Source organism: Nesoenas mayeri, assembly GCF_963082525.1.
Source record: "Nesoenas mayeri genome assembly, chromosome: 8".
Classification (NCBI taxonomy): Eukaryota; Metazoa; Chordata; class Aves; order Columbiformes; family Columbidae; genus Nesoenas; species Nesoenas mayeri.
The window spans coordinates 14,212,050-14,356,228 of record NC_137554.1 but is presented as its reverse complement, the minus strand read 5'-3'; the positions used below and the strand labels follow the sequence as shown (position 1 = coordinate 14,356,228).

At 39.5% G+C, this 144,179-nt stretch overlaps 3 protein-coding genes across 5 annotated transcripts; 1 reads left to right on the top strand and 2 right to left on the bottom strand.

Moving 5' to 3' along the window:
* Positions 1-64,313: 64,313 nt before the first annotated feature.
* Positions 64,314-65,454, bottom strand: S1PR1 (sphingosine-1-phosphate receptor 1; the record flags this gene model as incomplete). The annotated part of the gene is made up of 1 exon (XM_080348889.1): positions 64,314-65,454. The coding sequence occupies one exon, from the start codon at positions 65,452-65,454 to the stop codon at positions 64,315-64,317; it is 1,140 nt and encodes a 379-aa protein (XP_080205015.1). The 3' UTR covers position 64,314.
* Positions 65,455-70,075: 4,621 nt separating this feature from the next.
* LOC308042980 (putative oxidoreductase ZK1290.5) lies at positions 70,076-119,287 on the bottom strand. 3 transcript variants are annotated; one of them, XM_080348778.1, is made up of 9 exons: positions 119,186-119,287; positions 103,655-103,903; positions 96,153-96,254; positions 85,500-85,591; positions 79,538-79,720; positions 78,943-79,002; positions 77,264-77,290; positions 76,329-76,430; positions 70,076-70,566 (listed from the first exon to the last, which is right to left on the bottom strand). In XM_080348778.1, exons 1-8 carry the CDS (start codon positions 119,277-119,279, stop codon positions 76,335-76,337), a joined length of 903 nt encoding a protein of 300 aa, XP_080204904.1. In that variant the 5' UTR covers positions 119,280-119,287; the 3' UTR covers positions 70,076-70,566; positions 76,329-76,334. The 3 variants fall into 3 exon arrangements, with proteins under 3 accessions (XP_080204904.1, XP_080204906.1, XP_080204905.1); XM_080348780.1 differs by lacking the exon at positions 77,264-77,290; XM_080348779.1 differs by lacking the exons at positions 76,329-76,430; positions 77,264-77,290.
* Positions 119,288-119,401: 114 nt separating this feature from the next.
* DPH5 (diphthamide biosynthesis 5) lies at positions 119,402-139,262 on the top strand (the record flags this gene model as incomplete). Its single annotated transcript, XM_080348888.1, has 7 exons — positions 119,402-119,611; positions 121,532-121,656; positions 124,496-124,604; positions 134,605-134,725; positions 136,915-136,954; positions 138,013-138,116; positions 139,039-139,262. Exons 1-7 carry the CDS (start codon positions 119,477-119,479, stop codon positions 139,260-139,262), a joined length of 858 nt encoding a protein of 285 aa, XP_080205014.1. The 5' UTR covers positions 119,402-119,476.
* Between the last annotated feature and the right edge of the window lie 4,917 nt (positions 139,263-144,179).

Below are 144,179 nucleotides of genomic sequence, written 5' to 3'. Positions count from 1 at the left end.
GAGTAAAACTCTAATAACAAAAATGCTTCAAACATGCCAAAGTGAAAGGTTGTTTTTTTTTTAGCCAAAAGAATTCTTTACTTATATTTAATTCACAAAAATCACCTCAAATGACATCTCAAATCTTCTTTATCCAGGTGAAGGACTACACTTGTAACTATAAAAATCTCTTCTACCATAATGTTTGGTTCTTCTTTTCATCACAGCATGTAGAAATTTTCCACCAAGCACAGGAGACCAGAATGTACAATAAATCACTTCAAGTAGTCTGACATATATAATCTTGAAGTTACGTATTTGCTCAACCCACCCACCCCCTCAAACATCAATAACAACAAAATACACGTAGAAGAACAAGCTTTTTTGAGAAGTTGATAAATGTTATTACTGCCGTCACTTCAGGAAGCTTCAGACTACATGCATGTAGTTCATATCTCTGCCTTCAAAGGAGCTCCAGCCATGGTCACCACCTTCTGTTGATATGATTTCCTGAACATTGCTGTTCTCCCAAGAGCATCACTTTCCTTCACCACATGTCATACAACAGATTCTAAATGTGTCTTATCCACATCTTATCCACCATTTCCCCAATAAATTTGATGGGAGAAATGAAGCATGTTCTTTTATCTTTTAGACATCACCTTTAAGTCCTGAAGCTACCTGTGCTTCTTCTAGGACAAGTGTGGTTCAAACACACTTGAACTCCAGCCAAGGACACGTGTAGGCTCCTTTTCTGACCCGAGTTAACTAGCACAGTCACACTGGCAGATACACTGATGAGACTTTTAGGAAAGCACCAAAGAAAAGGGACAGAAATCCCACCTCCTCCTGCTGAAGAACAGATTATTCCAACCACAATTAGGCAAGAGGGACTTTCTCAGCTCCCTGCATCTGCACAGCAATTCCTCTCGCCTTGCAGTCTTTTTCAATTCAAGATACAAGGAGCTTGTGCAGATACTTAAAAATTAGTGACATTGCAGGACACCTCAAACACAAACATTCCCTTCAATGGGAGACCAGATGCCCCAGGTAGAGAAAGGGAAAGACAAAAAATTATCTTCTACACTCACAGATGTTAGTTCTTGTCAGCAGCACCCAAGACCTAGATTTTTATATTTGAGCTGGTAGGCAAACAAAGTCAGTAAACCTGGGTTTTCAGGCTCTATTTTGCTTATTTCAGAAGGTATTTACTTCCTCCCTTCAGAGAAACGTAAACTATACCAGAGGACAACAGGATACATTTAGGTCTTGATTTAACCACCTATGTCATATAATTAAACAAAGGCTTAATGTCTACCTCAGTGCACAAGGGTTTGACCAACATATAACTTTGCTTTTTCTTTCAGCGTTTTCCTCACATCTATGTAAAAGCAAGCTCTGCTCCCATTCTGCCCAGTAACCTTTCCCTTTTTGTTTTCACCACCTGAGCAGTTCACAAAACTAAATGTAATGACTAGCACCTCAGCAGCAACCTGCAAGAGGCACCAAAACAAATCAAAAGCAGCAGTACCGACTGGTTGACAGCTGTAATGAATTAAATTGCCTATCCTGCTTCAATTCATTATGCCTCCCATGGAGAAAAAAAAAAAAAAAAGACTCAAATGTAAAATGAGCTATTCAAAAACATATTTTGTATTTTCATTAATTTAACAGAGTTAATTGTTTCCTATATGGTACAGCTAAAAACCCCTTATCTGCACAGCACTGTGTCACAGCATAAAGCTATAGCAGGTGCCCAGTGAGAAGGTACAGAGGCAAGGGAGGGATCAAGAAGATGTCACCTTCTAAGGTTGACTTAGAAGGTACCAGTCTGTGAAAAATGTATTTCATTTGTTTAGGTGCCTTCATGTATCTGCAACATCTATGTCATTTAGTTCCTAAACGAAGCCAGTATTCTTTTAGTTTCAGCAATGGAAATTATTCTTCCCTTCTGCAGCATTTGAATGTCAGACTGTTGCTCGCTGCCACCTGCTGGAGTTTGGGGAATTTTAGAGCCCAATAAACAGGAAACAACAGCAGGCATCACAGTGGGGGTCTGTGCATGCTTTTATTTATGAGATCCACCAACATTATGTCTTGCTACCATTTCAAAAGTAGAACTATTTTCAGGCATGTTTTATGATTCACTTTTACATAAAAGCTTTGACCTCTCTTGCCCCACGAATATCATTACCTGCAGAAGCTGGATGGAGGTAATAGAATGCAGAATGTGTTAATTTTAACCATAATTTAGTTTGACTGGGTGTTCATAAGTATAAAGAAAGAGGCAAAAATAACAAAAGGTAATTTAACATAAGTTCAATGTTCTAAGTAGTAAAACCTAACTCTAATTTTCATATACCTGTGTATTTAGGGAATCTAAGGACAGCCATTTTTTATTATGGTGTTTAAGTCCAGTATGTAAGAAGCTCAGTCACTGAGCTTAAACTGATTTACAGAAGTCAAATGTTCAATTAATTCAGCAACTGTGAAGAGAAAGATATCTAGAAATGTAATGATCAACACAGGGAACAGGACATTATTTGCCAAGTATCAGAGAAATACTCCCACAAGTAGGAAAGTAAATCAGACTGGGAAAGGACAGTCCACATCTTAGAAGCAGTATAGCTACCTCAGGGTGGTACTCTGTCCAGGCTGTTTAATTCTCTTGATAACTCTGGTATCCAACAAACACTGCTAGTAGACCCCAAGGGTCATGAAACTCCAACTAATTAGAACTGTATCACAGCCTTCTTGGGAGATCAGAGGAACTACTTCAGCTTTGTCTTTTCTCTTGCTGAAGAGAGAGGTTTTTTTGGAAGTATGTGTTATGGTTTTCCAGTACTTTGAGCATATATACATTTTTTAAAGGCATTATAGAAGCATTCTTAGTATGCATAATAAGGGATTATTTCAGAAACAATTTACAAATAGATGCTGAACACTGTAAAGTTACTGCAGCAGTGAAGCACAAGCCTTTTGCATTACCTGCTTAGTCACATATGATTCAGCACATGGATGTTTTCAACACTGTGGATGCTCAGACAGCCTGAATAAGATGGATGAGATCTGACAGCCAAAAATTCATCCAGACAGAAAGTCTTACAAGCTTACGAGGAAGGCCTAGACCTCAGTACTTCAAAGAGATTTGGATTGTGCACGTATGTATACTGATTGACTTTACAGCCTTATCACACTGGCAGGATGCAGCTGAGCCAATGAAAGGGCCTTTACTGTCTGGCAGCATGTCAAAACCTCATCCACAGTCCTGCATGTCAAATCAGATTGGCTGCTTGATGTGCAGCTGCTTTAACAAGTAATCCACAAATACACTAAGCATTTAGAGTGTGTTCCCAACACATTTAGTTCCAAAGCTGTAAGTTTATGCATCTTAACCTGCTGGAGGTCATGCCATATACTTTTCAGTTTCTCAGCTTTTTATTCTTCTCTCCTCTTCTCACTCCACAATCTAACAGATGTCTGTCTTCTCTGCAAGCTGCCAAAACCAACACTAGCACAGGTACAAAACTTGGCTTTCACCCATAGCTGTTTTGTTTTATTCCCTCAAATACTCTGACCAGCATTCACCAACACAGAGTGCTCACCAAAATAAGAGGGCTTTCAGGAGTTTCTATTCATGATTCAACAGCACTTGGCTCTAGTGCTGCTGTCTGAGGGAAGGAGCATTTGTGCTTTACTGTAACAGTGAAACTGAGGTATTTTGATCTTGTTATAGAGTAGGGTAGCGGCAGGACAACAACTTTCTAAATACCAGCCATTTCCACTACAGAACACTCTTTCCAACAAAGATAGTACACCTTTAGAATAATACACATCTTATAACGGTGTCCAGGAGCCACGATCAAACAGCCATTGCTCTAGATGTTGCTGCACAGACCAGGAGTCGGAACTACATCTGTTTCCAGGAGATTCTCACAACATACATCTGTTTCTTAGAGTTAACTGCCATTCCACTGCAAGGCAGCAGACATATTACAAGGTCTGGTTTTATTCCAGCATATAGTAAAAGTAGATACCACGGTTTCATGGATTTCCCAAGCTGTGACTTCAAAAAGGTTTTCTAGAACCTAAAAAGCACTGGAGTAAGTGGAAATGGAAAGCTGGCCCTCTGCTGCCTATCCCTCTAAATTGTTAGCACATGACAAGTACAGCAAAGCGACAGCAACACAACTGATATGAAAGATGATAAATATTGAATGAAAAAGTTAATAAATCTATTTTTAAGTTAACTGCATATTGCTGTGACAGTGCCCAGAGATCAATGGAGTACAGTCTCATGGTGCCCAGAACTGCAGAAACATAAAATAAAGTGACAGCTACAGGCCTGACAAGCTCACAGGCTAAATAAAACACTTACAAGGTTAAAGAGATTCTTTCCATCGACTTCAGTAAGCTTTCAGCTGGGCTCTAGGGCATCTGTGCTGAGACAGCCACAACAGCCGCCATGAGCAGGCACTCCAGAAACTTCCTGTGCTTCCACTCTTAAGAGAACACAGCTAGCCGGGCATTTTAAACCCTGTTTGCAAAGGCATTCAGACACTTGAAGAAACTGAAAGTGCCTGGGTCCAAGTTTGTGAAAGGTACTTGGGTGCACAAGACCTACCAAACAAAATAAACCAGTCTCATAGAAGCTTCAATGCTCAAATACCTTTAAAAACTGGGATCTCAGTTTAATAAACACACACATCTTTCCTTGAGAGTACAGTAGTAGAGGAGCTGTCAGAATTGCAAAATAAAAACTCTTCCTCAGCTGCTTAAGAATGGCACAGGGTACAGTTCTCACAATAACCCACTTTCCTTTTGAACACATTGCGAACACACACCTTTTACCACGCTACAGCTCCTCCCACTGAAATGCAGGAGATGCTATGCCAAAATCAGTGACTTTTTCTCCCCACACCATGAAGCCCAGTTAAAGATCTAACTTTCAGCCCAGTGAATGTCTTAAGAGCAGAAACAAAACGTTTTGGGTTTTTTTGGTGTGTTGTTGGTTGGTTGGTTTTTTTGTTTTGGTTTGGTTTTTTTCCCCAGTATTTTCAGAGAAAGCAGGAATGCTTGCTCACCTAATAAACCAACACACTGCACATATAGTACTGAAGACTTTCATTAGTGAGATTTTAAACAAACTATAGAAGGCAAAGTTGGTAAATCATTTCTTGTTGAACAAACTTCTCTTTGAACCCTGATTCTTGTTCCCCTGTTCAATAAATAGCATTGCTTTCAGGAGAGGATTTGGGTATGGGTTTTTTTACTCCTCCAAATAAGTAGACCTTGTAATTTATTCCACTTTGAAAAACAAATTGGGCATTCTGTGGGTCACACAAATATAATCCAGCATTTCTAGGATCTATTCTTCTGCCACCTTGATGTGTGGACATACTACTATCAATTATAGTTTATGTTCGTCTCAAGCAGAAAATACATCCCTCATTCTCCAAGGGTTAGAGGTTTACGCTCTCTTAAGAAACTAGCATTACACTCAATTTGAATAACATCAAGCATAAAGATCCAATAAGTGATGTTTTCCATGAGAAAGCAATTCTTCTAGAAGATATTATGTTTATGTATGAATATAACATGAGATGCACAAAGTCTTTGTTTGCATACCTTGCAGGACTATTATAAAAGCATATGTGCAGAAGGTTAATCAGAAATGGTAGCAGATATTTAAATCTAAGAAGCTTGACAGCTTCTTCCACATTAAGTAAGCTGCCTCTGTCTTCACATTACACACTTCTCCCACCCTCAGAACAACATCCCACTTCCCTTCAGCAGCACCACTGCCAGGGGAGGGAGCTGGGGAAATTGAATGAAGAAATGTCTCCCAGTTGAGATCCTTGCTGTCATTCTCCCACTTGTTTTGCTTATTTATGTTGCACATCAGAAGCCCAGCTCTCTTAAGATCTTGCTCACTGCTCACCCCTACAATACCTCAGAACCAAAAATCCCTAGTAGACTTCATATTTTTCTTCTGCCCATCCCCAGCCATGTCTTCCAACAGCCCGCTGTCCTGATAATTCCTCTGCAGTATCCCCAGCTGCACAAAAGCAGCTGAGTGTATTGTAGGTACTGACTAGAATACAAATATCATGTGCCATTACCACTGTAAATGCATTATAAGATGCACTCACCCAGAATAAAGGTGACAAGAATATTTAATGAAACCCTGGAAAAAAAAAAATCCTAAAAGGCATTATATTATTTCTATCTTGTTTTATAGACAAGGGACTGGTACAGACTCTGGCATGTTCCTTAAGTATCAACTATTATAAAACAAAACCAAAAAACCTCTCAATAATCACAGCATGGTAGCAATCTGCTTCAGCTGTTACTCTCACTAAAAATAATTTAATGTCATGTCAGATACTGATATATCCAATTGCGTGCAAATCTGCAAATACATTGAAAACCCAGGCACTGGGTTCAGTGGGAATTCATTTTTGTAAAGTGCAAATATAAACATAGACAGGTAAAGAAAGAAAGAATACAAAAACCTCTCTCATGCAGGCTAAAAGTATGTGCAAATGAGTGCTTAAAGAGGTTTACCAGCTTTTCTTTCTTTCTTACAGCTGTTAGACTTGTAAGAAGTAGTCACTCATTCTTTATTGGTTGCTGTCTGTGAGGATTTGCCATCTTGCCAAAAAGAATGGATTGTGCAGTGACCATGAGCACATTTAATAAACCGCACCAAAGGCTTACATTGAGGAAACATTAAAGTTTAGAATCAGTACCAAAAGTGCAGAAACATAGAATTAAAGCTATTGCTCCATTACGACTACAAAGTTTGACTATCTTTAACTGCAGGTTGCATTTAATAGTCCTGGTCCTGCAACTTTTGTTTACATCAGTAACATCCCGGTCCCGCAACCTTCATTTACACCAGTAATGTCCCCTTGGACTAGCACTGAAGTCTTTACTCAGATAAACTCTAATTGAGCTGATCTGAATACATGGATTTTCTCCCAGTAGAACAGAATTCCTTAGCATTAGAATTACAGCACATGGTTCAATATTTGTAAAAATACCTGAAGATTAAGTTAATGATGGGACTGAAAATATGCACTTATACACCTTTGCTTTACATAGTTTATGAGGTATGCCCTGAAACAACAGCTAAAATACTTTGCTTTCATTATAACAGCTTATATTAAACCTGAGCTACCAGGCTCCAGTTGAAACCATGGCTAATAAAAGAAGCTGTGTATCTGAGAAGTTTTCAATAAACAAATGAAGATATGAAGGAAATATTATGCATATTTTACAGATGAGAAACTGAAGCGTGGAATAATTAGGACTCCTCAAGTGTACTATAAAGCTCACCACTAACAGCAGATCCCTTGAGCCTTAGAACAAGGCATTAAACGCAAAGATATCTTTAGTTTCCCCCATTTTCCTTCATCTACTAAATTTACTTGTTCATTCATAATTAGATTTGGCAAAAAAATTTACTGCTTAGTGAAGTGAGATGGTAACCCTAATACTCTCAAATTAAAATAGTGCAGGAAAATGTCCATCTCTGCATTCCTACAGAGCTGTAAAACGACTTCTGCTCCTGTCAGTGTGCACCAGCTAAGAATGTAAGAATGGCCACTGTGGATCAGAATAACAATTCATTTAGTCACATCTCCTCTACAGCAGTAACCAACAACATACACCCACAAAAAGCATAAAAACTGAGTAAACATGCAGTGATACTTCCCCAAGTACTCTCCCAACTTCCAGCAATTCTGAGAGTTTAATGCAACAGGCATCCTCAACTGTGTGAAGTGGTGACACTATTTATGTGACGTGGAATAAAGAGACTGTAAACTCATCATGACTTCACAAAGACCCAAATCCAACTCTGAGGCAGTAGCAGAGTATTTATGTTTTTTCCTTGCACAGCTTGCTTTTTACACAGTTATTTTATACATCCATATGGATATCCAAAGCTAAAAGGTCCTATTAGTACTGAAAGGCATTCCCGCCAATTTGTGTAGCTGTTTTGGGAAGGGTATGTTTATATACTATATAGATATGTCACAAATATTTAGCACAGGGAACAGACAACTTTCTAGCTATAAATGTAAATGAAAAGAAATGCTGTGGGTACTCAGCTGGCTCAGTAGAAAGGCAGGGCACGACTAGCATTTACAGGGAAACTGAAGTTCAAGATGGTGAGGAATGGAAGGGAGGTCTAATAGCAAGAGAAAGGAGAAAGGGTGACAAGAAAGAGAGAGGATGAAACCTCCAAGAATGAGTCATGAACATTTGGTATAAAAAGACAACATGCAATAATAATTAAACATAACTTTTGACCATGATAACTGAATCTCTAAACATGGGGATATTCTTTAATCCCATTATATATTGACTAGATTTTGTATATTAATTCAGAAACACAAACTTAGCATGACCAATCATAACATACGACTCCACAGTTCAGAAAGATAAACTCTAAACAGCTGCAGGTAAGAATCATGCATTACATTATTATGTTAGAAGCGTAATCCAATTGTATCTAAATAATTGCCAGAATTGAGAGACCAATGGTTAATCTTGTAGGTCATCCATAAAGCTCTACTTCAAACCAAACAGATAAGCAAGACTTTTTTTTTTCTGAGGGAACAGAATGTTAAACCTGTAGTTGAATTCTGCTTTGAATTGTTAATAATGTTTTTGCAGAATAAGTAACAAAGTAAATAGTGATTCTCCAAAACAACTCTTTATGCTTTTCCAAATCTCCCCAAACAGCCATTTGCTGTGATACTCATCTAAAACCTGAACGACACGCAGGCAGCTGTTGGGCTCTGATCCTCCCAATGCTGACCGCTCTCCTCTCATTGTTCTGTTTTCCCACATCTGCTGTGCCCACCTGCTGCTTGTTTATACACAGATTATAAAGTCTTTGGGACAGGGATCATGTCTTTGTTCTATATTTGTACAACATCTGCCACCAAGTAACTGACTACAAACTGAATTACTTCTCATTGAAGAAAAAAAGATTGTCAGACAGATATTACTGTCTGAAGTGAGATTTGCTTCTTACTTTTTCATGGTTAGACACATTCTATAAAATATTTTTTAAGTAGATTCATTAACTAGTTCATTTTTCCAGCCATCGTGAGGCAGTTGAGAAGGCCATTGTTTCACATGCTAACAAATAAGACTCCTCAAATTACTATAATTATTTTGCACAAAGAGCTTGTAATGAAAAATAGCATGGACTGGAGTACCATTTTCACATGAAAATGGTTCTTGCAGTAAAGTGAGATGAATATTGCCTAGAGTTTCAAAATTCATAACGCATCACAGATAATAAATAAATAAATAGATAGATAGATACACACCACAGAAAGACAGTAATGGCCTCAAGTTGCACCAGGGGAGGTTTAGATTGGATAAAGGGCCGTTCAGCATTGGAAAAGGTTGTCTAGGGAAGTGGTGGAGTCACTATCCCTGGAGGTGTTTAAAAGGCGTTTAGAAAAGGGTTTTAGGCACATGGTTTAGTGCTACAGTTAGGTTAGGTTATGGTTGGACTCAATGATCCTGAGGCTCTCTTCCAACTGAAATTTTTCTATGATTCTATATCTCTGCACTTGGCACTCCTGAAAATAAAAGAGACTTCAAGCATGTGACACTGGATGCTTAGAAATCAAAGCATCTAAACTGCTTCTGAATCTCCATCTTTGATACTAACTTCTTATAAAATTACCTATATTTACAGGGAACGTAGGAGTGAATTATTTTATTGTCAGTGGTTTATTCTCCATCCTATTCAAGAACATGACATCCAGAATAAATCAGTCAAAACTGGTATTTGGATTTAAGCATAGTAATTGAAGGCAAATTAGGCCTGCCTCTGAAACAATCTCCAGCAGATCCTTTACTGCTGTTCCACTTTGTATTTTTACTTTGGCACTGACAGACATTCCAGAAAGTCCCTAATAGGATGACAAGAGTATTACTTATGAGTATATTATATTACATATACCCTTAAGGTCTTTGCCTTTACAATGTGCAAGATACAATTATGTACCACCATAACAAATGAAGGATAGATGCACATGTAAGTCAAACAATTTCATCCATGTAATTCAAGGTTCAGGCTGCATGCCTTGTTTATTACAATTAGATTATTCATGTAAACATATAGCTTTATGTAATCCCTGCTCTCTGCTATTTTCTTATTGGCATCTTCCCTTATCAGTGACTATAAACTAGTATACTGCACCAATGTGCCATTTTTCAAGTCTGCTTTTCAGAACTTGTAATTTTACATTAGAACACAGCAAGTGAAGGACTAGAAAAAGTCATAACACACAAATCAAGTGAGAGTCACCTCTGTGTTCCTGCTTCAGCATATTGCTGATTTTCATCCCAGATCTCTCACTGGCATAATACCTTTGCACCATGTCCTCCACTTTATTTCTAGAAAAGTTGTCCTGATATATTGTTTGACTTTAGAAAAAATTACCTTGTCTGAGAACAGAATGGGGCCTGCTTAAGCTGATGTAGGATTACTAGAAAAGTACCAGACAGTGACCATAAAACAAATGGTGAACCACAGTAACTTTCATTGCTTCACTTAGTGTTACATGTTTCACGTGACACATACTCAGGTCTTTTTCTTTAGTTGTACAAAGCTAAAAACTGACAACTAATCACTGAGCATCAATGTAAGCTTCTCACACTCTATTTAGTCTATCTTTTCTTGTTTTATTAAATGCATAAGGTGAGACAACGAAGAAAGTGAGAGAAGTTACTAAACAGACAGCCTTGGCAATCATACCCAAAAAGTTCATCATACTCCAAAACATCACCCTTGGTGAAGTCTGAGTTAGTAGTTCCAAACTTCAGTAGGAATAGACCATACCTTTTTGGCTTAAGGTGTCCTGGTACAGCAACAAGGCATTTTCAACATTGTTCAGATCTTCGAAGCAACTTGCACTACTAAATCAGATCTGCTAAGTCCAGTCTTTATGATAAAGACTCATCAGGATGCCTTTGGAGAGGCTTATTCCTTCAGTAGGCATCAAATGGACTGAGCTCTCATTCAAAGTTCCTAAGCAATTGTATGTTTCCATTGCAGACTAGGAATAGAGCCATCCTATATTACCCAAACTGCATAACACCTGCCTCCCATTAAGGTATTTCTATATTAAAAAAATAATAATTAATAAATAAATAAATAAAAGCAAAGCCACTCCACAGCTAGATATATTTCTTTATAGCAAAGAGCAAAGCTGAAATTATTTCATACCTGACACAAACAGAAAGACACAGTACCATGTGGAATACATTTTCTTGTGGATTTTGGTATCACCACACATCTCCACACCCATAAGTTTCATAGTTAATGCCTTAGCTGTGATGGATCCCAGTGCTTTACAACATACAAGTTTGCAATGACCCTAATAAAATTACTTTCCATCTGCCTAAAGTTTCAGTGGCAAGAAATATTTCTGACATATAACCAAGGGCCTGGCAGCAGGTCTAATAGTACAGTGCTAGGTTTAAAATGCTGCAGTTATCAGTCAGTCACACTACAGAGCAGGTCATGCATAGCAAAGAGCTGCTTTATTAGCTTGATGGAATATGCAGCATGTATGAGATGACAGAATGCAACTACGAAGTAAAAGCCAAAGCTGATGCAAAATATGCCATCACAGCCCATATAATGTGTGTCGTTCACAGTAACACCAGAGATCCATTTTGACCAGTGCACGTTAGTCAGCGCTTGAGAGATGACTGTTAGGGAGCCATCCAAGCTCAAGATCTAACTTTATCTTCTTTCTTGGAGTGAAAACAGGAAATGGAAGTAGGAGGAAATTAATATATTTTTCTGCAAGCTGCAAAGCATAATAGACATATAATATAAATAAATATTAACATCTCTGAGACTATTTTTCACACTAAATTAGTAAGCATACTAGTGATTTACTCCCTACCCCACTCCCTAGGCTCTCTTGTCCTTTTCCAAAACAGACTGAAGTACTCCTGACATCACCAGCCGAGAAGCAGTCCTTTCATTATTCACAAGGCATTAAACAGTTATTAGGAAAGTGAAAGTAATGCAGCCTATTTAGGGATATCATAGTGAATGACCTAAAGCAAGAGGCCTCCTTTACTAACAAGCAATGAACAACCACACATCACTGTTAGGCTAATTTTTTAAAACCAGATGCCTTATTAAAATGTATTGTATAAAATGATAAGCACTTATGAAGTTATCTGCCTCTCTAGACAGTTCTGGGAATTACTACATCTTCCTGGCGCTTTGCTATAGATTTCTATTAATCCTGCTACAAAAACTGAAGAGAGGATTGCCAATGGTAGATGCTGGCAGGTTCTTGTCACAATTCTCTCCACCTTCTTGCAAGAAAACCAACTAAAATATTCAATTAGCTGCACAAGTTCCACCAAAAATAAACAAATAAATAAACCCTTGAAGTTCTGTCTGGATGTATACTGAAATCAGCAATACCACGTTTGTGATTCCTTATGTGTGACCCAAGTGGTGGACATCATCTTTGACTATCAAGGTATTACTAAGATATCAATTAAATATTAAAAAAACATTACCTTCTGTCCACATAATACCCTGCATTCAAAAGTATCTACTCTACAAATTAATTTTCCTCTTATTTTAAAAATATTTTTTCAAATTTCGACATGATAGAGAATGCTTTTCAGCAGCAGCAATACAAGATTATAATTTCTGTAGCCTGCTCCTCCCTGCATCAGCACACCTGAATCACCAAGCTCAGTGTATACATAAATAAAAAGACTGCAGCTGTGGAGAGATAGGGAGAAATCTTCCAAGTCAAAACTGGGGTCATCACAGAAGTGATGTTAACTGCAATCAGGAAATGCATCAGCGCCAAGGGTAAAATCATACAGCATTATCCATGGCATCAGATGAATTTTTTTTCTTCTTCTCTAGCAGACAAAACTATCTAAATAATAGATCTGATGCACTGTGACTCTCAATGCTTTATCAGTGTATTTGGAGAAAAGATAGCATTGATAATGGAGAACACACCAGAGTGAAATAACTACAATTTGCAATCACTAGCTGTATCTCTAAAAGCTTCAGTAAAAGAAAGTTCTGAGTAACAACTACATCGTTGCCAGAAATAATACAGATGAATACTGGTGATACAGATGATGACTGATACTTTAAACTCAAATTATCTGTTATATTTTGTACACTAGAAGGACATTTTGAAACGTTCTTTGTAAAAGGTATATTATGGGATGAGTCAACATGTTAATACAGATGTTCACCATCATGTTAGGTCTCCTAACAAATTCATACAAGCAACTTTATTTTTAATTTAGCACTTCTGTGGCAGTGTGCTTGCATATCTGAAAACACAGCTGCAAAGACCACTAGTAACATGGAGATCTACATCTATGAAGACATACAAAAGTACCATAATTACTTCCAAAAAACCTTAAGAATGATCCTTAAACACTTGGCATTTGTTGCAACGTGCGTTAGTGGTACACAGATTTCATATCACCACACAAACAACAATGCAACTTGTAGATGTGAAACTCAACAGCATTCAAGAGCAGGAGCTGGTTTTACATAGCAATGCCACCAAGACAGGAACCAATTTTCAGCCTTGTTTCTTTCCACATTGCCTCAAAAATTGATTGCAACTACCACTTCTTATATTCTTGTGAACAAGTCACTTGCTCAGCCCTCAAATAGTAATCATTTTCTGTCTGTTGGCAGCTTCATAAGCCTTCACTTCACAGGCCCCAACTCTCTTTCCCTCACCAGTCATTACAGCACCCTGAAATCTGTGTCACTCAACTCTTTTCTCAGCCTCCTGCTGCTCTCTCAGAGATGCCGCCTTCAGTCTCATTGAAGACCCTGCTCTTACTCAATTGCACTAACTGATGATTTGTCATACAAGTGACTCCACCAGAGCACTCAAGGGACCACTCACTGTTGAGTACTCACTCAACAATCAGGACATCTGAAGCTAGAAATAAATTACTGTATCCTTGGCGTTAGGGTTAAATTGGATACTCATTCTGCTACAGCAGCATTTACGCTGAACCAAACAGCAGCTCAGTGTTCTACGTGCACAGGAAGGCAGGAGGTAACAGAAGGAGGGCTGTCAAAAAGAGTAAATTATTTTACTGATTGGGGCAGGGGGATATAAGCACAGATCCCAGAGGTAAGCACTTGTTCCTGCTGCTTTTATTTGACTTGCATATCATTGTACCACCTTTGCAGTTCACAGGCCTAGAACGGGCTCCACACACAGTCCCAGAGCAGCTTGGAACACATTGTAGCTTGTTTTGTGCAATTGTGGGAAGCAGCTCCATGGGGCTGCCAGAGCAGCTCAGGGCTCTCATTGCCAAGCGGTGCCCAAGTGACACATGCGCCTTCTCAGGAACCAGCGCCACCAAGAAACAGCATGAAGCTCTTAGCAGACTCCTCACTGCCACCCAGTCTCTTCATGCAGAAAAGTGCATTAGAAGTTTTGTGGGCCATGCCCTGAAATTATGGACTTATCTATAAATACCCAGAAGAGTAAAAATAGTATTTATACTTAATAGGCAAGATCAATGTTTTCGAACATAGGCTATAAACCTAAGCATCTCCATTTGCACTGAGGACTTGAAATAAACAAGAAATAAATTTCTGAAGTGCTGAGAATCATCTGCTCTTATTGGTCTCAGTAGTTTTTGAAAAATAAACTGTTTAATTAGATGCTTTGGCATGGACCTAATTGGCCAACTTTTGACACTAGAAGCTTAAAAAATAAAATCTCTACAGTGGAATGATCTCATCTAAAGAAAATATTGCTTCCACTCACCATTTGGTTTTCCTTATGTCCTACATTCAGCCCTGGAGTAACTATAAAATCTCAACTGTCCATTTTGTTTCCTCTAATTCTACAACATTAATAAAAGTTTGTGTGTTAAATTAGCAAAGTTTTTTTCCTCCAGGCAGGAACCAGCACCAAAATATGAAATTTTGCAGTGCTCCTTGCTAGAACTACCTGTATTATGGATTGAAGTATATGCAACTAAAATAACACCTCAGACTATCATGTTTTGCCAGGCATATCTATATCTCAAAATGAAGGGCAACACAGAAATATCTAAACTAGCAGAAGCACCAGTGGGGACATATATATTGTGCAGTGAAGCATCATAAAGCCTTATACTACTCTACTGCACCCAGGCTAAGCTCCACCATCAATTCAGGTTTACTGGCTTTGGTGCTGCCTCATTCTGTTACAGCCACACTGATTATATTCTGCGTTGTTGCAGTGAATACACGTCTTTGATTCTCCTGGAGGGAATTAGCTCAGATTTGCAAAGAAGCTAGTAAAATAAGAATGAAATTTTTGATGTCAGAAAAGATAATAGATTTCACCATACAGTGAAGTATTGATCTTAATGCTTTTGTGTAGTGCTATACTTTGTATGTGCACACAACCACACACAGGTAAAAAGCATGGGGTTTTGTTTAGGTTTGGGTCGGGGTTTTTGTTCGTTTTCTTTTTAAATGCTGCTACAATTTTGGGGAAGCTTGAACTCTGCTTTGGAGCTGCTACCTAGAAAGGTCAAACACTGACCTATTGGTCAGCTTCTTATTTGCTAAACATATGAAGACCTAATCCCCACCAGCACCTCTACAAGCTGTCTCAATAGTCAACAGGGCGACAAAGATGTCTGTGAATCTATGAGCTTAATAAAATGCATTCAAGTGTTTTCATACGATAAGCCATCTCTATGCTACAAATCAGTAAACTCTGAGGTACATCCCTCATTTCCCATCATCTTTTGGCTGAAATGCTTGGGATCCTTCCCAAAGGAAAGGAGTGTTGGCAAGGAGATGTGATGCTGTCTGACGGGAGTCGTGATGCGACATCAGAAACAAGACCAAGCAGGGCACAGGGGGGTGCATCTGTCCTCCAGCACAGACACAGCCATTCTGTTACTTGCCTGTAAGTCAAAATCTCCCCTGGCTGGCAGATATCAGTCAAGAGATTAGATCAGTACCAGTGTGGATCAATATAAAGATGCAAAAGAGTATATTTAGAGAAGTTTGATAATGTCAATAGGTATTCATTTTAATTCATAATAACTTTTGTCACTCAGGGGTTCTTAGAAATTAAGCATATTATAGAACGAAATAGCTTTATGCTTGAATAAGTTTTTAATGTAACAAGACATGCCAGTATACCTAGCTTTCAAACAGCATTTTTACCAGTAGATCACAAGAGAAGTGGAAATATATTATTGTTTGTTTTACACTCGAGAACACTGATTCTCAAACAGGCATAATGCATTATTACCTTTAGATACATAGCAAGCACACAGGAGAGCTCAGAATAAGACCCAGATTTCCCATGTCTATATCTAGAGCTTTTACGTTAAATAAGTATCATTAACATGAAAATTCCCTTCTAGATGTTAAATATTAAAAAGCTTACAGTTCCATGTCAGGAATGGAAATACTTGGCAACACAGAAACACAGCATTTTGATTTCAGATATAAGAAAACAAGTGTTAGTGTTAATCCTAAGTATAAAGAAAAAAGCCACCAAAAAAAAAGAGGGCATAGTTTGCAAATGCAGGAAGATAAATTTAAAAACACCGAGGTGGGATTCCTCCAAAGAGCAGTCTATCATTCTCCTAGAACTCCTCAGCCTGCCTTAGCCATACACAGTAAGGACTGAGGAATAAATAGTATTTTCATGGTTTAAAACCATTTCCTCCATAAAAGCAGAGCAACAATTTATTAATTTGCTTAGTTTTGGAACTTCTGTCAAACCATAAAATGTGAACAGTCTTCTCCCAAAGTAACATTAACCAAAAAATAGACTGAGGCCATTCAGGAGAAAAGCCACACTGAACAAGGTACCACTTCTGCCAGGTAGATGCTGACCCTGAGGCAGTCGAGAGGAGAGGGCAGGGGTTACAGGAAAGGTCAAGCACAATATGGGAACAGCTTTCAGCCCTTTCCATACCTGCTCTTTCACTGTTGGAAACCAATGGTATGGATAGTGCCAGAAGATTTTGGAGTTGATACAAAAAAATGCTTAGTGTATAATAGATCAGACACTTCATTCAGGCCTTACTGCTGCTGCCAAGCAGCTGTACGAGGGCTCCAACTCACTAGATGACAAGAACCTTCCTTCATTCAAATAGAAGCAACTGAAAACAGTCATTACCACCTGATCCAGACTGCACAGTATCTGCGTACTGTCTCAGGTGAACAATAATGCTGTGATCACTCAAAGCAAATCCTCTGTTCCAGTCACCATTAAGTAGTACAAGCCTTCACATGGCATAGCTGATGAGATGAGAGAAAAGAGACCCACAGTCATCCTGTGACACTTTTCTGATGTCCTGGGCTATCCAGAGGCAGCCTCCTGGACCAATGTTATTCAAGCAGTCCTCTATTCTCTTTGGCAACCAAACTAGACACAAGATCTGTGGGAGAGGCACCCTCCCCTCCTAAAACGCAGTTAGAATTAATATATTTCTCAGCATGAAATCAGATGTAAAAGCTGAGTACCTGTACTCAGCTGCATCCTACTTTATACATTCTAAATGTGTAGGTTGGCAATTTCTAAACCATGGTTATCATAAGAGGATTTCTAAACGTGTATTGAAAGGTTGAAAATCAATTTCCTCTTACCAAGGACATGTACTCCAAAATTAATATAAAATTGCTATTTTATGTCAATATGTACTTGCTGAATAAAATATGCATTCATATTCCACTGCAAACACTGAATACATTAACTCCCCACAAAAAATCCTGGCCTTTGCATCCACAGCTTGTCCTCCCGCACTGTGCTTCAAGACAGAATTTGTTCATATTAGACCTAAGAATGCAAGGAATAGTTTGAGTATTGTTTTTTCAGTGGCAGCATCAGCATAAACAGTCCCTTACATCTTATCACTTTTTCCCACCCTCATCCTGCCTCATTTATGGAGGTACAACTCTGCCCAGGGAAGTTGTAGAGTCTCCTTCTCTGGAGACATTCAAAACCCTCCTGGACATGTTCCTGTCCAACCTCACCTAGGCGTTCCTGCTCCAGCAGGGGGATTGGACTAGATGATCTCTTGAGGTCCCTTCCAATCCCAAACATACTGTGATTAGAGTACAGTGCAAGCCATACAAGGAGATGGCTCTTAAGGTAAAAAAAAGCTTGCCTTTTGTTTTTTCTTTCAATATAATTTAATTGCCTAACTCAATTCACTACATATTTCTTTGAAAAATTACAGTGATGCAACTGGTAAGAAGGGGAAATAGGTAATGCACTGGTTTTGGCTGGAACATAGTTAATTTTCCTCAGAGTAGCTGGCATGGTACTACATTTTGTATTTGTGATGAAAACAGTGTTGTACAAATCGAAAACTTTAAGGAATCTTGTATTTGTTTCTACAAAATCCCAGACCATCTGATTCTAGAATAATTGCTTTCTAATGCTTTTTCTCAATTAACTGACATGTCAGCAAAAATGAGTAATTCTACAGGATCATGGCCATATCCTTGTATTCATGCCTTTTCAAAGTTTGACTTCCCAGGTTTTATAGAGTGACTTGAAGCAAGAATCCAGGTTAAAGATGTGCAATGCTCTGACTGTACAAAATTCATGTGTCTAAACAGCTTTACGTTCTTTGACACCAGCTGTATTCTTACTGAATTTGTGTAACCCTTGTGATCCTCAGTCTGTTGTTCTCAAGGACGCTTTGCTGTGGTTCTCTTCAGTTGGCAATATTGGAGATCTCCCAGTTTTGTCTTGTTTCTATGCCCTTCCATGCATGACATCTCCTTAGCTTTTCCAAGGGAAAAAAGTGTAAAGCAAATTTATTGCAGAGTTGGGTCTATTTCATTTTTGAAAGCTGATTTATTTTTTTTAAATCTTTCTGGTCACGCACTTATTCCAAAGGCTCATGTTTAGTGAAGTATGAGATTACAGACAAACAGTTTCAAGAACTCTACTCCCTCAAACTGCAGCTAGAGGTACACTCTGGACTGGAAAACACCTCACCAATATTGTTGCTACGGCAAAGCTCAATAAGAGTTTAGTGACCAGGCATGCAGCCAACAAAATAGGGAGGGCTGACAGATGACATTTCCCCCTTTGTTCTTTTCATACAATTTGCTTTCTGCAGCTCTTCTCAAGAGCACAAGAAATGTTTCAGCTACAATTATCTCCACAGGAGCTTCATTTTTTTTTTTCCTCATTTTCTTTTTTGGCTCCACAACAACAGTCAGAGCTATTGTGATTTTTTTCTTTGATTCCAAATGAATTACATATGTGTTCATAATAAATAATTCCTACAAACATTATTATCACCTATGCTGTTGATTTCCTTTTTATTAAAAGAAACTAGATGCGAAGTTGGAAACACAAACCTAAAGGCTTCCTTTCAACTCCAGTTTAACTTGATAGCAGACATTTTCTGAAAAAAGGTAGCAGTTTATTGTAAAAAGCAGATTTTTTTTTTGTTCATCATTGTAAACAGAGCTTACAAAACCCATCACAGTTGCTTTTGTCACATCACCTTTGAAAGCCAGTGTTGGGCAAGGTTGCTCTAACCTGATGCTGTAATTGCCTCCAGTTAACATAAACTGTATCATCAAGTTCAAACATCTTGTTAAATATGATTGTTTCTTGCAGAAAATATTGTTGTAAACCTATACAGATGTGTTTTAATATGGAACAGCATAGTTGAATACAAACCCAGTACAGGTTTATGTATATATTTCAAATAAGGAAGGCAAAAGAAGATATAAAAGGACATTAAATGCTCTTTGAAATGCCTTGACAATTCTAGGAGACCCTTATTAGCTATAGCTCCCTCAGCATTGGTATTGTTCAAATTGCAGGGTTAAGCTATTTTCATGCACCATGAGACCACAGCAACAAGTATGTCACATCCTGGAAACTGTCCTAGCTACAGAAATTAAGTGTAATTAATACTATTTACTCAAAAATTAGATGCTGAAGAGACTGTTTATCTGCACATCTCTATGAACATGCCTCTGAAGGAATTAGACTCAATACTATACAAAATGACAAAAGTAAAATAATACCAAGGAGGAACTGAGTAAAATGGGAATCACAGGGTCCAGGGACAACTAGCCTCCTCCAGGTGCCAGGTTCTTGAACCTAGGTCATGACAAGAAGATGGACATTAAGTTCTTCACTCCATACCATGCTCTCGCAGGGAAATACATCACAGATGCTCTCTGCATGGGCTTGCTTAAGTTTAAAATTCAAAATACAAGTTATCACAACCCCTATGTGACCACCAGCGCAACACACTTTGATTTTTAGCAAATAAAGTGGTGGCCTTCCTCAGTGTGCCTGACACCCATGCAGGGACCTCAGGGTGCACAGATACAACATGTGAGTTCAGGCATTGTGCAGACGGGAAGCCCAGCATGGTATATGGAAACCTCTTCTGATGCAGGAGCCTACAGCCTCCAAAACATCTGATCCAGCAGACTGTGAGCTTGGCCAAGGCCATTGCTCTGTAGCTGTATTGTGGCAGGCACAAGGAGCACATAACCACTGCCAGCAGTTACAGAGCAGCCCTGGTCTGCCAGGAGGAATAAGAGCTGTATTCTCCCAGTCCTGCTGTTAGAATCCTGCTGGGCTGTCTGCCCTACACGCTGCAGCTGAGGCCGCTTCCCCTTCCACCTCCTGGCCCCAGGGCACCTCAGAAGATCTCCAGCAGTCACTTGAACACAGCCTGCAGAATTTTACACCTTCTGCATGTCTGAGTCCTGTTGACATTATGCCACAATACAAGAAAGCTTCCCTACCTCAGATAGCAATGATGCTCAAGGTTAAACACATCTAAAGCCAAAGCCTCAGTCTGCTAAAACAAAGTGCAAACTGAACTTATTGCCTGGCAACTATAGCTGATCATACAACTTTACTACTCCAAAACAAGTGATTCCAGAAATTCCATACTTTCAAATATACTAGGTGTTCCCATTTTGTTGAGATTCCAAAATTAAATTGAAAGTGTGTTTTACAACAGTGAAATTTTGTCTCTCAGTTTATTTTAAGAAATCTCTTACAGAAGGAATAACTTAATGGCAAAAAGGAAAGGTTTGAGCTGTTCCACTCTGTTCTGCACCCTCACAGGTAATTAGTTGTGAGCCTGGACTTCAAAATGCTTCCATTAAAAGAAGTCTATTGGACATGCCTCTTACCAGGATTTGTAGCAAACAAGTAAGCCCTTTCAGAAGTGTCCTAAACCTCTGAAATACTTTAACTCATACCATGAACAAAATAAGATCAGGAAAAAGAAAAGTAATCAGCAGGCTAATGCACACTAAATAAACCTCTAAAGCGGGTGTAAGGTGGACAATCCTTGGAAACAAGGAGAACTATTAATGGCAATATTAATTGAGGAGGCTATGAAATAGAAACATGAGGTACTTACTAATGAACTACAGCTTATACACAAGGACTGACAGCCACTGTCTTTAGTTACAAGGACAACCATTTTCACTGCCACTTGAAAGTAACTCACCGCTCACCAGCAAAAGCACCTGCAAGGATGCAATAAATGAGTAACTGACACACGGGCAGGCACTTCAACTAGATTAGTAGCACTTTGAGATTTAATAATATTTTAATAAGAACGGTAACAGTGCTCTGCTGAAATGGCTGAATGTGGACTGCTTGGAAAAAAGCACCATATAATCTGATGGCTTTATGAATATAATGAAAACACCACATCACAGTACAGAAGGGTTTACAATTGCTGCAATTCATTTAGCCATCTGCCCAGGAAAAGGTCAATGTAATTAACAGTTTAAAGATAGATGTGATGGAAAAGTAGAGACTAGACTTTATATTAAAAAAAGGCTCTAAATCAAGAAAATAAATACTTTGATTCAAGAGAGGGTACCATTAATTTCTTCCTGAAAGACAGATCTATTTCCATAATAACATGCTGCAGCCAAAGGTGGTTATTACCCTTTAACAGATGTTTCAGCCATATTAAAGACACCAAGGATATCAAGCTTTGAAGACCTTGTTCTAGGACATTAGACCACATTAAGAAGCTTACAGTCACCCACACAAAACTACATTTGTTCAGACACCAAAACCCATTTAAGAAGCAACTCTAAAAAGTCAAGTCTTCTACCCTTTCAGCCCCTTTTCTGCATTGCCAACTTGAAAACATCACCTGTATTTTTAAGATCTGATTACATTGCAAAGAATTAGAAAAGCACAAAGAAGGTGACCACAAGAAATACTGAAAAAATAAAGAGCATTTAAAGGATATATTTCTAGCAAAATGGATTAGGAATGGCCAGAAGCCAAGAAAAATATAATTGTTTGGGTTAGAAACTCACAGAGCTGAAACGGCAAGGAAATGTCAGAGGTTTCCAAACTGGCAGTGGTCTATGGAGAGCTGCTCAGACTCATGGTGTCAACTCCTCTGCTTTTGCTATCTGCAGTTAATTCCTGCAATCAAATATCTGACACGCATTCTCCCTTTGACAGATCTGAAGTAAGGGGCATTTGTAGGAAACCCAGATCTGGCCTCCCGCACATGGCTATCAAGCGCAGCACACCACATCAGGTGCAGGAGCACTTGAGGACTGCTACTGGTTTGAAAATCCCACCCTTACCACTGCATATGTACTGGACACATCCAAATTCTTCGGATCCCAGACACCTAGAAACTCTAAGCAAAGCTATGCTATCTTTAAAATGTACCAAGCTAGAAAAAGCAGTCAAATCCAGTAAATTCCAGGTGTACAGCAGCCCTAAATTAAATGAACGTGCATATACTAGATTGTATTTCCATAATAGTAGTTGACAAAAGGATGTTTCCTGGGATATGTTAAGCTTAAATCTCATGGTGTTAGAACAGCATGGCAGCCACACAATGTTCAGCACAGTCACCACTCTGATTTGCACTGCTGGGCACAGCAAGAGCCCACAGTCGCAGGGACAAAGTGGCGTAACCAACCCAGTAAAGCCGCTTAAGGTGCAGCAGAGAAGGCTCAGAAATGAAGCTTGCTCCTTTTTGTCTCTTGGAAGGATTGCATCCGTCCAGCAGCTTGAACAAGAACAATTCTGAAGCTTCTGATAGGCACGTGAGAGAGCAAGTTCGAGCCAAAAACATTCAGACTGCCGAGCGATTAGAAGAACTAATATCCACTAGGGATTTTCTTAAAAAAAATACTAAAGCTATTGAAAAGATTAGGCTACCTAAATTTAATCTTTACTTGGTAGAAATCTATATAGCTTCACTGAACTCAAAACAAATACACTTTTTTTTTTTTTTTGTGGTTGAAGACCTAAACGTAATTTGGACACAAGCAGGCAAGTTCTGTGAAACTTCATAGGAATTAGGCATGCAGACTTCTACAGAAATTTATCTACAAGCCCTAGAGATGGAGAAGGACTACAAATCTCTATATAGGATTTTTGATCTATCTCCAGGCAGAAACAGTTTTCTCAAATGCCCTACTGTTATGTTACAAAAGGGAAAAAAAAAAAAGCTACAAAGTCAGGTTTTAGCAACCCCATGAGGCAAGTAGAGATAGCTTATACTCCATGGCGCTGAATCCATAAACTCTGCTTTGCTACCTACACAAGAAAAATGAGAACTCAAAATGCAGCTAGGTGACTCAATGCAGCCTTCTTATATAACTGTGCAGTTGGTATTTAGACCTATTTAATATATTTAATGAAAAATTATTATTTCATGATGATGGATCCTATCCCTCTCCTTCCAAAATGCTGACTAGAGTGTTAGTGAACTGCTACAGCATCATAACACTAACAATTGTACAACTAAGAGTTGCGTAACTCAACTTTACCTAGCTACTAATGCAGAAAGGCTTCGCAGTGCTGTTTAAATGCTCACTTCCACACCAGTGGAAAGTAATGGAAATACATACTGAACTAGACCTGCAGGCTGCATCAACAGGTTTTGCTTCTAAACAACTTTCCAAAATAGCATAAATTGTAGCTTAGGGACTGCTTGTGTCAACTATTTATTTGAATACCTGTTACTAACAGATGGTATATAACAAGTAAAGTTTTCGAGAGGTCCTAGAAAAGTAGAAGAAAACAGAGTAAAAATGTTCTCAATGCAGAAATGACAATTTTCATTAAGCAATGAGGTAATCTTTTTCTAACACTACTTGTCCTCATTTATAAAGATTATTACCACAGGAAATATATTTAAGCCTATCTAGCTCATCACCCTAGTGTCTACCAACGACTGCTCTCCATTTATTTATAGGACTCCATGCTATAAGACTCAAACTAGCAATCCTACCACCTGCTAAGAAGCTTTCCTGACTTCAGAAATCAAAACCAGGATTCAGTTGTCTAAATACAGGCACGGAGCATTGTTTTCAACAATCAAAGACATTTCAGACACATACAGTTATTTTTGCACAGTATGTTATACTACCCACTCAGTGCAGCATGCCACAGAATTCATGGTAGATTCTTCGATAAATATAATTCATCACTCTCTTTCTGCTTTTTTCTACAAAGTTGTAAATAAATGAAAATACTCTGAACAATGCAGAAAGCTGCCATTACCAAATGTGTAATGATCACTTTTAAAAATGCACTTTAATTTTCATAGGAAAGATCTACCCCATTGTCAGATCTAATCTGCCTTATCTGAGACTTTGATCTAAGTGGTGGTGAAAACTGAAAACTGAAGCACATGTACAAGAATTTTAAGGATTCTATAGGTTAAATTCTTATAGAATGAGAAATATAAAGGTGTCCATATCCTGCAACTGTTAATGATTAATACCTGCCAGTTGCCATAATCAAGGAAACAGTAACTCAACTAGTTAAAAAACCACAGTAAAAGAATCATTGTCTGCTAAGGCATATTTAACTTCAGGCAGAATCTCTGTAATTAACAAAACAGACATCCATCCACTTTGAAGATAATCCTCAAATTATAATTTTCTCACTGGATTTATGTGATTTAACACATAGCCATTTTCTCAGTAAGACTTGAATATGCAGTAGTCAAACAAGTGACTGCTGTGTTTTAACCATAATTGAGCATTTTTTTCCAGGTCTCTTTAAAGATTAGTGTATTCTTAATTTTCATCTGGTACAGTAAAGCACAACAGGCACATGCTGCATCATGCCACTTATGAAAACAGGAATGCTCCCTGAATTTTGTAGAGCTTTCAAGTATGCAAGAAAAGCAGAAGTTTCAAATACTGAGGCACTGAAAACTAATAGCCACATTTAGAAGTCCAATCCTATGCTTCTTAGCTGACCAATCATACTTAATGGAAAGACCAAGTCAGGCACTCTGAACTCTTGCGCAAACAGCAGTCTCCAAGTTGCCTGTTAAAAGATCTGTTCACTAGTGACCACCATGTTACAAGAGGATTTACAGAAGCTGGGACTCATTGGCAAATGATACATTAACAAAAAGTGATTTCTTAATTAATATTCATAAAATAATTCAAACAGCTCTATTCTCTGTTAAATAACAACCCTCATAATGAAAAGCTTTTTTCCACTCTCCTTCACAGCAAACTGAGATATGGCATTTCAGTGCTGTTCTCAATAGGCACTCATTGCCATGGCACTGAATAGCTGATGTGCATTTTCACAGGTAAAGAAAGGCTATTAGCTGACAAACTATTGAGAGACCTGACATCATTCACTAAGAATACAGCCACACTCTTCAGCTTTCCATTTGCTTCCCATTTCTTTCTGACATATTCAGTATTTGTGTAAATTTCAATGAGTTCCCAAGTTGTGCAAGGATTTGGCATTCTATTCTATTCAGATATCTGTATCTGTTAATTAAAAGGTATGGCTTCACAGTGCAAGAAAAGCTTATCCTTGGGGTCACAGAAACAACCTACCCAACAAAACTGTTTGCAGGTTATGGGAAATGCCAGCAAAAATGCTGAATGAGCATTGTGAACAGTGTGTAATGGCTGCTGGAAACAGGAAAGTTGTTTTGTTACTTGTGGTTTTGTTTGTTTGTGGGGTTTGTTTATTTTTCCACAAAATTATTTTAGTGACAAAAATTCTCTGTTGTTGAAAATGAACAGCTAAGAAGTCAATAGTCATAACATCAGAGCAGCACAAATCCTCTGGCTTATGGCATTACTGCAGCCTTGGAAACAGCCAACCCGCCATTGAGAGCCCACTAACTCCGCAAAAAACAAATGGATGAGCTATTGTCATTGGTTCTTGTCTGAACTTACTTGAGGCACTGATAATTTCTTTTAGTTTAGAAAGAGAATTCTCTATACAAAGGACTTGTTTCTTCACAACTTTCCATAGAAATCAGTCTGATTAGGTTCCACAGAAAATATTTTTTAAACATTTCACAAGCAATGTCTCCTACAAAATGCTTCCTTCTCCTTGTGAGAATGATCTAAACAAGCATAACATCCTCTCTGAGAAAGAAGAAAACAGAAGAAACCTACATGCCCTTTCTCCTTTACAACATATGCAAGCATCAACTCAATCCCTCGAGACCACTTCAATGACAACAGCATACATCAAGAACACAAAATAATCTCTTCTACAAATCGTGTAGTAAACATTCTGCATGCTGTGCCAAATTGTAGAAACACAAAAACAAGTGTCACTTTCTTGCACCACAGCTGACTTACCTATATTTCAAAGAGCTTACTGAGGTCAAAGGGGTGGAAGAGAGTTTGCATAAATCTCAATGTAATTCCACCGCGTTTCATGTGAACACAATTTTTCAGGCAGATTATCTGCCACAATATTGTCTCTCAAACTCCTCTCAGAGTACACTAAATTATCTGCTTATAAAATTACCGCAGACTATTGGTTATGATGGTTTAGACCCACATTTACCACAACATAGTACTCCACATCCTACTACAAACAACTTCAGTGTGTACCTCCAGGCTGGCTGCTGCTCCATAGTCATGTTGGCACAGGCAGGATAAACCATTTGCAATTGCTCGTATCCACAGCCATCACAACATTGCAGCACTCACATTCGGCTGGAGTCAGGCTGAAACACAGCCTTCCTTACCCTGTGGGATTAAAAAGAAGTGTTTCAGAAAAATATGAACACAAGGACACACACCAAGCTACTGCTAATGGGTCACAGAAAGGAGGTCCTAGAGATCAAAGAACTGAAGGACACTTGCAGGACACCCAATAACAAATCAAAACAAGACAGGCTTCTAGCAGCGCTGAAGCTACTTGTCAATACTACAGAGCCTGGGCAGAATCTTCTCCCAGCTGAGAGGCACAGTACAGAGGTCACTGAGGACACAGACTCCCAAACTGATGGCAAGGTGGGCAGGAAGATCTCAACTGCTGCTCCAGTTCTTAGATGAACACAAGAGCTAGAGGCAGTCTAAAGTCCACGAAACATTTTGTTGAGTGAGGTGGGAAGGAGCACTTCATAGCACTGCACTCTGCCACAGCATGAAGCACAGCCCACAGGACTTCATCCCAGCATTTAATAAGGGTATTTCATAGCATTTTAACAGGATATTTCAGGTTGCACAACATATTAACAGGCAGGAGAGATTCTTTTAGGAGAACATGATACAGCAGTGATTTGCATTCACAAAAGAATTCACAAAAGCAGAGGTATCAGCATGGTAGGAGCAAGAAGCTGAGAACATTTACGCCCTCCTGTTCCAAGAATTTCTTGCAGAACTGTATTTTACCATGTTTGCCAAAGGCATAAAACAAAATTTCGCAAAACAATTATTTATAATGTTGGTAGCATTACAAGGTAGAACTGCCCTGCCTTTTGCTCCAGACTAGACAGCTATGCTTTTCTGTACCCTCAGGGAACTAGTCTGGCAAGTTATTCTATTCTATATATTTTTGTGCTCTTTTTTGACATCTAAACAAACACCCTTCCAGCTTCCTTGGCACACACACAAAAAAAGTAATAAATCCTTCAAAACAGGTACCTACATTATTGTCAACCCTGTTAGTGCAAACTACTAAGTCCTTCCCACCCTTGTTCTCTCACCTCACAAGCCCCCCCCCCCCCAGCCTTGCTACCCATCCCAATGCCAGACTCCCCTGAACACACAAGCATGGGCATGCACACCATATAAAGACACAAGGGGTAAGTTTCATTTCAAATACAAGTTGTAAGAGAAGAGAGATTAAAACCCCAAATCTCCAGTCTCAACACTGGGAAAAGTTCATAAGGATGGTAGTTCAAATGCAAGAATTTTTTTTTTTTCTTTCTAATCTGTGATGGAAATTGGAAAGAATAACAACCATCTGCTACATTCAATTCTCTTGTGGACCCTGTATTGAATGATGCAATGCTTTGCCTTCCAGAGCTTCTAAAACTGTGCAGGGATCTGCAGGGCAAGCTGCAAGGAGAATGAAGATATGAGAATGAAGATGACCCCAAAGTCTGAATGCCAGACCGTTCAGCAAGGGAGAGTCCTTGGACCTGCCAAGAAGTCAGTGAAGTGACTCAGCAGGATCCCACCGCAGCCACACCACTATCAGCCTGACAGAGAGCTTAACTGTGAGCCAGGACTCTGTGGAAAATAGCAGCAAGAAGGAGCTCAGGAACAAAAAGCTCACTTGGCTTGAGAGCATGCTCCAGGCAGGGGGACTGTGCTGCAGAGCAGCACACTGCAGCCCCCAGCAAGGTTCTGGCTCCTGCCGGCCTGAGCCCCTGGCACCGCCCAGAGCAGCTCTGATGCCTCCAGCCACAGCTGCGCTAGATCCGCTGCACCAGGCCAACCTGAAAGCCAGTTACACAGTGGCAACTTCAAGAACAAATGTAAACACATCTTTTTTTTCAAAACCCAGCATATTTCTAGCTGTGTAACTAAATGTGAACCCCTGTACTATTTATTTCCAATTTCCATAATTTTGATTGTTGTTGATTTGCACTCTCATCCCAATGCTTTCACAAAAGTAATAATTCCATTCAATAAAACTAAAGAACAAATACTTATAACTTTAGCGTATTTGTGTAACTGCGTACACATATTTATACGTATCTGTACATGTGAAAAGGTGCAAATGTTTGATTCAAGATCCACAAAACTCAGACTTCCCAAAATGGGGCTGGAGTTTTCCAAAACAAAACATGGAAATTCATTAAAAGGTATTTACAGATCATTCCATAATATCATCCTTGACATTTCATTAACTATTTCTGATATTCTATGGAAACAGAGGAAAATACTCCAATTAATATTTATTAAAATTCTATTTAAGACAACACTGAACAAATAAGCTATTTCTACTGAAATATTTCACAAAGTTCATGAAAAACTTCCTGTATTTCTCACCATCCAAATCTACTTCAATTGGTGATAAATCAATATTCCCCAAAGTTAATATGTTTTTCCATTATGATAATTGGTGAATGATCTCCTGGTCTTTATCTCAACCTACAAGCTCTTCCATCCTACTTTCTCACCTTGTCCTGCTGAGGAGGGGGGCGAGTGAGCAAGCAGGTGAGATCTGGCTGCAGTACAAGGTCAGCTCATCACACATATCTAGCAAACTGTCTTGATGGTCTAACATTCTGCAACCACTACAGGTTTGCAGTAGTTCTACAGAGCCAAACATTGGCTGAGAAGTCCTCCAATGCTATTTAATTCTTGTTTCCTGAATCCAGACAAAATACCATGATGAGGAGGACAGCTGGATGACATCACTACCTCCTGTTGTTGTGGTGAGGCAACTGCTGCAAAGATTGTTTAGCGCTTGCAAAGGGATTTCCTTGCAAAGCCATAGCCATCTCCTGGGGCAATTTCCAGAACACAGCCACGAGTGTCTCTGCCTGCGTGTATTTGCCAGCCAGTCTTGCATCGCACTGGTTCAGTCATGCGGCAAGCAGGATCCAGTGAGTCAATCAAAAAAACACAGCTAATGCTCAAGGGATAACAAAGGAGGAATCGTATGAATTTATGAGATTCTAGCATATGCATATACAACAGCTTGCATGTGGCTTCTATTGCATATGGGGAGGGAACAGCATAACTCACAAAGATCAGAAGGATAAGACACCATGGGATACCAATTAAGAATACCAAGCACTTAATGCAGGAAGCTCTACTATCTGAAAAGAAATACCAACTGTAGTAAAGCTGAGGTTGCTTTGTTTGTCTCTGGCCACATGTATTTTCATCTGTCTGCACAAGCCACAAGAATTCAGTATGAAATAGACTGCCAAGTTCCAGCAGCTTTGGAAGCCCACACTTCTCTTTCCTCATGCATGGACAGTGCAGAGACCTGCACTCAAGAGTGTGGAGCCAAATTTAATGCATCGGGGGAAGTTCTGGCTGAAAGGACTTGTCAAGTTAGAATGTTATTTAATACAACAAAACAAGAATTCTTAAAAAACTAAAAATTTTACTTAAAATGTATTTGTAGCTCTACCTTCAAATGTATCTAGAATCATAATGTTGGAAGTGGACCTCCAGAAATAATAAACTATACACACAACTCCTGACAAAAACCTGTCCAAACCAGTGTAAAAAAATATTTAGGAAAGAAGCTTTCACAGGTGATAAGTTTCCTCTCTGCTTGGAGTGAAATCGTCCTCTGGACAGAAGTCATAGCCAATTAAAAAATGATAAAACAAGACACACAGTGAACACATGTAAATATTCACTGTACAAATAAAGGCAATTACAGTAGAGCGATCACTGAAAAGCCCTCACACAGGGGGAATCATCCTGACACAGACACTTTACTAGTCAGTTCAACTAAGCCTTGAACCCAAATTATACTTGCACTTGTTCCTGCAGTATTTATTCATATTCTGCACACTGACCCATTCCTAAACTTTAATCTTTCCTTGAAAGTACTAGCAAGTCTTATTCAACCCAGTTATCTCCACCTCAGCCATGGGCAGAGATAGCTCGCTTGATTCACTTGATGTCATTCTCATTTATCATTGCATCCCCATCAGCCCTCAGAGAGGCTCAAGGGGCAGCCCCTGGCAAATTGCTCAATCTGTCCTCTTCCCTGTGCCAACATTTTAAAGGTTCCCTTTGATCTCAGCTGCAAGTCTAGGACAACTAAACCTCACCAGACCAGCAGAAGCTACAATTTAAAAATAAATCACAACTTTTTTCATTGCTTCATTGTCCTCAGAGACCCTTGGCACTTTCTGGACTGTATCTTCTCATAGCTGCTTTTTCAGCTCTACTTAGTTTTCAATTCCAGCCATGTTCAGTATAACCCTGAATTCTGGCAGGAAGTCACATGGGTAAATGTAAGTACACTTGTTAAAAATAAATAAATAAATATTTACACACACAACTCACTTTCGTTCTTTAGTCACAAATGATATGTCTTTCCTGACTGAATTAACACATCTTACAACAACTTTATTATAAATCAAATTAAAGTCCTGCAACCAAATATCTTCTGATTTTATAGCCAGATCATATTTCTGTTGTGGATGCTTTGCATAGGTAAAGTCATCTTAAATTTAGTTTGCACTACTGTTATCAAGTCATGCAGTGATATTTTCTTCTTATGCTTCTCTAGGTATTAAACTAATGAGACTAGATGGATAAAGGCATATTTCAGCCTCTAGTGATTTGATTTATATTTGGACATATTGTTTTTAGCTATACAGAGTCATGAGTTATAAATATCCTGGAAATCAAATTAGAAACAGATACTAGATTTGGGAGAAACTAGAAGAAATTTTTTGCTCCTATATCAGAAATAAAATACCCTAAATCCAATCCAGCTACCAAACTGGCATACGCTTTAAAACAATTGCATTTGTAGAACATTTTTGCTCCTAAAGTTTTTAGAGTTTTAAAATACAAAGATAGCAGAAATCTTTCCTTCTCATTGATATCCTGCAGCTGTCTTTTGCTATTTATGCATGTGAAATGGCTTCTTTATGCTCCTGAATTAAAAAGAACTTAAGAACTATTTTCCTGAGGTCTTCTATGGTTCTACATGCATATGAACTAGCTAAATAGCGGAAGATACGAGGTCTACGGACATAAAGGTGTGAGCCCAAACTAGCTCAGGGGAGAACTGGGGATTACAGCAGGACCCATCCCACAATACCTGACAATGAGAGCAGAGCAGGTCCAGAGATGGCAGCCACCCTGAACCATGGCCCCCGTCCATCAGGTAAATTAACAGAGTGAGGCAGGTCCGAGGCCAAGCTTGGTCACTCCACAGGTCAGGATCCAACACCGTCAAGAGACTGCCCAAGAGACCCATAGTGACAGGACAAGTCTGCCACCAAGCCAGAATCTCACACACAGGTCAGCAGGATCCATGGACAGAGACAAGTGTAGCTGTGGCTAAGCCAGAGATCAGCACTCCTCTAGCACTGCCCAAAAAAGAGTAGCAGCCCCAGGCTGAGCTTAAATAGTGCTCCTGGCCCATGAGTGGGTGGGAGGCCCCAGGTGAAGCTGGTCAGGGCAATTAACACCTATCAGTGCCTCAGGGCACCTGACAGAAGGTTCCTTGAAATTAGTGGCACATTGCTATATTGAAGCTCACAGTCAGAAGCAGCACATCATTCACCCTAAACAGCTACAGCCGGTGAGGAATAAACCTGAATATATTATCAGTGCTCCCATTCATCCTGGTATTATTAAAGGAAATCAGAAAATTAATCTTTGGTGAAAATGGGGCAAATGAACTTGCTTATATCTCTCAGTCTACCTAAATCTTTTCTCCATGACAAGTTAGTAGCTCTGTTAATATTTAGGAATTTCTTTTCCCCTCAGTATTTGTGTGGAAAGAATTTTGCTCAAAGGACAGCATGGTTCTCAGTAAAAGAACTGGCTCTTTCTAACCGAACCCATGTCCATTGAACTCATTCTACACCAATACTTAATGTGTTGTACAAATTGGACAGATTATTTTCTTACCCACAAGACATGCAGAATGCAGCTAAGATTGTGCTCATGTATAAATGAAAAAAAAAAAAAAGAAAAAAACCTGCAAGTCATCTCAGTCCAAGGAGAATCAAATCTTTTCCTCAATCTATTAGTTAGCTGCAAAGGCAATTGCTTTACAGCAACCAAGAAACCAACAAGATGCAGATATCTCTAATAAACACCCCTCTCATATATGTTCAGAAGGCTCAGGTTGTTTAGAGTATCTTCCATCTGAGCAACTTCTCCATTACTGTGTTTTCCCTTGAGGCTGTCAGTGGAGTTTATGTTCAGCTAGTTTAAATTCAAAAAAGACACATGTAAGGTGGCCACTACTCAATACACAGTGATTCCTGCCCTGTTTATAACAAAGCACACCTTCATAACAGTGACCCAAGCTATCAAACTGGGGACAGAGAATAAAGGTTACCTCCTTATTAAGAATCTTCTGTGTTTTCTGAGCCCTGCTGTTGGAGCCATTTGGAGTCCAAAACTCCCTTAGCACAAAAAGCCTGTCCTTAATCCCTTGCATAATTTCATTTGATTTGAGCATAATATAGTCTGGCCTTTCAAATACCTTTTCAAATTCATTTTCTTCCTGTTTCCTACTTTTTCATCTCCACAACAGACAAGTTTTTACACCATTAGGAGGGAGCAATCTAACCTATACAAGCATTAGCACCATTCAGCATTTTAAATCTGTAGAGTCTGGAGCAATTAACACAGAGTAACAGTTTATTCTACAGTGTTTCGGAAATGACACAGCATATAGACAGTTCCACAGCTCTTCAGTTTTAGAACATTTGATAAACAAGTTCTTGTAATTTAAGATAAATTATGATCTAACTCATGTATGATTTTCTAATGAAGCCAAATGATGAAATAATAATGTAAAAGATATTTTTAATTCCCAGTTAGGAAACCAGTAGTAAATGTAAAAACTCTTAACACATTTCCAACAGTTCCTCTTTCTTTAGTGTTTTTGGCTTATTACTGAAGGAAGATTTTTCTTTAGCTGCAAAACACTTCTGTGTCTGAAAGTGATGTGTGACAAATGGAAGAAAGTTCATTTTGGCTGGATGTTTAAATCAGTCTGTTTTCTGAAAAAAATACAGTATTTGGTGTACATACTTTTAAATTCTATATAGCCCTTTTTAATATACACTATTTATTACCAACATGCTTCTGCTTGAAACTAGCTTTTATTTACTTATTAATTTCACACATATTACTGGCCAGTTTTATTTTAGCCTGGCCATACTGGTATCTTGACTCAGCACAAAGCAACCACATTGTCTGCATGCAAAATTCAGTGCCATGTTGCCCCAGTTTTAACACAGAGGACAGACATACCAATGACTCACGGATATTCTGAGTAGTGGTAAACAGAAGATAACTGCTAGTGCATGAACAAAGTCATTACTTCCCTGTTCCCCTATAATTTGATTTAAAAATTAAATTGGATAATTACTATATGACTCTTTTGTCAATGTCAGAATTAAAAGTGTTAAGACAATAGCAGGCATTTCTCCAAAACCTTGCTAAGACTATTCTTTTCTTGTTAGTTTATGTTGTGAAGAACTGTATGCTCAAATTCTCAGTTCTGGAGTTCACAAATATCTTCTAGTGGCAATCAACAGCACTTGTTTACATGGACAAAGCACCCACAAAGACCATGTCTGTGTCTTTAAAAGCATTCTCTGCAAAGCGGTGATCCTGATTAACACACATGCATGAAGAGATCTTGAGCCTCTGCTACAAATGGGTTTCTCAACAATGCAGACCTGTGATACAGCTTAAACAGCCACATCTGTTGCAGGGATTAAAATCACCCTGCAGCAGCACTTACACAACATTTGGCTGTGAAATGCTGAGTAACATCAACAGAAAGCCTCTGAGATGTTGAAAAATGGACTGGCAGTGCTTGGGAGGCAGCAGGGTTTGATATGTTTGGTATATGCTGGCTTGCCTTAAATGACCAGCTGATATGAGCTTCAGAAAGGAGTTGTGGCCATATCCCTTTTCCACTCCCTCAGGAAAGTTCTATTGGAACACTTAACTTGCACATTAAAGCAGACGAACCAAGATTGTTAGAGCTCTTCGTGTAACCTTCTAGCATGTCAAGTAAAAGAAAAGATGTAAGGAAAATAGGAAAAGACTAAAAATCAACTGCTAAATGACACAATGTAAGTTAAAAGAACATTTGGGGACCATGGATAAAAAGGGGAGCCTTTGCCACTTGGGCTTGTGCCTCCAGACTAACATAACAAAGTTAGTGAAGAAAATCTACACAGAAAGTAAGTGCTACTAAGCATAGCCCTACCACAATTACGAACAATGAAATCCCACAGTATTTACCTGGTTTCAAGTTTCCCTACAAATCCCAGATGTGAAAGATTTCCCTGGGATATTACCCAAGGTTCACAAACTTTTCCAGAGATTGGAGGATTCATTCTAATGGACTCTTCAGCCCTGTGGCATGAGCTATCTATGTATACCTCTTCATCTTTTAAAAAGATGCATTTACAAATTAGGCATTCCATCTGCTATTTGCCTCTTTTCTGCTGACAGTGTCATAAAAGTGAGAGTTGGCAACATGGATGAGAACAGCAGCTTTGGTTCATTTGTCTTCATCACTTTTTCCGGTTTGTAGAAAGGGTTGCTGTGCTAGTATGCAAGCATAACAGATTAGATTTTTGATGAAATGTAATTTCATGGAGAGAAAAGCTTAAAACTCAATTATAGTTGAAGTTTAACATGCTTTCACAACCCCTGAAGTTTGCATCAGTCCTAAACAATACCTCTAAAAGCACTTGGTGGAGAAACTGTGCCATGTGTCTTCCTATTCTCATCAAAACTTAAAGCCAAGGCAGGAAGAAAGACTTTGCTGCAAAGCCCCACACAGTAGAAGAGCACCTAAAACTATATACAAGTATTTTGTTCTTTAGGTAGTCAGTGTAAATCCAAAACAATTCTCTTTCCCAAGAGTAACCCAGACCGATACCACGATGTCGTCAGAAAGAGATCAACCCCTCAACCAAAAGAGAAAACAGTGGTTAATGCAACCACTGAAATTTTCATTTTGATGAGTATTCTTCATCCATATTTCTAAAGAATCAGTGATCCATTTATCTGTATCACTGCACACTTTATAGGCCTTTACCACTAGATACAAGGCCCCCATCACCTACTCTTTGTGTTGATGCAATTCTATCTCAAAAGACTCATGCAAACAGGAAAACAAACACTTTGTTATGAAGAAGACCTTACCATCTGTGTTATTCAGCTGAAGAGCTTTATACCTAATGACAGGATCTGCCAAGCCATTATGAGCTCTGAGTGAGTATAGGAAGTCCTTGGGTTGTAAAACCCACTTGCCACATACTGCAAAAAAAACAGGGGAAGTTGACATGTTTGACTTGCAAAATAATACTCATGCGATAGTAAGGCAAGACAGAAGTTTCAGAATTCATCCAATATTTCTTTTTCATTGCAGAGCTTGAGAGTAGTATTCTAAGAGTAAAATTTCTGGAGACAGGCATGAGACATGAGACAGGTGCTGAGACCCTTATCGTAAAGAAATCACAACTTTTTTCCCAGTGAGTGCTCTGGGAAACAGATGCTTACAGCGTTTCTAACCTGCCTGCAGACTGATGGCTGACCTCACATAGGGCTAGCATAGGGGTGGTAGTGGCTGCTGCTCCTTATAAAAACATGCTTTTGGTCTGGGTTATGTTTAGCAAAATGCCACAGGCTCCTCAATGAGGAAAGTCACTCCACCTCCTGCAGCACTGGGGGTTCAGTAGAGGCCCTTGAGGGACAGCCTTACATTTCAAGCAGAGCTTTTGTCTCAAATTTACTTATAAGCACAGTACTAAATATAGCATAGGGCATACACTGAGGAGGTACAGCTCAATGACTCTCCATAGGCTTACAGTGCAGCTAAGGCTTGGTTTAATCTGTGTCACACCACAGCAGGGTCCAAGGGACCATGTACCATTCAAGCACACACAGACTGAATGAGTGGGCTACAGATTTCTCTATGTCCTTCCTTGTCTCTCTGATCATGAGTTGAGCTGCAAACTCCAGAGGCATTCCGAGAATATGGTGGTGATTGCAACAGGCTGGCTGAGTTCAGATCTGACAGGGTCATCATTAATTCATTAAGTAACAAAGAGTATGTCAAAAGTGTTAGTGGGTGCTGAAGCAGGCATCGATGTCATGCTGTTAGTTATTAACACTATTTGTGGCAGAGAGAAACTGCAACAAGATCCACCAGCCAAGTCCCAGGCAGGCGCTGCTGGCCAGCAACATTTGCCCTGTCCCTGCAGACACTGCCTTCCTGAACAGTTCAGTGTCTGCACTGCTCACTAGCAGGAAACACTTTTTAAATGAAAGTTGAATTACTTTCATACAAACCAACAACTCACATTTTCTCTAGCTGCTAGTAATTTTTATTAGGAAAAAAACAGCCAACCCTTTTACTGCTTACATAATTAAAGAATCACACTGTTCTTCCTGTGGTTTTTCTTGCTTATGATTTTCCATTGTAATCCATTAAGTGTTACAATGTTAGCAGGGATTTAATACACCAGATTTAATCAACAGTTCTTCTCATACATCAACAACTGTGCTCAGAGAACTGTACATTAAATAGAGTTTTTAGTGAATTATCTGACCTTTCCCTCTCAAGTCTGCACCTCCTAATTACAACTTTCCTTGTTTTGGTATAAAATATTGGCAAGGTCAGACCCTACCACAGCACTTACAAATTTCCTCAAGAGGCTCACAGAAATGACCTGGCTGCTTGTACGAACTGTGACTGCAAATGTGTTCAGATTATCTACATATTTTGTATTCATGAGGTTTACAGTTCTAGCTTGCAGCCAGGAAAATGGCTTTGACTTTTTTGTAAGTGTCTGAGCAGAAGGCAAATAAAAAATATAATATGCTTACTGACACACACAGTTCTTTAAACTCCTGCTACATTCACCCTGACAATTCTTTTTCCATCAACCCTCCTGTCCTGGAATATCTTCTTGAAATTTGCTGACATAGCAGCAAACAACATCTTCTGGTTGACATATTTTAAAATTAATTCTACTAAAGAACCATTGTTTCTTCTCTGGTACCTAAAAGCAACTAGACTTCATTCCTGTGTCAGAGACATCATGAATAAATGGTCTTTATCTTCAACAAATCATTATTTTGGGACACAAGGGGTAGTTTTATCTAACTATAACCTTAAAGTCTAAATACTGAGCCCAGCTCTCATCTCACAGTCATTTGGGCTAGTAGGAGCTGATTAAATGCATTGTTATTGACAAACAATACATTCCTCCACTTATATCGATACAGGCTCAAGTTGATACAGTAGAGCGGCATGGAGTGTGCATCATGCACCTATTTCCACAAAAAATATAGAAAAAAATATGGCCTAAAAAATGAGCCACAAATAGCTCAGCAGTTAGGGCATTCCAACAGGCCATGGAATACCTCCAAGTGTCCATCCCCTTCTGGAGCAATTAGAGATACACACAAGGTCTGTAGAATTGCTGGTTTGCTCCCGGAGGCTGAGCATGACTGAAGTCTGTGGAAACACTCCCAGCACTACCAGTGGATCTGGACAAGTCTTCAAGAGTGCAACCAACCACTAGCATCCCTGGCATGCATAAATGCTGTTTGTGCCCTCCTCTGAAAAACAGGTGAGAAGCAGAAATAAAGGAGCAAACTCCAGTCTCACTGGCTGGTGCTTTACTCACTGCACTTAACGCCTGTGTCACACTCCTATCTCACCTGCCCTCTGCAGCCCCAGCCTACGACCACACACTCTTCCAGGCCTTTCCTCAGAAAAACAGCAAAATGGCATTGGATGTTTTGAACATTTTCCTCCTTACACTATGATTCAGCTTCTCTCATCTCATTTCCAGATAGTTCAATTTTGGCTGGGAAAAGGTTTTTCAAACATTAAGTATACTATAGGAGCCTGTAAAACTATTTTTCTTCCTTAAAAAACTACATAGCCAGTTTCATCTAGGAGAAAATTCATCTACTTTGATTAAAAGTACTGAAATCCCCATCCTTTTCCTTCATTTTGTGTCTTCATTTCATATACCAGCTCTAAACACCTGACCTGAATTTCAGTGGGATGCTAGCGTGACTCTGGGACTCCCTGAGGAACAAAGGAGTATTTCAATCCTGGCCCATCATTACTTCTGGAATACTAACCATTTTTGCTGTGTGTATTCCAGTCCATTTGATAATTACATCCACTGTTATGAGGTGCAAAATCCGGGGCATAATGCGGAGTACGGTTGGCACAACTGCACTTAAGAAAAATACCATATATATTACAGTCAAACTCTCACACCGCTGGAATTTTAATGGCTTTTCCTCCATGAAAAGCCTTCAATAGCATTCTGCTATGGGTTCATTTTGTCCCTTCATGACTTGTGTCAGTAAAGCAATCATGTTTTAAAAAGAGTGCTTGTTTAAAAGACAGTAAAGGGAAGCTGTTTTCTTGATTTAGGTTACAATTTGGAAGGGCTTCAATATAGACAGTACATCAAGTGCTGAAGCAAAATAGATTTTTTAAAAAGCCTTCTTTCTATAAAACAGAGAATGACATTTACAGATGTGTGCCCACAGAACACAGTACTAACAGCTTGGTAAGGACAACAGGCTGTTCAGCATCATCTTCAATATAATTTGTTCCCTTTGAATTTAAAAGTCTCAATAGACAATGCAGAAGAAAAGATTGTCTCCTGCAGCCAGCTGTTAGTATTTCAGCCCAGTCAGGCAACAGAAGATTTTTCTAAAGCTGTAACAACAGGTGGCTGTGTTTGTCCTGGATGCAAAGTGGAAAATTAAGGTAAATGTAGCCATGTTCACTGACTGCTGCCATTGCCACCAGAGAAGGCAATATACAAGCTAGCCTGTCTTTTCTCCTCTGAACAGTTACAAGGAGCCCAGCACTTAGAAAGAGTCCACTGAAGGCTACTGCTCCAGCTCCTCCATCAACTGGATTAAGAGGAGGCGGCTGAAGGGCAGCAAGCCCGCACTGACGATCAGCACACAGCAGCACTGCCGCCTGTCCCCCTGTCTGCTGGTGCAAAGGACAGCCAGGAATTCCCCACAAGCTGCTGCCACAGCTTTGCTATTTGGAACAGACACAACCAGAGAAGATGCTGAGAAACAGGCTCAAGGGATAACCAAAAATGCTGAGTTTTGAAAGATGAGGGAGAAAGAAATAGTGAGGATCAAGGGTAGAGCTGGAAGGACAAGACAACCTGGAACTTGACCATAAAAAAGAAAAAAAAATGTTAAAAGCAGTGAAGTACAAATATGGTGGAGTGAGACTGCAAAAGAAACGTGGAGATTCATGAAGAACAGAGGAATGGGATGTATAAAGCATTACCAGAAATGCAGAAGCAAAAGCATAGGAAGACATGAGAAATATGTGAAAATTTGTTGCTAGTCTGAAGTAATTTGTTTTAGTGCAATATGTATGGGAATACATGCAATATGACAGGAAGGAGATAGAATCAAACAGGTTTTTTCTTTAAGAAAGATTCTCTTCTATACTACAGCTTCCTTGCAACTCAGTGGGAAGCATTTGAACAAGACAAACACAACACATAAGTCACTCCTCAGCAGAGCAAATGAACTCGCAGTTCCCTATGCACTGGGGAGGTTGCCATCTGTACCTCAGCTACCTCACCTGAAGCTCATTCAGGCCTTTCCATGCTGCACTGCAGTCAGTTGCTACTACAGCATCAGCATAACCGAACTCTGAGAAATCTGAGCCTTTACAGGTACCTGCACACTTTCCAATCCAGAAGGCTTGCCATCTTCCCACTAATCTGTTGTACAGCCTTCTGCACTTCACAGAACTGATTTGGGGGAGATGAAAAAGCTATTTGTTGTCATAGAAACAGTAGTACTTCACGCTGCTGTGCAGGCTGATATGTGAGGATATTATTGTTTGGCCTTTTTCCAGGCATCCAGATTGAGAAATGCTAAAAAGCTTTTAAGAAAGCCTTTGAAATTTTGCCAAACAATCAGATGTACAATTTCCACAAACACATCCAAATATTTACCAATTGTTGGGGATAAATTTGAAAAGCCTCAGGTATGGGAAACACTGTTGAAAAAGATATATTCTTGACCCCAGAAAACAAACAAGCAATGGACATTCTGTAAGGCTACAGGAAAGTCCAAATGTCCATAATCAGTTATGAACAGGCAACAGCCAGTTGTCTCCAGTTCCCACCACTTAGCTGAGGCTAAGACTTTAAAAGCCTATAGATGGCACAGTAATTAAGGTTAATATTGCAACAGCAGATATCCTAGGGGTTTAACACCTGCCAAAGAGCACCACTAACTGAGAGGAGGGTAAGATGCTTATGACTTTTCCTTTACTTCATGTTCTTTGTAAATGGAGAATAACGGTGTCAGTTAATCATTAAACAAAACGCATAGTAGTGACCAAACCTCCTAACACTCCACATATACAGCTCCCCTAATAGCTCCAGGGGAAGACAGGTTTACACCCAAGTTACAACTGATACACCACAGAAATATAGGGCAACTGGTAGTGTTTTAGATCACTTACTTTGGACAAAAGAAGTTTTCTTTTACTGGAAGATCTCTTTTTTTTTTTTTCCTTTCCTTAGCGTTTTCCCTAAAAATATCTTCATCCTCCACTTGCAGAGCAGTATTTCTTGGTTATGATAGAGTGGAAAGATAATTCTGAATGTGTTATTATTTCATAGGCATGGTGTATTTTTTAACTATTTGATTTGGCAAGTGTGAGTATGACTAGGATAGATTATGCAAAAATTTAGCTGTATGATGGGCACAGGTGGAGGGAAAGAGGCAGTTTAGAGTATAAAGGTCACCTCTTAATCCATCTGCATTGAAACTTCCCAACACTACAATTGTCTCTCCATCTGTTCCAAATAGTTCCAAACCGTGTCCCATTTAGCACAGAAATCATCGCTCCCTTGCTGAAAGCCAGACAAGATTATCCAAACAGCCTTACATGTCCTGTGTGGAGAAAAAAATAAAATAGCCCGGTGGCTTGCAAACAGCCTGCCTCTGTGATGCAGGCATGACATTATCTGACATCTATGAGCTAATGTCCAGCTGTTCTATTGCCCATTAAAATAGTCTCGGTTTTTCTTACTGAAGGAATCTGCTCCTGTTACAGAATACATCTCACTTTTCTCCCATCTCCACAGAAACAGGCAGAATGCCTTAGGAATTGTAAACATGCAGTTTCAGCTCGCTCGGGCCATGAACCTGGATGGACGTGACACTGAACTGAGCCACAAGGAAAGTAAAGCAAAACTGCTGGAGGAGCAGTGCGGGTGGGAGCACTTTTCTTACATTTAATGTCTCATTTCTCCTTGGCCAGGAGCCCAGAGCTGCAGCCAGCCTAACAGCCTCCTGTGCCAGATCCAGCATCCACCCTCTGCCCCAGCTTCCTTCTGTGGATCTAGGCCATCCATATTCAACTTAATTGCCAGCGCCAGGAGCAATCTAATGTGATGCAGGAGAGCATAAGCCATTGGAAAAAGAATAGCACGTGATAGACAAAATTGTCTGTAAAGGGCTAGTAATTTACACTGTAATTATTTTTGTATTATGTGTATAATTACATGAAACAGAACAGCAGGGTAAATGAAAAAAAAAAAAAGCTGCCATTTTCTAAATTCTCCTTATTTCATTGACTATTCAGACTGGTGCCATGTGTTAGAGTTCAACAAAAGGGAGGACCTGAGAAGCCCGTGGTGATACTATTTCTGACCTGACCATAGAGCGATTGGACTAGTCCCTTCCAATCCCTAACATTCTGTGATTCAGTACAAACACACAGTGACTTTTAGCCTACACTCCTCTTCGACGGCAGTCCTGTGTGACCACCAGCTGCTGAAAATCCAACCTAAACCCTTTTCCTTTCCCTTAACATGCTGAATAAGTACTTTCTAAAGACAGACAAAGTGAGTTTTATTAGATATGCCACTTTTTTCCAAGAGAGGAGAAGTCATGACTTTCAAAGCACATGAGTCTGGGCTATATAGTTGATCAGAAAAATAATCCACTTGTCAAAGCCTCTGATTATCCGAGTAGCACTGGATGCTCTGCTGCATCTGTAGTTATTCATTGACTTAGACTGTAGTTCTTCACTGGACTGCACCTAGACAAGAGATGTCTTGTCACTAGAATTTGTAGACATGCTCACATTGCATGTATTTGTGCCACACTTGAACATGAGAAAACGGCAAAATTATTCAGGTGAACACCTCTTCAGAATATTTTCTCAAAGCTAAAAAGCAAATTCTTGAAGGTTGCATGGTCTTCTCATTAGATTACAGGAAAATTAAGGTGGTCTGTATACAAAAGATAAGGAATCAGACTGAGACATAAGCAGTAGGTATCATTGGGCTGAAGTGAACCTCTGAAATTTCCCTGCCTGCCAGCCACAGGCTTGAGAAATTCCTATAGCTACAAATTTTTATTCCGTCATGTCCTGAAGAGGGGCTTTCCCAGTTTTCTGCAGGAAGCACATTAATTTGATTGCAGGAGTGACATCCTCCCACTCCCCCAGAAGCCACAGATTCTGTGTTGGAGGACACTAGGGCCTGTTATGGTCAGTCTGGTGAGATATTGAAAAGACAGCCCAGATAAATTGCTTATAACTAACCAAACTGAAATTATCAGATCCAGAGATTACTCTGATTTTGCTTCAGGAAAGTAATGGGTGCCCAAGGGAGAAGCATATGCTGTGCCCAGGACATGCCATGAATGCTGCAGTACCAGCTGGACGAAGTCAAGCAAGAACCTTGCGGACAACCAGCAACTGCAGCTAAGGAAAAAGAACTAGCAGACATTGCACAAGAGTACACTGACAGTACATATCATGTCCCCTCCCTTCTGTACAATTTATATATCATTTTATATAATGCTAGAAAACGCCAGTACTAACCAATGAGAGAAAAACTCGAAGGAAAACAGCTGGTGTCACAGCAAGAAGAGAGTAAGGTTAAAAAAAAGGATGATGCTAAAGCATCAGCTGATGTTGCAAATTCTGGCTCATTTGACTTTACTGTTATATGAAAAGCTTGTTTTCATTTTATTTCTTCTTTTTACAGATTCATAATTTATTGCTGCAATATATAAAACTTGCTGGTCATGTTTCTACAGTGGCACTTTCCTTTGCAAATATTACAGAGGTTGGAAAAGGTGTATTTATCTGCCCTCTGCTGGAAGCATACAGCAAAAATACAGCACTGCCAGCACTGTCTAACCTGCTCAGTGCAAAATGGTTCCTCCTCCACACACAGACCATCTTCATCATGGATTCAGCATTTACACGCAGGTTGGATTTTGTTTAACGTACCTAGTCAAAATAAACTTTGTCTTAGTCGTCCAGTATTGACTTCACTCTACTATATAAACACTAGAGTCCAATCTAATCCCACTTAAACTGGAGTAAATAAAAAGTATCTCTGTGGAAGTCAAAGGAATTACACTATTACAAAACCGTCTAAATGAAAGCTGAATTATACTGTTAGAAATGCACCTGTTAAAATATGGATTGCCACATTCATAGATATAGAGGCACTTTACATATACTGTGTCCATGTCAGTGGAAATAAAGTACTAATCCAAGTGGATGAAATCCTACATCACCAGAAATTTAAAAGTTGCCAGAAACTTGATTATTATTCACCAGAATTAAAAACAAACAAACAAACACAACTTTCTGCAGACACTGTGTGTGTCTGAACCCAACCAGCTTGTTCACAAGAGCTTGCCACATAAACGTTACAGGACCATTAGGAATGACCAATCGATTTAGACATGAAGATCACAAAAGAGAGAGGGCTCAACAAAATCACAGTCAGGAAAGAACTGATGCTACTCATCAAAACCAGAGGTAGATAGACCTGTGCTATACCAGCCACCCCAGGACAGTGAGGAAGACAATGACCTGCCAAAAGCACTAAAAAATCCAGCTGCATTACATTTATCATTCTTCTTAAGCCATTCCTCCCCATAATCAACTTTATCAGAAAATATTATATTTTCTTAAGCATTTGCTTCTGTCCTCTTAACTTCCATCAGTTGCTTTAGTGCTGCCTTTTTTTTTTCCTCAGGGAAGACTGATACAGGGATTCGAGCATCTGAGTGAAACACGCCTTTTTCCAGCTGTTCTGCAATAACTTACTAGTGAAGCAGTCACAAGACAGAAGATCTTCTTGCAGTACTATTACTTTTTTTAACCCAAGTCCAGCTGTGATATCTGTTAGACCACAATCCTTTGCCAGAACTCTAGCTAATATAGGAAAAGGCACGGTTAGTTAAAACTGACAGAGACAACCTGCTAATTAGCATGCAGACTGTATTCTAAAAATCACACTGCTTCTTTTGCCTGCTCATCTTTTCCTATAAGCTGATTCAGACCACCAGAACCTCAAAGATCCCAGGTGTTTTGCCAAATACAGCCTTTAGGATAAGGCATATTTGCAGCATTGCTCTTTGTGCTTCACTATATATGCATTTTACATTAATTCGGCTAGTACATATGTGGCAGCAGATCTTCAGCATTCAGAGGGTGTATATTATGACAATGAAAAATGCAAAACTACTGCACTAGCCATCATGTAGCACATTTTCTGGGCTTGGCTTCACCTAGTGAAAGGATTCACCATTTGTGGAGTTTTTCTTACTGATGAAAAGTGACATCATATTCAAAACTAACACAGCTGTCTCCTAATTTTATTGCTTTACATGATGCTTTGATCCTGCTAGTCTTAAATTTTAAAAAAGGTAAATTTATTTTATATATATATATATTTAATTTGCTTTCCTCAAAGAAACATTTCACCCTCCATGGAGGCTCTGACTGCATTGCATCCTATGGGCTTTCATAGCAAAACTTACACTAGAGAAACATAGGATGGTAAAGCCACTTAAATAAAACATTATCCTGTCTCCTTCTACCTTTCATGCTGTTATTGTAAATTAATTTTTAATCAGTTCCTACCCCAGATACATTCCTCCTTTAAACATACACTTATCGTGCTCTGTTACAAGCATTTATAAAGGAGCAATTTAAACACAGTGCCAACGCTGCTCCTTGGAAGCCCTTCTAATTCACATTTATGTCTAGTATCAGCTTCAACCACGATGCTCTTCCTTTTTACAAGCTTCTAGGTATGTATTCGACCTGTGCTATGGAATACAATCCATTTCTGCCTTCTGGGCTTGCTGGAAGGGATTCTGTATTAAAGAGGAGGCTTTCAAAGCTGCCAAGTGCAGTTAGGAATCCATCTACCACACATGTTTTTGAAAGATCCTCCTAACATTTAATTTGTTTTAAAACATACAAGTACAACAATGACCCAGATAGCCACACTGCTATGAAGTTTGGTCCTGTTCAGTATGGCTGAAGTTTTCTGTTACAAAAAAGGAGAGAATAAGGTCCGTGATTCATAATACATAAATGAAAAATTACACAATATACAGCCAACACTGCTTAGCAATTGTCTTTCCATTGTAAACTCTCCTGTTGTTTCTCATTTGCCAAACTTTAAGCATTCTGACTTCATTTACCCACAGGGCTGTCTGCATCAGACTAAGGGGTTCTTCTGTTGTTTTGTTTTGGGTTTCTGGGGGGCATTTCTGGGGACTTGATTGGGGGTTTTTTCTGGTTGGTTTTCTGGGGGTTGATTGGTTTGTGGTATTTGTTTGGTTTTGGCTTTTTTTGTTTGGGGTATTTTGGTTGGTTGGTTTTTTGGAGGGGATGAGAAAAAAGAAAAAAACCCAAGCAAACTCAAAATCACCTGCTTCTCATCACTGCAAATTTATCACTTTCATTGAGAAGTTCTAACATGTCTAACTGTGAAGTGGGTCCAGCTGAGAAGTATAGTTTTGTTATGCTTTGTCACCACTGACTAAGTCCTCCCAGAATCTTTATCAATGCTAGTTCAGTAGAAATATAATGGACTTTGGGAGCTGAATGATATGAGGAGTCTCTCTTACCAAACATGTTCCAGCATTTCATAGCAGGCAATGAAACTATAAACACACCAGCATACAAACAAGTCTGAAACACCTGGGGTGAGACTTTCAGGAGTCACTTGTCAAAGTCAAGGGTCCCCTGTAGTGCATGGGGTACTCTGGGCTTTCTGAGTTTTGAGTGTTTGGCTTTACAATTTTAACACTACATCCAGGTAGCCTTTATTATGTAATTGCACAATCCATTATAGCTGTATAAGACACATTAATACATCCGTGCTTTTTGCAAAAGTGTTCAATATTATCACTATTTTCACTACTAGGTCAACTTACAATGTAAAGTTTTAAAACCTTGCTTTAAAAATCAACACTAATAAAATTAAACACTGCAGGTTAACAACAGTTTCCGAGCAGCAAATCCCTCTGCTAAACGTTTTGATACTGCAGGCTGTACAATACACAAATCAGCAGCACGCATGCATGTCTGTCTGCACATGTTAACACTAAAGACACACAAGAATTCCACACAGAAGGAATCCTGCACACAAGCGACACATCCTGCAGCAGAGCTCCTCACCTTTGGGGAATTTCTCCCCCTCCCTTTCAGTCTGCAACAGTGCAAGCACATGAATCATCAGCATGCAATGCAAACCCTGTGTTTTTCTCTGCAGCCAGGGAGGACGCGACTGATGGGCGAGGCTCAGCAGAAGATTTGGGGTCTAGTGGGGATTTCTTCCATTAGGATCATGCTGTGAAATACTTGATAAGACTGTTTATTACAGCAGTACATTTCTAAGCTATTGTCAAGGATGTCTGGGCCCATCTAGTTATATCAATAAAACCCAACAGGTGTCCAACCTATGACTTGACAATTTTGGCTCAAAGTGAGCATCTGAGGCTTACAGGCTGATTGCGTCCAGGAGGAGAAGGAAGGAGAATTCTCTTTTAACTAACAGTGATGGAGGCAGAAGTCATAACCTTCCGATTCATGACCAGCTGACAAAGACTGATGGCACAGCATACAACCAAGCATCACTGATCCCAGCCAGTTACTTATCTGCAGTGTATGCCCTACACTTTAACCATTATTGCTGTTCTAAAAGGAAGATTAAACAAAACCCAGAGGGATATGGATTTTTGTAATGGCTTATACAGCTTCAGTTGACACAAGCACTATACAGGATATTTCCAGAGACTTAACTTCTTACAGACAAACCCATAGATGTTAGGGATAGATGATACCTGCTAAGCCATCTGTTCTACTTCATTGACAAGGCAAAACTGTTCCTACTGCATATTTATTTGATTTTTACATTAGTGTTAAATACTCTGGTGGATGGAGCTTCCACTATTCACATGGGGGGTTTGACTCACTACAGAATACTTTTCACTGGCAAGATATTTTTCCTGGTGTTCAGCTTAAACTTCCCCTTTTAAATTTCATCCTATGAGTTTCATCGCCCTTTATTTGTGCATGTGCAAGTTTTCATGTTTCAGCACACAGGGAAGAGAAGCTGTACTCATCAAGGACTGTTACGTAAGCAAGTTTTAAAAGAATAGAGAGTCCATATGCAGAAAACTTCAGAGAAAATAGCATCTACTCTCCTCCTAGAGAATGCCAGTACAGTGAAGCCTTATGTTTCTCAGGTACTGGCTATAATTATTGCAGAGTTATCCAAAATTTCTAGTAGGAGAGGACAGACAGTTTCAGGACACCAACTGTTTCTTTCATCTGTACAAAAGCAGTAGCAGCAAATTGTTTCTAGGCCAGAAGCTCTGCAGAGGCACCGTAGGCAGCAACCTCCAGTTCTCATCTGTTTGTGGAGGCTGGAGCCAGAGAGGCCAAGCGACAAGGAGGGCTTGCTGCAGCCTCCCCAGCCATCAGCCAACCGTGACTTAGCACAGACTGACACTGACCCACTGTCACACGTCCCACCTGATGCTCGGACAGGTTCAGAGTCACACAGCAAGCCCAGCAGCATTGCTAGTCTGTGTGAAGGTCTCAGGCCAGCATTTTAGTGTACCCTTTTTGGTTTTGTTACATTCCTTGGAGTGCCAGTAGAGGGATACTGCGTAGAGGATTTTGTACTGCTGTATGTCTGCACTGGCTACATTTTACCCTCCTCAAAACTGATTCAGATCTCACATCTTTAATGCTTTCCTTCATTATTTTCCTTTAGCATCTTTATTGTTCTCCAATATAAAAGACTGTTCTGTAATTAGGTTAACAACTTGGCGGGTTTTTTTTCACTTAATCAGCCTCCTACACCCTTACTAATTTGGAGATTAGTTTAACTGAAGTTAATCTGTTACCAAATGCCAAATGTCTATATTTGCCCTGGTTTTAGTAATAGTAGAACCACCCTTCTATGTAGTTAAATTTCATTGAACTTGTATATCTAATTAACATTTAAAAGCAACTTGTTAATAAATGATCACTTTTCTACATAGCTTACGGTTGGGTGTTTTTTGTGGTGTTTTTGTGGTTTGGTTGGTTGGTCATTTTGGGTTTTTTGTTTGTTTTTCCCAGCAGATGAAGCTGACAAATTTCAGATAATTTCACTACAAATTGCCTCTTTCACTATTTCTTGCTGTTTCTAACAGGAACAATACTTGTTTTCAAGGAACACAGTGGCCTGTAGCAATACTGAGAAATATCATTAGCAGAGGCATAAAGTTTATATATAGATATATATTTAACAGTTTACCACTGTCATGGTACATACATCTAGGTACCATATACAGAGTTCTGTGAAAATCCTAGGAATCTGGGACAAATACTGTCTTCAGTGAGATGCCGTAAGATTCAGTGGCACATTCTGGCTGATCTAGAAATAGATCTGCAGTCACAGCCTCAGAGCTCATTTACAAAAATCTGCTAACAGTATCCTCTCTTATGCTCACAAGTCCTTCACTTCCTGACTAGGTCAGAATAGTCAGAATAACATAAACGTTAAATACTGTTAAGTCCAAGAACAGAAGCCTGAAAGCTTACCCTATAAACAATGACATTTTACAACCTAAGAACTATTATTTTAACTCCTTTCACTGCATACATTTGATTTTGTATCATGGTGCTTTCTTTACCAAAATACCACACGGGACCAAGTCATTGCGCTACAGAATTCCTTGCTCGTCTCATTAATGCTCGATTACACAAATCCAAAGAAGGAAAAGTTTAAAACTCTCGTGTCCAGCAACTAGTTTAGCAGGCACCGACCTATGGAAGAGATCCCCCCGCCGGACCGGCGGCCGCTAGATGGCCGTCGCCTCCCGCCGCAGCCAGGCAGCGCTCGGCAGTAGGACTTCCACTGCTCCCCTAGCAGGGCTGTCAGCTCCTGTAAAGACAAAAGGATCACCATTCTCTCTCTCCTATGCAGCTGGCAAGGTGTACTGGAAAGGTCTCCTGAAGCACTCGTGCTGCTGCGCGGCTCCCCGGACTGCAGCACCCGAGCGGCCCCGCGGCGCAGCCAGGGCTGTGGCCGGCTTGGCGGGTCCCGGTGCCCGGCTCGGCAGGTCCCCTCTCCCTGCCCTGCTGCCATGGCGAGGGTTTGTGCGACACACTGGGCCCAAAGCTCCCAAGATCTGCAACTGAGATTGACTTGAAAGTGAGCTAATTAATCCAGCAATCTCTTGTTACCCAATTACACATTACCTAATCACAGGTTGAATAATTAACTCTTCTTTTTGCCTATATGTACAAATTAGCCAGTTGCTATCTAGGTAAGGTCAAACTGAGCACTCCATCTGGGCAAAACTCAGGAGATGTGGGAGGATAAACCAGAGATACAACAGAAATGGGACAAAGACCACTGACAACTGTTTCTTGGGAAAACGAACTTTTGGGGTAGAGCCATTTTCCCCACTTCCAGATCCACAATGCACTTCCCTTCTATTTTTCCCCCAAGTCAATGCTGTAAGCATCCCTCCCTGGGAGCTCCCTTCTGCCACTCAAAGCAAGCACTTTTTGATGGAAAATGAGAAGCAGAAGAAACTAGAAGAAGCAGAGGGGGGAGTGCAAGCAGGCGGTGAAGGTGAGCAGAACAGGAAGACCCTGTTCCCAGGGCTGTCACTGCTGGTGAACCCCAGAGAAGCCCTCTCCCTGACCTGCTTGCTGTGGGGACACCAAGATGCCAAGGGGGCTGTAACAGAAGATGAGGGTGGCTGAAACGATCGCACTAGGCAGGCACAGAGCACACATTCGTAGGAAAATACATTCCATTGCCCTCAGCAGTCACAGAGCAATGTGGTTTTAAATTAGATTTTGGGACATAAAACAACAAGGACAGGAAAAGTTCCTTTTGCAAAGTTGTCATAAGTTAAGCTGATTGAACAAATTCTCTGACATCTTTAGAGGTGACAGGCTGCAAGCAAAGTACCAAGCAAGAGAGACAATTCACTTATACTAGCACAGAATTTCCTAAGTTTTCACTAGCAAGTACTGAGATGACCCAGACAACCCTTGAAGAGAGCATTCTACACTAATCCAAATCAGTCAGGAACACCTCTGCTTCTATTAGAAAACTGTTCCCATTAAGTAACCAATATTTCTCATTCACCCGATCTGACACTTAAAACAGCTTTTGATAAGCTGATGAAAAAGTCTGCAACATTTGGAACAATCCTGTACACTCTCATCACTACTGTTTGTTACAAGGGGTCATACTTATTAATTTTTAAAGACAGTTGTAAAACTAGTGACGTACTGTCTTCATATAGACATGGTTATTCAGTGCACACAATGGTAGCTGTTTGAAGCTGTAAGACCTTTTAGTTTATTCTTAAAACATTTATAGGCATGCTCACATACAAATATTATCCACTTAAAGAGAATCCAGAGGGGAAAAAAATAAAAATCACTGAAAGTCTAGGAAAAAACAAACCAACAAACAAACAAAAAAACTTTCAGGAATGATTACATTAATTGGGATCAGTTAGTCTAAAGACAGGAAATGAGGTGGCAGCCTGTCAGATTTTAAATACATAAAAACTTTCCACAAGTGCAAATGGAAGACTAACCTCTGTAGGCAGAGCAGATGGAATAAGAAGTGATAGACTTAAATTGCAAAAAGAGAATTTTAGGAATTTCAGTGGTAAGGACAGCAAAGTGCTAGGATGGATGGCCTGAAGAACCTGCAAGTCTTCACCCACAAAGATCTTCACAAACAAGTTTAAAATGTTTCTAGGATGACCTTGCATATTCATTATGGACGAAGGTGCAACAATATGTTAGATGACTTTTCTGTCATATGATTTTATGCAACACTAAGATTTTTATGATATTGCAAGTGTCATAAAATACAAGATTATGGATCATGTTGACTGATCCCTAATAGAGCACACAGCAGTGTTTCCTCTATGTCCAGTCATGCTACAACCCCATGGGAACTCTAATTTCTCACGGACTTTTGCCATTTCTCCTTTCATGCCTGACAGAATCAAGAAAAGCAGAGGCAGGTTCCAAATACAGTGAAAGAAAAACAGTAGCCAAGTTCCAGGAATTGCCTATGTTTAAGAATGAGCAAAAACTCAGACTCAGAAGTGGTTAATCTTCTCAAAAATCTTCATTTCAAATCAAGATGCTATGACATTCTTGGAGATTAAAGAAAACTAAAGTCTATTTAAGTGGATAGTCCTATCATTCATAGGATGTGTGAAGACTTGAGACAGAAGAATTCCATCTGGCACAGAAAGAGGGTGCAAGAGGCCCTTGACCCACAGGAAAACCTTCAACTTCACCTCCTAAACTGCTATTTTAGGTTAAGTACTTAATGTCCCACAAGGTGTAAGTTGTGAGTACCCTGGACACACCGCTGGGTTTTTGTTTGTTTTTTTTAAGGTTCATGGAAGGAACAGCACATTAGAGCACTGATCACCCAGACCTTATTAGATATAATGGTTTCATATGTAAAATACAATAATTTATCTATTTTTAAAATCCTGAAATTCTGCAGAGAAGGGCACTCTAGCTGTGTGGGTATCACAAGAAGTTTAACCCAGGGCCTGTCCTGACCAAACAGCTCTCTCTTCTGATGTCCCATAACTTTCAGCCCCCCTGCTGCCCAACTCAACCTCACACACACCCCGCTCTTCTAGTTATGATTTGGTGCAAGTTAACTGAGTTAGCAGGGACTGGGTTAGCTCAGGACTTAATTGTTAGGTACTAGTACTTCCAGAGCACACCATTTGCAGTGCATATTTTGTACCATACATTGAAGCAAATGTCATTTCACAAAATATCTCTATGACTATGACATGAATTCCATTTCATGGGGAGAAATAAACACACAGCCACCATTCACTTGTTTTGCACTATTCTGGATTCTCAAGAATGAGTGAACAAAACGGTCTATTTTCTGCTGATGCAGACTTTCTGCATTTGCTCAAATAAACATTCAACCATGCCTGGCAGGGTGGGGCTGAAGTTTGGTTTTTCTAAATATCTCTTATTGTCATTCTGAAACTTACAGGCGTGTTCAGCTTTTCAGGATTTCATGCTGGGAGCAACAACTAAGCCAGCATGCAAAGAGCAGCACAGGAAAAATTAAGAAGTGCAACAATCATTCATTTTTCACCACAGTTCCAACACCTCTCCCATGCAAACTGATGGTAAATCTTTCATTGACCCAAGAGTTCAAGGTCTGACAGCCTCAGTGTATTTGACTGTGACCACTAAGAGGATCAAATGCAAGTCTAGTGTAAGTAGGCTGAACTTTTAGCATCTTTGATGCAATTTCCACCACTTTTTGCCAGAAACAAATTTCATCTAAGCACAGGATCTGCATTAAATGAGCATTGTCCACATACAACTCTTGCAGTCTCCTTTCTGCTTTACTATTCTTTCCTTTCATAGCCCCGTTGCTAATTAACTGTTGTACAATGACGAAGACTAAGCAAACGTGCCTTTAGAAATGAACCAGCAGGATCCTGTGACAGACCACTGAACAAGGAGAACGATGGGGAATGATGCCTGACCTGCTTAAAAATAAAAACCAAACCAACAAAACAAAACCCTTAGGAAAAGCAAGAGAAAAAGCATGAATTTTCATCCTTCTCCAGAGAGGACAAGTAAACAGGGTAATTTCAGCTTCCCCAGCACTTTGCATATAAAAGCCCTCTTTTGAAATACAGACAGTAACCACAAACGGAACTGTAGTAATGTTTCTGCAATCAAAACAGTTCTGGGTACATCTGCATGCCTGGGGGCAGATAAATGAGAGTATCTAGGGCTGGCAGGATGCAAGACAGATCAAGTCCAGGCACCAGCTAGCCATGTTAGCACTGCTGAAACAAGTAAGGCACACAAACATGAGATATCGTACATTAGCTTAGGCTGCCTTGTGGTTACCCAGCTATCCAGCTTTCATGCTCAGAAGACCAAGTCAAAGCACAGAGATGTGTCTGCACTTGACATACTGAAAGGTAAATTAAAATCAAACACAAACCTCCAGAAACATGTAGCTACAAATGGAAACAAGAAGAGCAGCCTGTTCTTCTGGTCTCCTTTTGCTTTTCATCTCGCTTATTCTTACCAACTTCAGCTTTGCAAACTCCAAGAAACTCAAACGATACTATGGCAGCATTTTAAAGATCGCTAGGATCAAGGCAGACACAAATCCAAGCCTTTTTCCTAAATAACTCTCCAGGTCACACTCATTTAACTCAAACGCAAACACACATACAGCCATTCAGAACAAGGAGTCAAAGGCTGTTTACATTCTCCTCTCGTGTATCATCAGCGGCAGAAGCTGCTGTACCTCCACCACAACTAGTCAAACAGGCCTGACATTTCTTTGTAATGGACACAGCAGTAACATGCAACCTGCGTGTGACCGAACCCCTGAGTATCATTCTGACATCATGGGAAATCTGTTCATGAACTCCTTATGAACTATGTGCCCATCTCCGTTGGACCAAAACTTTATTTAAATTGCAGGGCTTGTCTGAGTCCTTCACTACCTCCACCGTCATCTAAAATTCCAAGTCTAACAGCAGGGCTAACAGCAGACTATTATCAACCTTTAAGGGCTGTCAGTTTAAGTAAAATGTTTCCAGGCCAACATGACATGTGCCGAAGATGGACACAGTCCCAGACCAAAGCCAGATCAGCAGCCAGTTACCCTGGGATAGAACTGGGCAGAAACCTAAAGTGTTTGTTTCTGCCTTTATGTAATGAGTTTGTATTTTGACAACCTTTTGTAGGGATTCCAGTGTTACTTGAATCTGCAGGTTTTGCCAGCTTTTAAAATCCTATGCAAAATATGTATCAAACATAAAATGTCATAGGCTTAATTCATTATGTCATCAAAACACTGAACATGTTAAAGCCATCATTGTATTACCTCCAAAATCCAGGCAGACGTGGACCTGCTTGATGTATCCAGGCAATGCTCATAGGTGACAAACTTTTTTCAGTTCCCTGCCTTTGAATAGGAGGTCTCACGCATGCAATTTTATCAGTGAAAATCCTACTTCTGATTTGTGGGAACTCCTCCACTTTCAGTTTCATTAAATTATTGCCAGATTATTATCACAATGAGGAAACACAGGGCATTGCAGCTGATTGATGGATGGTGGGGGGGGAACTCATGGTGGTGGTTAGACTGCCATTATTTTGTGGTTAATATTGTTTCTTTTCTGACTCATTGTATTATAACAATGACAGTCACTTAGAAGGGAAGGAGAAGTTTTACTGAGTTGATTTCCCATAACAGAAAGAGAGTAGAGGCCACACACAAGGCTAAGGCTGCAAGTAACACATATCAAAATGCCTTAAAATGTTTTGCTATTTGTTTTGCTTTGCTCTGAAGTGCAGTTCAGAGTGGCACTAACCTCATTCCATACAGGAACACAGTCAAACAGGAAGAAAGGTGTGATCTCTAGGGATATTTGCACTTTCTCCAGTGTATCTGAGCAGTTTTGTTTGCAGTCTCTCTATCCCTGAAACAAAACAAAACAAAACAAACACTTCGGTGAAATCAACAAATCCCCAGGAAACTTCTTCAGTAAGAAAAATCAAGCCCCTGGGTATTTTATCAGTGTGTCTACACAAATGCAAACAAGATCAAAAGAGCCCTGTGTGAAAGCTGCTTGATAACCTGTGTGAGAAAGCTGGGTCCTCTGCCTGAATAAGCATTAATTTTAACATAATTCCCAAGGTGTCAAGCAGGGGTGGTACCAACCTGCTTTGTGCCTTATGTCCTCACTAAGCTGTTCCCAAAAGGCTGCCCTCAGGTGGATAACAGACATTACTGAAGTAAGTTTGGAGGACTACAGTAAAGGCACGCCTGAAACACTTTGTCTCAGCTCTCTGCCACAGCTTTTGGACTTGTGCACAGTGGATTTTGTAATTAAACTCCAGCTACCAAGACTTTGTTAGTTCAGGCTTTAATGTCACATAGCACCATATACTCTCACCGCACTTGAGCATGAGAAGTATCCTGCAAACACTCACATGAGCTCACGCACACACAAGTACCGCAGCTCTGCACCGTTCCCACACAACCACCACAGCGTCCCCTGCTGTGAGGGCAGAAATCCAGATAGACCCGTGATCCCCCTTCCTCTTGGACACAACACCAAAGGGCGGGAGAGGACACCCCCGCTGCCACCTCAGGAGCCGCAGGCCTCGGCCTCCCCCTTCCCGCCAAACCCGACAGTTTCCTCGCCGCGTTTTAAAAGCTCTGTCTACGGTACGTGATTCGGTGCTGCTGGTTAAATAATCAGCAATAAATAGAGGCGTTTAGGTACTTCCCAACAAAAATACTGACTCTGCGAAGGCGTGGCCTGCTTTACAGCTGCTGCGCTTTAATTCTCACCTTAAAGGTTCAGGCTTAACACCCATTAACCCAGCGGCCACAGAGCCCGAGCAGCGTTTCACGTCTTCTGAGGCGCTGCTTTAACTTTTCACAAGCGGCACAGCACGTGGTTTTTACTATTGACTCACGGCCAAGATTAAAGTGTGTTTCATTTTTTTTGGTGTTTTCAGCTGTTGTTTCCCTGCTGCCGCCCCCGGTGAGCTCGGGTGCCCGTGCCCGTGTGGGACCCGCCGGGCCACCCGCTGCGCGGCCCCGCCGGCTAAACCCGGGTAGCGCGGGGAAGGGAAACGCGGCGCAGGAACAGCCGGGCCGGCAGGAAAACCGGGGGGAGCGCGGCAACAGCGCTCAGGAAGGGGCCGGGGGAGTAGGGGCGGCTTCGGTGGCCTCGATGGGCCTGAGGAGGAGGAGGGGGGTGCCTTTCGGCTCCGCATAAGCAGCTCGGGGCCGCTGCGCACCTCCCAGGCGGCTGGGGCCGCCGTGCCCCTGGGATGTGGGCGGCTGGGAGCCCCGGGCGGGAACCCCGGGCTGTGTGCCCAGGGAAAGAGATCATGTTCGCATTTCTTAAAAGAAATAAGAGGTAAAAAAAATATATTCTAAAATATTAAGGTACTTAGAGTCTTCAAACATCAAAATTCAGGTAAATCCAAACCTGAAATGCTTCACATGCTTCATCTGGCTGTGGTTTCTATAGGCACAGTCTGCTTTTTGTCTGGAGCTTTTAGAAGTTCTTTCTGTGCCACCCCGCACACTTGCACAGCGGAGCTGCCGGGCTGGGCATTGTGTGTCCCCGCTCTCGGCTCTCTGGTGGGAAAAGGCTTTGCTCGGTGAGCCTTTTATGTTCGTTCATCCCATTAAAGCGCCTCGCTTTGTTGTCCTCTGAACCCTCTTTAATGCCTCCGCAGTTTTCAGCAAGTTTAGTGGAAAGCAAAACTTCACCCCGTATCATTAAAGAGTCCTGACCAGAGCCACTCCCGCTGCTGAACCGTTTCAAGTTAAAAGATGCAGTATTCCTTCACTGTAACCTCAATTATGTAGACAAGTTCTTTTCCCTCACACCTATGTTATTTTATGAGAAAAATAAAATACAACCACTTTTGCATTGGAAATGAGCAACCTCTGAGATGAAAGTTAATCTCAAAAGATTTCCTCAAGCAACATTTGCAATATGAGGTATAAAACCAGTGAGAGATCTGATAAAATGCAAAATGTATTGAATTGCTAAGACTGGGGCAGGGGGGTGGGAGAGAAAAGTTTTTAACACTTTTTGGAACAGAGTTGTAAGCTGCTTTCAAGTAACATCTCTGTGAAGGGCGTTTGGGGTTTGTTCAAAAGGTGCATTGATCAGATGACCCTGATCAGCGAGGAAAACTATGCTTCAGCTACAAGTAATTTCTTATCTCGTGCCAAAACCAGCAGTAGAAGTGGGAGTTGTGATGGAAATAAAAAACACCTAAAACTGCCTGGTGTTGGGGAAACAGCTGGCGTGTTGTCCTTGTGCAACAGGCATCCGAATGGTCACCAGATTAGAAGAAATCGTTAGACCGTAGTTGTGTCTTCTCTGAAAGCAAGAAAGATAATAATGCAGACTTTAGTGAGCTGTTTTTCAATAATAGCACCTCTTCAGAATGTGTTTTTCAGCCAAGATCTTGATATTTATTCCAACCACAAGGGTAGAGTCGCACATATTAATATATTTATTTTTCTCCCACCTTAGAGTATCTGTGATACAACATCGCTCAGCCCATCAAAGCACAAGGAAATACTGCAAGTAGCTGGGCAATAAATGACCTGGCAGATCATCCCCCGAATTCAAAATGCCACAGATACCTGCTCTTTGAATAGTACCACAAAATTTAAAACATTCAGTTGTAAACATCCTTGTGTATATATTATGTATTTATCTCGGTGAGAATTCATGAGACCTCACCCAGAGATGCTTAGGAAAGAATTGCAGATCTAAGGGTAGAGTTCACAAGTGAAAATCCTCAGCTGTGAAAATTCTCAGAGAGGATTCCTTCTTTTCAAGTGGGAGGCATCAGACTGCAGTCCAACCCCCACCCCAATCCTAATTTGTCCTTGAAACATGTTCTCCTGTACACTCTCAATCAAAATCTTGTGACAAATCCAGTTTTCACATTATGAAAATTGTTATTGTGCCTTCTCTGTAACCATATAAATTCTATTGCTTACAGCAATTCATGTCCCCACCTTCACCTTATAGCACTGTGGGTGCTCGATATAGGCAAGAATTTGTCTGAGACAGTGTTCCAGCAATTATACCAGTGGCCAGCTAAGTCAGGAAGTCTTGGCTTACACCAAGCGTATCTATGCTTAAAAGAGCAAAACTACCAGAAAGCATCAGCTGTGATTCAAACCACGAGTTTTTCCCAGCTAGTGACACTGCTTTCATCAATGATTTCGTGGAGCCTAGCAGATCATTTTAACCTGGTATTTATCCAGTGATTTCCCTCTCGCCTGTGTTTTCCAAATGTTCATTAGTTATCAAAAATTATGCAGTCTGTATTTTGAGTCCACTTTTAGCCAAGAAGAGTGATTCCAAATAGACACTGCAAATATCTTAATGCTTGTCATGGCTTTGATTACATGCGTTTCCAATGTGCTGTTTTGATCTGTAGTGTACTGTGTATTTAAAAATGAATCTTCTCCAAGCAGTTTTTCACATAAGCTCAAAATAAATATTGGCCTTTGTCTCAGGTTTCCATTATGCGAATCCTAAACCAGGCTTGGTGGAAGGTTCACGGAGGGTTGACAGCGCATTGTCAGCTCTGCTTTATTAGGACTTTTCCATGCTGGAGCGTTCCTGGGTGTGGCTGATGGGATTTCCTGCCTTTTTGTCCTGCAAAGGTAGCACAGAGGGCCCGAGTGCAAGGAAATGGTTCCCACTTCATTCCCATATAAGATTTTTCGGTAGGGTAAGAGATCTGCCTGTGCAGAGCTTTGCTTGGGGGGGTTTATTTGAAAACTGCTGCTTTGACACAACATCTCTCAGGATTTGTGGATGAGCAGGGAGACACAAGGAAAACATCACCCTGTTTTGGCAGGAGAGAGGGTCCTTAGCATTGTAATTCCCTTCAGTGGATCACATACCTCTATACTAATTATGTTCCCAGCTTGCCCCCCAAACAATTTTTTTTTTCCTTAACATCTTAGTTTATATTAGATGCTTGAGTTTCAGAACTCTCTAGACACTTAGTTCAGCAGCAAATTTGTACTGGAACAAGTTAGCTGTACCACATGTTCTTGTATCTAGCTCCTGTGTGCAGAGTGAATTTGATTATTGTTCATAATCACAGAAAATCCTGTGCCTGGAGTAATAATTGAAGGGAGATTCTTGACCCAATGTGATTCTTGCAGACTGTATAAAACGAAATAAGATTCTATCAGAATAAATGAGATGACAGAGAATGAGCAAATTCCATCTATAAATGCAAAGATGGGATTAGAAAAGTTTGTGAAGGCAAATTGTAGGAACTCGATTTAGATGGATTTTGCTTGTTTGTTTCTTAAATTCTTGGAAGTTGAGTTGTAGTTGGATTAATGTCATTTTCCAAGAAACAAAGTATGAGGAATTATTGAATAGGTATTTTCCTGGGGAATTTAGAACCCCCTAAATTACAAAGCCTGTCCTTGAGGAATTTCCAGCATTTCAGAGCTGAGTAGGTTAAATTGCTCTGGTCTACGTATCCACATTTTTGGATGCTTTGTCAATCTGACCCTTTTAACAACATCTGATAATGCCGCAGCCCATGCAAAATGCAATCAGTATTGAGAGCTTCCAGACCAAATTAGGAATTAGGAAATGTTACGGTTGGGCATTTCCTGTATTTCTTAGTTCAGTAAGAAAAGGCTGGATAACAGTATTTTATGCTCTAGTTTTGGTCCTGGCTGCCCGCATGGCACCGCCAGCCCGAGGGCTGTTCCTGCTGCGCTGTCTCGAGGGTGTTCTGGCTGCAGCCCCCACTGCCCCAGGTCCCACACACACATACCCAGGCTCAGAGCAACAGACATTTTGTTACCATTTTCCATCCCTTTTCTATTCCTCACACTGGAAGAACAGCTAGGAAAAATAATATAAATCGAAGAGCCAGGTTACTCCAGATAATTCAGGCTATTTTATTTCACGTAGACATTTGGTATAACGCACCTTTTCAGTTCTCAGTTCATTTTCTCTGCCGGTTTGTCACATGGCCAACACCAGGACAAAGCTGCACACCCTTCGGTGTGGACAGAAGGCTGTCTGGGGCCTGGGAAGGTGCTTTCCACATTGCTCACTTCAAAAATGTGCACTGCACATCTAGCCTAACCTGCTGGGGCACGGTGATGCATGTCTGTGGCCAAGGAGCTGTGGAGTTCCTGTGTAGGAGGTGAAGAGCAGTGCAAATGGCCTGTCTTGTCTTCTATTTTTTTCCCAGCAGGAACCCTTACTTTTATTATTGTTATTATTACATTTATTGTTCCCTGTTTGAATCTTATCTACTTGCATAGATGTGGCCCGTCTGTGGAGGAAACAAATTCCAGTCATCACGATCAAGAGTGTAGGAAACGCTTCCCATGGCCCAGTGCCACACTCTGGTGTTTGCATTTTTTTAATTGCGTGAATTACGTAGGGCTTTGAGCTCCCCTCCAAAACTGGGCTCCCATCACATAGTCACCTCAACAGGGGAAAACAGTCATTTTCCGCAAAGGCCCAAAGCGTCATTAGAGGAGATAGATAAGTGAGGGATACAGAAACAAAGGCAAAGCGGAGGGAAGTGACTCACCTGTGGGCTATCAGCTACGAGTAAGGCTGGTGATGGTCACGAGGGGCCAGTGACGCAGCCATGCTGTGACATGGCTCATCCCTTGTCGCAAGATCTCAGAGCCGTGAGGGACAAACAACCCTAACGCCCATAAGGCTTCAAGAGCGGAAGGGTGGTCGTTGTTTGGATAAAACACCCCTACAAATTCAGATGTCCTTGTGCATTGCCTCATCCCCATATATCACCTTTATTTACTCACTGGCAGCACATTGAGGGCTTAACTTGGACTTTCATGGTTTATATAATTTTGGTGCTCTGCACAGAAGTGACTTTATCCCTGGGACAAAGCGGCACTTTCCCTCATGACTGTCAGCACCCGGTGCAAACCACCCCTGCGCAAATGAAGGCCTGAGCCAAGAGAGACTTATCTTGTGCGCAAATACAGATTTGACATTTTTTCCAGCCCTGCTCAGGTCACTAATTAAAAGCCTAGGAAGTGAGCACACATGAAATCATTCCTTCCGTACAGGCAGACAGATGGAGAGACATTCCAGCCTGTTTCCAGTCTTTTGTCTTCAGGGCATTTTTGGAATTTCCTTCAGGAAGCGAGGTTGTGACCCAGAGCCTTCCTCGGTGAGCAGGCTCTCGTTTCCCACACTAAACCTTGCATGGCAATGACATACAGCACGAGAAGGTGAGGTTTATCTTCGCGCTCCAACTGCATCCTGTATGAGCTCCATGGAACTTAAAAGTAATACCGAGAGGGAACGGCAGCAAGAGAGGAAAGGGAAGTCAAGCCTTTGGAAGCAGAATCGCAGCACCTATTCCGTTACACTGCCCCAGTCTTTGCTGGTGGACGCAGTGGAGCTGCAGCGCTTGCATAGTTGAGGCCGCCTTCTGCGTTTCAGAAAGTTCCTTGATGCTTGCAATAAGCTAAGAACTAAACTCACAAATTATATTAGTGATACAAGTGAATTATTTGACTTATTCTACTCCAAGCAGTCATGGCAAAACTGGCAGTCATCTGTTTGTTTCCTCTGTTCGTACTTCCTTAGCTGTTGGAGACAAATCACTACTGTAGAGATTCTTTTCAAGACATTTCATTGATGTGTGTGCTGATGAAAAATTATATTCTGGCATTCATTTTATATTTTACATGATCCTGTAAGTGGTATTATGCATTTTATATCCCCACAGATTTGGCTCAATCCCAGCAGGTACTGAAATGAAGGAATTCTTTCGCTGACATGTCAACCCTCGCAATAATACAAAACTACTAGTCATCTGATAACAGGATCTTTAAAAAAATCAGTTTATTAATGTTTAGAAGTCAATAAAGCTATGTGCAAATTGAACAATAAAAGTCAGAAACATTTTAAATACTATTTTTTTAAACCAGAAAAAAACCCCTCAGTTTAATTGCACTGGAAATTTTACTACAAAGGCAATAATTTTTTTTTTTTTACAAAATACCACTTCTAGGAATTGCCAATAACTGTAAATCAGTCAATTGCTCTCAGCTATCCTAGATATACCACTTTTGTTATAGTAATACTCTAGGTGCATGAAGACTCCTGCATCTTATTAACTTATTTACATTGTACACATTCAACCCCATTAGCACAGGTTAGAAAAATAGAGGAGTAAAAACGATGCTGTAAAACAAATACATTCAATTTAATGACAGGTACTTCTTCCATGAACTGATAAAATACAGACATCTTTGCTGGAATTATAGACATTAATAAAATGTGCCAAAATGTATTGCATTTTGTTATGGAAGTGCATTTATCTATAGTCATTTCACTTCAACTTTCCTTTTATTTTTCTGAAATTCAAGATATTATTTTCAGATTTTCTGACTGATCTTTACCTTTGGAAAGACTATGAACCTGACACCGAAATGCCCCTTCAGTTTTTTGTCAAAAATCCTGCTGTTGTCAGTAGTATCTTATACTATTAGATTTACCTTCAGTCATCTTAAAGAGAAATGACTTTTAGTTCTACCTTGCATTTGTCACGATAACGCGGTTTATTTAATGCTATAGAGTAACAAGGCAATCAACGTGTGGGGCCAAATGCTACTCTGAGCTACTCCATAAAATCTGATGCAGTCAATGGAATTGTACAGGTAAAAGTAACTGCGGAGCCTGGCTCATGGCCGTCAAATGTATTATGGACCGACAGCAAAAATTCACAGCTGTGATCTTGCTAAATAAAACCCCAACAGCTTTGGACTCTGCAAATAAAACCTTATGACTTAACTAAAAACTCTGTAAAGTGATGCCAAATTATGGTTGTACGTGGTCTAAATTATATCTTTGTGTGATCTCTCTCCTTGTTATGTGCTAAACAAACACTTCTGACCAACTACACCAGAACCACCACAAAACTCAGTACAGAAAGATCTTTGTGTCAGTGGTTTGCTGCAAGTAAAGGAGAAATAACTTCACATTCTTCTCACAGGGGAAAGACAAAAAAAAAGGTTCATTCTCCCTCTCCCACCTCCCCCTCTCTCTTTCTCTCTCACACACCAGGCATCATTTCACCAAGGCATCAGTCTTTCAGAGTTACTAAGGAGATTTCAGGATATGAATGCGCCTGACAATCCCGAGCTGCCTCAGTGCAAAGACAAAACATGCTCCAGGGAAAAAGATTTTCAAGCCAGAACAGTATGTCCCATTTCTTGAACTCCAGCCTCGCAAGTGCACCATTTGCCTCATTAGAACTAATGCTACTTGCTCACTTAGCCCAACGCTGCCGCCGTGAGCAGGAGGCGTCGCAGCTCCGCGATTTCAGAGGAAGGCTCTGAAATACACCCCCATGGTTACTCTTAGGAAGATGAGGTAACATTGCCCGAAGACATGATGGTTTCAGGACGGTCACCTTCCTCCTTCTGTGGGTGGGAGGAGTTGTCAGACTTACTCCTGCTGAACTCCATCCCTCCGATGATTGGCCTCTTGAATTTGGTCCCAGAATCCGTCGGGGGACACTTGCAGCAGCACAGAATCCTGATGAAAGCCCTCCGCATCTCTTTGTTTGTCAAGGTGTAGATGATAGGGTTCGTGGCTGAATTGAGCACGGCCAGTACTAAGAAATATTCTGCTTTATAGAGGATTGGGCAGGTCTTCACCTTACAGCCCACATCCAGTAAAAGCAGGATGAACAAGGGAGCCCAGCAGGCAATGAAGGCACTCAGGACTATGATCACTGTCTTGAGCAAGGCTAGTGACTTTTCTGAGCTCCTAGTAGCTTTGGTAATGTTTTTCCGAAATGTCAGCCTGCGGCTCCTAGTCCTCACCATGGAGTAGATCCTGCAATAGAGGACAACAATAGATAGCAAAAGGCCAGTGAAGACAGTGGTGCAAAACAGAATATAGTGCTTGTGGTAGAGAGGCAGCACGGTGGAGCAGTTGTACAAGAGGCTGATGCAGTTCCAGCCCATGATCGGGAGTCCCCCGAGTATCACGGAGATAACCCAGCACGCGCTGATCAGCAAGAAGGAGCGGAAGCTGTTGCTGCCATTGTGGAGTTTCATCTTCAACATGGTGATGTATCGTTCAATGGCAATGGCCAACAAGCTGAACACTGAAGCTGACAAGGCAACAAACATGCTGCCTTCTCTTACAAACCACTGGGAGGGGGTGAGGCTATAGGTTTTGTGCCCAGATAGCAGGAGGTTGGCGGTGTAAGCCACACCAGCCAGCAAGTCTGAAAGAGCCAAGTTCCCAATGAAATAGTACATGGGTCTGTGAAACTTCTTGGTTTTCCAGATGGTAAGCAAGACAAAAATGTTCTCTAAGATTATAAAGCAGCAAATGATGATAAAAACCACCGATGTCACTTTTATTCCACTGTCCGCATTTTCATTTAGCTTTCCCGTGTAATTATAATGCTCTTTGATGACATAGTTGACATCAGTGTTGGCGAGGTTGCTGACGACCTTCAGCGGGGCAGTGGTGCCGGAGCTCATGGTGCCCACCTGGGCGCCGCTTCCCCCGCGGCCGCCGGACGGTGACGCCGGCACAACGCCGGTGGCTGCCCCGCAGCCTGCCTGGCACTGCCGCGCAGCTCAGAAACCGCAGCCCTGAGAACAAGAGGCACAAAGCCCAGAGTTAAAAGGAAGGCAAACAATGTAACAAATGACAAGCAGTTTAAGATGATCTGCTAGTTTAATTGTACATCAGAGTCACAAATGTAATCACACTGGAATCAGTTTCATTCATCTGTTAAAATACATTTAGAAGATGGTGAGGTGCATTCAATAGGTAACGCTAAAAAGGCAAAAAAAGTTGTGTCATGCAGAGCTGAACAGGTGAACTGGAGTTGGCAAGAGCTGCATTACTGGACTCATTCCAATGCAAAAAATCTCAAAGCTCCCCAGCAAGAAGTTCTAGAGTATCTTTTTCTTCAGTAGGAAACACACCTTGTAATACAACAGCAGAGATGAGATTTAAAGGGCTTGATTCAGTTTAACTGCAAATGCATGAAAGCCAGCACAGAAGCTACTCAAAGGGAGACGTATATTCTCCTCCATTAATAAAGTCTGAATATGTTTTGGAGGGGGGCAGTTATGCAATTCACTGATGCCATCTTGAACAGTGGTAAATTCACTGATGTATATGTAAGCAAGAGATCATCTCAAAGCTGTAAACAGGAAAGGGTGCCCTTGCTAAATAAAAGAACACGCTTTACAAAACCTGGACCAGTCAAAAGTTTAGAAAATCAATAAAAATACGTTAAAAAAGCCAGATAGCAAGCCCATTCCATGGGTCTGAAACAAAGAATGGCAAAAAAATACCTTGCATAATTAGCACTGCAAGCTTTTGAAATGGGCACGATTAAGGAATGCAGATATGGATGGAAGTCCATTTACATATACACGTTCGATTTTCTAGTGGGCACTTAAAAGAGAATTAAAGACGTGAAATCACGCCAGGGAAGAAGAACCGGTAGAGCTGTTAAATTACAGCCTAGACTGGGCAAAGCAGGAGGTGCGAGGCCACAGAGTACGACTCCCCGCTCTGCTCCCGGCCTCCAGCCCGCACCGCTCCCCAGCCCCATCCCAGCCCGCAGCGCCTCCGCCGGACGCGGCACCAAGCCGGGCACGGCGGGTCCCGGGCACCCCTCGCCTCTTTTGTTCCGGGGCTTCGGGGGGACGCACGGAGAGCCGACCCGCGGCGCTGGGACTTCGCGACGGCCCCGGGCTCCGCAGGGACGGCCCCGCGGTGCGGTGCGCGGCACCCCGGCCTTACCTCGCTCAATTGCGGCGCGGAGCCCACATCGGCCCTGCGCATCTTGCGTGCCCACGGAGCAACTCCCGCGGCCGGGCTGGGGGCTCGGTGGTTTTAATGTTTCTGCAGCTGCTGCTCTCCACCCCGTTTCCGATTATTCCCCTCTAACTCCTCCCTGCTCGCGGCCACGGGGCGGCTCGGCTACGGGACCTGCCCGCCCCGCCCGGGACCCGCGGCCCCCGGGCACTCTCGCCGCCCCGCCCCGCCGCTCCACCGGCGCTGCTGTGCCGGGGCTTTACAGACCCGACAGGCTCGGGGAAGAAAGAGGGGCCGAGGCGGGGAGCCCTCCGCGGGACACACCTCGCCCTGCCCGGCCGCGGGAAGGGGCCGCCCCGGCCGGGCTGCAGCCGCCCCTGCGCCGGCCCCGCCGCTGGCCGCGGGGGAAGGCGGCGGCTCGCCCGGGGAAGGAGGTGTCGGCGGGGCCCGGCCGGCTCCCAGCACGGCCTCTGCGCCTCGTGGGGTGCCGGCGGCAATCTCCCCCTTCTTTGCTGTGTAGGAGCAGCAGGGATAAGGGCAAAGGAAGCAACCCGTGTGCCACCTTAGTCCTGGCTCTTGCGGGACATTACAAGTAATGTTGAAGGACATACCTGGAAGATGCTCTTCCCTTTTCTGTGCGGAGGTGGGGTTTTGTCCTGGCAGGCTCGGGCGCCTGCAGGCTCCCGTAGGGCTGGGTAACTCAGCACCAACTTCCCCGAGCTCGCACCAGCCCCACGGGCAAGGCTGGGTGCCAGCCAGCACTCGGGGAAGGCAGAAGTCAGCACTGGCCCATGGCCGACGAGGGATTCACTTCACACCACTGTTAAACACGACCCTTTGCTGTTGTTTTCACATGCAAAAAAAATTTCCTGAATATTCAGAGGATTCTGTAAAACACCGGCATATTTGAAAATATTATTAAGTTTTGAATTACTTTTTTTTAAAAAACAAAATCGGCAATGACAACTACAATGGTAACAGTGCTATTACATGGAGACTGAGAAAGAAGTGAGTTTATATTAGTTACGTTTATATAATTCCTTCTCTCTTCAAACTTCTAACTTCTAAAAGAAAAAAACACCTCCGTGTATGTGAAATGGTAACTGTTGGTGATCTACTGCTGTGCTTGCTGCAGAAGTTTTCCTTCCTTGCTGTGTTCTCTTTAACTCCACTTCAAATTGAAACACAAAAGACTACCCAGAGCTCAACAGATTTAGGTTTTTCAGTTCACAGCATCGCACTAGTCAATTAGCAGTAGCAGTCGTTACGAGGAAGCAGCTTTCCTCTGAAAGACAGCAAGAGTAACTCTACCCTCAGGAAGAGAGTCCCTCTCTTATTTATGCTAATAGTCATGCTTCGATTGCTCCACGCCTCTCCCAGAATGACTCAGATAAATTACACTGGCAAACAGACATTTACTCTTCCACCACAAAGCTAGAAACTTGAAAAGATGTTTAGCCTCCTGAGAGCCTGGAGGAAAATACAGCCGTTAAATTACAACTGTCAGAAAAGGCATGCAAGATAAATCACGCTTGAGGTTGACATATGCATCCCCTGCAACTGCCTGACATACCCTAGATAGTTCAAGCTTTCCCCCTTGTGTAGCTAATTTATAGAAAATAGAAGTGCATTCATTAGGCATTTTCTTCTAGGAAATAATTCTCACATCATTTTAAGCAAGGGGAACATATTAAAGGAACACGCTTTAATTAAAGGACAGAATGACTCATGGTTTCAGCAGTCAGATGTACAGGCTTTCACGTTTGGGTTATTGGTCAACCGAGAGGCTACAACTCAGAGATGTGACATCCAACAAATTATTTTCAAAGGCTGTGTAAAATACTTGGGCAACATCAGTTCCACTCCAAGCACTTGGCTATTTGTATCACAAAAAGCATCATTAAAATTAGATGACCACACACATCATAGTCCTCTTGACACCTCAACAGAGAGGAAACTGCAATACAGCTTCATTTTTCTCAGGCAAATGAAGCCAGATCAGCTGCGTTTGCACTGGTGGCTGTCTGAAACCTCAGAGACATAGGTAAACGTGGCTCAGCAGCACAAGTTGTAGCTTGCTTATGAGGGCTGAAACACAAACAGAAGTAAGTTCAGGTCGGTCCAGCCAACTCTACCAAAAGTACGTTGGTGTTTAATGAGGTGATTTACACCAGGGTTATACTCCATCCCCAGCAACAGAACAAGAACTCAGAATTTTCTTAGTATCTCCCCAACTGCCAAGTCCAGTGTTAAGGAAGCTTGTACTTCAATGAAAAGCCCTGCAGAAATCCAGGGCAGATGTAGCTCCTTTGAGAAAGCGACTCTGGAGTTACCTACAGTCAGAATAAGGAGAAAGGACAACACACTTAGTCACACACCATTTCAGAAATAACCGGAACGCAGGCCTCAGTCAGTGGGAGGGCTGCACGCATCATGACACCAAACTTATACATAGGAGCTGCTTGACCTGGGCAAACCAGTTAAAAAAAATGTTTGTGCAACATGTCCACAAGCGTGAAGAGGCAGACGCTTCTGTTCATAGAGATCCTGAATATGTATGTGCTCACAGACACTTGAGTTTTTAGGATGAGCAGAAACTCATGATTTAGGGTCTGGCACTAAAAAAAAAAGAAAAAGGTTGCCCATGATAACCAAAGTTCTTGTGAACCTTTCAGTAAGAACTTAGTGCGGTGGGGATTTCAGAAACCTGGCTAGCTGCAGGGCAGTTTTCCAGCTGGAGAAAGCTTTGATCTTGTCAGAAAAGAGGCTGCAAACTGGGGTATTCCCAAAGCCTGCACACTGACAGACTGGTGGCACCGATGCCACCAGAAGACCACACTGTCTTAATGTGAGCACCGCTGGACAACACACGATTAAATCAGAGGAGTGTCTGAACATTATCCACCTTGAAAAGATACAGAAAATCCCTGCAAGACAGATTAGCAAGGGATTTTTCTCCAACACATTACTGTGATGCACCTTCAAAATTTTTTCTCTATATAAGCAAAAAGTACTTTTATTCATCTTGATGCAGCTTAGGCCACGAGCCAGAGACGTTCCTCTCTCATGTGGTGGGTCAAGACAGGATCCTTGAAATGGTGTTAATGGAACACATTTGCTCACCAAGAAAGCACAAACAGCAGCCTGCAGAAGCCCTCAAAATTCTCATGACTAGGATAAATTAAAAAAGCAGTATACAAAAAATCAGGTTCTGCAATCCTAGAATAAATATTCCAACATTCCACATTTTTAATAATTTTTCAAGATTTACATGCATTGTAGCATGCTCTTATCTGTGCCTATAGGTAACTAATACTTTTCAAAACGTAAGAAAATAAATTGTTCAAATGTGTTAAAATGACACCTTAAATGAAGTACCTGCAAGCAGCAGAAACTTAATTACAATACTGTGAGACAGCTCAACCCATACTGGGAGAATACGCCGGAAAGTTCCAAAAAAGCAGAGAAAATGCTGAAAGTAAGCATTCCTGTATCTGTAAGAAAATAACAAATAAAAGAATAAACTAAATGATTTTATTAATTTGTTAACATAACAGTAGAAACAAGTCATTGATATTGATTTTTGATTATTGATCAATATTTCTCAGGTACTCTCAGTACCCAAGAGAACAATTTAGCTTTATTGTTCCATTTAAAATGAATTAATGTTTCAGTTGCATCACTTTTGCAGTGTAGAACAATCTCATTTGAAATTATCCTTTCCACAATGGATAGGTTAGGTGAATTAATTTTCGGTTGATATTCATAGTGTTCAAAAATTCCATGTCTTCTTCCTTCAGATTAAAATCAAAAACCTGGTTTGGAAAAAGAAAAAAAAAAAGGTATGAGAACATTGCAACGATTAAAGCACACATATTTGTTTTGTATTAGTATTCTATAATTTAGGTGGTCTGGTTTTAAGTTCTTGATCTTGATAATCAATAAAAATTAAATGGCCTTTTTTGTTTTAAAAGGCTGTTGTAAAAAGTTTGCTATATTCATTTTAGTAAGAATTCGTACTTTAGTTTTAGATCACTAAGCTGAACATAACATTAGGAAAAGCTTAAGTCCAAGTGGAAAGAATTGAAGCAGTTGAGAAAGTGACATACAACAGTTTTACTGGATATCATTGCACCCAAAAACATACATGCTTTAATATATCCAACTGTGATTTTATAGATATATATATTAAAATATAGCAGAAGTTCTGCATTAATCAAACTGTATAATGCAGCATTAGAAAACATTTTGAAGGTTAATTTTTTTTCCCAGTGATACAGATCAGTTAACTAAAGTCCTACCATATGTTTTCTTCTAGGGTCAACTAAAGACATTAATGGAGATTATACCTGAACTTAACACAGTATTCTGAAGAAACAGAAGTTTCAGATGGAAAATCCACAATTATTTGGCAAATTACAGCTATTACTTATCTGTAATACTGGGAGGAGACAACCAAGCAGTAAAAGAACCATTTCCGCCCCCCCAAAAAAAACCCAACAAACCCACAAACCCATCAGTGATCATTTTCAGATTAATCAAAGGTACTTATATCTGGTTTGTAAGGCATTCATGACAATCACGCAAAAAAAAAATCTCAGAAACCATGTGGTATAAAATAGCTGGTTGCTGTTTTGTTAATATAAAGACTCCATAATATATATATTTTTTTCAACATCAGGAATGTGAATTTATAGCACAGTATATGTATGACCTTGACAGGTTTGCTTCAGATTCATCTTCTACCACATTTCTACTGCACCCAAAGCAAGTGATTTACTGTAAATTTATCTTGGCAACATTATACATATGGGTATTCAATGGGATGAATTTGAGTCACGAAGAACCACTAGGAAAGAATGACTTCATAGAGAAAAGAAAAACAAAATAGAACAAAACAACCCAACAATCTCTGCCCTCCTTGTTATCAGGAAACTCTGAAAGTAATTGTACACTCCCCCATGCTCCAAATTTCACAGCCAAGTTATAAACTTAGCACTACTTCATTATACTGGAATTGTGAAGCCTCATCTAGAAAGTTCTGGAAATATGTTTTGCTGGAGAGAAAACAGAGCAATCATTAATAGGATGATAATGCTGATAACATACTTCTGAATTTCCTATTAGTTCAGCTACAGAATGGTTCTTAAAGGGCATTGGTGAGCAAAGCCACTATTCAGTATTCCTCTTGGGTGCAGTGATTGAGATTGGTACAATGGATCTGTACAAAGTTGCTTAGAGAAGCACATCCCATAATGGTGGCGATGCCATAAGTGGTTTACAGAGCAATACATGTTGTATCACTGGGAAGAGTATCAGTGTCACTGATTTAAATTCATTTCAGGCTTTGTGCTTCTCTGGTCCCTCAGAAATCATTACTATTGTGTAATGTCCTGGCAGTTGTAATTAGTCCAATGTGATGCTGCAGATGGATAAGCAGCCATTCATAAAGACAAAGAGTAAGGTTGCATCGCTTGTATCACAAATATAACATAGGCTTACTGCAAGGCAGTGCAAATACTCAACATCTTATTTCAAAAATGCAGAAATCTTAATGGAGGCTGCAAAAAGAGCCAAAAGATTAAGTACAGAAAAAGACTCCCAGCAAACAACGCAAGAAATTGCCAGAAGGTTGGTTTATCTGTTATTTTACCCAATGCACTCTAGTCAGAGATGAGCTTCAAAGCTTTGCAGGGGGTGTGGCAATGTGGAAAGAGTGACCGGCTTGGATTCAATTACTCTCAGCAAGAGCTACTCCACCTTTGTCCCCATTTTCAAACACATAGGGTTAATGTCAGTTTTCCTGTCAGAACAGTTCAACACTGCTACTTTAAAAAGAACATCAGCTGGTGTGAGCCACGGCACAAAAAGAAGGGTGACTATTATGCAGTCTGCTTGGCTTAGAGATTTGCAAACTTACTGGTATTATAGTTTCTTGATTACAAATGCTAGTCAGGAAAATGATGTATTGAAAGTTATGTTGGGGGTCAGGTGTGGTAGAAACACCTCCGCAACATAATTAAAATTTTTCCTCCTGAAGTACGCACTTTACAAAAACATTCCTATTATTTTCCAATTAAATATTCTTAGATGCTTTCCTCTCCGGTAATATAAGAGATGAAATTCCGAAACAGGTAAGAAAATGGAGAGAGAGAGCCATGCAGAGACAGACAAGAAGCTACCATCTGTGCAGAAAATAGCCTCATGCTTTCCACTGACTTTCCGTTTATTTTTTTCCTTTCCTTAGTTGTTTCAAGAGAGTTCCCTTCCTTCAGGAATACAGTGTTCCTGCAAAGGCAGCTGACTGCACTTAGCTAGATAACACTGATTAATTGTATCTTATTTTACATAGTGGTTTATCTCCAGTAGAAAGGAATGCTCCCATCAGTCACTACCATAAATGACCTGTATAATAGGGAAAAGTGCTTTTAATTTTCAGGTGTATGCCCCATTCCTATTGGCAAGACAATGGGTTACACTGACAAAATGGATGCATTGCCGTATCTTAAAAATGGTCATTGTAGAAAGGTGAAAAAGTGTTGTTTCTAGAGAAAGCTTGTCTTACAGAAATATGGACAAGAGGAGGAATTTCAGCCCTGGGGATGAATATGCATATAATCTCAAGAATTCACTTGAAGGATGCATTCTGAGTTCACAGAACGACAACACTTAAAAACCTAGCAACTCCAGGCTAACTGACCAAAGAAGAAATAAAAAATGGAGTTAAACTTCCTAGTTTTGTATGTTAAGCAATTTTATATCCTTTTTGCCTTCTAGGTTCTGCTTCTTTTACAGAACATCACTCCTCACTGCTATCCCTAAATCTACTGTTCACTTTCTAATTTATTTTTTCATAATAGTATGATCAAAGTTGTCGGTACTTTAGAAATGTTCATTTAGATGAGGTGATAGAGACTTCAGCAGCCTTTGCTTAAAAAGAAAACTATCTCCCACAAGTGTAATATCAATTTAGTTATACGGCGGAGCATAAAATACGAATCTACTGAGTCTGTCTTTCCTTCTGCAAGAAGAGGATTTGCTCAATGACTTCAAGTTAACATAGTATAAAACTTGTGCATGCCATCTTCAAAGGAAGAGACCTATCCCAAGCACACAGGAGATAACAGGGCTCCAGTCTCTTGGGCAATTCCAGCTTCTAGCAGAAAACAATGGCTACTAGTGATGGTACAATGTGCAAAACTGCCCACCACACCTGGCAGAAAGATAGCGTGGGTCAGCTGCGTCCTGGCACTTAAAAAGCTTATATTGCCTCAAATCACACTCAACTTTATGCCTAGTTAATATTAAACTCTTCCAGTTAGATACCATGATCTAGACCAGAGAAAATGCTGGCTTGACTTCCTAGCAAAAGTAAATGTAGACACAAAAAACACTGTAAAATCTCTTTGACAGAGGGAGCAAGGAAATACATCAATTAATTAGGAAGCCATCATCACTGCAGCCTAAAGTCACCTATGTGAGTGATTAACAAGAAAATCTGGTTTACTTCTGTTTAATTCAGAACAAGGAGGTAATCAGTCAGAAATAAGTGCAGAAAAACCAGCACTGTTCTGACCAACATGGGAGTACTGTGTTATTAGCCCTGACTGATATTGTTCTGGTAATACTGAGGTAGAATTTGCTAGCATATATCAAGATTTGGTTTACTTTGTGTGCATAATTTGTGCTGGAAATAGTATGTTGATGTGATGCCTGTTTCTTTAAAGAAAACTAAAGGTAAAACTCCAACTTCTCTTTTGCAGTTTCAGAGTAAGTCTTCACTGAAGCCAAAAAGCCACATGGAGTGAATACTAGGCACACGATTCACTTCTAGTTCTCTTTTTATGCATTCAGATAGAGTGTGAAGCAAGGAGTCCCTCAACAGCACTGTAACAGGTCTTTTTTTTTTTATATTGCTAAGGTAGCTAAGGCTGTTCTATGAAGTGACTTTTGAAAAGCAGGATTAGCTGATGACCACTGGTAGAAAGGCTTATTTCTGGGCAATGTTCCAAATTTTCACTTGGTCATTGCCATTGTTTTCTGCAAAAGATAGGGAAAAAACCTCTAAAAATTACCTTTATTTTATAAATAAGCCTTACTTTTTGGAACTACTGAACCCCTCGTCACAACTGTTAAGCCAGGTACATAGCTGGTCATAGACACCTGAAGTGCCATTCCAAGAAAATGAAGCACTCCAAACTGCAGGTCACACTTGAAACTCTACAAAATAACCTTACTGTGAAGACTGTGCATCTTTCTCGGGACAGTACATTGTACAGGTATTAGCGATCACAACATTTCATACAATATCTTGTATTTTAAAATAATAAATAATACATTAACGATTCCAGAAGCAAATCTAGACAAACTCTGAGGACCTGTTATCAAAAAGGTAAGTTTGGCTGTATTTTAGCCAAGCTGTACAGAAGCTCTACTTTGAGGACAAACAATGCAGGCTAGAATATATGACTGCTCTAAGTCGCTTCTTGATAAGAACTAAGGAGCTTTGTTTCACCATATGACTAAAGCAGAACAGCACTGGGAAAACTGCCTCAGGAAATCTCCACACAATATAAATCACATTCAGATTTTCCATACCTTTCTAGACACAGGAACTCCTAAAATATTAAACCAATGTGACTAGAAGTTGAATGCTTAGGTGATAAAAGACTCCGTAGACATGTTTCTCAAAACAGATCTGTAAATTACATATATCTATATCTACATCTCTCTATATACATACATGTTTTATAAGAAAATCTGAGGAACGGTATAGTCTCTTAATGAGTTTTCCTGGACAAATCCCAAATGAAAGCTAAACTAATTGTCACTAAAAACTATACAAAATTCACCTGAATTTCCAGTAAAAGATCAGTAATAACAAAGATGCTTCTTCAGCTCTTAGAGCTTGCTGCTCAACTCTTAGCCAGGCAGACAGTTTATTTGTACACGGAAAGACTTCTACTTTGTTATAACTACAGGCTAGTAAAGAATATGCATAGAAATCTCTGGGTCAATGCCATTATTATGCAATAATATGCATAAAAAAGGTTTTTTTGGGTGGTGTTCAGATACTGCTTATGACAGTGAGATTGTATTTTTGATGGAGATTTGCGGTATATTGTACAACATAAATACTGTAATAATAATGGTATTAATGTATTTTTTCACCCAGCTTTTTCTTCTTCATACGTTGTATCCCTCTAACAAAGTACTTGAAAAATTATTTCATATTTAACACCTGTGTTGTACACTAGTAGGTAGCATTTTTTCTTACATTTTTAAAGAAGGGTTATCTCCTCATGCTCTTTGATTAAAGAGCCTGAGGTAGGGTCAATGGCATAAATAGCAGGCTTTGCATGGGCTTCAGTGCGCTACGGATCAGGATTTGAGACTGAAATTTAAGATCTCTGTACGAAAGTGCTACCCTCTAAAATATATTTTGTCTGTTACCAATGTTAAGGATTTCAAATAAGTTATCATTAATAGCAGACATTAATCTTACTATTATATTCTTATTGTAACTGTCCCTGAGTTTAAAGTAAATGGTGTAACTGACAAAAGAAAAAGCTCAAACCTTCATTCACAAAATAAGGCTTGGGTCCCAGGAAATACGTCTCCCATCATGCATTCCATTCAGAATTTCAACATCATCTTCTGCTATTGTAAAATCAAACACCTATTGGAATGCATATATAATTAACATAATTAACAAAGAGAAAAATCAGGAGTGTTTCTGTTACTTAACCTGACCAAGACTCATTTAAAGGTAAGGCAGAATTTTTCAATATTTTTCCTTCTGGAAATTCTTCTTATATTTTGTCATAGGCAAATATTCCATAAAGCTGACAGGCTCCACTAGGTCCTTTGCTCCTTTTGTGACTCATTTTTATTTGTAGACTCTGTTAAGATGGTTTTGTGGCACTCTGGCCCCAGCAAGGGTCCAAGACAATGAGAGCATCAAAGGTGTTTTTGCCAGCACTCTATACGGTCACTGCCAGAGGTATAGATATTCTTCCCCATGAGAGTGGTGAGGCACTGGGACAGGCTGCCCAGAGAAGCTGTGGATGACCCATCCTTGGATGTGAACAAGACCAGGTTTGATGGGGCTTTGAGCAGCCTGGTCTAGTGGAAGGTGTCTCTGTCCATGGCAGTAGGTTGGAACTAGATGATCTTTAAGGACCCTTCTAACCCAAACCATTCCATGATTCTATGATATGAATATCCGGACTGCAAGCACTCTGGAAACCTGAGCTCAATATTTCACTTATATCCAAATGTCCAGTTTAGATTGTTACAGTTCTTTTCTTCGGAACTTTAAACAAAAAGAATTAGTAGAAGGTATGAGGACATTCACAAAGGTAGCAAACCAAAGGCTGTATCTATCTTTTCTATGTGCACTTAGACAAAACACACATGGATCAGCTAGTACAGAAACAGATACAGTGCTGTAGTGCCTCATTACTAACTTGAACCTGAAAGCGGCCCCTGTTTTCACACACTGATTCTTACAGCAAATGACTTCTCCTGTGGCAAGACCTGCAACGTGAATAACAGTGTCAGTGTTTTCTTAGCAGGTGTCTTATTCAGACATTATGACTTCAGAACTGAAGTTGCTTTAAGTTGGTCTGTTGTCTTTGTCAGAGCTCCCCCATACTCAACAAAAAGATCCTGTGGAGCCTGAACTGCTGCCAAATGAGCTCCTCCCATCCTGCATTATCCAGCAATCACCGTCTGCTAGAATGACCCTTGTAGTCAAACCTCAGTGCTCAAGCTTTTGAAATCTAAACCAGGGACCAGTCACGGAACCAGAAAATTATATTACATTATATTATATTATATTATATTATATTATATTATATTATATTATATTATATTATATTATAGTATAGTATAGTATAGTATAGTATAGTATATTATTTATAATTTTATTTTAAGGGCTTAATGATGTCCATGCTTTCACCAGCCTGACTAGAGGTGGTAGAGACTCAGGCCAACACAGTAGTGTGGAGGAAAAAAATAAAATGAGAGATGTGATAACCAACATCAGATAACTGCGCCAGTTCTCCCCTCTTCCTCTCCATCCTAAGTGGTTTAATTTTTGCTGCAATGCATTCCCTCAGTTGTGGGGGGTGGCATGCAGTAAACTCTGTAAAAATAAAATTAATCTGGAATAAAATTAATCTGGATTTAAAATATCATTGGGGAAAATAAAATAAAATACCGAATAAGGAAAGATTTTTAACCTGGTTTTGTTGTCTGATCTTGTTCACCAAACAGCACCATGAACAGCTGTGCTTGTACCACAGTGTGCATGTCAGAATAAACAGTCAAGGCAGGAACTATTACACCTAAGCAGGCATAGCCACCAGGAGAAATCCTCATTACATGTACATTGATTTACACTGACACACACAGAGTGATTTAACTAGCAGACAGAAGTTTCCTATCTTCTTGTGAAGTTTCTTCCTGATTTGCTAAACAGTTCATATCCTATGATATTTTTGGAAGTAACAATAAGGTTGTTGTGGTTTCTCCTCCCCTCCCCCAAAGAAATTACACTTTCAGATTAGAGAAATTGAGGGGAAAATGAAGTAAGGAATTAAAAACACCAGGTATGAAAAGAAAATTTTAAAAGGGTGGGGAGAATCGTGCTGCCCATCCTCATTTGTTCCCTGCTTTTCTTTGTCCACCCCCTTCAAGCTGGGACTTTCTCTGCAAGTTGAGCAGAAGGAAGAAGGTGGGGAAGAGTCAGCTCTGGCAGGACAGTGATTTGTAGCTGGGATGTCCCCCAGAGAGTTTTACAGCTTTCACACAGGGTAACGCATAGCATACAAACTCCTTCCATTTGGCCTATGTGCCCATCACGAAAAGGACCTAACCAGAACCACATTAGAATGTTCTACAATCAGCCAAGTAATAAATGAAAATATTAATAAGAAAAATCAACTATGAAAGGTCTTTCTATGGATATCTTTTTTAAACACAGCGATTAGCTCTCCAGTTGATTTCTGACATTTGTGAATTACGGTTTTCTACTATATTGTAGTAATTTTATGGTAACATTATTGGCCAATTATAACTGAGTTGTCCCAGTATAAAACTGGTATAGGAAAATGGACAGGCAAACCGAAGCATTAAAAACAGTAATTCAGATGTTAGTCGGACTTGAGCGCATAACCAAATATTACCTTGCAGTTTTCCTGTATCCTTTCTGCTTTTGTGGACTTTGGAATTGTGACAATGCCATTCTGAAAAACATAATGCTTTTCATCATTACAATGTCCATAGTCTCAAAGAAAATAATCTCTCTTCAAAACATTTAAAGACATTCCTCATGTCTTCTGAGGTTTTAATTTCATTTTTTCAGGACAATGACATTTCTATATGCAGCTCTAAGTGCAGTCATATACACTGCACTAAATTCCAGCACAGATTATGTGGTTTATATCAACTTTATACACTATTTTACTGCTTAGTACTTCATGTTGAGCAACAGAAATGGAATGATGCCCCATACTGCTTGTAACATTTAGCTTGAAAATGCCTCTTTTATTGGTGGTTCTTTTTATACTCTACAATCAGACTATTTGCATATTTAAAATACTGCCGCGCTTTTTGTACTACATTCCAAATTTCCAGTACAGCAAAGTTAGTTCGTGAGATATCAACAAATGGAAGGCAGAAATACTTTCTGTATAAATTCTGGTGTGATGCACACAACCCAAACTATTTGCATTTTTGTCCTGAGAGAGAAGATGACTTTTTATTACCACCCTCCATTACCTGTATACTCCAGCGTATGCAAATTTGTGCTGGAGTTCTGCCATATTTCTTTGCCACCTGAATGATACTGGGATGGGTGAGTGCTTCCCCTTTGGCTAAAGGACAGTAGCCTTCAAAAACAATATCTCTGCTTCTGCAATAATCAACCAGCTCCTGAGGTCTTTGGAAAGGGTGGTATTCAACCTTAGATAAATAGAAAGAAACTTTTAGTAAAAACCTGGAGAGTACATTTAGTAGAAAACATCATTGATAAATGAAAATATTTTTTCTCTCTTGTTTTTAAAAGTACACCATGAGTGAAATCACTGCTTCTGGGAGACAGATGTAAGTTACCAGTTTTAGAAGACACATGAAGGATATTAATGCACAAGCATTTTGCCATTAATTGGCACAATAGTTTACTATGCATTTTAGGCTTCTCCCAGAAGTAAGGTGCATAGAGCAGTTGTCTGCCCTACCTGCAGTTGGACTTGCACTCTTGTTCTGCTCTGTGTTTGAGAAATACACACAAATGCATAGTAGAAGTCACCATCAGGTCATTTTGAGTGAGAGTGCCTTCTCTTCTCTAAACCTACTTCCTTTCCTGTTTCTTTGTGAATGATCTTTGAGCTGCACAGGGAAGGGGAGGTTTGCAAGAGACCAACCAGAACAATTTGCTTAGGATGAGGGCCTGACCTCGGAAGCAAAGCCTGTTGGCATGGATCGTGCAAGGAAAATCCTGTATTCTGTGTGTGATGTCACCGACAGCTAATGCAGGGAAGCATTGCCGCTGTGGAATGGCGTGTGAAGGAGACCCTTAGTAGGAAGGAAGATCACAAATTGCCAAGAATCAGTTAAAAGAGGAACAGTAACAAGCTGCAAAGACATAGTTTTTGGAAGGAAAAAGAAAACAGACATTACTGGAAATTAAGGGTCTCAGAAGAGCCACGTATTCTGGCATGTACCAAAAGAGAACCTCCGTGACATTCCTGACTATGTTATTATTTAAATGAGTATTTCACAGTTTATACATTGTAAGAAGCATACCTTCCTCTGCATTCAGATGAAAATGGATAGTGTTTTCTTTTATAAAATACATGTGATATATTTTTTGACTGGCCATCACCACTCTTCCAGTGATCTAACTTCTGTGCATTTTAAAGAAAAATATTCTTCTGAACAATTACCTCAACACATGGAATCTGGAAAATTTCTTCTGCCACAAAGAGGACAAATGAACATTTCCTGTTTCTCATCTTTAGTACATGTTGTCTTTGCAGACAACAATAGCCGGGAACAATAAGCTGGCAGCCGTTCAATATGCACTAAGAAAAAACTGTGCCCCTCGAAGGCTGGGCTGAGTCAGCCTAAAGCTGCTATGATCTAAATTACTAGGTGGACTCGGGAACAAGGTTCAAGCAGCAGACACATCCCTGTCTTCAACCTTTGATGTTTCTTGACCTTTGAGTAGTCTTTTTATTCCATGTTTATATGTGTAAGACCAGTGTTTAGGTCATACAGTTATTCATTTGTTTGCACCTGAGCTGACTAGAAAATATTCTCATTGTTTTTATACAAAATTGCGAGGAAAAAAAGAGCAAGCAGGGTGTATTACTCAATTATTACAATAGTAATAAGCCATTCTAACAGACATTCTTTACACTAAGTGCAACAAATAACGTAGCCCGGAAAATACTAAATAAAGAATGATGTGTTTAGGATCATATGCTGAGAAATCTGCAGTACTCTATGGCATCAGGTGACTTATTCAGTATTTATTACTAATATAACTGCAAGCAGAATTTACCTGCTGGTCTAGTAGGATTTCTAGGCAGTGCAGTTCCAGGTTACACCAGAAATATTTTAAGCAAGAACAGTGTGCTAAGATGTCACCTGCCTGCTTTACAAGCAGAATACACAGCAACAACTACTTCCCACCTGGGAAGATTATACTTCGTGCTTTTCACTGAATCAAGAGACTCCCAAATTTTGTGAAGAGAATTTTGGCACATGCAGTTCTGTGTTGGCAGCAGCAAGCATTTTTCTGCTTAAATATATTGCTAAAATAATCAAATGCATAAAATAAATAAAATAAGCACTTTTTAATTTATTTTTCTTGTGAAAACCTTGGAAGGTTCCAGCAGCACCTGAATACAAGAGACTAGCATCCTGAGCTAGAATAGGCAGAGGCTCAGTGGCCAGCACGTGCTTCCCCTCCAAATAACAATTCCTGCTTCCTGGCTTGCCCCACCCTTGCTATTTTAGTCACCAAACTCTTCTCAGGCGAGGGCTGTCCGTCATATGGTGGTAGATGAAGATCTTGATCTTTTCTGGCACTCTCCCCTTAGTGATTTGTGTGTAAAACCTGGCATTTGTCTAATAAAACAGTTTGAAGTTGACATTACAGAACTCATCACAGTTGCTGCTTGGTCAGTCACAGAGAACTCCAAGTAAGATGCTGGTTTTATGACAGTCATAGCACAATGGCGAGAAGTCGAGCCTAATAACAACCCTGACACACCGTCGTAGAAAACCACGCCTTGGATGATGGTATACGAAAGCTTCACTCTTTCCAGCCTGCTGTGGGTTCTCTTCACCTGCTGAGGTTTCCCTGCATCTGGACTTGAGCCACTTTCTTAGTGGGAATGCATAGTCTTAAAATTAGTTCTCTTTATAAAACTGAAATATAAGCTTAGAAATGTTTTCTCTATAGAGGAACAGTTCTGGGGAGTTTATGTACAAAAGGCTTGTTTACTAATGCCTTGAAATACTAAAATACATTTCTACCTTGTACAAATTTACATAGTAGAGCTCAGTATTAATGGCAATATTAACAACATCACTAAATCTCCCTGCAGTCATTACACAGTAATTCACACTTGTATAAAAGCAGATAAAGTAATGACGAGCTTTGCTATGTGGAATTCGGAGAGGAACAGTTTATATTTGGTTTCAGTGTATCACTTCATTAAATGAAACATATATTTTAATTAAATTATTTTAAAATCCAGTCTTACTACTGCCGAGTCAACTACAAACGCTGAAATACAAACCTGTAACTTCTAGGTTGTAGGTTTCATTCTACACAGTGCTAGAACAAAATATTTGTCATCATTTTACACAGTGTTTAACAGTATTTTTAATACTAGACTGTTACTTTAGAAGATGCTTACTTAGTACCAAATACCTGAAGAATCCTATATTCTTGAAAAGATAGGCCTTTCCAGCTTCTTTAAAAGCCATGATGATATTGTTTTTTCCAGGAACTAAGAAGAGAGGCAGGTCTTACAACTTGGTTTTTAGAACAGCAGCATTGCTTACTACTTGGTTTGCAAATGCTAATAAAGAACCTCTTTTCCCTTGCCTTCCTACTTCCTCCTTTTCACAGAAAAAAAAACCCCTTTCAATTTTAACATCATAGGAACTGTTGGAATCGTAACACCCCCCTAACTTCTTTATGCAAATTTAACACAGCAAAGAGGGAAGTGATTTTCCTTCACTTGTTTCTTAAATATTTAGTCTTTGTATACGATTATTATTTGCAAATGTTTTCTATTTAGAAATAAGTTCATTGAAAGAGTATGTTATTTTATGCATAAACATAGCAAAGATCTTTTGTATTATACATTCTAGACAGTGAAATAAGAATTGAGTATAGCACTTCCATTCCCAATTTAAATTTCGGAATTCATTAGTTATTTGATAATGCTGAAGTAATCTCACTGTCAGATTCAGCAACTCTCCAACACTAAGCAAGAAATAGAATAAATACTCTTTTGAGGATAACCTGAACTATAATTCTTAAGATTCCAGTAACTGTAAAAAAGTGTAAATTATAACAAAACTGTTCAAAGTGGAGGAGTCTGCAGTGGCTTTTTTGTTCTTAATTTGGAACAATGCTGTGCATGACCTTAACAAAGTGACTATGGGAATACAGCAGGGGCAGCCTCCATCCCCATTCCCAGTATCACTATCATCTCAACTTCTTGTCTCCTCTTTTTCAGCCACAGAAGGAGAGGCCATCAAGTAGTACCAAGAAACAACTTTTCTCCATTAACACTATTGACACAGTAAGACTGGTAACATTTTGACATTGTAGGTAAGAGGAAATTTCAAAACAAATCCAAGATTACATTTCTTTTTTCTTTGCAGTGATTTAGTAGGACACTGAAAGGCTATTCTCATTTAACAGACAGTGCCAACTTAGGCCAAATGCCAGTAAGACTTTGAAGATGTATATTTCTGAAAAGGAGACACAATTGAACCTTGGCAAACTCAACAATTCTTAGTCATCAAGCTGCTCATTTTAAGACATATTTCAATGGCTTATTTTGAATAATTGAATTTAAATATTTTATATGGTTTCATGTTAATTTAACATTACTCATAACTGCCCTTTAGTAACCTTTAGTCTAGTGTACAGCAAAAATCACACATATTCAGTTCTCACAGCCACATTCTGAGCAACCTTTCTGTGGCTGTTTATGACATTAAACCATAAAGAGCTGCCAGAAATCCTCCCCACCCGCACAGAGGAGAAAAGCACACGCCTGCACTCCAGCCATTCCCATTCCCAGCTCTGTGTTAGCACGAGCACACTCACTGGCAGGAGGAGGTAGGAACTGGAACATGAACTTCCAGCACCGCTGCGGGCAGAAAACTGCAGCAGGGGAAGAGTTGTCAGTGTCCCGGAAGCCTGCCGGTGCCTAAGGGCCATTTTTTATCTGCCTAGGTCAGCAAACCCATTTTCCCTGGGCTCTCATAGTACCTTCCTAAATGTGAAGTTTACTGACTGTAACGTGATCTTGAAATATGAATATGAAATAAAGGAAGAGCAAGGTAAACAGTACCCTTGCATGGATGTATAATCACCTGAGGCTTTCAGTGTCACTTAGAGGAATGACAGAGTATTTGAACACAGGCTTTCCAAAACCTTGTTCACTCTAGAGATGCTCAGTGTTCAGTGGGCCTTGAATTTTATTTCTAAACTGTTTTATCATCAAAAACTGGCACATGGACCATTTGTTTGTGCCTTAAAACCAGCCACAAACAAGTAGCCTGGGGGAAACTGGGGAAAATGCACCAGTACAGGTTAGGGCTTGACCTGCTAGAAAGCAGCACTGTACAGAAGGACCTGAGAGTCCTGGTCGACAACAGGTTGACCATGAGTCAGCAATGTGCCCTTGTGGCCAAGAAGGCCACCAGTATTCTGGGGTGCATTAGGAAAAGTGTGACCAGCAGGTTGAGAGAGGTTCTCTTCCCTGGTGAGGCCGCATCTGGAATACTGCATCCAGTTCTGGGCTCCCCAGAACAAGGAATTACTGGAAGGAGTCCAGTGGTGGGCTACGAAGATTATTAGGAAGCATCTTTCTTATAAGGAAAGACTGAGAGAGCTGGGTCTGTTCAGCCCGGAGAAGGCTGAGAGGGGATCTTATCAAGGTTTATAAATACCTCAAGGGTGGGTGTCAAGAGGATGCGACCAGACTCCTTTCAGTGGTGCCCAACGACACGATGAGGGGCAACAGGCACAGACCGAAGCACAGGAGGCTCCACCTCAATAGAGCAAGAAACTTCTTTACTTGAGGGTGGCAGAGCACTGGAACAGGCTGCCCAGAGAGGTTGTGGAGTCTCCTCCTCTGAAGACATTCAAAACCTGCCTGGACACATTCCTGTGTGATCTGCTCTGAGTGAACCTGCTTTAGTAGGTGGGTTGGACTAGATGATCTCCAGAGGTCCCTTCCAACCCCAACCATTCTGTGATTCTGGGAAAAGAAAGGAAGAAGGACTTCTTCCCCACCCTCACTTCAGGTCATCTTCCTGCATGGCTTTCACTATGTATATAGAAATGAAAGAGAATAAATTGTACGACTATGGCTAGTTTGGGTGTACTCTTTCAGGCATAGGGGTGGAAGGAAATTATTAACCAAAAAAAACCAAAGCAAAAACCCGAACCCAGATACTTTAAATATATTTATCCACTCACCTGATTGACATGTGGAGTAATCACACAGTCTTCCTTTAGTTGCTCAAGATGACTGATAAGAAAGTTGCTTACACCAATTGATCTACACAAACCTAATGAGCAATAGAACAAAAAAAAGTTTGGAGACAATGCTAAGTATTTGGGAGGATGATTTGAAAAAAATATCACTTTCAAGAGACAAAATGGTTGTATGCATCATTTCTGTATAGCAAAATACTGCAAGGAAACAGAAAAGCAGCACTGAAATCTAGTTTGACAATATTATCTGAAAGCATGGTTCTGTCACAGTCACACTAGGAAATAATTTTATAATCTAAACACACTGGAAACTCCCCAGTGTATAAAAACTCCAGGCTAAATTCTGGGAAAGGCTAATGTAGTATAAGCAAAGAACAATTGGACTCCACCAGAATGAAAAGAAGGAAATGGTGTTCTGAGCAGCCTGCCAAAACTAAAGAAAAGTGGAACATTTGCTGAAGACTAATAAGGTGTGAGCAATACAACACAAGGACAAGCAGCCCAAATGAACTATGTAGCACTGCTTATATTTCTATTAGGTCATTATGAGATGTTGGGTAAATACTCAGTATAAAAACTTTAACCAAGTGAGCAGTATCTAACAAGAACCAAGACGCTTAAAAACGCAGCCAGATTTCTCAGCTCCTGTTGACGTGCAAATAAAGTCAAATGGCAGAAGGGTGACAGGAAGGTTATTTTTTAAAATAAGCCTTACATGTGCATACATGTGTATAAATTAAGTGCTGACAGTCCTGAAATCAGATGTCTGTCTTCAATCCTCAGATACGATAAGGCATAACTCCCAACACTGGCCTGTCAGCCACACCTCAGCCCTGACTCATCTCTGATAGTTTGGTCCTTGTTCCCTGCTAAACACAGTTAACAGGGAAACCAACCGTGGTCAGGCCAGCGGTGGTCTCCACATGCTGAGTGTTCTTTTTTCTATACATGCAGACAAATATCTACAGGGGAAAAAAAAAAAAAAGGAATTAAGCCAAAAGTTATACTGTTATGTTTTCAGAAAAAAAGAAGTAATTGGGCAATTTCAGCCATCTGATGCCAAAAGAATAATTTCTGGACTGAAATTTCCATCATTCCACAGTGAGAATCGCCACTTCATTGAGGTCAGCAGGGAACTATAGGGACCTGCCTTGATTTGAAGCTGGAATATAGACACATAAAAAGCACTTATTAAATGCAACTGAGAAATGTGAATACATTAAAAGGAAGAATTTCACTTGAAGTGAAAGCTAATTAACGTGTTGGCGAAAAATGTACTAACCAAGTAGTTATTCCTAGAATATTTTATATATTAAACAAATAACTCACAAGTAGACTATAAATTGGAATATAAAAATATGAGCTATAAAATTACAAAGTATCTTGAATTTGCAGGTTAGATTTATCTGGAAAAAAACATATTAAATTTTTGTAGTTTCCTATGAAAATATGCAAGTGAAGTTACAGGTTTTGCTAATTATTTTAAGCAGATTGCTAAAGCCCTAAAAAAAAAAGGTTCGCATTAGAAGAGCCACCAACCATATAAATATAGGCAACCTGACTGCTATGTTTCTTTCACTTATTTTTGCAGTACAAGCAGATAAGCTGCACAGCAGCAAAACCTGTATACATGCTACCACTTTTTAATGTGGTTTCTTTTGTAAAATACAAAAAGAAGGAAAAAAATACATGAGGAACTAAAATGCTTGACAGCTTCCCCTTACAGAATTTATCAATGTTGAAGATGTATAATATAATTAGATTATAACCTGCACTACAGCGATTTGCATAATTGGTAGGTAATCTGCCAGAAGGAGCAAAACCCGAGCATTTGACTTCTACTGACAAACAGCCCTGAAGTGTCAACACTAATCAATCATTACGCCAAAGAAGTTAGAAAAACACTTGCAGTTTTAACACAATGGTGAACCAAAATATTATAGTCGAAAACAAAAACCATGCTGTTATTGCTCTTGAAGAATAAAGCTTTTATTTCAGGCCGAAATAAAACTCAATCACAGATATGAAAGATGAAAGGGCTTATGAAACTTGCCAGTTTCCACAGAAAGTTTCCTTTTTTCCCCCCTCCAAGATGTTTTGCTTCTAGAATACTTGTCATAGACTTTGAAGTCTGTTCCATAGTCTCACTGCGTTCACTGATACGAAGTTTTTAGTTAGATTTCTCATCAAGAAATTTCAGGTCAGTTATGTTTTGTCTTAAAAGTGATCTGAGTTGCTCCCACTAAAATCAGCGCTATAGCATTCCTGTGTTTAGCGTGTTGTTGCACATAGAAAACTAGACTCAAAATTGCCAAGAAAGTAAACATTTTCCCAGGCAACGGAGAAACAATAATTAGAATTTCAATGTTTTTGTGGAACCAGCATTTTCTTAAAACTTTTTTTTAAGGGAATACAATTAAAATATTTTCATTAAATCCACATATTTAGTTTTCGTAAAGTTAGAAGACTTTGTTTCAACCCCATTGTTTTGTTTTTAGTTACAGTCTAACACAAGAAAGTTTACGTGTTTTGACTTTTGTATTAAATTACAATATAAAATACAATAAATATGAAAACAATTGTACAGTCTGACTGTATTAAAAAACCTTATTTCAATGCATGGTGGAAACATGAATTCAAAACACTGGAATTTCCTGAAAAATAGAGAGTTTAAATTTCAACGAACAATCGATGAATTCTACTCTAGAGAACTGTGACCATCTGCTTGATGGAGTATTAACACAGTTGCTCTCCATTTTCCAAATCTGGGAAAGACTGCCTTAAAGCAGGAGATTATACAGAATTACTTCCACATTTACATCCGCGGGATTAATTCCTAAGAATGAAGAATTAGAAAATGATGGTTAAGAAAACGATGGTCTGGTTAACTCCAGGGCCTTATCCAACAGACCAACACTTGTGACTACGTATATCAAATAAGATCCATAAAATGATCACATCAGTTGCAGAAATAAAAAAAAATACACACTGAGAAACTTGCAGAAAAGGGTCCTGACTCATTGCCTTGAAACAACAGGGTGTGGGGGCCACATTTCTTTGTATTTCCTCTCTCCCGGAGCTCTGGCAGAGGTAGGTTCCCCAAAGTCTGTGCCATGAGTCTCAAAACCACCAGAATGCTCTTGAAAAAAAGTGGGGGGGGAAAACCCCAACGTTTATTTTCAATTTAAAACCTGTTTAGTGTGCTTTAAAATCCCATTTCATAAAATTTAAGCACAATTCATGTCTTAGCTGTTGTGACAGCAGGTGGTTTTGAAGTCTATACTTCTTTTTACCTTAACCAATTTAACTAGTCCTGAAGCTCAGGCCCTCCAAGGTAAAAGTTGCAGTGTGCTACCTGCAATCCCTCTAGAAAGCACACTTTTAAAATATACATTTGTACTGCCGTATTTATGAAGTTACAGAGCTTTGACTAGGGGAGAGAAAGCATCCTCCTTATCTGCTTGAGGAAATGGGTGGTTTGGCCCTTATGAAGCAGATTTTGAGAAAGTGCTGGGTGCAATAAACAAAGAGTCTGCAATTCCCCATTAGCTCCCAGAGGTTATTGAGGCTTTGTCCTGCTCCTTGCGACCCTGACTTCACAGGCTTGAAGGAAAATTTGGCAATGATGCTTCTTCTATGCATAGTAAAAATTGACTGACCACAATGGTGGAATGTAAATTTGCATCCAGCTTTGAGAGACTAGCATGAAACTCTGCAAGACACATTCGAAAATACATTGGCAAAGTAATGGTTGATCATAATGGGAAAAATCTCAGTACCTTTCTCTTCCACAAAAACAAACAAACATAAACTTGGCCTCTCCCACAGTGTACTACTCCTGGTTGCTGTGAAGCAATCCATCATGCTAATGGACTGGTTTGCAATATAGTTGTGTGTTAAGCTTAAAGCATTTTTTATGGCAACCTAGAAAATTATTGGTTTTTTTTCCTTCTACTTAGTAAAATACCAAATTGTACAAAGTTTCATGGGCACTGTTAGTCTTGCAACAAAAAAGCGTAAATATACTTTCTTGGCACCACAATATTGTTTTAGTACAATAGAGAGCCTTATCTTTCTCTAGCACTACTGTGGACTTTTACCAAACTTTTAAATACTCTCTGGAATATCAAATGTACAAAGTTCAGTTCAAAAAGGGTTTTTTAAATTACAGAACTGGATACTGGATTTGTGGAGCCCATTTTCCTCCCCCTCCCTGCTGTTCTCCATGAGTCAGAGCAAGGGAGAATTCCCACGTCCTGTGAACAGTGCCCATTCTGTTATATCTTCTATTCAGGCCACAGCAAATAAACACAAATGGATCCACTTTTCACAAGAGGTCAACTACAGTAACTGTATCTTTATTAAAGAAGGTTACACAGGTTGAAAAGGTCCACAGTCTCTGTGATATGCATGCTAAGAACTTCTCTGCGGGTAAATGGCATTACTTGCAGAAACCATACAAGATTTGATTTCAGCACAGCTCGCTAAATCAAAGCTGTAGGCTGAGTGTGCCCCGCATGCAGATTGCGAGCCAGAGCCTTGATAAATAAAGCAGATGGCTCTTAGACAGAACCAATAAGGAATTAACTTCTGAATCTATGCAATAACGCTTGTTCACATTTCACAGACTACAACACAGCCACCGAAAAGCTAAGTGTTCTGTCTAAGACACACAGAAGACTGTGGCAAAACTGAAAACAAAACAAAATCATGCTTCCTCCCCCAAAGGATTTATTTTTATCCTATTCATTACCACAGTATAATTGCTTATGCGCCTTAAAAATTACTTTCCTGCTTCTACAATGCCATGATTTATTACTCCTGCTACAAATCACCTGTGAACCATGACAAACTGTGAGGACAAGAGGAGAGGAGGCATGAGTAGAAGTCAAATGGTCAGCTTCTGTGAAAACTCATTATAAACATTCAGTTTACACAACTGCTAGGTGGTTAATTAGACAGCGTAATGCAGCAATACCCTGTTTCCCTGAAAATAAGCCCTACAATGATTTTTCAGGATTTTTGAGGATGCTCAAAATATAAGCCCTACTCAAAAAATAAGGCCTAGTTACAGTTCATAAAACAGTCAATTTAAATAGTGTCCAGGCAGCTCTACATGTAAAAAAGTAATAAGTTTTGGAGCAAAAATTAATATAAGACCCTATTGGGGAAACAGGGTACTAGCCTAATGAATTCTGTCTCTGACCCTGGCTGCTCACACTCACTACTTCAGTGCAAAAATGTCTTAGTTACATTGTCATACCTTTTTCTTGAATTGACGTTACAAATCAGATGAGATTAAAAATATTCCATCAAAAAGGCGGTTGTTTTCAAAACCGAAATTCCCTTGTACTCTTACAGATTTCCCCTTCTCTTATGCCAGTTTTAAACATGTAGAATCATACTGTGATACAGGTTTGAAAAAAGCTGAAAATACATTTTTATATCTAGAACATTCTGCAGCTGCTCACAGTTGGGCAATCAAAACTGCAAAAGCAACATGGTACACAGACTCAATCCCACTATACCTTACGTCAATATTGCCATCACATGCTATGTTGTGAAAATGCCATCAAAATTATCAGCAACTCAGCTAAGTACTTAAAGGCTATTAGAAAATGTACCCTTCAAACTAGCACTTGGAAAGTATTACAGAGACCACATAGTCAGATGCTAAATAGTTTATCCTTCCTGTTACTATAATGGCAGAGTCTCCTGAACTGCGATACCTTATAGATTTCTGTATCAGGGGCATAATGATTCCCAGCTGCTATGAGTGGGAACAACCTGACTGATGTCAATACTGATGGACAACAGGTAGGAATCTAGGGCTTAAATCCAACATATGTAAAACTGAAAAATTGTGCCTTTTCCCCAAACCAGGTACATTTTTTATTGAGATAAAAAGTTATTTTTGACAAGGACTTTACTTTGAAATGTATTTCAGCATTCCCTTCTTCCCAAGAGTTCTTGTGTTCACACTGGGACCACGAGGTACTTCTATGTGGGTATACAAATGTGTACATTTGCTTAAAGTAAGCTAAGGGAAAAGATTTATCAAAATTTTTGACAAAAAGGATTCACTTGCTAGTAAAAAAAGCACAAGCCATACACTGCAATAAATCATGAAACAAGGAAGTCTGAGGGCTTATTCTTCCACTTAGAATTACCCATGAAGTACTTAAAACTTAAGAAAAAAAGAGTAAAATATAACAAATGAGGATAGTCATGCAAGTTTAGATTTGTTCCCACTTTTATACTTGCACCAAAATGACATTCTATAGGAATTTCTTATTCTTAAATAAGATACTGCACATTATGAACACTTCTTTATGATCTTTAACATAAATATGTGTAGTATCTTTTTTTTTGCATACGTCTTTAATTGCTTTCTTATCTGATCAACAGGGTGTGGTGCAACCAACATCCTCACCAACTGCAACCACCTTCACCCATGAAAACACATCTCTGAACTGTGCTTCTGATAATAACAAGCCCATGAAACATCTTCATCTGTACGGAGAGAATACTATAGAAAATGTGAAAAAGATGTGTTACTAGAAAAATTAGTTACTTGCTTTTACTTATCAGAACTTTAGTGCAACTTACACGCATTCACAAAGGACTTTTGCCAAAAAAAACGTTGAGACAAACATTTTGTGGAGCTGTAACAAATGTTTGTGAATTATTCAACACTTGACAATATAAGCATAGATTTAAAGTAACTTTCAGTAGAATAAAAGCAGAATGTGTCATTTAGGAAAGGATGTACAAGAAATTTGTGCCCAGTGCACAAAAACTGTATTTGGTTTACTGAACCCTCACTCTTAAGAACTGACAGAAAATGGAGGAAGAAAATATGATGATTGAAGTGGTCTATGCACAAAGATAAGGACAAGAATATTGTTAAGGTTGATTAGGTTCTTCTCTCACTTGGAATTCAGCAAAACATAACTTTTTCTAAGAACACAGTGACACCGTTTCAATTACTGAGATAAACAATTTCTGTTACTTTATGGGAGTCTCTTCAAATCATATGTGAAGACTATTAAAGTATTTATTTTGAAGAGCATTTATCTATCTTTAGTCTCATCATATTTTAACACATTAAGGAATCTCTGATGCAAGTAAAAATATTTTATGTAAGCATAAGCTGCATTGCTTACACTAAAAAGATAAGCAAAGAATTTAACTCTCAGTGAAATGGCACTGAGTCCCAGTGGGATCTCAATCCAGAACAACCGCCACATTACTACTCTTGCCAGCTTCAAGCAAAAGCTGGCTGCAGGCCTTCATTCTTCCCAGCATTTTAGATGGAGGGACAAGTAATCATGTGCATGTGTGTATGAAAAGCTTGCTGAGATTTTGGACTAGCCGCAATGCCAAAATCAAGGTCATTAAAGACACTGCATATGGAAAGGGTCATTTTGCTAGGAACAGACCAAGTACCAGTGAACACATATAATGACTATCCATGATGTCAAAGCAGTCTGCCACATTGCTTTCATCTGCCAGCTGACAAATGCCTCTACAAGAATGTTGCAGCTGTCAAGGGAATATTTGACTCAATGTATGTATCTTGGAATGGGTTCTGTAGGCAGTCTGGCCCCTGTCCTGAGGTATTGGAGAGGATAATTCCACAAAATCACAATGTATGAGACCACAAAACTTCAAACCATAGCCTTGATATTACAAGAATCCTAGTTGATTTCAGCTGTTGCAACAGAAAGAACCAGTTATTATACACAAATGTCTCACTGACCAACACTAAGAATTTTCTCTCTTTTCCCTCAGCACTGTTTATCTCATAACTCTTTAAAGGAAAACTTGTATGCAGGCTGTTGAACAAAGACACGTCTAGAATTCTCTGCCTCTCGGCACTGCAGTACTGAAAGAGACTTCTTTACTCCGTCGCCAACCTTAAGACAGATGCACATCCAGCAATGGAGACACCCGGTTCCTGTGAAAGAGCTCCAATCAAACTGGAGCAGATTAACAAATCACAGAACAAACCAAAAAGCTACGTTACCAGGCATAACAGCATTGAAAGAAACTACTTCTTGATACTGTAAGGTTGCTTCCGTTAGTAGGAATCAGTTTAACACTAAGGTCTTTCCCACTCTGAATAGCTACCAGCTTGGTCTATCAGAAGACATCCAGCATGTTTAAATAGGAATTTTTAGTGCAGGTAGTGCCTTTAGCCCATACTGTAAGGTACACACTACAATTCTGAAAACAGTAAAGAAAATAATAATTATCCTCCCCCATTTATTTGTTCCTAATTCTCAATGTAAAGAAGCTGCAGTGACTGACAGTGGAAACTGCTGCAGTTCCTCAGGAGCTTTCCCATAACAAACACCTTGTGATCACTTGGGCTGACTACCAAAACCAGGTGCAGAATTCTGATCCCTGAGCTATCATAAGAGACGGCACAATTCCCTCTGGAAGCAAGGCTGGGCCTAAATGCATGCAAATTCCAGTGCATGCTGACCTGGACAGTGGCATAGACCCAGAACCTCTGATGTCTCCTCCGTTAGCTGGGTGAGAAGATATTTCAGGCCAGAAGCCCTGCAAGTTGTGCTGCTGCAGCCTCATCCATGTCTCAGCTGCTAAGTGCTGGTTGAAACTCTCTTTGTAGATGTGACCAAAAAAAAAAAATCTCTCAAAGCTCTGAGTGTAGAGGCAGTTGGGATTTTTCTTGCACCAACTTGTGACCAATCTAAAACTTAACATAATCTTTAAAAAATCTGCTTTCAAGAGTTTTAGTCTTGGGTCCTAACAGTTTATTCACCCTCCTCTTAGGGTAATCAGTAATAACAGTTAAAAATACTATTAATAATTCACATTATTTTAAAATGTTGCTTGCCCCAGGTAAGTGGGATTTTGCAGAATAAATATTAACTTGGATTTTCGTTGAAGTTGAAAGAATGAGAATTTTTGCACTCAAACGAACTGTGAATACAGAGACGTGAATAAAGAAAATCTTGTTAACTTCAGCCAGACCAAAGACTTAGGTCAATACTAGGATCTTGTAACCATCTCATAAGTCTCTTACAGACAGATGTGCATTATCAGTCCCATAACACAAACCTTTTTTTTTTTTTTCCCTACAGAGAACAGTGTTTATTGTCCCTGTACTTTCAGATACTCTTCAGTGTGGACACAGCTAATTGCTAAAACCACTAGCAAGTTGAATAATTTCAGTATTTCCTTTGTGAATTGACTGCTGAAGCATACCACTCATTTAAATGGTCAGTCCTTAAATGGGAAGCTTTTAATTTCTACTGGTTTTTTTTCCAGAATAAACATCTCTTAAAAAAAAGGATTGCAAACAGAAGTCAGTATCTACCTCAACCAATGTCAAGTTCAGAGAAGACAAAGAACTCACCTGTTTAGTCTAGAACTTATAATTTTTTCCCTCCATAAATGAAGATTTCCCCCCTCCACCACCTTGAGTAAGGATTTTGACTAAATCCTATATTCAGTTCATTCCAAGGCTAACATGTTGCTCACATAACACATAGAAAGTCAAATGCATGCAGTAAAGATATGCAGCAAGTGTTTAATCTTCAGTAGAAAGTCTAGTGGTTAACCATGCAAACAAATTATTTAACATTTTCCTCGGATATCATTGCATTTCTGTGTCCAGAGTGGTTAACATTTGCATGTCATTTCAGTAACACACAGTTATGGTCAGGACATCCAGAGTCTGTATCTCCTAAAGCAAAACTGGGGAGGTTAATGTTCTAAGGCACTTCATTCAACCAGACTAATAATTTTTCCTTCCCCTGCAGATGATCTAACTCAAGTAATTTAGACAACCAGAGCTGGAAAACTTACACTCAGCTAAATAAATAATGAGTCTATAGAATGCTTATATTCAGAAAAAGACTGAAGGTAGCAACAGGCAAACTGACCAAACTGTTGAAGAAATGCAATTGCAGGAAAAATAAATACAGTGGTTCACATTGCCCAAGAACTGCATGACAGGATGGTTTCTTGTAACACTATTCCTAATAATACTTCGCGGTGCACCGAAAATCAAACTGACAGTTACCAGAGCTTGAGAGAATAGCTCCCTTCTTTGAATTATTTTTTGACAGTTAGTACCAAAGATTCTGCAGTTGAGTGTTTGTTCCTCATCTAGCCAGTCCGTTTTGTTGACCTTTTCTAAAACACAAATGGATCTAGAAAGTACCACAGTATATTGTGGTACTTTAAAATATAAAATTCAAAAATTAGAAAATGGCATCACACAATTAAAAATAATCTAAAGGAAGTAAAACTTAGCATGATGTATACTTAGAACAGAGGAGGTTACTACAAAGATGTTCTATAATGGCATATACATTTCAACGTAATTTGTAGATTTCCTCAAGAAAGTATGCACACTTCTCCCAGGAAGAATTTGGCAACATATTCTTTGCAAGCAACACAAAGCTCTCTTATTTAACTTACCAAAATGCTAATGCTGCAGTTTCCAAAGAGATTCACATAACCCACACACACAAATCCCACTGAAATATGAGCATCCAGTTCAAATTAAGTTTTTGAACATCTCTGCCTATGAATTCCCCAAATCCCATAATGCACTATAAATCTTCCTGCCAATATAGGTTTTCATGATTATATCACCTTTCTCATAGAGCTCCTCCATCGCTCCCCAGGTTTCAGCACGGACCTCTCGATTGCTTTTACCAGGAACATGTGCGTCAGGCCAGTGTATTAAATAAAGATCTACAAAAGAAGCAGAACCAGATTACTCATTAAAGTGTCCCCAAAATATATCTATGTATCAAACCACGTGAAACAGCATTTTCCCTCCATAATGGCCCCTAACATATTATCATTGAAACAGCTACAATTACTACTCTGTGACCTTTACAGTACACATCCATTTAGTTTTAGTAAATAAAGTCTACAACATTTCATTGACAACTAAAGGTAGCAGAAGTTGCATATGTGCCACAGGTTTAGGTCACCGTAACCAGAATTTCATGGGGACATATGCACCTAATAAACTCTCAACATACACCAAGCTCCATCAAAATCAAGGTCACTGGAATGAAGGCTGGACTACTGCTCAAGTGCTACAAGTCTTAGAGTTTATGGAAGATAAATATGTCTAGTGGTTCTATAGATATTTTATACAACTTCTGCAGTGGGTCTGGGTTTTTTACCTTTCCAAAGAATACTTCCATTTATGAATTTCTGTTGGAAATTACACCACATTATTTCACGTAGGTTTTTTTTTCTAAAATTTTGTGGCAGCATTTGTGATTTTTAAAAGATTATTATTTTAAGGGAACAAAATGATGCTTCATTAAGTTTTATGGAATGTTTGCACAATTTCAAACACAATTAACATTTACTGCTGATGAAATGACGCAAGGAGCTATTGAAACTGGCTATCTCAGGACAGCATTTTTGGTGTTGTCTCCGTGCAAGAAAAGACTACCCTTCTACTGCAAAAGGAAGCATTTCCAACAGAAGTTAAAAATGAGAAATTTACATGTATTGGACTCAGAGTTCCAAATCAGATTACCTAACTTTCAAAAATGATAGGATCTATAACTCCTTTATAAGTTTGTAGACACTGCTAGACATTCTAAAGGAGAAACTTAGGAGGTACTTCGAAAACCACTACACTTCTACTTAAATTCTAACCGCAGATTAAACAGGTAACTGCAGGCATCCCAGTCAAAGAGGTGTGGGTCTTTGCCGCATACCTTAGTCAGACACAAAACAGGAAAAGGAAATAAATACATGACTGAGATGTGCATTATTGTCTCTGTGCTTTATAATGCTCCTTTTTTGGCCATTCAAATATAGAGTTAAAACCAAAAAACTTTGCAATGAGCAGCATTTTTTGTTCTTTGAATGCATCACACCATTCATTTATAGCTCCTCTTTGTGAAAACACAGATCTTTGCCAGAATTTTTTAATTTATATTTATTTACATTTAAGAACTGCACTAATGATTACTATAGCACAGTGCTAGTATATTAGCTTTCCAACTCCATAAATACAAATTCAACCTCAATTTAAGAGGAAAAGGTAATGTGAAATTTACTAGAATACACCAGTTCCCATTTGCGTGCAGCACTGCAACACTGTTAAAGAGAGTATTTTGCTTGGACTAAGAATCTAATTAGAACAGTACAGAATTTTGTACAGTAAGATATGTAACAGATGTACTGAGGAAAAAAATTATTTTGGGTGTATCACAAAAATCATCATCTAAATTTGCACTTTCTGATACCAATAACCCATTAGACTTTTAAACATAATTGCTCAGACAAGCAAATATCACTCATATATAATGATTTGCAGCATTTGGATTTATGTCACATTTAAAGAGAAAGTTGCTCATTCTTTGGCCTTATATACATAAAATCCACTCCCAATTTTGAAATAAGTATTTAAAAAAGCAGTCTTGTCACTGATCTCTGAATAATATTTATCTAATCGCTCTGAAAAAAAGTTATATTTATTAAGAATAAACACCAATACATAGTATTGGATTAAATACCAGTTCCTGTGACACTTAAGTGAGAAGAGCTGTTTAACTATGCAGAAACAGGTCCTATGGCATCAACAAAAAATAATCAGTAACTTCAGCAGAATTTTACCAAAAGCTACTTTACCAAAAGCCTAAATATTCAGTCAGATATCACAGTTTGCAAATGTTCACAGGAATAGCTACGTCATGGATTTCCACACACAAAGACGCTTTGTACTCAGCCCAAGAAATCGAAGCGCTCTTAGAAGAATGACTTCTAACAGATTTGATGACTAAAAGATCTCTGGCCTTGGATATTTACAAAAGCAGAACATCACCCTTCCCTGTATTAGTGTCTGAAACTTCTTCAATGCAAACATGATTGCCTGTTGGTCCTTTATTTTAGAAAGGTGATATTATCAGGTATGTGATGTCCATATCATCCTATTATGTTTATTTTAATTACAGATTTTTGTTGAAATAAAAATTACTTCAGAGTCAGAAATATACGCATTTAGGGCTAGAAAGCATCTAGTGGATCACAAAGTGCAGTCCTCCTGACTGCAAGAAGTGCTCGTGGAAGCTGTGTGGCAAAGGTACCATATATCAGAGGCAAGCAGCAGAACGGTTCTTCTGCCAGTCATGCACAAACCACCCCGGCACAGCAAGAAGCAGAGGGAATCCAATGTACCCTGCAATGAGCTGAGGGACTGAAGGCATGGACTCTCAGTGCAGATAAAACAAGAGACCCTTTATTTTGGCAAGGCACTTACATTTATAGTTAGTATCTGTTGTACACGCGTTTTAACTTTCTGGTTTAATTGGCTTATGGCAGCTGTCCACGTGCTCAAAGTTATCTTACGATTCGTCTACTTAATCTTTCACACGCTCTGGCAGTTTGGCTAACACATTGTAAATATCTTTTCTTGTACAAAAACATTCTGGTTTCTCATTCTATGTTGGTCAAGGTCGTTCCAGTAACTCAAGATGAATGTAATATACGACACAATGAGCAATGGAGATGCCACTCTATTTAGATAAAATAAGCACAGCTCATTTTAAGTTAGAGCCTGCTCACTTCTACTACATCTGTTAGAAAACTTGTTGCCACAATACTTGTAGGCCAATAAAGACAACAAGCACCTCACAAACCAAGGTCTATGATTTCCTCTTTGTGAACACATTCACACTTACGCCCATACAATCTCTTGCTTGAAATATTTCCCCTCCTGTGGGTTACAAGAACACACACACTCGTTTTCATTTTGGAGGCAAGAAATTAGTTTTAAATTATTTATCAAAATAGCTTATGGTTCTAGCAATCAAGTGACATGCAATTTTACCACTGGAGGATTTACAAACAGGGCACATTTGTATCTGTTGAGAAGAATGGGGTTGTGCCTTGTAGCATGGGACAGATTAATCACTACTTTGATATGTCTTACAACCATATTTTTGTTTTAAATAATCTTAGAAGAAAAAAACCCCAAGGATTCACAGTATCAGGATGCATTTGACAAAGGAGGAAAGAAAATCCCAAACATTCACAATCGAACTTGGTATTTACCAGCTTTTTAAGGCAACCTTTACAGACCATCAAGCTGCAGTGGTACAGCAGTGAGGCCTGAAATTCAAATGTCAAAATGCAGTGCTACAGGAAAACTAACATTAACACATGAACTGTGTTCCCACAGACATTTAAAATAGAGTTGCTTATTACTTCTCAGTGGTTGCAGCACCTACAATCACCACAGTTGTCTTAGCTTTAAAGTACAGGGACATTTTACACATTTAAAAGCCAACAGCATGTTGTCATGGGAATAAAAGTTAGCAATTCTATTCAAATTCCTAATACAATATTTAAAAAAAAAAAAGGTCAAAATTCACTAAAGCAAATATAGCTTTGAAGAACAAGCCCTCGTCCATATCAAACCTGAAAGCAAAAGTATATTTTTCAGTGATTTGCATAGTTATCTTAATGAAGGATTGTATTTTCCCTGCTTTTCTCAACTGCCACTACACTTAGTATGTACATGATGTATTTTTCTCTCCCGCTTAATCTCTTTTTTAAAATGTTTTTTACTCTGTTGGAGTGAGGATCAATGTGAAGCAACCTCCAAAGTGTTCTGAATTAACACGCAGTCTGAACTGGGTGTATTATCATAATTCATGTGATTCATTTGTGACACTGAATATGCTGATAGAACATTTGTCCAGCTCCAGGTGGGAATTTGTGATAGGTTAGATTTCCCTGAATGTGACAGACTGAAAGCAGTCAAAAGGAAAATAAAATTGTTCATGACTTCAGTAACCCACAAATCACATTTGAGAAGAACTTACTTTGGAGGTTTGATCCAAATCCAAAGGAATGTATTCTGCTACTGCCAAACCTGCAAGATTTGCTGCCATTTCATATTGGTTTTCTGTGACTGCTGGTTCAGGACCACATTTAGAAAATGCAAGCAGCAGAATATCTGTTACAACCACTGCCCACAAATAATACAAATTTCCAGCTTCTCATGGATATATAATCTACTGAATAAAAATTCTGGAACACTGCTATCTTAATACCAGTTGCCCAAAAAGTGTTTATCGAAAAGGCTTCATAATAGTATTTTACATGGAACATTTTTTCTCTCAAAAAGCTGCAACTGCTTTCAACAGTTTGTTTCAACAGCTGCCATCTATATACTGCTAATGCACAGATTTATCAATTCCTGTTAGATTACTTCCCAAGTCTCCTATTCAGTCTGCGTGGACAGACTGTATAACCCATAAGGATCCTCAAGAAAATTAACAGGACCCTCCTTAGAACAAAGAGCTCAGCTGCACATTTTGCTGCCAGGGCTCCTACAGCTTTTTCTTTTTGCAGTCTTCTGAATGGCTAAGTTCCTTCCAACATAAAGGTCTAACTTCACAGAGAGATTATTTAGGATTTTTCAGTTTTTCTATATGAACCACATATCTTTATGGAAATGCTGTGAACCCACATATTTGTTTAATGTCATATAATGAAACCAGGAAATTCTGATTCAGGTACATTTCATGTAACTTTATTTCACATTCCTATTTCACAGAAAAACTGCCAGCTTTAACACATGCTTGTAACTGAAGAATTTACTTTTCTAAATAAGCTTGGACACAAATTGGCCTGTTATTACCAGATCTTTTCTCCTCATGGGTTTCATGTCGTCTCTATGGTATAGGCTGGCCAGCAGAAAAGGGACACAAAATGCAGATATGAAGGAAAACAGAGCTAGGATATCTAAGCTTAGTTCTACAAGCTTATAACCATATTCCCGAATTTCTGCATTGCAGTTACTTTTGCTAGACTTGTGATAAGCTTCAATTTCCAACAAAAAGTTCTTACTCTATGCATTTTTGAAACATTTGAAAAGTTCATATTTCAAGATATTGCCACTTTTTACTTGAAAATCCTTCCAATAGAACCTTCCAGCTGAGTATTTTCAGACAGGAGGTCCAGGACTCCCTAAAGCATGATGCTTTCTCTGAGCCCCATGAAACAGACCACGTATTGTACCTCTTCTACAGGCCTACTTCACCAGCATATATAGCACTAAATATAGAACTCACCTTTAACTCTTTCACACGAGTGCAGATCCTACTGTGTTTAACAAAAATGGTCTGCAGAGCTAATTCAACAGAGACTAAGCTCAAGCAGCCAAAACCATTACTCCACTTGCCATCCCATCCTTCTTGCGGCACTCATCATCCTCACAGACAGGTCAGGGAATTGCATGTGAAGTATCTCCTAAGCCATCACAACTTACAGATCATCAAGCTAAAGCAAGCGGAAGCCAGCACTGATTTAGGTCACTATGTCAGACCAAGTGATGGTTCAGGAAGAGCTGTATACATTTTTTGGACATCTCCACATCAGTGGAAAAAAGGTGAGGAAGGAGGGAAGATGGGTAAGTGTATTAAAAAACATAAAAGGGAAAAATCTAGTCTGGAAGCAAATTGCACAGACAGTTGTAATAGTCCTTCATTTGTCTTACTAATATGAGCAAAAGTAGCCTCAGAGCTGAATATATCTGACAAACTGAAGTTCTTTCGGTTTATGCCAATCCAAGGATTCACCTGCATAGTGACAGTATTTGTGCACTTCTGGCTTGCAGGTATTTTTTCCCTTGTTTCATGTATTTCTGCTTAGCAGCAACATGAAACTGAGTGAATATGTAAACTGTGTGAGCACCTACTTTATCAGTATACTACCTGAGAAAATAAAACCAAAGTACAATACTAAAAAGAATCACTGAAAATGTTTTCCTGGAAGTGAGCCAAGTTTTCCTCTCATCAACATTCAGCACCAGTGTTACAGGAAGCACAAAAAGCAGAGAGGAGAAAACATGTTATTTCTTAATTTAGAGAAGAAAGTCAGGGTTTGAAACTTTGCTTATGAAAGTCTACTTGCAGTGACCTATATTTGCATGGGACAGACAAAGAGATTTTCATTCATTTTGGATTATTCTGTACCTGGGCAGGATGTTAAGGGACACATTTCCAGAAAGAATGGAGCCAAAGATGTGCATACAAATATCTCAGTCTTTAACAGATACCGGTTTGGGGTTTTTTTGCCTTCATCTTACAAAGTACCTAAGCTAAAAAAGCCAGTGAATACATCACACAGCTGCCATTAATATTATACACCATTAGTTCTGTGAAATCTGTACTTCACAAAATCTGTTCACTGCCTCATTATTCATTGGTAACAGGGGGACAGAGTGAGGAAAGAGAAGCAAATTGAGGTTTGTCAGGACACTGACAGATAATGTCTGACAGTTAAGTCAACTATTGCTTATCAACGTAAACACTATCACCACTAGTGTCATTACTTTAGATAATTATTTTAAATGCATCTTCCTCCACATTCTCTTTATTTTCATTGTTCCAGCTAGGGCAGAAGAAGCAAAAGCATTTTAAAAATACCATGTTTATTTTTATCAGGTACCTCCTCTCCTATGACCTGTTGCAAATAATTAATTGGCATTGTTATTGCAGCTCTTTGCCTGTCTAATAAAGGTGTAACAATATCACATCTTTTACTACCAGAAGTTTATGATCAGAGCAAGTTTGAAAGTGCGTAAGTCTAATTCAGTGTTAGTTAAATTTTGTCTTCTAAAGTTTCGTAGCTACTTCTAACATTTTCCACAAGATATATTGCATCAGACAGACCAAACCAAAGGCAATTATTCAGGATTTTAAAGAGTTACTAGACCTACAAAATGAGTTTTAGAAAGGACCAAAGAAGAAATTAGGCATTTTTGTCACTCTGTTACCAATGAATTATTCCAAGGTTTATGAAGCCTTGTTTCATGTGTTTTTAGTAAAATACATACAACTCATGTGATAGTTCCTCAAATCAACTTAACAAGGAACTCTACCTTGATCTGTTTTAAAACATTCACAATGAAGAAAAATTCTGTGCTCTCAGTTATATCATGTGAACTTCCTAGAGAACAAACAGAACGAGAAATCTGCAAATGTATAAATAAAGGCAGTATTTGGTTTCTGTGATCTATCTGTTCTACATCTTTTTTTCAGGAATTCATTAATCTTTGCAAATACTCACACGGAATGCACAATAAATGAGCTATATATAAAGATTCATACCAAGATATTCGACGCCAAGTCGTTCACATGACTCCAAGCAGGCTTTTTTGGTGTTTTCATAGCCATAATCACTATGCCATAGTTTGGTAGTTATCCAGAGGTCTTCTCGCTTCACATTACTCTCTTTAATGGCCTTTTGGAGGAGGGATTCACAGCCATATCTTTTTGCTGTGTCAATATGACGAATGCCACATTTTTGTAATGCATGGACCACAGCATCATGGGAATAGCCACCTTGATGGGAAGTACCTAAATAAACAAAATCAGAAGTGAATTAATTGTCAGCCATGAATTGTGAGGGACGTATTTTATTATTTTTAATTTTTGTTCTCCTTTTTTTGTATGTTGACACAGAAGCTTCTTTTTTCTAGGCTGGGAAAAACCATGAAGTGCTAGAATGCTGACACTGATTAGAAATAACTCCACCAAAATCAAATATCATCAGCATTTAACTGTAAAGAAGTGATTTCAGAAGTCAGGCTGAAGACCATCAAAGAGAAAACATGTATTTTATGGAAAATGAGTATATGGCACTTCATTTTCATATAGGAGCACAGCATTTACAGACAAAAATATTACCAATAAGAAATATAATATAACTTCAAAAGCTATTTACTTTGCAGAAAGCATATTTTGAAACCTTTACTCTGCTGAACTCCTGGTAGCTTCAAGTTATTACTGTATTGTACAACTCCAGACCAGGCCATACCGCAGGTGCAATTCCCATAATGTCAAGCTCAGCAGTAACCAAAACAATGGAATCCTACACAAGAGCTACAGAATGGGCGTACAGGGGTTTCAGTAACAAAGTACTGTAACTCGCATTGTGTAGGTATTCACTGGATGTGTATTTTGCATGTCAGGGGGACGGAAGGAGGAGGAGACTCAGCAGGAAAAGCAACCAGCAGGAGGACCGTCAGATAAAGAACTGGTTGAGAGCAAGAAGGATGATGTTTCTACTTACCCTTTCCTGTTAGTTGTTTTTCCTGCCATGAGCCCCTCACCCATTCACCCTCACTCACACACTTCCCACAAACAGTATTTTCTACAGTTTGTTGGAGGAAATGCTCAGTCAGTCCCAGTCAGCTCCCAAAGCCACCTTCTGAAATGGTGCTTAGTACTTCAAGGCCTTAGCGCTATCAACAACAGCAGATGGCTGCGTCACTGACTTCAGGAGGGCCCCATACAGTTATGACAATCGACAGCAACAGGGTCTTCAGCCACTGCTGAGTCTACATAAAGGACTCCAGGTTAAAGAAAAAGAATATGAAGTGAAATTTGTATCTGCTGCTCCTCTTTCCCTCCAAACATAAGGTTTATTTCTACATCAAACACTAGCTGCATGTTATGAATTTAACATGTGTCTATGGCCACCCAGGTTGCCAGAGAAAGGAAGCAAATGAAAACATACACACAGTTGCCTCAGGCTCATCCTTAGAACCTCCCAGCCTGAACTGGAGAGAGAACGCCCACGGCAGCCTGTGACTTGCTCACACACGTCCTACCAACACGTGCAAGAACAAAGAGAAATTACAAAAGTCCTACTTGCGTGTAAGGCAAGCCAGGCTCTCCTGAATGCTGATCATTTTTGTTCACTCCTCATTTTGGAAGGAAAGCCAATGATAACTCTGTAATCTAGTTCAGCACTCCACGTCATCTAAAATAAGATCTCTTATGGTCTGATGTGACACACATACAACTGCGGATCAGTACACTCTCCTGATCACAACGGGACAATCCCCACTTCATGTCTGTGACCTACAAAATGTGGAGTCTTGAATTCTTGACTTATCTTTATGGATTTTAAAATGACAGAATTATACTACTATATTCCTACAATTTTGACATGCATATCATAAGTATTTTACCTTCCAAACGTAAATAAGGTTTTAATGGTTTAAAATACAAAACTTTAGAACTTTTTTTCCTCCATAGTCATTAATTATGAATAATAATTGACTTAATTTCTGAGTTATCTAGAAATAAATGTCCCTATAACTTGTTTTACATCAAAGTAAGTAGAGCTAGATCACTTTACACTTTCAAAACAGCTATTTCAAAATTTTAATGCATGCTTTAGAATTTTAGATAAATGCAATCCTAGTACATTGCAACTATGGGTAAAGAATATATATGCAATTAGTACATTATTCAGATCCTAAAGGAATTTTATTAAAGAATTATATAACCACCACGGAAAAATTACTACACTTTTTAATAAAAATCCCTTCACTTTTAATAAGCTGGTATTGGTGCCAAATAAATGATGTTGTAACTATTGTGTCTGTTTCTGGCTGAATGGACATTTCTAAGCACAGAATGAATGGAGTTCATTTAGAGGTCTTGCAAATGGACTCAGACTCTTTTCATGCATAATGGGTTTCAGTAAGAACATTTAGGACAACCAAGTTTTTTTTTTTTTTAATTTAACCCTTTTAAGTAAAAGGGAGAGAGTGGGAAAGAAGGAAAATTCAGAATAATTTTGTTATTGTTCCCCATTCAGATATGGCATGCACACTTGTTTCATGGGAAATAAAGAGATCAAGATCAGTCTGGAGGGAATTATCTCAATTTCAGTGCCTAAAAATGAACTACAACAGTCCTGATGCACTAGATAGTAATTAAAAAGAAAACTTATTTATTTAATATTGCCACTCTGCAAGCCAACTTAATAATGAACAACAGGTTTCTAAGTTAATTATGCTACTAACATAACAGCTTATAGACTTTAGAAACCACAGTTTTCTTGTCTTTACTCATGTGATTAAATATGTTTACAATTCATAGATGCAGAAAGTTCACAAAAGAAGGTGGAATGACTTATATTTCTAGTTTGTTATGTTTTAAATCCAGACTTAACATTATTTGAACACATTAATATTCTCACATGTTTGGGATTGCTTTGTTCGGAAAGATGTAATTCACACTGTACCTGTATATTTAAAAACAAAATCCAATCTCACATTTAAAATTAATATGAACTAGCACCTGTTCTGTCCCCTTACTGTTTCTAAAAACATGCCTTAATATGAATTATCTGATAAAAAAATAGGAATTGCTTTTAATAAATGACATCAAATACAAATAAGTTGGGAAAAGCTCTCTATTTTTTAGCTAGTATTTTAACTTGTTTTCCTAGGGAAATAGCACTGTTCTCTCTGACTGAACGAACCCAAGTTGGACAGATCTGAAGATGTCTGAGATAATTACATTCCTACAGATTTTGTGAAAAGCAGTGGCTGGGAGAGACAAGGATACTGCACTGGAAACATGGACAGGTCAAAGGACACAAATCTATTGAAAACTAGGCTTAATTAGATACGTTGTTGTTTTTGTCACGATTACTCATCACTTTCTTGATATCCTAAAGAACACTTCTATCAAAACTGGGATGAGAAACATGCTCTGGCAATCTATAAAACATTCCAAAGATTATTAGGAAGGCAGAATCCTGTTCACAATGTGGTTGCTACAGGAAAGAACAAAAAAAAATATCCAACACCCACACACCAAACAAAACACAACTAACCAAACACCCCAAAAACCCAAAATCCCCACACCAATCAGCTACGTACCTCCCCCTCCCCCCAACTGACAAAATCAACAACATCCCCCCCTCAATCTTCTCCCAGAAAAATACAAAACAACTAACAAACCAAAACACTACCCCCCCTTATGCACTATCTCAGCTGACCCTCAGCCTCATTAAACTTTCTGTTCTCCTTCACGGAAGCTGCAGAACTACAGAGATCCAAAGCACCAGCAGTTTTTCAAAAGAGAATCGAGACCTACTTTCTCTCCCTGCTTTCTCCCTCCCTTTGTGGAGGAGTGTGCCTTTCTGATCTTTGTGAAATGTGAAAGTATTATTTATCTGAATATATAAAAATATTCTTTGACATGAAGAACTTTGGCTACTTGAAATCTATGGAATCAGTTAGATTAGAAGAGTTCCTGTTTAAGAAACTGCAGCCAGGATACTTAGAGATCATATCAGAAATTAATGCTCTTCTGACATGAGTACTCAAGTACTAAATTAAAACAGCTGACGAACAAAACACCTACAGAAGTGCCCATTCCTTTGCTGATTTTATATCCAAGTAATCGCTCAAGTAAAGAACTCTCAAAAGTAATCACTCAAGTAAAGAACTCTCAAAAACAAAAGCTCAAACATCCTTTTATTAATGTTTACATACTCATTGTGTATATATGGTATTGCATGCCATAAGAGGCTCAAAATACCGTGTTCTATTAGTTTTACTTCTATTATTTCAACATTACAGCCACATAATGCATCTAATGAATACATTAAAGTTTTTGGTGTCAAAGAGTTTGAATTCACTTATAAGCAAATTTGATGATAAAACATAAAATGTTGCCTAAATGTTCCTAAATAATAATATCACTATGCTAAAAAAACCACTGTTAATAGACCTGGCCTATATAAAGTCTAGAGATCACCATGAAGTTTCTCTCTTACTTCTGTAAAAACTATCTGAATTATGGATATTACTTCATATGCATGTTGTACTTTAGTAATTTTTTTTTTTCCCCTCTAAATATTATTTTTTTTCTAAATATGATCCATTGCTTAGTGCAAGGGGGTCACTCTGGGACTGTTTTTCTCCTATGTTACTCAGTTAGAATAAGCTCATAGAATTCAGTAACATGAGGAAGAGAAGCAGGCAAGCATGATTTTAAACTCTGCAATTCTACTCGGGCAACTCTGCACAGGCACCAAGGAGCAGAGTGCAGAAATACAGCCTTGCCACAATGCAACAGGGTAAGAGAGAGCGATTACATGTTTATTATGTATCCAGGGAAAGGGATGCCAGAATTGCCAGTTTTCTCTCTTCCTGAGAGGAAGGAAGAAATGGCAATGAGCCATTGTTGACAGAAGCACTCTATTCCCTCCATCCCACAGAGGCTCTGACTGTAAATGATTTTCACGTAATCTGCTGTAAAATGATCATACATCTCTGATCACTGACCTACCATTTATCTGGTCAGAACTCTAGAAAAGGATGTATAAAAGCAACTACTCAGAATGTGTCCCACAAGCAGCCCAGAAAGTCTGTAAGCAGCATCTATCATCAGTGGGATGCGATGGCTCCATTATGGCACCAATTCACTAATGTGTTTTTGCCAGCAAAAACACACTATCACCCAAAAAATGCAAATATTTTTCCTGTAGGAGTAAAGCAATTTCCACTGGAAAGTGCCAGCTATTTAAATTGTTCAGCTTTTGTACACAAATATTTTTATCATGCAGAACTTCTCAATTAAATTTATAGGGAAGGAAAACTCTGGAAAGTGACCTATACATTTGAAAAGCAATTATGAATGTGTAATCCACATAGAAATTTCATAAGCGAAGCAGCAGTACACATTTATTCAAATGCCTTTACAGACAGACTGCCAAATCTTGAAGCCTTTTCTTTCACTCCACACTTTCCCACCACCGTGAGAACTATTTCTCATTAACAACCAAATTGGTTTCAGATGCTCTGCTATAAGATGTTACCTTAGAAACCATTTGGTAAAAGACTGTGGCTTCCTTCCATAGAAATCTCAAGCAGTGAAAAGGCAGATTTTCTGGCATAAATCAAATCCAATTTCTAGGGTTCACTAAACCTTTTCTCCTCAGAATAATGTTTTGTGACTAGATCTTAGCAGTTAATAGTGCACAAAGAATTGCTGGTGTGAAGCAGTTTTAAATGATTTTCATTCTATTCCCTTTGTTAACTCAATTGAAGTTACTTCCAGTGCTTATCATACCTTGATAGAACTTTTACCTTCATAACTAATAAGGATATGTAGTGTGTACAGCAAATAGACTGATTAAAATACTAATTTTATTTTCTTCCCCTTTAATACATCTCTTTAAACTACTCTATCTGATAGAGATTATATTAATTGATTAACAACATTAGACATTTGGAAATACTTCACAATAAATAAGAGACTCGTGACCATTTCTTCCTTGTCCAAACAACTTCCATGAAAAAGAAAAATCAAAAGAAAGAAAGTATTAAGTCCACACTCTGTACCTAAGTAGGGCATTATCAGAATAATTCCTGCTTTGAAAGTTTGACTTAAAAATAATAGTTATGTAAATAATTTACAATTAAGTATAATCAACATACAGTTGAGGGACAGCAATTTTTAAAAAAGTGTAGTCGACCATAAGACCAATAATTAAAAACCACTTAAATACTGTAAAGATATAGAAAAAAAAAATATAAATACAACTGCAAGATATAGTGACTTGTAGCTTACAAGTTGAAAATGTATGTACAACAGCTCACCATTGTAAGATCCTAATTCAAGATGACACTCAAGTTGATGGCTAATTTTTGGCATCATAGCAGTGCCCTTTACACCTACCAGATGTGCTGGTTTTGGCTGGGAGTTAATTTTCTTCACAGTAGCTGGTATGGGGCTGTGTTTTGGATGTGTGCTGGAAACAGTGCTGATAACACAGGGATGTTTCAGTTACCTCTGAGCAGTGCTTACACAGAGCCCAGGTCTTTTCTGCTCCTCATACTGCCCCACCAGTGAGCAGGCTGGGGGTGCACAAGGAGCTGGGGGGGACAGAGCTGGGTCAGCTGATCCCAAGTGACCAGAGGGATACTGAGTGTGACATCATATGGTCTGAGGTATTTATTTTGGGGGAAGGAGAAGAAAGAGGGAGATGTTTGGAGTTAAGAGCATTTGTCTTCCCAAGTAACTGCTAGAGAGCCCTGCTTTCCTAGAGATGGCTGAGCACCTGCCTGCCCATTGCAAGTGGTGAACGAAACCCTTGTTTTGCCTTGCTCACATGCGCCACTTTTGCTGTACCTATTGAACTGCCTTTATTTCAACCCACAAGTTTTCTCACTTTTACCCTTCCGATCCTCTCCCTCATCCCACCAGGAAGGACTGAGTGAGCAGCTTAGTGGAGCTGAGTTGCTGGCTAGGGTTAAACCACGACACCAGACCACTCACAGAGTAAGTGCAACTGTGAATCACGACAAGATCCTGCAATACCATGTGACACTGAAAGGTCTGAGACTTGCAGTGTCCCACTGCCAACTAATCGCATTCATGAATTCAAAGGATGGTAGCAACCCAGCTTTCTGTAGTGCAAACTAAAACTGAAAAATAATGTTTCTGATCAGATGCCTTCTTTTTTTTCCACACATCACCTAAGTTTAAAATGTATTTTCTCAAGGTTTCCAAAGCAAACAACATTTCTTGTAGCTCTTCCTCTCACACTGCACATTCAACCTTAGAATAGTATTTATTAGAATGCAAAGCACTTCTATTCAGGCGTTAAGCCTGGGGAACAGACCTTCCAGTTATGAAACTGATGTCAAGCCACAAAGATGGCTTTCTCTGTTCCCTCACCTCTCCCCCAGTAACAAGGATTTTGTATCACTCTCTGTGCTGGAGGTACTTGGCATAAACATTAAAAGAACTGAAGACGGTTTAGGAATTGGTACCTCCCTCCTCCCCATTTGGAAGCATGAGGAAGTACAGCAGTGTAGGTTACAACAGCATGTAACATCACAATTCAGTGCTGCCAAAACTATGCTATGGAGCTCTGGCAAAGAAAAAAGGTATGATGACTAAAATCTGCTACATGAAGGCCGAGAGATAAAAGTCAGCTTTCTTTTTTTCCCTAACAATGTTTGGTATCACTTATTTACATTACAGAAACATGATGCAAGTTAAACACACTGGAGTTTGCTTCTCTACTCATTTCAAATTGGCTACAAATAACTTGTTAATCTAGTGGGCAATTAAGCTTGTAGGATTTAAAAGTATTAATGGCAACAGGAAATTTGAAAGCATACGCATAAAGTGCCTCTGCTTATACTGGTAAAAGGTTTTAATTATTTAACAGTGATATAAACCTTTTTTTTTTAATTTTACTTAGACTTAGTGATGGACATTTAAAATTAATCTGCATCACATCAGCAACAGGGTGTTTACCAAAAAGAATCCAGCATGAGAAAGGAAGATATCTTTCTGCTATTAAATCACAGTTCATGTATCAAAATATAAATAAGGAAAAATCCCAAGCAAAAATACAAAAAGCTGGCTTCATAGATTTGTAGATGCACAGAGCAGAGACAAAGTAGCAATTTCCTCCAGGGGGGAAAAAGAAATTCTGTACTGCATGCAGTCTGATATAAGCAAAAATTGGTGTAGTATTTTGCCCACGTGTATTTACTGGTACCCTTTAAAACAACATCTGTATAGCAGTCAGTCTTTTTTAAGGAATAAAACAGCACCAGACTAGAAGTAGGTGAAGTTAGAAGAAAGCAAGGAATGTGGAAGCTCAGCAGGTTTAGTCAGGTTAGGAGAGGACAACGCTTTGCTCCACTGTCTACAAATACACAGCTCCCTGGAATATGGCCACATTTTGTACATGAGAGAAGTTAAATATCTGCAGGCCCTCAAAGCTCAAGTACAACTCCTCAAGGATGGATCTACTGAAACGGTGGATGAATTGAGACAGAAAGATTTATAGACATGGCATTTTGTTCATCACAAGAGGCTATTTAAGGAAACTTGGTAACCATGGGTGAGAAGCCAAGTCCCAACAGAATAAAAAAATGGTTGAGACATAAAACAAAGGGAAGAAATAAACAGCCGATTCTTATTACACGGTAAGATTAATAGGGGGGTGTGCCATAGGTCTTGGTATCAGGACCACCAGTCCATAAATTTCTTTAAGAACTGAAGCCATGAAGAAACAAGAGCCATGAATTAAAAAAGGCAGTAACAGTGGAGAATGACAAAAAGTGAAGGCTTGATTCTGCTGCCATTGAATTGAAAAGCAAGATCTTATTTGATTACAATCGCAACAGACTGGGTCTTTTTTGACCACAGCTAAGTTTAAGAATAAATATGAGCAACTCTGGGATTAATTATTAAGAAGTAGGTAACTGGATTAGTAATACATCATGGAAGGAAATGTTAAAATACTTCCACTCAGCATTAAGATTCAAGTTATATGTAGCATTTCAATGAAAAGAAACAAAACCAAACAACCACCAAAAACCCCACAAACCTCCCCCCCCAAAAAAAAAGTAACTTCCCCCCGCAAAACACTAAAATCAACACAACCTGATGTAATGGAAGTGGAGTAATCCAATTCTGTTTTTCTCCAGAAAAATTCTACTTGTTGTGAAAAGAACTGGGAACAACAAAAGAAGTCTTTGTGTAGTTGCAATGCAAATGATGCAATGTCCTAAACAATGCAATCAGTGAAGTCAGTAAACACTTTTACAATTTATTTACTTAGATAAAGCTACTGCTGAATTATCAGGAATCTTATCTATGGAACACCCTGAAATGAGGACAGAGATTTTAATGGTTTCTCTTGAGTATGGAGGGACTTCATGTGTATGTATGTATGATTTTACCATGTTAGTACTGCAACATACTAACAAATACAGTAAAAATGCAATTTAAGCAAGACTGTTAACAGTAAGTTAACTGACATAATATCTTTTATTGGAATTGATTTTTATTCCTCCCAGGCTTTGGCTATTTGACTAGTAACTGCTCGAGCAGTACCTGCCTCCTTTCCCAGTTACAGTGCCTACCATAATGGCACTGTCCATTCTTGAATGGTCTTCTGAAAAGAACATCATTACTACTAGTAAAATACTCACTATGTGTGGCATGGGTAAGGCACAATGAGTATAAAGACTTGATTATTTTGTTTAGTAATTGCCTGTCCTGAAGCCCCTTCCCAAACAAGCATGAAATTAATGTTATACTTTAATAGGAAGGGATCATTAGAGAACTTTTTATCTCATTAAGCTGTTATTAATTCTAGCTACTCCAAAGATTACACAGAAAGCAACTTTAGACAAAACATTTTATGATTTTTTGTATCACCAGCACATCTTCTCAGGAAATCACATGCTACTTGACCAACCCTCTGAATTTCATTATTGCTGTCCCTCTCCCCATGAAACAAAACAAACCAAAAAGCCTATCTTCTAATGGGAATGTAACCACCATGTCAATGGCAGGAAGATAGTTTCAATAGAGAGAGCCAGAACAAGCCTGAAGAGATGTCTATAATTGCTGGTTTGTGGAACTTTCACAATACAGTTGTGCTGGTTTGACTAAAATTGAGTTAATTTTTCTTCACGTTAGAAACTTTTCTTATTAGTAGCTAGCAGAGTCTTTTGGTTTGGATTTACTGTGAGAATAATGAGACAACATACTAGGTTTCCCATGCTCTGCCTGAGAATAGCTAACTTCTTTCTTTCAGTAGCTGGGCTATGTTTTGGAGTTGGGATGAAAAGTACGTAAGAACTCACTGATATCTTGGCTGTATCAAGGACTCCTGAATTGTCCAGCTACAGGTACAAAATAGCAGCTGGGAGGCAGAATAATGGGACAGCATCTAGACTGAAATCCAGGTTTGTCAAATAAATATTCCCTACTATTAGTGTCATGCTCAGTATATAACTGGAGTTAGCTTTTCCAGCTAAGTAGTTCTGTTCTGGTTGAGTTCTATTTGGGAATTTGGTTCCGTTCTGCTGTATTTGGAGTTCCATCAGAATTTGGCCTTTTGCTATTCTGCTGCTTTGCAGTTAGCTTTTGGCCTCTTCGCCTTTTTGCTCTCTTGCTGGGATCAGCTGTTTGGGACCAGGGTGCTCTGCTTTCCAGGAGTGGCTGTTGAGTGCAGATGGAGTTTTTGAAAAACTACATTGAGTATCACCTATTTTATATGTTATTATTACTAGTTGTAGTAGTATAGTATTATTATTTTTGTTGCCTTATAAAACTGTTCTTATCTCAGTCCACGAGCTTCTCCCTTCCTTTTTGGTTTTCTCCCAGGTCGGGGGGGGAATGAGTGAGAGGCTACTGTGGTCTCAGTTGCAGGCTGGGGTTAAACCACAACACACAGCATTTTTTTTTTTTAATAGAATAAAACACGCAGAGAAGTATGTTGGTAAATTTCACGAAAACAAATACTTTTACCACTAAGAGACTTCATCAAGTTTCTCTCACATCACAAAGCCTTCCAAGGAGAGTGATGTCATGCTGAATGTAACCATTCAGCACACAACCTTGAAAACATTTCCTAATATTTCAGTTACAGGAAGAAAAGCCCTTGTGCTACAAAATTATATCCAAACACTTTAGAGGGTAGGTAGCATTTTTACCCCTCAGACTTCAAGAAAAAGAGGAAGTGACAACTTTCTAAGTGGGGGCTTCCTGCTTAACAGACATGAGCATGAACAGTACAAACTGTACGCATTTTTCTTCCAAAGCCTGAAGAGGATGATTTCACGTGTACTATTTTGACAAGTGATGCATTTTTGAGGATGCTGCTTTAGATAAACACTAAATATCCTGATATCCTGTAGTTAAGTAAGACAATATAAGACTAGGTAATTCTCTACTATAGTACAAAGACTCACAAAGTATGTGATTCTCAGATACATGTAGCTCCTATGAAAAAGTGTTATACACCAAATTCAGAAGAGTGTCATTTTATATCAGTTATTTGCTCTGTATTTCTAAACCACTAATAAAGTCTTGCAAATATGGAAAGAAATTATAGCTATTTTATTAGCAAGACAGTGAATGTATCAATTTTCTAAAGCAATCTAAAGCCACTATGAGGTGATGTACTCTCTGTATCAAGTATTAGGGCCAAAATAGCAATTAATTTTAGACTTAAGCCTGTCCTAGTTGAAAGCAGCCTTTGTAATTAAAATTACCATCGACCATAAACATGCCTGAATCTCTCCATGTGAATAATATTGACTAACACAATTATTAGAACTGAAAGCTATCAATAGTTTTTAGAATCATACAATAAGCAAGATACAGATGACTTTTATTTGTTAATGAAAACTTCAGCTATACAGCATATTTCTAACACAAAGGTGACTGCTTTATAATAATTGGTAGGTGTCTCAGGAAAGTCTGCTTGTCTTACCACTGCTTGACGACTTTTCTTTCTGCTGGACACAAGACAGATACAACACAGTATGAATATGTATCTAAGTAAATACAGAATTTTTGATGTACAGAATTTGTCAGGTTATTCCAAGTGACCTTTCAGACTGATCATAAGGTTATGTAGTGTGCAAAATTTATCTGGTGTACAAATCCATTTTTTTCACTAGAGATTTTAGTGGAAATTGATCGTCCTAACCAAGAACACTTTGTGTGAGAGCAGAGCATCAGAAAGAGAATGGTAACCTAATGAAAGATCACTTAACCTCCTTCCTTTCCGTCTCCCTTTCTGCATCAAACCTTAACTAACTTACTGAACATTTCCTATACGAATTTGGAAGCCAAAGTAGCTGTGACAGGGAAAAAAATCATTAAAAACAAACAGTTAATAAAACACTACCGCCCACCTTTCGACAACTGAAGCTTGAACAGGAAGAACAGATCTTTTTGAGAGAATGCTATCCTAGGCTACTGTTGAGCTCTCTCAAGTAATATATTCTGGCTGAGAAACATGTTATATGTCCCCTACTCCAGCCCTCAGATACTATGAAAGGGTTTCATCACCTGGAAATAACTTGCATGCCTATCTGAGCTGCCCTCCAGCTGACATGACTGGATAGTTGCAACCCTCTTAGCATATTTATCTCTCTCTGAAGCTTTTAGAAAGATTATCTAGCAACAGAGACATCATACCTATCTGTCCTCTCGAAGATGACTTTTCATAGATAACAACTCTATCTGCATTTTAGAGGGATAAGAAATGACAAAGAAACAAACAAATCACAAATCCTGGGGAATTTTTTTGCACTTCAAACATTAGTTAATGCAGTAAGGCTGTAACAAAAATAAGCTATTAATTTGTAAAAGGGTAGTTAAGTGGGAACACCTACCATTGATATAGATCCCATTGTGTTAGGCTGAATATCATGGTATTCATAGCTGGACCACAAATGCAAGCATGGTGAGTCCTGAGCTTCACCCCCCTTTCCTAAACCTGCTATGTTTTGCAGTATGTATCAAGGACTTCTTAAAACTACATGGCTGGTTCCTATCTATTACAAGATCCTCAAAAAGCTGCAGAATGTTTAAACAATAAGTGTTACTCTAGCAAGACAAGAATAGGCAAGTGAAGTAAAAAAACTTTTGAACAACATAGGCCTTTTTGCTCATTATATAGGTACTATGTAAGGGACAGCTGTATCTAGCATTCTTAAGGCTAATAGATACTGAAATAACTAATTCATACACTGGGCATACACATTCTATGTGTTTATCAACATGTGTATGCACATGAATACATGATAAATGCAGTTATCAACATTTTGTATACTTTAAAATTATTTTAAAAAAATCTTTTGGCTGATGATGCTGAGTTGATAAGAGTTTTAAACCAATATGTGCAACTCAAATTACTTTTGGTACTTTGAAACACACATTACAAGTTCTATCCACTTAGTGTTTCTGGATGAAAAACAGCCTTATTAAAATCAAAGGCCAACTCTTATTGACTTAAGTGGCTTAATACACTCTAAATACAACAGCTCAAATTTTGCTCTCCTTTATACTAATGAAAATCCTAAATAATTGCTCTGAAGTCAATACACACTCATAGGCTAATGATGAAAAAGACAAAAGGGTCATTTTATTTTATAGCTTAGCTTGATACTTGTGTGACTGATTAAGTACAGTGTCACGGACAAAAAACATAAGTGCCTTTGATTTGTATATTTATGTAAAATAATGGAAAATATGGGATATCAAATTGACCCACAATAAAATTGCATCATGAAAAACGGATTGGGAAGGGTATTCATGTTTTAGAATATGTTATGAATGAAAGCAGCTTCTGGAAAGGCTCTTAAGAAGAGATGGAAAGAGATGCTCAAATACTGTGCCAAAAGAATCTGAGGCTTTACTCAAGAGATAAATTAACGTACTTTTACAATGTCAACTATACAAAAAGACAACTATTCAAAAAAGCCCAGAAAGACATGGTCAAGTATGCAGTGGTCATTGGTATGTGTGTGGTTGCCTGTTTGCGGGCCGCCTTCCAGGCAGTCCTACGTGTTGGGAGAGTTAATGGTGACTTTACCTGTTACGTGTACAGCATGGACAGTGCTCTGACACCACATAATTACGGGTATTAACCCTCCTCTGCTCACATCATCCTGTGCTGACTTGGAAAAATGGCCTTTAATCATTTAATAGTTTGGCTTTTTGGAATTGTTAACAAATTCACCAATTTAATGGATTTGGAATTCAGAAGGGTATAAACCCAATATTCCTATGTACAACTAAAAGAAGGATTTTGCTGTATGCCAGTCTTGGGTTTATACCATCTACAGTTCAGAAAAAAAGAAAACACTTTTCTCAAAAGCACAGAGGAAAAATCAATCCTTTTCTTGCCTTGTGGAAAAAACAAAACAAAACAAAACCTTTCAAATTTCACAGACACTTTCATACCCAAGTTCGCACTGCAAGAGTGTACTCCAGTTGCCCTGTTGCCTTGTTTTGCTAGGAATGAATGCAATAGCTTTCCTGAACTATCATTAGCATTGCCAGCAACTAACAGTCTTATAAGGACTTCTAATTTTTCATTCACATTTTAAAAAGCAAACTTGTTAAGAGTTTAACCAATTCTATCGCAGAACTTCTCACTGCACAATCAACAATAAAACTAAATGTGAATGATAAAAAAGCTAATTACCCTTTGCATTTTAATATTTTCAGGCATTTTTTTTCTCCTAAAAACATATTTAAAACTTCATACACATTTGTATGAGCAATAGCCAAAATCATTAGCGTGATAAACTTCAATATGTCACCAAACCTTGGATTTCAAGAAGAAAAAATTATAATTAAAAAAATGGTTAAAAAAATCTTCACACACCAGATTCTGATCCAGTGCCAGGGTTTAACAGCCTCTGAATTCCTTCCCCATAGGCGCAGGCCATGTGTTCCTGCAGCCACAAGGCACGAAGTTCGCGCAGGCCGCTGACCCGAACATGATGCCAAGGCTCCCACACAGGCTTTCCACTGCAACAGGTGCAGCCGCCAAAAAAACTTTCAATAAGATTAATTCAGGCTTGGAAGCCCGTTTTAAAGAGAAGTCTGCTCCCAAGCCTCAGAAGAGGAAAAAAAAATAAAATAAAGAAAACACCAAAGCACCGACTGATACCTTTGTGGAAGCAAAATGAGGGGTCGGTGCTCCCAAGCAGCAAAGCACCTGTCGCTGCAGGCGGCAGCAGGAGCCCCTCAGGGCCAGTGTAACGGGCCCGCGCACGTTCACCGGCAACAAACCTGCCCCTGGCGGCCGCGCCGACCCCTCAGGGGGGTCAGGCCCGGGCCAACAGCACAGCCAGACCCGCCGAGCCGGCCCGGCCCTGCAGTGACCCCGTCACCTCACGACGTCTCTCAGAGGGAGGCGTCTCGGGCGCCAGTTCCGGCCGGGCCCGCCCCGGCGCTTACCGAGCCTCGGCACTTACCGAGCCCCGGCACTTACCGAGCCCGGCACTTACCGAGCTCCGGCACTTACCGAGCTCCGGCACTTACCGAGCCCCAGCACCGGGATGCTCCGGCCGCTCGCGAGCGGCAGCGCGGGACAGCCGCGCGCCCCGCCCCTCTCCACTGCCCCCGCCGCCGCCATGCTCAACGGCCGCTGCCCGCGGGCGGCACAGGGACCACAACTCCCGGCAGCCCCTGCGGCCGGGCCGGGTGAGCAGGAGGAGGGGCGGGGGTGCGGCCGGGCGGGTGGCAGCAGCGCGGAGGCCTGACGCGTGGTGGGGTGTCCCGCCTGATTCCCGCTGCCCTCCCGTGACGGGCGGCGGTCGCGGCCTCCCAAGCATGCTGTACCTGGTGGGGCTGGGCCTGGGGGATGCCAAGGACATCACGGTGAAGGGGCTGGAGGCCGTGCGGCGCTGCGGCCGCGTGTACCTGGAGGCCTACACGTCCGTGCTGACGGTGGGCAAGGAGGCGCTGGTAGGTACAGCCCAAGTTACATACAAGTGACGGTGCTGCATGGTAATCTGAATGTCAGCCTCCTCTGAGCAACGTGAAAAGTTACGGGAAAGCTCTCAAGAGATAACAGATTCTTTACTGCAGGCGTTTTCTGGAAGTCTTCCTGTGCTGATGCTTTTAAAATCAGATCTCAACATTCAGATGACATGATTTACTTAGTTTATGTTGTTGGCCTAAAACATGTATTAAAAGCTATTTGATGTTGACCATCTAAATTGGCCCTCAGTTTGGTGAAAGAACTGTATGGACACACTGAGTCTACATTTCAGTTTTTGTCAGGAGGGTGCTTTTTATCTATTCCCTAGTTAATGTGCTTTGATTTCCATTAAAGCGTGTAAATAGATTCCATGAGATGAAAACAAACAGAAAGGTCTGCTTCTGGGAATGCACCTGATATGCTCTATAGCGTGCATTTGCATGCATTGTTGGACTAAAGCCAGGCTGCTCCTGTGGTAAACCCACCCAAATGGATGTGACATTGGTACTGAGTTCTCAGCACCAACTGCTTTGCTTTATAGATCAGCTCCTATTGCTGCTCTGCTGCTCGCTAAAGTGCATCTAGTGTAAAAAAAACCAAAACGAAACAGGGTGTCAAAAATGAGTTGTAGTTTGTTTAGTATAGAACTCAGCAGTACTCCAGGGTGGCCATCAAGCATTCTGAATCAGATACCAGTTTTGCTTATATAATTATTTGGTCCCCTTTCTATTGAATCTGTACACATTGCACTCTGTTTCACAAGGAAAACAATGTCCTCATTTACAGAGGTATAGAAACTTATCCAAAAACGGTGAGGAAATCACACTGGAAAGGGCACTGAACCCAGTAACTGAGGTCCCATATCTAGTACTTTTTTTTTTATGGAAGCAGTGCTCCACTTCTCTAAGTTATGATGGTTCTAGTCAATTTATTGTGGGCAAAGATGGAGCTATCACTAAAGTCACAGGAAAGGTCAGAGGAAAATCTTTCTGGACCATAACTGACTTAATAGTTTTATCAATTCGTTAATATTTGTAATACCACCCAAATTTTCTGAATACTATTTAGAACAAAACCACCTTTTTTGGTCTATGCCCTGGAAAACAACCTTCATCTAGTAACGTAAAGACCATGTGAAATGTATGGTGAAACATGACTTACAGAGACAGGTATGTTTGGGATGGTCAAATAACATGTTTCTAGAACTAACTGAAGTTTTATTACACACATGAGTTTTATTTGCACATGGAAATAAAGGCATTTAAAACAGAGACACAGTGATTACTGAGCTGCTGGACAAAAGCAAAGGGGACAATCAAATACATGTTTATCTGTATACATGACAAAGTATTTCTTAGAGAGACCTAAAGATGAAGGATTAATATGAAATCAATCATTAGATGTGGTTAGTTACAATGTACTAAGGAAAAATCAAAAAAACAAGATTGTAGTCTATCTGGTGTCATATTTGTGTCTGGTTTGATGTCAATATTATAACTAATTTAAGCAGTTAGGCTCAGACTTGTGAGAAGGGATGCCTGACAGTAGGATGAGCAGTTAAATTAACTCTACTGAGAGTCTACCCAGGTACCTTCAGTATACGCAGGTGCAATTGAGCTACTTTTGGAGCAGGTCCTCAACTGACACAGAAAGCACAAACAAGTCAGTATCAGAATAATGTGCTTGACTAATTTCTGTCAGCTCAGGAGCTCCTTTGTGGGAAGCTCAGGTGTTCTTGCAAGGGGAGGCTGGGTTCGCTAGGCCATGGCTTAGACTGCTGGGGATGATAATAAAGGTGGCCTTTCCAGTGTCCACTGTCTGTGTTCCTGGATGAGCACCCAGAGAGATACAAAACCACTCTGAAGTGTCTTATTTTGGTGTTTGTCATTAATTTCAATTTATAGGAAGAGTTTTATGGAAAAGAATTGATTTTGGCTGACCGAGAAATGGTGGAACAAGAAGCAGATAGCATTTTAAAAGAAGCCGATGTTTGTGATGTTGCGTTTCTTGTCATTGGTGATCCCTTTGGGTAAGACAAAACAACATTTTAGTTATTGCTCTAGCTTGATCACTCTCTTTTTTCAATAGGAATTAGCCATATTCTATAACTGTAATTGTTTATGAAGAAGCTGATCTTCAGACCAAAACCACTTTCTATGTCTTTGTATATTTTTAAAAATTGCATTAGAAATAAACATGCAACTGTATACACTTTACCTTGCTTTGGAGTTTCCTTGCCCAGATATTCCTTATAGGTAGGAATGTGGACCCTGCAGGATGTATCAATCTTTCCTTGAGCAGTTACTTATAATTTCATTCTCCATGCTAGCTTTTACAGAGAATGTTTTGTTCCAGGTTTTATCTGCTAACAGAAGAAATTCTAGGATATCACATAATTAAGACATTTGCTTTATTTTGAGAGAGTATTTTTAGTTGCTATTTGGACTTAAAAACCACAGCTTTTATGCTCAGTTGTTTCAGAATGACTACTGATTGTTGGTTGTACAGTGCTTCTGCTAGTTTTTGAAATAACTTAGGTCATTATAAATGTTTTCTCAGTGTGGTTTATTAAGGCCTTTGTTTTCACTTTTTACTCCTGCTGAAAAGTATACTCTCTTTCTATCACCAGAAGTATCTCCTCCTGTCTTTATAGTCAGGCATCATCAATCTGCAATGTCAAGCCATACAGAAGAGCTTTTAGTCTCCAGCTGGTGATTCAAGTTTTATACCACTGTGTTAAGGGCACAAGAAAAACCAAATCACTGAGTGAATGGAAAAATGGAGAGGGTTTATGAAAAAGAGGAGCAGTGTGCACATCTGTCAAAAGTGGGTAATTCATGTAAATACAGGTTGAAGGAACTTGGCAAGATAATATAACATTAAATCAGTACTTATGGGCAGATGATGCTGTGTTTTGGAAATATTAATTGTATTTTTAATGCATGTAAATATTAAAATTAGAATTCATGTAGAGTGTAGAGCCACGTTGCCTGTACCCTTGTGCTCTGATCCAGTCACTGATAGAAGTACACAACACGAAAAAAAACAACCTACATGTATTGAAATGTAATGGCTACTTGTAAGCAGTATCTTTATCTGCCTCAGTTATCATTAGTTTCAGTGTCAAAATACTTCAGTTCTGATTAATATACTGCATCATTGTAGAAAAATACCCTTTTCTTAATGAGTTGCTTCTTTCTAAATGTTTATGTTCTTTGTTCTTACTATTGGAGCACACAGAGCCCTAGCGATTTAGGGGTTCATGAGGTTACTAGGAAAGAGTACTGAACATTTCTGTTCTAAGGGAAGCCATACGGGAGGAATATAGAAGCCACATGGCTGCAGCTGATCGTAGAGTTTCAAGTATATTTGCTAGGAGGAAGAGTACTTGGCAGCCTTAGGGAATCTCAGGTGTTGGTGGTTAATGGTTAAAGTGATCAAACAAGCTGCGCCCCTGTCACTTTTCACTGCTGGTCACTGCAAGTTTTTATCTGCATATGTCGTACCAGCTATGGATGTGCTAGCAGGAACCTGACAATTTTAGTAGTATACTGGAAAGCCCACCTTCATCTAGGCTGGTGCTAACATTCATATTATGACTACCCATAAAATTTAAAATCTGTATCAGCGACAGAAAATACTAGTATAGCTCTGGGTGCAGAGCTGACGGCATGAAGCCTTTGCTGGTATTAGCTGAGTGCTTGTGAGGGCACTTCTGCTTTAAGCTGCAGCCATTATGGTTAGATCTGTTGGGACAAAGTACTGGCTGGAGAAAATTTCAGTGAATAAAACCAGCTGATCCCTTGGTCAGTATTAGCATAACCACAAAATCCTCCAGTGCTCCTTGTCCTATGTATGTGAAGGGAATGATAACAAGGCCGTAAAACTGGTCCCCTCTTCTCTTAGCGCAGGCATTCTTAAATCACCTTTGCTTATGGAAGTCAGGAGCATAGTTTGTTTACTAACCAGAGGGTTGGTTTAGATCAGGTTTGATAAATTTAGGTAAGGGGTAGATGCATTTTCATATTTCACATGCAAATGTGAATGGAATGCCTAGCATGGAAGCAAGCACACATGCAAGCAAGATACATATGTAAACATCGTTGCAATTCAAAGATTTGCTGGATCTATATGTACTTTCCATTCCTAATCCCAATTGCGTTAACTACAAGCCCAGTCATTCTTGCACCAGTCTCTGCAAGGTGTTTATTGAGCATTAGATCTTGAGCCAAACTTAGCTCAGTTCTAAGCTTAACGAGAATTTTTCTTAATTATTTCAGAATAAACCTGATCACTCGAAGTCAGTATAAAAGCTGGTTTAGTCTAAGGATGTTTTTTTTAAGTACTGCATGCAGTTTACCTCAGTCTGTTCAAAGTTCTTGTTTGAGCATGTTGCTTTCCTAGCACGCGCTGCTGCCGATGGGAGAAGGTCTGGCTGTGCAGTGAGTAAGGAAATGTTGGAGTTTTGTTGAAGCCTATGCCAAACAGAGCTGACCTTTGCAGTTCAACAGATGTCCAGCTGACACCTGCAGAAGACAAACGATAAATGGAACTTTACTTTTCAAATACTTGCCAAAGCTACTTTAAAAAGTAATGGTTGTGTTGGTGCTACAGTTTTAATGATGCCAGAAAGTTACAAAGAACTGTAACAGACCACGGATGCCTGTATTTTCAGCTAGGGAGGATGACATGGAAACCTTACTGGAGTTTTTACTTTCCAGTAACAATTAGTCAAGTTGCCCTTTTGGGACCTCTGCATTGCCATAGTTGTGAAGGGTTTAATTTTACTTTCAAAACAAACTATAATGCTAGTACCACTTGATCACTTTATGTTTTCAATCCTTAATTCCTTTCTGTTCTCAACACAGGGCCACGACGCACAGTGATTTAGTATTACGTGCAGTAAAATTGGGGATTCCATACAAAGTCATTCATAATGCTTCAATAATGAATGCAGTGGGCTGCTGTGGTTTACAGGTAATGTTTTTGTATATATGCTATTCCACAACTGCTAAACTTAAAATTGGTTAGCTGTTCCACTGCTGTGGCAGTACATGTTGCAATCTGATGTTTGGAGATCTGAAGCAACTCTACACTCTTGTCAGAATTTGTTAACACTTCCTTTTCAGCATGTTACATGTATGTCAGCAAAAGTCCCTTTTGATGAGCATATGTATAAATGGATAGTAACACTTCTATTCTTGTCTGCCTCAGGAGACACTGATATTTAAGTTATTTTACAGGTAGAGCTTTGCTCACATTGGCTTCCTTCTACTACTGGTGTCGCCTAATAAGTTTATTCTTAAATTAGGTTGTTATCCTGTTGAGAAATGTGTTTGTCTTGTCATAAAAGGAATATATGCACAAGCCTGTCTATATGCCAAACTCAGATCATAACTAATTAAAAAAATCTTATATATGATGCATTCTTTCTCTCCAAGGTTAGCCTGTCTTCACTTTCTGCCCATCTGCTGAGAGGAGGGATTCGCTTAGCCAAGGACTAGAAGAACAAATGACAGTTTTTGTGATTTTGAGTGGCTGAAATAGAAAAGGTCTCGTGTCCCCCAGGAAAATACTTCACTACTTCTTTTTGCACATGTCCATTATTACTTTTCCCACATCAAAAATGTTATGGCAGTGTAGGTAACGTGACTAATCACATATAAATTAGTGGAAGCTTCCCCTTCTTGTCTTCATTCATCACTGCCCTCTCAAGATTCAGAGTCATTCCCCATGTATGGGAACCCCTAAACCAAGCTCCTGCTTTAGCAAAATCCAAAGCAAGCACAGTAACATATATGTATGACAGGCCAGAGCTGAGGGTTTAAACCCTAAGTTTTCATCACTGAAGGAGGAGTCATTCCTTCCTAGCTTAACATAAAAGAACACTTTTTTTTTAATTTCAACAAACAACTGACACCTTCAGATTTACACTGACAAACTCCATTAGCCTTATTTCAATGCTGCCCAGCACCAGAAAATCTGTTGCAATAAGTTGGGTATTATCTCTGGCTTTGATCTCATCTGAATGGTTTGGAAATGTGAGAGCCCTGTCTGATTTGGCAGTTCAGCAATGCTGCATTGAACAGCTGTTCTGAGAGGTGAATGCTAATGCTAAAGGGAATGCTGCACAGGATTCACGTTCTTTATAGTTCTTCCCATGAGCACTTTTCTTAGTGATACCTGCCTATTGCTGTAAGACGGGCAAAATTATCTTTTAGGAAGGAAATAGGCTCCTTTGTGTCTAAAATCTACATGTACAGCAGCCAGATGGCAGCTGCCGCATGACTGCACTTACTGGGGCGGGTAACACAAGAGTTGGGGCTGGGGCTCACCCTTTCCCCTTTTGGCTTCATACTGGTACAAAGTTTGCTTCTGCTGTCAAGCTGCTGACAAGTAGTTTCTACTACCCGCTATCTTTTTACTGTTCTTTGATGGTCTTTAGGAAGGACAATGCAAGGCTCGTATTCCCAAAAAGAAGAGGTGACTTAAGTTTTCTGAAAGTTTGCTTGCCCCACAACTCCAGCTAGGCATGGGAATGACAAGTGTAGAACTTCTAGTTTAATTTAAAAAAGAGCAGAAAACTAACTGGGAGTATATTGCAAACATTCCATAAGGTTTTTGACATACGCAGAGTTTTGAAGATTAGTTTACTGTTTCCTTACACCGTGCTGAAGGGGACAGACCATGAAGGAAATGTGATGTTATTCACTCTGGCATTAGTCTCCTTTTCCATTCTGGCTTGGGAGGGGCTGCCTTCTCATAAGTCAACATTCCTGTTGTTATATACAGCAGTTTAGGAAATAGTGATCATATTGTATTACCAGACAGACTATAACCAACTATACATTTAACTCTTTATTGCCCCTTATAGGCATAAGCAGCAAGTGAGGGATATCTTACAAAAAAAGTACCCTGGATTTAATTAGAGTTGTGGTAGAACTTTATAATTTATTTCAACAGTCTTTACATTTATGGGTGTCTCCCACCATCAGTTTAACTTTGGAGTTACTGCATTCCAAATTGCAAAGTTGCTGTCAAGTGTAGCAGGGATTCCTCTTTTGCTTCACCACAGAGGCTTGGCTTTTTAAAATCAGATTGTGATACAAAACCTCCTTCTTTCTCTAGTAAGAGAAAAACAGGAAACACCTTTATACGCTGTTCTGAAAGCCATGTGCGTAGTGAGCTGTATCTGATGATTAGGCCCTCAGTAAAATGCAGCTACACCCCAGTCTGTTCACAAAAGAACATATTTCTTGTCAGAACAATGTTTCTATGCAGCCAACATGCTCGTAGTTGTGCAGTTTTCCTGCACAGTTGTGAGTTAATGAAGTCAGCAGAGCATTAGTGATGGTTTGTCACCTTCAATTCAAAGATATATTTCTTGCTAAATTGTAAAGAAGGGTGAATATCTATTTTCAAATACTTTTTTTTTTTTTTAACCCTCTTGCATATTTAACAGAATTGGTGCAGCTGTTTTGAAGGCTGCACAGGTGAAGACTGTATTTGTACAAGGAATAGAGGTTTTTTAGTTTTGAAAATGGAACTTTTGGAACTTCTAGGAAGCTCTCAGTTTGATACAATGAACTATAGGTGTTGCAAGCAAGAGATAGTATAACTTAGCACAATATTAGTCTGACTGGGCATAAGGCTCTATGACCTGCTGTGTCTCCCTCCTTTACACTGTTCTTGCTGTGCTTCACTGTGTCAGATTTATTTTTTTTTTCCAAGGCTGAAGAAAGTAATTTCCCTCAAGAACAAATTTCCAGCCTAGGGGGGAGAAGTCAGGAAAAGTGCCTGTGTGTGAGTGCCTCTTGGCATGTTCTCTACAGGTTCACCTCTTGTCTGGAGTCTGACACATAGTTACGTTGATCACTCTGACGCCGGTTGTAGTGAAGAACTGCCACCAGTGAAGAAAGTCGTGTAGTTTGGTATCTACACATGCTGCCAGGGAGGTCAGGGAAAGGGGACACAATTCCCCAGGTGAAGGCAAAAATTCTCAGAGAGCACTTCTGCTGGGTGGGAACTAGCGAGACAGTTCAGCTTTCCACACCAGCAGCTGCACTGTAGTTCTGTAGCTTTGGAAAATTCAGTATTTTAGGTAACAGTCTTACCTTTGTTCTACCACTGCTCTGCCACCCTGTGAGCAAGACATTGCCTTGGCTTTATCCGATTAGGATTCAGCATTGCAAGTTGAGACCAAAAGGAGAGCCTAGCCTGACTTCCATGGCTTTATCTATACCCACACTCAGTTCTTCAGAATAGGGCTGATCGCTAATGCTTTTAGTCCCAGAATAAAGAGGAAGAAAACTCAGGATCTCCAGTTTATACCTTTTTCCTTCCTTCCTAATCTGCATGACATCTGTGTTAGTTTAGGAAGGTGACTGGCCAGAGCTCTCAGGACAGAATTCAATCAGCCCCGGTTCTGGTAATGTGCCTTTGAGGTATCAGTGTGGATGGTCTCACACACACGAGGAAGACTCTGCATCATAATGACCTGTGATGCACGTGAAGGAATGATGCAACTTGAAATGGCTTGAGATAATGGCATTACTGTAAAAAACAAGGATTGAAAACTAAAGTGCAAAGCTGGACACAAACCATGGGATGAGACAGAAGACTGAAATGATCCACTCATTTCTGGGAGAGTGGTGTTGCTGGTTTTGGAAGCATTGACTTTATGTTTTAGTAGAGTAGCTAGGAAAAAAAACATGCCATGGCAAAGACCTGACTTTCTTTTCAGACATACCCACTTTCCACCTGAATAGCTTCAGAACAAACATCTGCATGTCCCCTTGTTTCTTCCAGTGACTCATCTCAGGCTTTTTGTTTGCAGTCCAGTTGATTCTTATAAGACAATCACAGTTAAAGAAAGTTTTGTCTTTTCACTACTAGCTGATCACTTAAATGCAAAAGCAGTGCTTAGTATGTTATTTTTAAGTCTCAACAGATGAGTACACCTTCAGTGTCAAGTAGAAAAATATTACTTAAGGAAGCTGAAGGACGCTATCATTATTCGCTGTGCTCATAGTCAAACAGAAAACTTGTAGTAGCTGCAGGAGCGGAACCTCTCAGCTCCACCCTGTCTCTGTGCCCTAATAGTCAAAAATACTTATTGCTCTTATAGGAAGGGCTCTACACAAAATGTTTTTTATTCACTGACAGTTAAACTGTTTTCCATAACTGGCTGGTTTTCTCACTTACCTGCCAGCTTCTGAGCCTTTTAGAAGTTGGTATTTGTTTGTCAAACTCACTAAAGCTTAAAACAGTGCTAGTCACGCTGCTTCATTAATGACAACTGCTGTTCAGCTTAGTGCCATTTGTCACCAGCAAACATGACCCAGAAACATCCATTTAATCAGAATAGATTTTTTTCTTCATTTAGGTATCTTTGTTTCAGATTATTAACCCAAGTGGCCAGGGTGGGAAGGAATCATTTGATGTTGCTGGGAAGAGTCTTAGGGGGTTATTAAAGATAAGGTGACGTTACCTTGGAGAGAAAATTCTGTCCTGGCCGAGCTTGCTTGGAGTTTCTGAATTTTTTGATAGCTGCATTTTGTTCTGCTTGTGGAGTGGCTGTTTCCTAAGTGCTGATACAGGAGGCAGCCAAGAGAGAAATGTGTTTTTCCTTTCAGCTGCTTTTATGTGATTTGTCTCAGCTGCCTCCTAAAGACTGCAATCATGTGGAGTGGGCTTCCCTCAGCCAAACATCCTTTTCTTCACAGTTCCTTTCTCTCTGGCATGTACTAAGGGCATAGGAGGTTTTGGGGACAGCTGAGCCAATCTGTTGGCTTGCAGTACAAAAAGGAGTCATAACCCTGTGTGTGTGAATGGTAAAAACTTCCAGTTTCATGTGAAGGTTCTCATGAGAGACATTCAAAATTGCTAAAGATCTGTAAATGAGATAGTGTAAAGGGCTAGAGCTAGGCTTGTGGTTGTTTCATATGACCAATTACAAGGAAAAATGAAGCTTGTCTGATTCTTGCTACCTTTTTGTTGATGATTGTTTTACTGTCCTTTGTCCTTCTGAGCTGTTCTCTTGCAACAATATATAATATAAAAAACCGTAGGAGCCCTTTAATCTCATGCATATGGTCTGGAGGGTTGTTAACTGGTTACAAAGGGTAAGGTGAAAAATCTGACATCTTAGGTTCCTTTTTTTGAGGATGTACATTGCATAGCATCACGTCAAAACACACAAAAGGATAAACAAAACATGTCTTCGTTTTTCTGTGTATGGTCGTTGGGATTTATCAAGAAGCAACCTGGGATAATACCAGGTGCTCTACAGTCTCCAAATTCCATTGAGGGCTAGCCTTAGGAGGAGCAGCCTTAGGAGAAAAAGCCTCCGGTTTTTGTCAGTGGGATGTGATCAGGCTGTGCAGTATTTTCATTCCCAGAAGAACACACCTGGCCTGTGAGAACTCTCTGCAGTGTAACCTGTGGCTGTCTCAGCATAGAACATAAATGAGTGGCAGTTCAGGTTTGCAGGTGTTTGCATGTGTATCCAGGTGCCAGGTCTGACAAATGTCATGCTAAGACTCCTTTTCACCTTCTTCCCCTGATGTATGTCCAGTCCTGAAGCTGTTTCAAATTTTAGGAAAGGAGGTAGGTTAATAAATGACAAATTGCTTTGTCACTGTTGCAGCTGATACAGCAATAATTCTGGGAAAGATGCTGTAAAAATAAATGTCTGCGTTTTGAAATGTTTACTTCTTGGTTTCTCTGCAGCTGTTGCCCTACTGACCTTCAATATTATCTCGCCTCTTCTCTCCTGCTTGCTTTAGTACTTTTTAGAGGGGATGGGGGATCTTCCTTTTTTTAATTTCCCTATTTAGTCTTAGCTTGTTCCTTCTTTTTATCCCCTATATTTTTTTGGAGATTAGCCACACCAGTATTTTAAGTGAGAACTGCTGATCCGAACAGCTTCAGGTGTCTGATGGTGTTCAGACTGGCCATTAATGAAGTCACTCAGTAGTTTCATTGAAATTTCACTTGCATGTAGGCTTTCCAAGCTGAGACCACGGTACAGCACTTTTTGTCTTGTAGTTTGTTCTGGTCTCTCAATTTGCAATCAATTCTGTTTATATAAACAACAAGTAAAATAAGAAATATCATTAACAGAAGGGTTAAAAATACAAGCCAAAACCAGGCACCTCAGTACCAAAAGCTGCCAGACATTCTTTCCTATTATGTGTGTAAATAAAATAGGAAGTTATAGCTGCTTCTGAGATGATGAAAGTGTGAGTTGAAGAACAGCTTTCTGCTGTATTTTGTGAGAGGCAGAAAACTCCAGCAGACAGAGCACTGCTGTGGAGCAGAGAGTTCTGGCTTCCTTTCCTGACTTCAGCTATTGCATTGCAAAATTTAAGTGCACAAAGCTTTGCTTAAGCCAGTTACTACTTGGGCGGGGGGTAAGGACTATTTCCAAAGACCAAGGTCTTTCAAAATGACCTTTTGAAATTTTTCTGTGAAGTTTTTGAGCATTAGGGAGAAGGTAAGCAGGTTGGTTTCCAAGCTGAGAACACAAAATGTCTGTCCAACTGTTACACTGAGCCCCTTTGAAATTCTGTCACTTTCGTGAGCAGAATGTGGGCACTCTAACAAATCTGATGATTAGTCAAGTGTGATGCTTGAGATGTTTTAGCTTGCACTGAACAGATCTTGCCCACTCCTAACCCCAGCTGCTTCATGTAGAGTGCAGCACACAGAAGACCACTGTGAAACTTCATCTGCTGTTGCTTCTCTTTAAAGCTGTGCCAGAAATTGTGCAGCATGATCCTTTCACTGGAAATATACAGAGCTCTTCATTGGCTTATAAGACTTCTTCTTAGCAATCTCAAAGCATGACATTAATCCATAGGTGTGTTGTAATACACCTTGGTTAACAAATGTGTCACAGTTTTATTCCAATGACAAGCATGTTTTCTGGAATTTTGGGGCCCTATTCAGTCTTTTATGGTTGGTGGAAAGGATATTTTTAAATTTCAGTGGGTTCTGGCTCTGGTGGACCTGCTGTCCACTGTGACCGCTGAATCCGTAGGGCAATAGTAGAGTTCTTGGTGGTTACTGCATCAAGGCTTTTCTTTACAGTCTGATAGTTCATGCTAGATTTCAGGGGGTAGAAATTAGAACACACCACAGGGAACTGTATTAGGAACAAATTGAACCTGCATGAGGTACAGGGAGACAGTTAAACGTGTAATTTCTAATACAGTTATGTGTTGTTTCTTTAATGCAGGCTTGCTCTGGTGGAAGAGCAGTGCCTGTTTCCATAAATGTCACGCCTGTGCAGAGATCAAATGCTGGATGAGAAAGAAATATTTGTTTGTGTCTATAAAAGTGCTTGTAAGGTAATTGGTTACACATAGTTAAGCACAATAAGGGTATCCTTTTACTGCTTCAGTTCCACAGCATTCAGAGATCGTTGGTGTACTTGAAAGTTTCCTAAGTAGTATTTTCCCATCTTTAATTTTAAATAAAAATATGTATGCATTAAGAGTAGTAAATCTATTCTTTAGAATTTAGTTAGTAGAGGCAAAGTTGCAAAGGCATTTCTAGGTGGTTAATAAAATATGCCCCATTCCATCTTGTTGGTGTAGGAGTTACTTGTGTGCTGCCCAGGTGCTGAGAAAACAAGTGTATTTTTGTGAGACTGCAAGTGTAGTTTTCTATTACATCAATACTTCATGAAAATATTTTGAAGTTGTTTCTAGCGCATAGACAGGGCATTTCTGACAATGTTTTGTTCTTTTTTGACATTCAGACTTCAGTTTTAATGCAAAACCTGGTAAACAATGGACAGATTCAGTGAACCTGACTGGCAGTGCTTGCACAAAAAGGATAACTTGCTTAACTTCTTGTTGGCAAAGATCATGGAGAATCTTTGTAATGAGCAATGGAAAAGACAGAAATACCAATCAGAAGGAGTACTGTAGAGTATAAAGTTGAATGCCCAACTTGTTTTTCAGCAGAATGGTCTAAAAGATCTGATTCCCAACAAAATACTTATCAGACAGTAACATTTTGCCCGTTTCTGCACATCCTTTTCTTTGCTAAAAGGCAGAGGTGGAAGTTCCTCTCCTTCAGGTTATTAAAATGCCAAAGGGACTGGGATAAGAGTTGAGGTTGATCGAGGCCACATTCTGTGCCGGAGGGGGGCGGCTGCTTTGGGAAATGAGCGCGGGGGTGCTCAGGTGGCAGAGGGTAAGCTGGGCGCTCAGGCTGCTACGGGACATTCAGCAGTTGCTGATGACTGAAGGGGCACTACCAAGGAGATTGCAGGTTAACTTGCTTGCAGGTGCTCTGACGGTGCAGGGGAAAAAGGGAAACTCCTGCTTCTAAAAGTTTTTCTTCAAGTTCTAGCAAGCCACATGAAAAATGGGCAAAACATACCTTGTTTTTTTCTTGTTCTAGAACACAGCCTTGAAATAGTTAACAGGTTACATCAGGAGCAATTAATTTGGTTCAACCTATATTTAGTTTACTGGAAGAACCTTTAGATTGTGAAATGTGCGCTGTGTGTTCTTGTCCTTGTGCTAGAATGAAATACTTGAAAGAGGAAATGTTTTCACTAATGTTCCAGGAATCTTTGAATAAACACTGTTCCTATCGGCACAAATGGTTAAAATCTGAGCTTTTTGTCCCTTGAAAACAAACGTGTTTCTGCTTTGATTCAAATTCCTCTCTGCCAGCGTAAAGGACTTAAAACCGCAACCTAATGCCACAGTAAAATAAGTATGTATAGGGGAATCCCCGGATGGCGCAGAGCTGCCAGAGCCGCTTCTGCACGGGCTCGTCTGCTCTGCCACCAGCACACACTGTGCCTCTCGGAGGGGGCTGGGAAAGCAGCTTTTCCTTCCAGGTTTCCAGAGAAAGCGGGAGGTTGGTCTGTATAGCTGTTTTTTCTCTGGTGGGCTTGAGCAGACAGAATATTGGCAAGCTGCAAAATCCACCTGGCCCCGTTCCAGAGTTGAACTGACCAAAATTGATGCATGGTTCTGCCCTTTTTCAAGTTGGTTACAAAAGCTTCCAAGCCAGATGCTGCCATACGGCTTTTGCTTTTTGCAAAGTGATTGGCAAGACTTGCTTCAAATGTCTTCAGCCAGATTAGAGACGCACAGTAAGAAATATAGTCAGTGAGTATGTTTGACATAGCATCCGCTCGCAATATTCTTACCATAGGTGTGTAAAAGCTGTTGCATCCCTCTGCTTCATGCACAGTCAGTCCCTGTCTTCAGATCTTCACATCCACCATCTCTTCAGACTGTAACTTCTTTGGCATGACACAGTTTTCATCTGCAGGAAAGGGCTGTTTTAATACAAATACTACTGTATCAGTAGAATTGAAACATTGTAAGTATTATGGCATTATTAGAAGTTGCCTAGTCTTAACCAAAATAAGAAATAATAAGTAATAATTTTGGTGCTAATCTTGCAAGGTTTTGACTTTAAAAGGTCCTCAGAATTAAGTAACGAAGAATAGAATGTAGCATAGAGTGTAGAATAGAATGTATTAATATACATTGGAAAGGTGAATGCAGAGATAGGTAAGAACTTTACGGGTAGTTCATTAGTTGTTCTTTAACATGCTTCAGTGTTTGCAGAGTAAAAGAACAACAGCACATCTCTATTATGAAGAAGAAGAAAGAGTTCACTAATTACAGATTTTGTTAAAAAGAAAGGTGGGAATGCAAAGGAATGCACTAAAACTAGTCAAGGGATAGAAAAGCACAGGACAGCTTTCTTAAAAGGAAGCATTATTTTTAGTGCAATGTTATTTTATCTTGCTCTATGAAAGAGCAAACTTAGGCGTTTTATAGGAGAGTACTCTCCCGTGGTATGAAACTTCCTTCTTAACTAGGCTCAGGACTTTTCAAGGTTGAAAATTGTTGACACTTTTTGTGGAATTTTATTGCATGTGCTATTTTTTGTTCTTAGTGTGGATGTGTGCTACTGCATTTTCTTTGTTTTACAGTTGTACAATTTTGGAGAGACAGTTTCTATAGTTTTCTGGACGGATGCATGGAAGCCAGAGAGCTTTTTTGACAAGATTGAGAAGAACAGGCAGAATGGAATGCACACACTGTGCTTACTTGGTAAGCAGCAGCTCCCCCGGTTCCTTAGCTACCACCTTCTGTAGTGTCCAGAGACAATCGTGGTGGGCATGAGATGAAGCCTAAGATTAAACAAATGTTCTTAGCTAACACGAATCTTTGAAAAGATACCAAAAATTGGAACATTAGCGTATGTGTATGTAGAATCAGTTCAGCCATTGTTCATGTTAGAGCGGCCAGGAATTTCTTAATTCCTCTTCAGGAAATCTGTAAGAAATGATGCCTTTGTAGAAGTCAGGAGCAGGAGGCCCATATTTGCTCTACAGATCACTGTGACTTTAAGCTAGGTCTAGCTCAGGATCCAAACCAGAGTGCAGTGAATAGCAGCTATCTTTTATTGACTTAATGAGGTTAGAGCTCAACACATTGGACTTTCTTGGGAGCTAAATCATACATTTAACTGCATTGCTATTCTGTAAGGTGATAGTCTTTTTCCTAAATTATCTTACCTAAGGATGTTTGGCAAAAGGTAATTGTCACTTGAGAAGCCTCAATGCTGTAACAAACCCTTGCTGATGATGAGCAGAACCAGCATAGCGTTCCTAGCTGAGCACTGTCCCCAGGCTCTCCCGTGGTGCTGCCTCATCTTGATCTGACCCAACAGTCCTCAGCTAAAGCCACTTTCCAAGTAGCTCCACCAGCCCAGGTAACTCCTTAAGGATTATGGAGCTGCCTGCATATAAACTGTAAGGCACTTGCATATCGGTATATGTAGTTACATACTTTTGTGTATCATCTTTAGACACTGCAGTGCTAAATGAATTAATATTCTAAGTAAAAACAAAGTCTGTGGTAACTGGAGGATCCAGAGCAGGAAACAATTTAAACATTTAAGCATCACTGCACATCAGACTTTCCAATGCCTTGAAAGTTGTTTATTTTCAAAATTGGCTAAAAATCAGTATTCTGGTAACTTGTTTTAAAGAAGGACAACTTCGCAAGTGTTTTAAACGAGGATTATTACAACTATAATATGTTAAAACCAAGTATTCATTAGATATTTTGTGTAATCATTTATACGAGCTCCCTTTTTAATTTTTTTGTACAGTAACGAGTAAGAATTTTGAAACCATAAAACTGCTTTATAAATCTCATGTTTCAGGGACAGTTGTGTTACTTGCATCTAATTGTAGCTCCCAGCTGAAAACTACCCATTTCTAAATTAATTGTTCCCTTAATACTACCTGGTCATTGTGGTCTGTGTATTGTTTATCCAACTAGACTAGATTACCAGATAAGCAAATGTGACATAAAAAGGTTAGTGCTGATAAACATCTGAACTCAAAGTGACTTGACAAACATATAAGCAATTTGGTAAACTGTGCACTAATAATCTTGCAGATTTGCATTTATAACCCCTGTCTTCAGAGTCACTTTGCTTTGGGAGTTCATTGTACAGGGCATTTCAAAAAGGCGGACCCAGTTTGAAATCACTGTGCTTTGAAATTGGGTGCATCTTTTTGAAACACCCTGTATAACTTAAGCAATACTTTTTATAAAAATCAGGATTAAAAATGTATCCAGCCTTGACTATGATAATATTTGAGGGGCATTTGAATACAGGTAACGTTTGATTGCCTCTTGGAGAGATTGTGGTCAATTAGAATTTCATAAAATTGCAGCCGCACAGAGTCTTACCTGACCCCTTCTCTGGTTTATTTTTGCCCAAATCCTTTTACTTCCCGAAAGAGAAGATTGTTCTAGATTTTGCCTGGACAGGAAGGAAGTGCTAATGAAAGTCAGGTTCCTGCAGGGCAGTGATGTAACCCCTGCCCATCAGTCATACTGTTCTACCTTTGGGACCACAATGTACTCATAATTTAATAGTCTCAGTGCCCCGGTGTGCTTACACATGCTGGCATTTAGTTATCCTATGGTAAATATGCCTGCTTTTTGAATACTTAGCAGTATTTTTATTTGTCTGTGTTGCTCTGAAATCTGTGAAACTTTCCCTGTCTTTGTGTAAAATCACATGCATAAAATCACAATAGCTTGTGATCAATTAACATATGAAACAGTAGAATGTAATCCATGTTCCTTTTCCCTGTAATAGCTAAAATGTTGTTATAAAGTCTATAGAATCTGCTAATTAAATTAAGCTTTACTTAGACAGAAAACCAAGTGAGAAGTTTGTAGGGAACCTGCATTTAAATGTCTGTTTTGTTTTACAGATATTAAAGTGAAGGAGCAGTCTCTGGAGAATCTAATGAAGTGAGTCACCATTTTGAAAATACATAGAATACATACTATGTATTTACAAAGGGTTTTTGGACAAGGAACAAAGGTTCTTTGCCCATAGTCTAATGCTGAACTTACCTGTCTTCTCCCGTACTTCTTTGTGGCCACCATCTTTTGTTTCTTACAAGGAGTGGAGCTCTCTTGTTCATTACAATAGGACCTGGCTTTATTTGCAGTAACTGAATGGAGTTGCAGCAGAGCATTTTTTTTAACTGTTCCTGTGAGAGGCACTAAGTCAGGATGTGGTCAGCTTTCTGCTGGGCAAATGAAGTGTTATTTTACTGCTGTTCTGCCCCATCCTCAAACAGATCAATAGCTGAAACACTCTTCTGAATTAGTTGTTCCTTACATGGGCTAGAAACGGTCTGAAGTACTGAATACATACTGCCCTTTTTAAACATTTAAATAAGCGATGCATAGAAGATGCTCTTAAGTTCATTTAACTGTGTTCAAAAAAGCTCTTGCCACATCTTAATCATCTCTCTGCAATCTGTATGTTTTGACAGTGGCGAATATAAATGGTTACTTTATAGACATGCTGTAGCTCTGGTCTAAATTAACATTTGTGACTTCTCACAGTATCATTGAGGTTTGTTTATTCTGGAGTTTCAAAATAAAATCCATTTGACTGAATCCACAGTTGGCAAGGAAAGCATTTCATTTAAGAATATATTCCTAGTCTGTAATCATCTGTCTACAGGGCATTTGACAGAAAAACAGCAGTTTGCCCTTGAATTTGACTCTAATGCATCTTTCAGGAGTAGCTGCAAAACCTGCATGTCGCTTCCAGCACCTGAATTTGCTTTTAGGACAAATGATCTGGCAGCTGGAGGCCCTGCTGTTTCACAGGTGTGGGGAGAGCACAAGGGCCTTCTGTCTTCCCGAAAAATTGCGCTTTGTGTAAAAGGCCCGGCCTGGGAGCCTGGGCCTGTTTAAGTTCAGTTTGCTGGTTTCTTGAAATAAACTATAAGAATGCTAGGGGTAATGAAATGGGTTATATGTGAAATTGCTCTATTTTTCTTTCCCTGCAGAGGAAGAAAGATTTACGAGCCACCACGCTACATGAGTGTGAATCAAGCCGCAGAACAGCTTCTTGCCATTATTCAAAACAGAAGGCTCCAAGGACAAGAACCAGGTACTACTGCTGCAATGTTTGTATCTGCCGCCACCTCTCTCAGGTCACACTTACTGATGAGCTTCTGAACTCCGCTCCTTCCCTCTTCATCTTGGCATTCTCTTGCTCTGCAGTGGAAGTGGGTGGCCTCAAATCCTTGTCGTGAGATGGATTTGGCAGAGGGTGCACACAATGTAGTTCAGTGAGCGCAGATGAACAAGCACCGCTGACTCTGGGAGGTTTAGTCAAAGCCTCCGTTTGAGAACCCTGTGCTGTTTCTATCTCTCTTTAACTGTGAGCTCTTTGATCCATTAAAGCTGCAGGAGGTGAAAAGATTCTGAGCATTTTAGGTCAGTCAAGCTTCAAAAATCTCTGCCACATTTTATTTAGACTGGTGACACTCAGCTCTACATGAGTAGCAGCATGAATCGAGGGTAACCCAACAATGCAGAACTGCAATTTTGACCTTGAATTCTTAACACTAGTCAAGAGCACACTGTGAAAGGTGTTTATTGAGACCAAGAGTGAAGTTACAGCAGCTATAAGTGACTCTATGTCACAGAAAAATTATTTCTAATAGCAATTCGTTTAGCTATATTCCTCCTTTTAAAAATGTATCCCTTAAATACTGTTAAAATGAAAATCCTTTCATTTTTCCCTTTTTTTGTAGCATGAATCAGAAGCAGCACTTTCCTCAAAGTGGACACAATTCCTGAATGAACTTTGTATTCTAATTCTGTTGCCTTCCCATTCTTGATTATAAACATCCCTAAGATACAGCTTTATTCTCTCCGGAAAACAAGCTGCTTTCTAGGCTACTCCCATGATGTATTAGTTGGGAGGTTTAAGACAGCAGTGTTAAGGTTTAAGCATTTTGAGTAATTTTTCCTTTATGATAGGACCATTAATCAATAAATTAAGCATTTAATCTTCCTTCTTACAGGAATTACTGAAAACACAATTTGTGTTGGCCTTGCCCGTGTGGGTGCTCCGGATCAGAAGATCGCCTCAGGCACACTCCGTCAGATGTCAGCTGTGGAACTGGGCAGCCCACTCCATTCCTTGATTGTCACAGGCACTATGCACCCGCTGGAACTGGAAATGCTTCAGCTTTTTTCTGTAGATAGCTCCAGTTTTGAAAATAATGCATTTCAAAGGACCACTTAAATAAAAATGAAGCATTTAAATTTTTATTCCATCTTAATTTCATGATAGCATGAAGTTATTCCTGTGAATATTTAAAGCTTGCCTAAGTGCAGTTAGATTGTATATCGCTTCAAAAGACACCACTGTGGGAACATGGACTTGCTTTTACCTGAGGCTACAAACTGCAAACTGCACCTGCTGGTATCAGCTTCTGACACACAGACACCTCCCGAAACCTTTAATCCTGTAAAACCTTTGTCTGATTCAGTTAATTGACATCTACATTAGTCTTAGGTTGCTGACTAAGGTAAGAAGTGCAAGTAGAGAACTGAAGTGTACCAGGTGTGTCTGGCATCACTTTTGCTGTAGTACATTACCCAAGCCTACTGCATACACTGGTGTAAGGGCATTTGAGATATTAAATTTTGCTTTTCAGCTTTCCTGAACCTTAGTAGTTCTCTCACCCATAGAAGCCATCACTGCGCAAAACCTGTTAGGTCTATGTCCATCTTTACTCTTAGGAGGGTGGATACAGACAGGTGAAAATGTTCTTTATGTCAAAACCAAGAAAAGCAAGAACTGGCCCTTCAGCCAGCTGGGAAACAGTGTGCGAAGCTGCACAGAATTTCCTTTTTCAGAAGGCTGCAATTTAAACAAGAACTCCATTTCTTTGTGCGTTAACACGAGCATTTATGAAGGGCTGGACTCAAACTGCAGCAACCACAATTAACCTCAACCTAATTCTCAGAAAATGCTGCAAGAATTCTCTTTAAAATCAGCTAATGCATGACGGTGGTTGCTATTTCCACTAGACTTGACAGTATGAATGACAACAAAGCAGACCTGTATGCATATTTTTTTAAACTGAAGATTTATTGGAAAGAAATTTGATCCCATATCTTTTCAGCAATATAGGATATTTAACATTTTATATAGACTGTATTCAAGTAGAAAAGATTACATTAAAAATTTCTAATATTGCACTTGGGACAAGTCATGGCTAAGCTACTAACGTTAGCATTCCAGAACAAAATCATACATAGTCTTCAGAATTTTAGTGAGCTGCCTTGTGTTATTAAGATTCCTTTACAGGTATTTTGATACACTGTATTTAACTTAAGCTCACTGCTTAGAGTAATTCCTGTAATTTCAAGGTAAAGGCAAGCGATATGCTGAATGCAAGCAATATGCTGTATGCTACCAGGGATAATTTTGGCAATATTTCACATTTGAGCCAAAATACTGTAGCGATTCATTTAACTCTTGTACAAGATCCCAGCATACACACAAAGGACTCCAATGCACATGGGAAGTGAAATACACAACTCTTTTACACATTATTTCCACCAAATTACCACATAGGCGGGAACCTTTCGTGGCTCACTGAAACAGACAAGCAGATGCCCCAGTATATGCACACAGGAGACAGTGTCCACATGCCACGCACAGCAGAAGTGTCACCAGCACCTTTTCACATTCTAGTGGCCTCTGGCCAGCGAAGCCCCAACAGGGATGGTCCCTGCAACAAAGCCTCAGTGGGGGAGAAACCCAAAACGGAGTCCCCGCAAGTTGCAGATGGGGATTTCCATGGAGGTGTAAAGGAGGAATTAACCACTGAGGCTGTGTAAGGGATCAGAGACATGGATTATAAAAAAAAATAAATAAAATCCCTCTATACTCATTCCCAAACACGCTTAGAAGGGGTGGGATAATCAGGAATCACAGCAAGAGGGGAAAACAGGAGAGGACTTAATTAGTAACTAAAGCTGTCGCTCTGAACTGGTATTTAAAAATCTCATTATATGCGTATTGATTAGGATTTGCATTTCATAGAAGCATGAAGGTTTCTGCAACTGAAATGTGCCAGAGAAGAGCCATGGACTTCCAATTCAATTGCACAGTGGGTGCAAAGGGTGGAAATCTGCACATCAGCAGCAGCTTCTCTCCCCTCCTGGATCTTGTTTACATTCCCAAAACACGTTAATGTGCAATAGTTAAGAAGAGATAGCCTTTATTTCCTTCCCCTTTAAATCTAACTTTACTTCCTCAGAAAAAAATTAAGAATGTTAAGAGTGACTAAGGTCCATTTTGTTAGTAGCAGCAGTTTCAATTTTTATGTAAAAATAGTGTCAGCAGATCTTACTAATGATGCAATTAAACTTCTGTTTTAGTAAGCAGTATTACATAAAAAGCACAGTCATTTGTTTGGACCAGCACTTTTGCCTTGGTTGATCATCTCTCTCTCTGGAGGGTCCCCACTGATACAAGGAACAGTCTATCCATATATACAGACTCACAGGAGTTGCCTACAAAGGACCAGTCTTCACTGTGCACACTCTTATTGAAGAATAAGAGTAGTTTTCTTCCACTGTCATTTACCATGACAAACATTTGGGGCATTTTAACACAGCACTTGTTTTATCTTCCTGTTTTGCTACAAGTCCTGTAAAAATCCCATCATTTGTAGGCTCAACCTTTGGGACAGGATGGTTGTAAGTTACTGTTTTCAGTCACAATAAGAAAAAAGAGAACAAAAAACACAACACAAAGACAGACCAGTACGCCCAGAGTAAACCTCAGGTACATGAAAACAGGAGAAAAATGAGACTTTGGAAATCTGCTTCAAAATTCAGTACTGGACACCAGGAAACTGAGTTTTAGATGATGATGTGCAGACATTCATCCATCTCTGGATGCCGGTCATTCACACAAATCTTTGTTTAAATGATGCGATGCATCTCTAATGAAGTCTTAAAAGCAACGTATTATATAAGAAAAGGAGCCAAGTGTTAGGTAATTAGCAAAACACAAAATAATGGAGCTTTGACTCAGGATAGGAAAAGCTGCACTTCCAATTGCATGACTTGTACTCTCCTAAAACGTGAGCGGTAATCCCCTTAGTAGGTGAAAAAAGTAAATCCAATGTCACTCCACACAGACATCCTAGATGTGACTGCTGGACACGTCATCTACTGTCTTTTATGGAACATCGTGATGATTATGCTTTTTCAGAGAGCCTAAAAAAGCTTGAAGTCTACTTTGAATCTGATTTCCCTACACTATCCTCAATTATATTGAGCAAACAAACGATACATTTCTTACTATAAAAGCATCATGTTGTCCTTAAAAATAATGAAGTGAAGAAAGTATCTTGGTTAGAAAGCTCAGACTTACACATGCTTTCAACAGAAAATTATCATAATAAGCAACAAAAAGACGTCAAAAATTATTAAAATCAATATTGTGTAAATATAACCAGCTCATAGGCTTTTTCACTCCATTTCTCACATGTAAAAAGTTTGTAGATGTACATCTTAAAGAGAAAACAAAACACATGTCAGCAAACAGACCCAGCTGCCACCCGGGCAGATTCTCACTTGGGAATGAATTGTAGCAGTTGTCTTTTCATTAGGGAAACTAAAATAGTGGCCAAGTTTAGCAACTTGGGCAGCACCACAGTTTTTCTGCAATTCCAGGAATACTCAGTCCCAAAATGTGCTGTTATAAGAATGATTTACACCAAAGCCTGCTCTTGGATCGTGATGCAATCACAATGAAGTCGGCTGGTGCTTGCCTTCAAAGTGATATGTTAATATTCTCTAGCATCAAATAGTAATGTTAACTATAAAACTATCAAAAAATCCTGCTGTCAGCCACCAAGGAACAGTCTATATGCAACATGCTACAAAACAATATGAGGGATCTCCACCCAATAATCACTGCCATATTTTAATGACCTTTTCTGTGAACATATATGCAAATGGTATCTTACACTGCAATACTGGAACATGCTCAACAGATCCCCGCACGCTGGCCCTGTGCCGTGCGGCTTTAGACCCATCGTCCTGCCAGGAGCTCCGGGACATTGCACCCGCGTCCCCTCCACGAGCCAACGGGGCAGAAACCAGCAAGGGGGATAAAGAAGGACCTGAAGACTGGAAGAGACTGTAAAGCTTGAAAGAAATATATACGTGGCTTTTCACTGCTATTTTTCTTTACACTCATTGTTCGGTTCCAAGCGCAAGAGTACAACCCCATGCTTTGTACAAAATGAACACTCATATTTCAATATCTCCTCTGGAAAATCTGGGAAGCACCTATTAATTTGGCAACCGTTATGTTTTCATGTGAGAAGTCAAAATTCAGGTGCTACAGGAACGACAGAGGGAATGCAAGAAACTCTTCATCTCTATCAACAACATCAGTGGCAAAAAATGTTTCTGCAAATGACTCCTCAGAACTTTGATAGTGCCCAGCACTTACAACACAAACACCGTCAGCGTCAGAGGGCCTTGATTTCAGTACTGCCACATACCAGGTGTCAGGAGAATATTTAAAATACATACCAGTCAGTAGTGGCTACAATTTATCAGAAAAACAGCTGTCTTGTTTTTTACTCCACAATGTTCTGTTTGTAAAATGTCCTCTTATAAAAACCTTCCATTACAAAGTTAGCTACTACAGCATAGTGGAATTAACATCTGTAATACCAAGTATAGCAGATTGTCTCTGAAAACAATGCTCAGATCTGAAAGTGTAAAATTATTATAAATGCTAGAAAAATATGACAGACTAATGTTTCTAGAAAAACAACAACACAATGAGATTTTTTCCTCCCCATGAAAACACACAAGGCTACAGTAAGATAGTCAAAACCACCAGACTTGTCAACCTGGAAGAAGCAGAGTGTTGAACAGCATGAACCATGGTCCTGACTTCCATTTTAGCTATTATATAACCATCGGAACAACTATTCCCAACATTTGGAAAAGCAAGAGTTATCTCACCAATCACTTTAATAAAAATTATTACAACCTATTAAAATCAGGGAGATTTAAGCTTTCACAAACAATTTAGGGATTTAACTTTTCCCACTATATAATCTGGAAGATAAACTTCAAGCTTTGCTTCCATCACCAGCATCTTCCCCCAGCTGCC

Bases quoted from the DNA above. Each gene is read 5' to 3' on its own strand.
- LOC308042980 (XM_080348778.1), bottom strand. From the start codon at position 119,279: ATGGCGGCGGCGGGGGCAGTGGAGAGGGGCGGGGCGCGCGGCTGTCCC. The intron at 96,255-103,654 runs GTATGAATCTTT...CTTCTTTTGTAG, and splicing joins ACTTGGCGTCGAATATCTTG to ATCTTTATTTAATACACTGG. The intron at 76,431-77,263 runs GTAAGAATCAGT...GCATTCCAATAG, and splicing joins CACAGGAGAAGTCATTTGCT to GTGTTTGATTTTACAATAGC.